This window comes from Accipiter gentilis, chromosome 14, assembly GCF_929443795.1.
Source record: "Accipiter gentilis chromosome 14, bAccGen1.1, whole genome shotgun sequence".
In the NCBI taxonomy this organism is placed as follows: Eukaryota; Metazoa; Chordata; class Aves; order Accipitriformes; family Accipitridae; genus Astur; species Astur gentilis.
The window spans coordinates 34,048,666-34,170,472 of NC_064893.1; the positions used below are offsets into that span (position 1 = coordinate 34,048,666).

At 47.1% G+C, this 121,807-nt stretch overlaps 7 protein-coding genes across 24 annotated transcripts; 3 read left to right on the forward strand and 4 right to left on the reverse strand.

Annotated features, from left to right (window-relative positions):
* Window positions 1–12,173: 12,173 nt before the first annotated feature.
* Window positions 12,174–38,262, reverse strand: SLC35C2 (solute carrier family 35 member C2). Of its 6 annotated transcripts, XR_007508126.1 has the most exons (11): window positions 38,127–38,262; window positions 37,895–38,045; window positions 36,527–36,590; window positions 36,231–36,303; window positions 35,877–36,045; window positions 35,507–35,590; window positions 34,988–35,163; window positions 34,159–34,288; window positions 33,779–34,012; window positions 19,439–19,542; window positions 12,174–12,268 (listed from the first exon to the last, which is right to left on the reverse strand). XR_007508126.1 is itself a non-coding variant. In XM_049817027.1 (9 exons), exons 1-9 carry the CDS (start codon window positions 38,241–38,243, stop codon window positions 33,891–33,893), a joined length of 1,086 nt encoding a protein of 361 aa, XP_049672984.1. In that variant the 5' UTR covers window positions 38,244–38,262; the 3' UTR covers window positions 30,225–33,890. The 6 variants fall into 6 exon arrangements, 4 of the variants coding, with proteins under 4 accessions (XP_049672984.1, XP_049672985.1, XP_049672986.1 ...); XR_007508125.1 differs by lacking the exon at window positions 19,439–19,542 and having other exon boundaries at window positions 12,179–12,268; XM_049817027.1 differs by lacking the exons at window positions 12,174–12,268; window positions 19,439–19,542 and having other exon boundaries at window positions 30,225–34,012.
* A 341-nt stretch (window positions 38,263–38,603) lies between these two features.
* Window positions 38,604–64,205, reverse strand: ELMO2 (engulfment and cell motility 2). 9 transcript variants are annotated; one of them, XM_049817020.1, is made up of 23 exons: window positions 63,910–64,205; window positions 57,548–57,649; window positions 56,835–56,960; window positions 56,661–56,701; window positions 56,065–56,137; window positions 55,680–55,730; window positions 54,527–54,708; window positions 50,970–51,069; window positions 50,608–50,759; window positions 47,851–47,929; window positions 47,205–47,240; window positions 44,176–44,226; window positions 43,728–43,850; window positions 42,947–43,081; window positions 42,403–42,507; window positions 42,216–42,324; window positions 41,441–41,577; window positions 40,950–41,113; window positions 40,756–40,868; window positions 40,339–40,446; window positions 39,914–39,996; window positions 39,506–39,583; window positions 38,604–38,939 (listed from the first exon to the last, which is right to left on the reverse strand). In XM_049817020.1, the coding sequence occupies exons 3-23, from the start codon at window positions 56,910–56,912 to the stop codon at window positions 38,739–38,741; spliced, it is 2,199 nt and encodes a 732-aa protein (XP_049672977.1). In that variant the 5' UTR covers window positions 56,913–56,960; window positions 57,548–57,649; window positions 63,910–64,205; the 3' UTR covers window positions 38,604–38,738. The 9 variants fall into 9 exon arrangements, with proteins under 9 accessions (XP_049672977.1, XP_049672978.1, XP_049672976.1 ...); XM_049817021.1 differs by lacking the exon at window positions 63,910–64,205 and adding an exon at window positions 63,607–63,624; XM_049817019.1 differs by lacking the exon at window positions 63,910–64,205 and adding an exon at window positions 62,860–63,168.
* Window positions 64,206–64,261: 56 nt separating this feature from the next.
* On the forward strand, window positions 64,262–73,389 carry SNRPB (small nuclear ribonucleoprotein polypeptides B and B1). Its single transcript, XM_049817031.1, has 7 exons — window positions 64,262–64,427; window positions 64,535–64,686; window positions 65,193–65,304; window positions 65,574–65,726; window positions 72,528–72,666; window positions 72,849–72,974; window positions 73,200–73,389. The coding sequence occupies exons 1-7, from the start codon at window positions 64,425–64,427 to the stop codon at window positions 73,235–73,237; spliced, it is 723 nt and encodes a 240-aa protein (XP_049672988.1). The 5' UTR covers window positions 64,262–64,424; the 3' UTR covers window positions 73,238–73,389.
* Window positions 73,390–73,671: 282 nt separating this feature from the next.
* On the reverse strand, window positions 73,672–80,823 carry DDX27 (DEAD-box helicase 27). 2 transcript variants are annotated; one of them, XM_049817016.1, is made up of 21 exons: window positions 80,692–80,823; window positions 80,425–80,559; window positions 80,262–80,321; window positions 79,792–79,945; window positions 79,373–79,419; window positions 79,125–79,211; window positions 78,237–78,342; window positions 77,985–78,158; window positions 77,519–77,669; window positions 77,264–77,363; window positions 77,003–77,144; window positions 76,775–76,928; window positions 76,582–76,663; window positions 76,329–76,506; window positions 76,084–76,190; window positions 75,843–75,948; window positions 75,645–75,739; window positions 75,418–75,544; window positions 75,087–75,171; window positions 74,821–74,895; window positions 73,672–74,535 (listed from the first exon to the last, which is right to left on the reverse strand). In XM_049817016.1, exons 1-21 carry the CDS (start codon window positions 80,779–80,781, stop codon window positions 74,520–74,522), a joined length of 2,271 nt encoding a protein of 756 aa, XP_049672973.1. In that variant the 5' UTR covers window positions 80,782–80,823; the 3' UTR covers window positions 73,672–74,519. The 2 variants fall into 2 exon arrangements, with proteins under 2 accessions (XP_049672973.1, XP_049672974.1); XM_049817017.1 differs by lacking the exons at window positions 73,672–74,535; window positions 74,821–74,895; window positions 75,087–75,171 and having other exon boundaries at window positions 75,473–75,566.
* A 329-nt stretch (window positions 80,824–81,152) lies between these two features.
* On the forward strand, window positions 81,153–94,218 carry ZNFX1 (zinc finger NFX1-type containing 1). Of its 2 annotated transcripts, none has more exons than XM_049817614.1 (13): window positions 81,153–81,357; window positions 82,117–84,204; window positions 84,993–85,124; window positions 85,378–85,526; window positions 85,745–85,888; window positions 86,335–86,452; window positions 86,763–87,010; window positions 87,130–87,269; window positions 87,584–87,738; window positions 88,366–88,511; window positions 88,880–88,990; window positions 89,708–89,803; window positions 91,599–94,218. In XM_049817614.1, exons 1-13 carry the CDS (start codon window positions 81,303–81,305, stop codon window positions 94,029–94,031), a joined length of 6,015 nt encoding a protein of 2,004 aa, XP_049673571.1. In that variant the 5' UTR covers window positions 81,153–81,302; the 3' UTR covers window positions 94,032–94,218. The 2 variants fall into 2 exon arrangements, with proteins under 2 accessions (XP_049673571.1, XP_049673572.1); XM_049817615.1 differs by lacking the exon at window positions 81,153–81,357 and adding an exon at window positions 81,378–81,422.
* Window positions 94,219–94,376: 158 nt separating this feature from the next.
* CCNDBP1 (cyclin D1 binding protein 1) lies at window positions 94,377–101,320 on the forward strand. Of its 2 annotated transcripts, none has more exons than XM_049817621.1 (11): window positions 94,377–94,513; window positions 94,596–94,655; window positions 95,282–95,361; window positions 96,013–96,094; window positions 96,529–96,628; window positions 97,841–97,914; window positions 98,215–98,291; window positions 98,759–99,012; window positions 99,413–99,473; window positions 100,482–100,528; window positions 100,913–101,320. In XM_049817621.1, the coding sequence occupies exons 1-11, from the start codon at window positions 94,447–94,449 to the stop codon at window positions 101,019–101,021; spliced, it is 1,011 nt and encodes a 336-aa protein (XP_049673578.1). In that variant the 5' UTR covers window positions 94,377–94,446; the 3' UTR covers window positions 101,022–101,320. The 2 variants fall into 2 exon arrangements, with proteins under 2 accessions (XP_049673578.1, XP_049673580.1); XM_049817623.1 differs by having other exon boundaries at window positions 96,529–96,625.
* Window positions 101,321–101,669: 349 nt separating this feature from the next.
* Window positions 101,670–112,945, reverse strand: LOC126045930 (protein 4.2-like). Of its 2 annotated transcripts, XM_049817617.1 has the most exons (13): window positions 111,913–112,294; window positions 109,804–109,989; window positions 108,880–109,110; window positions 108,166–108,284; window positions 107,314–107,436; window positions 106,734–106,911; window positions 106,213–106,351; window positions 105,736–105,839; window positions 105,180–105,422; window positions 104,034–104,351; window positions 103,562–103,722; window positions 102,998–103,131; window positions 101,670–102,060 (listed from the first exon to the last, which is right to left on the reverse strand). In XM_049817617.1, the coding sequence occupies exons 1-13, from the start codon at window positions 111,920–111,922 to the stop codon at window positions 101,910–101,912; spliced, it is 2,097 nt and encodes a 698-aa protein (XP_049673574.1). In that variant the 5' UTR covers window positions 111,923–112,294; the 3' UTR covers window positions 101,670–101,909. The 2 variants fall into 2 exon arrangements, with proteins under 2 accessions (XP_049673574.1, XP_049673573.1); XM_049817616.1 differs by having other exon boundaries at window positions 101,936–102,060; window positions 102,998–103,722; window positions 111,913–112,945.
* Between the last annotated feature and the right edge of the window lie 8,862 nt (window positions 112,946–121,807).

Genomic DNA, 121,807 nt, shown 5'->3' on the forward strand with positions numbered 1-121,807 from the left:
GAGAAGCCCAGGAATCCTGGTTATTCTCACAACTCTACGAGAGATTAATCTCGCTAAGTCCTCCTCCTTCTTCCCTGTTGGAGAAACAGATTCAGCACAGGACAAGCTCTGTGACTCACCTCTCTGTTGGCAGAGCCAGCTCCCATTAATCTAACTCCCTGTCTAATGTCCACATTTGGCTGGCAGGCAATCCATCTCCAGTCCAGCTCTCGGTCCAGGATCCAGCTCCCCTGTCAGTCAGCGCCTATCTAACGCTGGGTGCCCTGCAGGGCTTCTCCCTGGCGGGACAGGGGCAGTCTGCAGCCCACTGCCCAGGATGACAGCAGGGCACAGAATCTGGGATGGATGGGTACTTGCTAGGCAAAGCAATATCTGGCTGCAGTCGCAGCTGGGCTCAGCATCTGCCCAGCAAACCTGTTTTTATTCTCTGGCCTCACCCCGCCTCATCTCAGCAGAACAGAGATTCACATACCTCAGTCCCACCAGTCTCACTCTTCATGGGGTGCAGGATTCAGCCTGCTGCCCTCCAAGTTCACCCTGAAAGGAGCCGAACACTGGGTGTTAGGACTGGAAGAGAGGGCTTTGCTCCCAGAGCTGCAGCTCAGGATGCCATGAAGGCTGCATGGAAGCAAGTCCCCCTGCCAAACTCCCTGCAGAGGGTCCCTGGGTGGTCACATTTGCTCCTGCTGTGCCCAGCAGCCACCTCTCGCAAGCTGCATGTTCTTGCCTCACACTGCCTGTCTCCTGGGGGCTGCAATGTGGGATGCCACATTACGTGCCCCGATTGCCTCCTGCCTCTTCCTGGATGCTGCTCTGGCACAGTTCTAGAAAGATGGATCCCACAGGCTGGTTGCACCACAGGACTTTCTTCATACCCCGCTGCTAGGGAGAGGCCTCTGCACCCCCTAAAAGGCCCAGCACTGAAATTCCTGATGGAGATAGGGGCAAGAGCTGAAGGCAGCAATTCTGTGCTCATACAGGTCCTGCAGAATTGGAGACACTCCTTAACACACCACAGAGCGTGCCCATGTGAAGCTGGAGCTGACACAACGTGGCTGGGAGGGGCAGAGCCCAGTGCTGCCCTAAGTTTGCTGGGCACATATGGGCCAAACCCCCCAATCTATTGCCCAGAGCCATTTCTCACATGCCACCCTGCTTACTCCTGCCAGCCGAACAGCCCGGCCTTGCTGAGGCTCTTTGGTGCTGCTTCGAGTCTTTTCCTGGGAGCGTTCCCACTATCCCACACGTTTAGGCACTGCCTGTCACCAGAGCATGGCAGCTCCCCCCATCTTTATTCTCCCCAAGTACTGTGTCATTTGCAGACTCCACGGTGTCAGCCTTGTGATTAGATTCCAATGCCTTTATGAATAATTTGTTGCGCAATTATAAAGCAAATATTTAATTGAACTTTATGTAAAATTGCTTCTGCCTCTGAGCACTGAACCACTGGTTTGGGATAGGGCATCGTCTGACCACACCAGCCCCCAGAAGCCCCGCGAAGAGGCTAGCAGCAAACTGTCAGACTCCTTTCCCAGCAGCCTGTGGCCTGCGTGCAGAAAGCTGGCCCTGGCCGCCCCCAGCTGAGCCTGTGGAGGGGAGTGCTAGGGACGGCTCTGCATTGGCCCCAGAGACTGCTACAGATGCACCAGCCGCAATATCGCAGTGCAGCTCCCTTCCCTTGGGAGTGTGTCCTTGGGCACTAGCAGGAGAACGTGTCTTCCTCAGCTGAGCAGAACAAACCAGCTGGAGCATTCCCACAGTGTGACCAGTGCTACGTTGGAAGAGCCCAGCATGAAGTATGTCACTGTAGAAAACATCTTTGTGACAAGTTGTTGGCAGTCAGGTTTCAGCACAAGGATAAGGACAGATGCAAAGACACCGGCTTTCCTTCTTTCCAGTCCTTTTCCTTCCTGGACAAGACTGGAGTATGCAGATTGGAAAGTTGCACTGCAGCCAACTCTTTAAGGGAGGGAATGCCTTTGCTCACTAGCCATGTCTCAACAACATGGGGCACCAGTCTGAATTGATAACAAGAGCTTTGGCACCAGGGTGCCCATCCTGGGGGAGGCTGCTCAGCACACACTAGGGCCAGCGGTCTGTGCAGAAATACTCTATGTACCATGACATCACCTGCAGGCTCAGCTGGAAGAGTTTGAATGTAGGGGGTCTGGACACACCTCAGATTGGCCATGGTATCGCCTCTGTAGGGAAAAACATCTATATCAGCAAAACCAACAGAACTGGACGAAATCCTAATTTACCATGGTCTGTAAAAGAGGCTGAAGTGCCTATTTCCAGTGAGGCGAATTTGAAATTGAAAGAGGAAAACGAGTGCATTGAAGAGATCAGAAGCTCCTTTCCAAGCGCGTATCTGGTGCAGGTAATTGCTAACTGACCTGGAGGGGCTCTTGAAATCGACCTAATGCAGCAGATTCTGCTGCTCAGAGCGACTCTGGGGCTGGGGACAGGCATGCGCATACAGTACCCCCAGCTGAGAGGCTGGCATGACAGGACAGGCTGCTGTGCAGTCGGGGGGCTAGCAAGGGAAAACGCAAAGCCTGAGGCCAGGGAGGTGTTGCAGAAGAAGGCAACAGTGGTCTGTGTGGTGCTCACCCCCGTCAGTATCCTAAGCCTAGCCAGAGTATGTTCAGCTGGAAGAAAGGGCCTGGTTAGCTGCTGGAAGCTGGGCACTTGTCCATGCATGGGACAGGCTTATCTGCAGTGACGGGGGAAGGAAGGCTTGGAGCCTAGCCTGGAGCAGCTGTGCTGATGTGCTGGGAAGGGGTGGATGGGGAGTCAGCAGCTGAGGCACTGGATGTGGACCACGAGAAGGGAGCTGGAGTCCCTGCTCCAGTGCTGAAGGGTGCAGAAATGTAACGTACCCTGCTGACAGGAGTGCATGCTTATGAGTTTCTCCGCGCAGACCCTAGTAAAGAACAGCAGTTCCCTGTGGGAGCCTGGGGATATCCCCTTCCCCAGCAGCACTTTCTTGCCTCTCAGCTCAGCTTGGATAGCCCCTTCGCTCAGATCTTGCTTTTAAGGCTACAGATGAAGCAGCGCAACTTACCCTTTGGCTCCCAGCCACATGCTCCCTTCTGTCAGCTCACCCCAGGATCAGGTCCATTAGCTGTTGCCTCTGGCAGCTCCCCTTGCTTCCCAGTCCTTGTTGCTTTTCACTCACAGGTGTTAAAAGGTTCCTTTCAAGATGCACCTTTCTGCTTCCTCTGCAATCCAGGCATTTCTTTAATAAATAGCACTTGTACTGGCTCTGTGATGTCTATTTGGCTTCGTGCTTTCATCTCCACTGCTGGTTGTGCCCAGCGTGAAATGCTGCCACTCAGCCTATAAAAATTAATGGTTGGGGCAGTTATTTAGAATCATAGAATCGTTTAGGTTGGAAAAGACCTTCAAGATCATCAAGTCTAACTGTAAATCTAACACCGCCAAGTCCACCACTAAACCATGTCCCTAAGTGCCACATCTACACGTCTTTTAAATACCTGCAGGGACGGTGACTCAACCACTTCCCTGGGCAGCCTGTTCCAATGCTTGACAACCCTTTCAGTGAAGAAATTTTTCCTAATATCCAATCTAAACCTCCCCTGGCCCAACTTGAGGGCACTTCCTCTTGTCCTATCGCTTGATACTTGGGAGAAGAGACGGACCCCCACATTGCTACAACCTCCTTTCAGGTAGTTGTAGAGAGTGGTAAGGTCTCCCCTGAGCCTCCTCTTCTCCAGATTAAACAACCCCATTTGCCTCAGCCGCCTCTTGTAAGACTTGTGCTCTAGACCATTCACCATGCTTATTAGTTTCTCCACGCAGACCATGAAGCTATGCCCTAGATATGCACTATAACAAACCAGAGCAAAGGAAATGGAGGAAAGGCAGAGGTTCGGGCTATCAGGTCTGGGCTGCATCCAAGGGTCCCAGCTACATGGAAAGCTTAGGGCAGGGCTAACTGGCAGGAGGAGCATGATTCGGCCTCCTTTTCTCATTCTCTCCCTAGTAAACACACATGCATGCATGCATGCTCTCTCTCTCTCTCTCTCTCTCACACACATGCTTCTGTGGCCCTGACACCAGCCGAGAACAGAGAGAAACAGGGCTCAAAGCAATTGTAATCTTCCCAAAACAATGGTGGGAGAACTGTGGTACAGTGAAAGCTACAATCTGGCTGCAAAAAGCCATGGAGAGGATGTAAGCTGGAAAACAGTTTATTTCTGGTATTAGGATGGTCTTTGGACTCACATCGCAGAAAGGCAGGGTGATCTGGCCAGTTCTGGAGTACACTAGTGCCGAGTCCGGCACTCTGAAGGATACATGCTCTGGATTGGGAAGACCACCATAATGTGGTTGGGAGGGACCAGCACAGCCCTCCTGCACTGAAGGGAAAGGAAGCCCTGTCCAGTGCCTACATCTAGAAGGTGCAGCACCAGACCCAGCTCTGCTTATCTCTCATCATGCCCAGTCCTCTCTGACTCAAATCCTGCTCAGCCACCACCACTGTTAGATACACTGCTTCTAACAGACAATATATGTGCATATCCAGTCAATCCCCTGGTGTTCTTCATCCCCCTGGCAGCCCCTGTTGTACTCAGTTCTCTTTAGAGTTATGCTTTCCTTGTGCCATTTATTGTTCTGCTGTTGCCAGTAGCAGGCTTCTCTGTGTATATGATAAGCTTCTACAGCTTTTCCAAAGTGCAACTGCAGGAATCTGAACGTCCCAAAAGACATGCTGTAAGTGCATCATGTTGAGCCTCTCTGTTCACTCAATTACCAGGATCCAGAGAATGATCCTAACTTTCGAAAAATGTTAGTATTTTCAAACTGTGCAATTGTGTCTTCCCTAATACTTTTCAAATGGCCCAGTATAGGTATTTTTAGAATAGACTCATAGTCCAGCACACCCTTTGTGCACATAACTAAGTACTCACCTGTTTAGCTGTTGTACGCCTGCTTTTCCTTTTTCCAGGGATACTATCCTCCTAACCTACCTTGAAATTCTCTTTGTCTTGAAGTTAGCTGTGGCATAGGATCATAGAATGGCATCTCTTGACTGTTTTCACCACTTCACAGGGTAAAGTCTATGAGATGCTCCTACTGGCTGAAAGTCCTCCAGAGCCATGGCTATGGCTGCAGTTTTTATGAATACACATTCTGAATCTCATTTTGCACGCTTTTGCGAGGATATGGTTTAGGGCCACATTTGTTGTAACTTGGAGTTTTCTGGGAAATACACCTACTTTCTGTAGGTGCTCCATATCTGTTGCCAGAGATAGTTTCTCCCCTCCAATGGGTGCTCCTTTGGGTGGGCAGAGGAGTCCTCTTGCCCAGCAGACTTCTGCTGTTGCAGCTTCTGGCTCTTGTACCTACACTTGCCTTTCCTTTTACGCTGTATGCAGAATTCTGCAGATTAGTCTGTGTGTTCACAATTCTCACAGATCCTCAGCTCCGAGGTTTTACTGCAGGTCTTTAATTCTGTCACATATTGATCAACTGTTTCTGCTTGCGTGAAAAGGATTGGAAATGTTAAAATGATTCATTGTTTTGTGGAATACACAGCCACATTTTTTCATGTTTACATTTTCTCTTACACATTCTTTTCCTCCTCCCACCCGAAGCACAGAGACTAGGGCTTTCGCGTTAGTGCTTCTTTCATTTGCACTAATTGCTGTTAAGTGGATCTCAAACTGCCTGACAGTTTCCGTTTTCTACTGCATCCCGGCAGGGAAGGATTTAATGCTGGACCCTGTGACATGCTTGTTAGTTCTTCTAAAAGCTCCTGGAAATCACTAAAGTCCGTACTTAAATTTTGTCAGAGCCACTTGGCAAAAAGAAGCATATGTATGAGGAAAAGATTGTCTCCGTTGGGGTTGCTACTGAACCAACCCTAACAAAAGTGACTTAGCTTTCGGAACAGTGAATTGCAGGGGGTTAAAAATAATTTCCCAGAGTATCTTTCTGTGCCCGCTGTCCTGAGAACTAGCAACACTTGACATTGTGCAAGCACAGGCCACAGAGACCACTGAAGGCAGCACACGTCCCCTGGGACATGGGGAGGGAAGTCTCATCTGCTTCTGCACCCTGTGGTTCAATGCACCCTGAGAGAGTCAAGCAGTGATGTGCTCTGCACTCAGCAAAGATGAGCAGGTCAGCCAAAAGCTCTGCATTGCCATTGCTCAGCACACCGCAAAGTCCTTCCTTCCTCCGCCAGTATCTGGAGACAACAGGCTGGTGACCCTAGAGGCATCTCCTTTCGTCCAGCAGCAGCTAGCCCTTAAGTCAGCTCTCCAGCAGGTCATGTTTGCCCATTACCAGCTTCACTGTGCTTCAGAGCTGCCAAGACACACACACTGGTTTAGCATTTAACCCCTCCTGGCCCTGGGCTGGCAAGCAAGGCTCCAAGTCCCTCACCTAGGCATGATGCTGTGGTTCAGTCCATGGCACACACAGTGATCCTCCAGTGCTGGTGCTGCGGAGCCGCCTCATTGCAGAGCAGCAGCTGTTAAGGGCAGCTACGCGAAAATGAGCTGATTGCCCCTGCGGTGCCCTGGGAGCCTTGACCTCCAGGCCAGATCTGGAAGGATATGCCTTCGTAGGGCCATGCAATGTTCAGAGTGTGGCTCCTTAGGGAACCTTTGAAATTGCCTTTGGAGAAACAGCAGCAGCCCCTGCACCGTGGCCCTGGGGCAGGAATGAGGAGCAGGCTACACATGCCACTTCCTTCTCTTAAACTTCAAACACACCATCAGACCTAAATTATTCACTTGTAATCCCTGGAGCTGGCAGCAGCTCAGAGAGGATCCAGCTCAGGTGATAAGAAAGAAAAAAAAAAGAACCCATTAAATTTCAAAACCTCTGAGAGTCATAAAATGTAAAAATATATTCAGGACAGGAGCCAGGCCAGGATGGGGAAGCTGGGTGCAAGCAGGGTCTGACACTGGCGGCTCTCTGCGCATGAGGGGGGTACCATGGAAGATGAGGGAACCTGAGGCTGAGAAGGCTGGTGGGGCTTGGTGGACCTGGGTGCTCAGCTCTGTTACCTCTTCTAACTCCTCTTGGTCCTTTGTCCTCTCTCTGTGGTGTAAATGGAGTGAGAAAAGAGCAGGAAACGCGCAGAGGGAGTAGAGCTGTGCTAAGAGTGTCCAACCCAGGCTGAGAGCACTCCTGCTCTCCAAGGTGGCAGTCAGGGGACTGCCCTCTCCCTCTCCGCAGCCAGACCCCTGGCTCAGTCTCCCCAGAGAAGGTGTTGGGGATCCCCAAAGCCAAGGAATAGAGCAGCTGCATCACAGTGCCAGCAGAACACAGCAGCCCCATCCCCAGAGACACGGCTAAGATGCCCAGAGCTGCCTTGGCTCCAGCAACATACTTGGAAAGCTCTTGTTTACTGGGACCTAACGCAGTTACAAAGCTAACTGAAAACAGAGAGCAGCTCCTGGCAAGGCATGGACTGCAGAGAGCTGGGATGAAAGCATTTAAAATGTCTTGCTTCACCAGCTTGGCTGCCCCTGTGCCCACCAGCTTCAGTCTGCTCCTGCAGTGAGTGTGCTCCCTCACCTCTGAAACAAACTGCATCGATCAGAAACACTCCCACCTCAGGCCTGGAAACATGTCCTGGCACAGCTCCCCAGGAGCCAGCACCCCTCCCCGCCTGCCAGGGACAGAGCAAGGAGCAGGCGCCTGAGGGTACCGCTGCTTTGCCCTGCACCATGCAGAAGCATCTGCAGCCGGTGGCACAGCTGCAGCCCAGCTCAATCTCCACAGCACAGTAAGCCCAAGTCCCACACCTCTGCCTCAGGCCAGGCTATGCAAAAGCAAGAGGGTCTGACAACAGGGTGGTGGGCACCCGCTAGCTCACCCCTTCCCAGAAGCTCCAGGGATAGCTTCAGGAGACACAGGAGAGATGACAATGTCCTGGATCAGCCTCAGTGGCTCTGCAGTCACAGCGCTTGATAACACCACAGGGAAGGTCTTCAGTCTGAGCTCCATCCAGGCAGGTGGGCAGCTCTCCCTTCACCTTCAGCTGCCGCCAGTGGCACATTGCAAACAGCTGTGGGGAGGACAGACAGAGAGCAGCGATGCGGACACTGATCAAGTCCGCCAGCAGATCCCCGATCCCCGGTGTCCAGTGCCCTGGCAGACCTCAGCAGGGCAGAGGGCAGGATTCAGGAGAGGACTGCACCTCACAGCAGTTGGCAGAGGGCAGGATTCAGGAGAGGACTGCACCTCACAGCAGTTGGGAGAAGTGGTGGCTTTAGAGTCTCAAAGGCCTTGTGCTTACTGCAGCCCACCGGCTCTCCATCCCCAATGCTCTGGACCATGACCCAGGCAGAGCTTTGTGTTTCCAGCCTCTTGCAACATAGCTCCAGCTGCCTGAGCCAACTCAAATCCTGGGGCTCTGTATCAGCTCCCATCTGCATATCCGAGATGAGAAAAGCGGCTGCAGGCGCTGCTGGGGTTGCACCAACCTGGGTTGGAGGGGGCAGGCTGAGGCTGTTACTCACCAAGAGGCTGTAGACAGAGCAGCTGCACCTCCTGCCTTGGCTGTACCTCCCAGTAAAGGCTGGCCGGCACCTGCAGGGAGCATGGATCACTCCTCAGAAGAGCAGCCAGATGGGAAGGTCTGCGTGCGTGTGATAACAGCTGCTGCTTGGCTCCTCTCCCTGGCAGGCCTGCATGGGGCACACAAGTGCCAGTATCTGGGGCTCCAGGAAAAGGGGGGGCCACGTGCCCCAAGGCCAGGCTGGCATCTCTGTCCTTGAGAGCCCTCAACACGGCTCCTCCTGCTAGAACCTCCCCAGGGAGGGCAGAGTGAATGCTCACCCCCACAGCACAAAGGTAGGTGGGAAGTGCGTACCCTCCACGCAGTTAGACACTACAGATGCTGAGCCAGGCTTCTCACGCCTACGGCAAGCACAGAACTGGGTGCTGTGGGGCAGGGTGAGAAGCCAGCACCTCTTCCCTTACCACGGCGCAAGGAATTTGTCCCTGCCCTAAGGCGGACTGAAGGACACAGGGTGGCTGGCTTTGGACCACCAGCAAGTGTGGCTGGCTCTGGATCACCCACGGCAGGATGGGAGCCCAAGGCCAGGCAAGTGCTTCACTTGCACTGAGTGCCAGCAGAGAAGCTGTGGATGCAAGGGGAAGAGCGAGGTGAGAGAGAAGAGCAAGGCCTGGCTGCTAGTGGCAGGAGTGCTGAAATTCACTATTAAACTACACTCTAAACTGATTTTTAAAGTTCTCTTTCCTCTGGAGATGGTGAAAACACAGTGCGAAGTAAGCTGCCCCTACCTTTCTGCACAGCAATCAATAATCCATCATTGCATCAAACCAGATGGAAGTGGGGAACTTCACCCAGCACACACTGATTCCAATTCATTCACCCTCCGCCAAAGGCATCTCAACAAGCAAAGCAGCTTTACACTTCTTCACCTGCTGAACCAACACAGCACCAGAGCCAGGCCAGGGTGCTGAGCAGGCTGGGGCAAGTAAGCAAGGATGGAGGATGTTTCCTGGGTGTGGAAAGGAAAGGAAGGCCTTGGAAAGGTCTCCAGATGCCCAGGGACCATACAAGCCACAGGAACAGGACAAACAGGAGGGTCACTAGTTCAGCAAAAGTTTATGCATGCTTCTGCGTCAGAACTTGCTGCCTCAGTCCTGGCAGTATTGGAATTTAGATGGAGGATAGATGTGATTGATGGCAAAGACAAAACCTGGGGTTTTCAACCCATTTTCATACTCAGTGCCTGTGAGATGGGCTTGACTTGTTAGGTAGGTGAAGAGACCACAATGATTGTACGGGGAAGGAGGTAGAAGAGTGAAGATTGTGATCAGTCACAAAACAATCAAAACAAAAACTAAAGCCCAAGGTCCAGCACTTGGCTTTTTCTCATGCAAACCTCTCTGCACCCTTGTTATCCACAAATCTGGAATCAACCTCCATCCTTGGCAGGTGAGGAAGGAGGCGAGAGGGATCAGCAAGGCATTACAAAATTAGTTCTATTTTTAAATGCATGAGGCCTTTTGAAGGAACAAGGGACTGCCTATCACCTCTATTTCCACCTGACAAAGGTACTAGCACTTCCTGGACCAGCAGTGCCCAAACTCTTGGGGGGTACTGTCCTTGGCTGTAGAGGCAGTACAGGCCCTTCTTCGGGCATCTTGACACTTTAGGGCCATGAATGTCCCAGGCAGGCTCCCCCCTACCTGCTGGGACCTTCCCCACCTCTTCCTGGCTTTTCCAGGAGATCTGGGCAACAGGGCTGCAGCTCCTGGCCTGGCTCCATGGCAGAGGCTGTGCTCGACTCCTGCCCTGTAGCACCAGGGAAGGGCAGGAGCAGCAGCAAGGAGTGCATGATGCTGAGGCAGACAGCACCCTTACCCTGAAGATAGCTGCAAGTGCCACTTCTGCACCAGTCAGAGAGACTTCTCTTCCCACACAAGGCCAGTGACTCGGTTCTGCAGCAGCCCCATGCTGACATCCAGACCCCAGCAGGGCTGCAAAGAACAGCCTCCCCACTGGTGTTACACCCCACCCTTTGCCAGTTCTTTGTGGCCTGAGGGTGCACGGATCCCAGCACCCCATTCCACCCCAGCTGCTTGCTGCCGCAGAGCAGAGCCAGGCAAACAGCTCGTCAGGAACAAAGCCCTCTCCCGAGTGGGCTGGGCTGCCTTGCCTGCGACTAAATATTCAGAGGCACTGTGCACTAGCCCTTTGATCAGCAATTTATCTCTCCATGCCACAAGTTTCCTGGAGCCTGGTGTTTCCGCCCCATGCTCAGCCTAGGTCCCAGGAGCCTGGGAGACAGGTGTGAGGAATTAGCTATAGGGACTAACGCTCTGACAGGAACCAGCACCAAAAGCAAGGGACAGAGTGTAATGTTTATTACATTTGAAGCAAAGCAAACATGTGGCCTACTTATGTATCTAGAGAGAATTAATTGGGGAGCTCCACAAAGCAGCAGATTATAAATTAGAATCATTTTCACCAACTTCAGCCCATTCATCTTATTTCACACCGGGCCTGTCAGCTCAGCCTGACGCAGCCCTGTGCAGCCCCAGACCCACAGGCTGCTCTCTGGTGGCACAGGGGGACTGCCAGCAGCCAGCCCCATGGGCACTGCATGCCTAAACCCATGGGAAGCATGTGGGGTCAAGCTGAGGCACACGCCACGAATGGAAAGCAAACTCGGAGCCTTGAGGGTGGCCCTGGAGGTGGTGAGTCCCACCAGCTGTCATCTGCAGGGGTATCCAGAGTGCTCTGCTCCAGCAGCTGGCCCCAGAGACGGCAGAGATGCCGGGTGCCTGCCCTGTGCTCCTCCATCCCCCTTCACTCACTGGCAGCCAGCAGAGTGGCGAGGGGCCAGCAGGGCTGTGCGTGCACCTCCATACCCCCTCCACCCTGGTTAGGATCCCAGGTTAGGGACCAGGCTTTGCTGATGTGACAGAACAGGCAACCGCAGGCCAAAGTCAGGTACAGACTCCCTTTGCGGAGCTTAGGGGTCCCTCCTGGGGACGTGGCCCATGATGGGCAGGGGCCAGAGCTGCTGGGAGCATAATGGTCTGCATGCCCAAGGCACTGGACTCACCCCTAACGGAGAGGCAACCCATTGGCAAAACAGACTCCTGTGCAAGGAGCAGCAGTGCTCAGATACTGTCAAAGCAGCTTGTGCCTGAGGCACTCTAGCCCTCAAGAGCCCGGGGGCCAGTAGTTGCCCCTGAGGGGCACTTCGAGAAATGCCCCTGAGGCATTTCAGGGATTCTGGCCTGGTGCCAAAACACCCAGAGTGGCCACTGCCTCCCAGATGGTGGGATCTTGCCAGCACCTTTCAAAGCAGAGGATTAGAACAACTCTGATTTGGCCTTTACTTATAGATCCCAAGAAGCAAGCGTGCAAAATATCGTATTGATGCTGGGATCATTTCTCTCCAAAAGGCCATCTGCTGCCTTGCTGGAAGGAGTGTTAAAGATGGAGGTGGCTGGGCAACACCTGAAAAGGAGGACCTATTCCTGAAGATGGAGTTTGGGTCAGACCACAGCCACCATGATCTCAACTCTCCTGCCCTCCACAGTGATCAGAGGCGGACAGAACCAGAGGTGGGATCAGAGCCTCGCAGCACCCACCTGTGCAAATGAGAGCACTCCCACGAAGGTGTCTGCAGGGCTCCAGACACAGTCAAAATGGTTTCCACAGGGAGCAGCAGAAGTCTGGCCCAAGAGTCCTTCTAGTCCATGTTGTGTCTCCAGAGTGGCCAGGAGCAACTGCCTGGAGCAGAACAGGGACAGGGCAAGAAGATGTGATACTCTTCCCGACACTCTCCCAGATTCCAACAATTTTAAGCTCAAAGAGATGCATGCCAATTTGCACCCAGTCTTTTCCACAAAGCTATCCAAAAGCAGGATGCCCCAGGAGCTAGCGTGCTGCCAAGGGCTTCAGAGATGCCCATAACAGCCTTGCCTCAGCTGACAGGGCCAGAGAAGCTGCATCCCGTGGCAGGGACTCCTGTCAACCTGTTTTTAGCGGCTGTAGCAACCTGCATTCACACATGAGCTGTCTGGTTCAGCAAGCCCACCGGAGTCCATGCTGGTAAGTATGTGTGATCAGGGCAGAGCCCACCAGGCACCCTAGCCCAGACGCGGATGCCCCACATACCAGGTCCCATCTAGCTGCTGCCTTGTCCCTCATGGCTCTGACTGCATGGGGAAGCCCAGGGCTTCCAGATGGGCACCAGGTGAGGAGTACCTGCCGCAGCCTGGTCCCATGCCAGAATAGCTTTCTACCCCTTCATTGCCACGCTCTGTGTGTCAGCTGCAGCCCCCACCCTACACCCAACCGGCTCATAATTTGTGTCATAAAGACAGAGTTTGTTCAAATGGCATTACTAATTAGTATAGAAATACTATTAGCATCGTTAATGCATTCCAAACAATTCTGCACGTTGGCACCATGTGAAAGCAGCACTGGTGCAGAGATCAAGGTGGGAAAGCCAGGCCAGGGCCCAGACTGAGCCCAGCTCAGTTCTGCCCTGATGCTGCGCAGTGAAAACAGCATCGTCTCTACCCCAGCACTGCTCTCCCTGGTACGGCAATCAGTAAGAGCTGGACCGGGACAGATTTGTGTCAGTGTGTGTGGAAGCACACACATGTATGTGGTAGGGAATCACGATGACAGAAGCTACCCAGCACAGGAATTTCAGGACAAGAGAGGGAAACTGGTAGAAAAGAACTGAGGCAGGGGCATGGGGGTAGCAATAAAACAAAATGTAAAGTGGATTAATTATTTACTGCAGGAAACAATTGTGAAGTCATTTACTCTGGCTCTGTGCATCCTAAGTAGGGTCTGCAGCATTTCTCAAATCTCTGTAGTGTGCTGAGTGATTTTTTTACAACTGGATGCATGAGGCTGGGGTAATCTTATAAGAGACTCCAGAAGATCAGTTTAGTATTGATCATGTGCTGAATTTAAAGGCTTTCCACATCCATCTGCTCTTGCCACTCAGGTGACAGCTCAGCTGGGACCTGGGTGCTCACTGAGTGCCTGCACCCAAGAGCCACCTCATTTGGCTGCACCCTGCGGCTGGGCTGATGCACAGCAGTGTGGGGGGCCAAGGCTTCACACTGGAGCTCAGTTTATGAGCCAGCAGAGTCCCACGGCTGCTCCCCACTGAGCCTTTTGATGAAGTCCCCCCAATGGATCAGTCTGCTGTGCTTCTCTCATCACTGGGGCCAGCTACTTGTGGATTGTAGGGGGATCATACACTCATCTAACAGGGGCAGCAACTGCCAGAGACCAACAGAAGAAGGGTAACAGGGTATAGAGAGCAGTTTGCACAGACCAACACCTAACGCCAACACCCTGCACTAGGGTGACAGCACCTGGCACCATCCCCGAGGAGGTGCCAGCTGCCACTGCAGGGCAGCCACAGCACCTAGACCTGTTCAGCATAGTCCTTTGCCAGCTCTCACACAGCTGCTGCCAGGAGCTGTTGCCTCTTGCATGGAGCAGAGTTGGCCTTGGGCATGGAGGAGGGGACGCTGAGCACCTGATGCTTCTCTGGATGCTGCAGACAGGACTATGAACTGAACAACCCTTCCCAAGCAGGCAAAGACCCCTGCAGCCCCCTCATCTGGCAGGGTGTGACTGGAGCACAGCTGAAGCACTAAGGGCCCTATCATAGGCAGACCATGCCAGCAAGAGCCAGGAAGATCTCCAATCCTGGGGAGACAGGGTGACAAGAAAAGGCACACGGAGAGACAGAGCGCAGGTGGGAATACACATGGATCAGGACCCCTGCCCATGTCTTGAAAGAAGTGTCTCCTGGGGTTTGCCTTGGACCCTGGAGGTCTTCTAGGCACAGGACTGCAAAGGGTGAGCCCGGACTCCAGAGACAACGGCCTGGCAGCAGGATAGTTGCTGTGACATGCCCACAAATGTGACAGCAAGAGGGAATTCAGGCATTATGCTGAGGTTTTAGTTTTTTCTTTTAATAATATGCAAGTTGTTATGAAGTCATGAAAGCTGCGAGCCGTGCTGTCCAAAAGACAACCTGCTTTATGATGCTAAAATATAAACTTATGAAGTGTTTTTTGCAAAACAATACAACTTAAACGTATGAGAAATCTACTGATTTACTGAAACAGGAGATGTGCAGGGTAGAAAAAAAATTATTCTTCCAGGTCCACGTTTACTTGACAAAAGACCTATATTCAAATAACTCTTAGAGTAGGTCACTGGCATTCTCACAGAGGTTGAGTGGCTGAAAGTAAGGCTACAACATAAAGAGGCCCTCTTAATCAGCAGAGAGAGCAGAAATCGTATGGACATGCTTTAAAACATCAGACGCTTCTTCAAAATCCCCAGGCAAAAATTTGAGTCCAAAAATCCATTTTGCAAAGCCGCCAACTGGGGTGAAGTGGGGCTGAGCTCTTGCTGCCCACAGGCGAAAAACTGCTGAGAGGCAGCCCTGTTGACACACGGTGCTGTCCATTGAGGACCTCAGTGCAGTATACCTGGTAGGTGCTTAGACGCAGATCTTAAATCCAGACATTGATAAGACATCCAATTCTTTTGCTGTTGTTGCTGCTGCTGCTGCTGTTGCTTTGTTTTCAATAGCTGCAGCTAAACATTTAACCTTTACATTGATGGAATGACCTAAACATGTTCTTCCAGGCTCGTCGGCAGCAAGGCTGTCTCACAGCAAGCAGAGAAATGCCTTTCCTTTCAGCCTGGCAAATCAATACACTGTGTGGCTGGCAGACTTGCAGGTGTCCCCTGCTCAGAACACATGGAAGGGTCTCAGAGGTGGGATGCAAGCGTTTCTCCGGGTTGCCAGGTCTAACAGAGAGGTGGGCACGAACCTCCATCTTCTTGGCAAGCAGGAGAAGAGCAGCTCACAATTTGGAAGCCATGTAGTTATTCCAGCTGGGAGGCTGGCTCTAGCTGTTGCTGCCCAAGCCTGTGGCTCTGCCAGCAGCTGAGGCACTTATTCAGATGGCACAGAAAGAGTTACAGGAAGGAGCAGCAGAGTAATCGCGCGTTAATACGGTCCCATGTCTTTTATTACTCTCAGAGTATTAAATTGATAGCTTGGTACCAAAGGCCAGAAGTGTCACCTCTCAACAAGATGAAATCTATGTAGCCCGTGGACAGGGGAAAGCCGCAAGATTTATAAAGGCATCCATAAAATTAACATTTGGATGAGCATGTGGGAGAACAGAGACCATGAACTGCAGCACCAGGTTAGTAAGTACCTGCTGTCCCTGTATTTGGAGCCCAGCAGACACCATTGACTGGGTGCATCCTCCTGCACTGATGCCTGGCTGAGTGGGGCCCCACAGCCGCTCTATTGCCAGGAGGGGCCTGCCAGGGAGCTTTCAAGAGATGGTGGCATTTTGGTAGTGCCGTGGGGAGTGAGTGACAAGGGCAGAAACAGGCAACATCCCAGATCTCCTCAGGGGATGACTCCCTGGCCCTAGTGGTGGGAGCATCTCCCCTGGGTTTGGCTTAGACCAGATGATAGGAGGGCTCAGACCCTCTCTCCACAGCCCAGCCTGTGCTGTCTGAGCAAGCACCGAATACAGCAAGGCAATGGGACCTGGGGAACATGCTTATCCACAGATCAGGCAGTCCAAGTTATGTACTGTCGTGCCAGGAGCCACGAAATGGTGACCCCAGGCACACCCCATTGCCCCAGAGGGGCCAAGAGGCCCTGAGAAGACCTTGCCTCTGGCTTGCTGCTCCAGGACTCCATCCCACCATCCACGTGCCTGAGGGCTGTCCCTCGGCACAGCAGAGACACTGGGCACCCAGCAACCTGGGAGCTTTCAGGGTGCACAGCAAGGTGATTATGCCTGTGTGCGCATCACAGTGCGGTCACAGGGCAAAGGGACTGCTGGCACATGGGCCCATTCAATGTTCTGCTACCACTGCTGGTAGAATCAGGGTCTGGTCACCTCTGGGCCTCTACCCTTCCTATGCGCAGTGAGGGCAATACTCCGGCCCTGCCACAGAACTAGGGACACCACAGACCTGCTGGGATAGCATGGTGCTCAGGGCCAGACACTTACGCAGACCGGCTGGTCCTGCACTGCACAGCACACACTTCTACATGTAGACACCATGGCATGTCATAACTGTGTGCGTGCTCAGCCGCATGCCATGTGTACTGTGCTGCAGGCTCACACACCTGGCGCACTGTCCCAACGCCCAGTGCAAATGGAGCCACTGCCACTGCTGCCTGCAGTATGACTGCTTTGCAATTAAAGGAATGAAATGTTTATACAGGAATAAATCTGTGTTAATGAGATGAATCCTGCTCCCGCCGTGACAGGCTCTAAAACAAGGCTAGGAACTTGGGGGGAAGGGGGAAGGTTCAAATGTGCGCCGCTCCCAGCCAGCAGCTAGGCCTGGGAAGGGAAGTGGGGAGGGAAAGGGGAGCAAAATCTGTCGGCTGGCGGGTTGCACGCAAGAGCCACCAGTTCTGTGATTTCCCTGTCTGGTTCCCCTCACGTGGAGTTTGCAGGAGAGACCAGACCATTGTCAGGCTTGCTCAGGCTCAGGAGGTGCGTGAGCTGTTTCCTTCCCTGGGAAGACACTGTGCCTGGCTCAAAGATTTAGGAAGAGCACGAGCAATTTGGACACCGATGCTGCCACAAAGGGGGGACACACTGCTTTGGGCCCTTCCACCTCAACAGCCTGTCCAAAAAAGTCCTTTGCTGAAGCTAGCACCAGGGGCTATGCAGGAGGAAATCCCTACGCAGGTCATCCTTGCTTTCCTCTATTCCTCAGAAACACTGCACTAATCCCTGTCGCCTGCCTACACGGGAAACCACGGAGACACAGAATCCAATTAGCTTGAAATCCTGCTCTCGCTCCCGCGCAGCATCTCCCTCTGATAGAGCTGTGGAGCTGCAGAGATAAACGGTGCATTAGGATTCCACTGGGGTCTGGCAGGCAAGGATGGCTTTGGAACTGCAGCACCAGCCCAGGGAACGAGTGAGGCACCAGTGTCCCTTTCCCAAGCCTCCCTCTCCACCTCCGCCTCATACCAACTCTTTCTCCTTGCTCGTCCTGCAGCAGCATTCCCTCAGCTGAGCCTGGCGGTGCAAGGTGAAAGCTGAGGACTGGGGCTAGAGCCAGCAGATCTCCAGGCTGGCTCACCTACCACAGGACCCTCACTCCTCACAGGGGGAGGAAAACCTCTTAGGGGCTGAATGGCATCAAAGTCTCTTGGCTGCTGGGGGTGGCCAAGGTGGCATGAAGCGCAGTGCCAGGGCCCATCTCCTCACCGCTGCAACCCCCCAGGGCACCTGTGTGGCCGGAGGCCCCTTCAGCACCAGCATGATGCGCGTCACCCTCAGCTCCCTTGTCCCTCCTCCAGCACCGATTGGCCCTGTGCGGCTGGCTCTCTGGAACGATCTGCGGGACAAAGCAGGCTCAGCCCCACGGAGGCAGCAGGGAAAGAGTCTGAACCAGGTAATCCTCCCCTGGATAAGCTCAGCACAGCCTCTAGCCACCGCCGAGCAGAGTACAAGGGGTAACTGTCGCTGATTCTGTGCTACACCCTGGCTGTGCCTCTGGCAACAAGTCTCCTGTGCCTGATGGTACCACAGCCATGCCTGCTGTACTCACGCTCTTCCTTGCACCCACAGTAAATTACCTGCTTTGCATTTTGCAGCAGCAACTTAACAGTATTAATTCATTGTGTTCTGTCTTTAACAAACACCATTATCATATCACCAGCCAGGATTATGCAAATCCTGCAAAAGGAATTATTTCTCTCCCCAAAGTCACCTTGATTTATCAATTTTAGCCCAAAATGAAATACAAGTTGCTTTGGATAAACTGTTAAGCACATGACCACACCCAGGGGGCTGTAATGGCCCCATAGGGCAAATACACACCCAGGCACAGCCGTGCCCAGCTGGGTGACCCTTCATATCCACAGGTGACACAGGGGCAGCTCTGTGCGGGCCCCCACCAAGACCACTCCTGTGCCAGCGTGCAGGTGGACCTGGACACTAAGGAACTGGGCCCTGGACCAAGAGCTGGGGAAACAATCCCCTTGCAAAATACTCCTGGGATAACTCCATGGCTCCATTCCCCAGGCACACGGCCACAGGGCAGGTCTGAGGCTATACAGAAGCAAGCGGGGCTGGAAACAAGCAAACTTTCCAAAATTGCATTAAGGATTGCTCTGTGGCTGCCACTGGTCTGCCCCCATCCCTGCCCTTACTTTCCATGTTCAGGCTGAGCCTGCATCACGCATAACAAACTGGTGTGTCCTCCCATGCAACTGTGGATGCTGCTAGGAATCAATGAGCAAGTCTGCATCCCACTCCAGGAATTAGCTCTTTAGCAGGATCCCCAAATAACATAATGCCTTTGTCCACAATTTTCCTTTGCTGCAGAGATAAAGGCTCTCCACCCCTCTGATGCAGCTAGACCTGGCTGCAGTTGCCCCTCACCATGTAAGGAAACACTTGTATAATTAAGGGTAACCTTTTCCCCATTATTTATCAGCAATTTGAGTCAGTCCTTCAGCAGGGGCCAAGCACAGCACCCTAGTAAGAAGGGAGGACTTCTACTCTTCTGCAGGGCAGACAGCAAGCCTTTGCAACCTGAGCACAGTCTGGTCTTGCAAGAGGAACCAGGCCCTTGGCGAGGGCTTTGTCCTGATGGCCAGCAATTACTTTATGCATTCTGGCTCAGTGCAGAGGGGCTATTCTGAAAGACAGCTCTGCTTCAGATTGTATTAACCATGGATGGTAGCTCTGTAAGAGCAGCAAAAATCTCCCCAATTAGTCCTAAATATTTTTTATTTTCAAACTCAATGTGTTCTGGCAGATGAAGAATCAAGAGCAACAACCATGCATTGGAGCAGCACCATGACTGCAGGATGGTGCATTGAAAAGCCATTGACAGGTGTACACTCACCAGCTCTTGTGCTTATGGCTCACACGTAACTGTAACAGAGATGGGAAATTCCTCCAAAAAACCATATTGTGACAGAGACAAGGATGAAATCAGGCACCGGCAACCTGTGGTAAATTACAGATCAGTAAAATAGAATTATCCCCAAACCAAACCCTGGAAACAAAAAACTTAAAAGAAATCCCTGGCACTATGCCTGGACACCCACAGCCAGCACACCCACACTCCTGGCTGTGGTCTACAGTCTGCACAGTGCGAAAATGTTCAATCTGCGTTCAACCTAACCTGCTCTGGGCCTGGGTACTGGTGAACCGCTCAGGTTCTGTGGGGACACCTGGGGCCAACGCAGAGCTGGGTAGAGGCTGGCTGGTGCTTGTGGTGTGGGATGTTTCAAACCATGAACAGAGACTATGAGGAGGAACTGAAAGAGTCACCTTGGCCATCCCAGGACAGAGCCTGAGTGCTTATGGGAGAGAGATGCCTCCATCTGGCACAGCAAAGACCCAGGCTTCAGGCTGCTCCTAGTCTCACAGAGAGTCATTCTCTTTCCTGCTCTGATGTGTTCAACCTGGTCTCTCCTAGATCTGTTCCAGCTACTCCCATCTTCCCCTCTGCCTTCTGATCATTTCACACCTTCACTCATGCTGTCCTGGCTCTGCCAGGCCACCACTGTCCTCGCAAGGTCAGAAGGAAGCTTGGAAAGAGGGACTACATCCTCCTCCTGGTCTTGAGAATCCAAAGGATGAATCTTCCCAGTTGTAGCCAGTCCTGCCCACTTTCCAGATGGGACAGTCTCTCTCCACAGACACGCACCCTCTTGGAGGCAGCCCCTGCTCTGCTGAGGATGGGGACAAGGGAGGCCAGAGGCTGGGAAGGCTGGTCCAAAGGTAGAGCACAGGAAGAATGCAATGGCAGAGACAGAAACAGGGAAGGCAATTCAATTTTCAGAGGCTGTCCCACCAATTCAGCTCAGAGAGACGATAAGAAACCCATTTCCAGCGATAGGCACCCTAATCCCCAGCCATCCTGCATTTCCATTTGTGAGAGGCACTATTTCCAACAGGGAGGCATTTTCCCATCTAGGTTTGCTAGAAGGTACAGCAATGGATTAAATACCAATTTTTCCAGTGCTGTTTAACTCCTTCTGTGCCTACTCCTGCCACTTATGCAAGCGCTGGATGTACAGGGCAGCGGAATGGCTGCTGCACTGTGCCCTGGAGCAGAACAGTGCTGGGGGCCTCTCACAGGCTTTTCCCAGTGGCCTGCAGCCTGAAGAGACAGGGAAGAGAGGAAAAATTGAAATGCATCAGCAGTGCAGGCAGAGCAGCTTAGATTGGGAATTTATTATTGCTCAAGGTAGGACTGTGAGACTCAACTGTGGGACAAGAGTCATGCAGCGAAGCTTACATCCAGTGTTAAAACCATTAGACAGGTCCGAAGTGCTGCAAGACTGACTTAAAACTACATTTGCAGGAACACAGGCACATAGAGAAAGAAGGAAACAGGCCATGCAGTGATGGCCATGCTCTCCCACATGCCCACCATCTGCCCCACATCTCCACAGTTTAAGCATTGTGGTGCAGGCGCAGCCTTTGCCTCCAGGTTACTGGGGAGAAGAAAGGCAAAAGCAGCACAGATGCAGCAAAGAGTGCATTGTCTGAAGGAGGACTGACTGGCGCAGAAGCACATACAGATCAGTGGTAGCTAATCTCACTCTCTTCAGGAGGGCCATTCAGCACTGGGCAACAGCTGCCACCTTGAACCTGTTGTGGCTTCCCCCATCGTTATATGCTGGGGTTGCTCAGGGCCAGCCTCCCTAAGGATGGTTGGTGCCTGTTCCCAGAAGTCCTGGACCTCGCTATTAGCAATGGCTGTCTTACAAGAGTCACCTAACTTCCAGCACCAAGGAGGACTTCTGCCACTGGGAAGCCACTAAGCTACACCATTCCTTGGATGCCAGCACAGTCTTTCCCCAGATGCCTGGGGCCAGCCCTCTGCGCTTCCACACCCCATCCCAGCCCTCTTCCTCATTCCACTGCCCTCACTCTGTGCTGAGGATCTCCATTTTTTCCTGTTTCCTGATATTAGGACTCCTACCCACTATCTCAATCAGCCCTTCAGGCAGCTGAAGGGCCCAAAACTCCCAGCCCTGCTTCTGTAGCACAACCGATTGCCCTGGCATCCCACACAGCAGCTCCCTCCTCCCTCCCAGACATCAGACATAAAAATCTCCCCACAGTGCAGGAATAAAGCCCGAACGTTCTGACTTAGCCCCTCCAAACCCCTCCCTTGACCCATTATGAGCTGAACCAGGGAGTTTAGTTGGAAAGGGGACCTGCAGACAGCTCTTGCCTCACAAACAGGTAACGGCCCCGGTGCAAAGCTTTTGGGAGGGAGCACTGGTTGCTCTGCAGTCAGAGCTCTCCCACCCCTCCGCAAGGCTCCAGCACCAACCACAACTGTCCATTCATCACCCACTAAACAAATGGAAATTTAAGGGCTCACGGCTCTAAAACACAGAAAACAACTCCCTGTGCATTTTAACAGTGCTGTAATTTATTGGATCAGAAATGATGAACAGCAGCAGAAGGGGGCTGGGCCTGGCGCACAGGGGACTGCTGATTCAGTGGAAGCCAAAGAGAGATGCATAGCTGAGGGGAGTCTGGGAAGGCTCCCCCAATTGTTGTTGCATGGGGCTGGGGGAACACCACCATCTACAAAGACCAATTCCCTCCCACACCTTGCTACTCCACCATTCAGTGTAGGATCTGTAGTAGAGGCTTCTGGAAGAAGCATTCACGTGAGGAAGAATAGAATTGAGCACAATGCCAGCTATGCCTGTTCTCTGTGCTCCTGAAAGGCACACAGTTATGCTTCCCATGCAGCCCTTGCTGGTGGTTTTGCAAATTCAAGGCACAAGCAAGAAACGCAAAAAATGCTTCAACCCTGGGGAAAGTGGAGCACCTGGTGGAAAGACAGAGAGTAAACATGAGCCTTACTGCTCCTCCCCCATGTAATCTCCCAGCTCTGGAGTTTGAGCTGTATTCAGCAGTAATTGAAACCAGGCTCTTTAACACAGGTGCCAATTACTGCCTGTTAATGCAAGGAGCTCTGATAGATAAAGCAATTACCCAGCTCCGCTAGGCTAGAAAGCACGAGATGGGATGGTAGGGCTACTTATGCTAGTGTGGGTCTTGTAGGGCAGCTCTGTGCCCCAGCAAACCCTCTGGTGGTGCTCGACAGGACAAGTTCTTGCACTCATGCCCTCCAGCTGCATACCCCCTGCATCTTCACATGAGCTAGCAATGTGCCCTTGCTGCAAAGAAGGGTAATGATATCTGGGGGTGCCCAAGGTAAAGTATTGCCAGCAGGTCCAGGGATGTGATCCTTCCCCTTTATTCGGCACTGGGGAGCCCACACCTGGAGTACTGTGCCCAGTGCTGGGCTCCTGAGTAGGAGAGAGACATGCACATACTGGAGGGAGCCCAGCAAAAGGCCACAAGTATTATGAAGGGACTGGAGAACCTCACATATGAGGAAAGGCTGGCAGAGCTGGGACTGTTCAGCCTGGAGAAGAGAAGGCTTAGGGCGGGAACTTGTCAACGTATACAAATAGCTGAAGGGAGGGTGAAAAGAGGACAAAGCCAGGCTCTTTTCAGTGGTGCCCAGTGACAGGACCAGAGGCAATGGGTACAAAATGAAACACAGGAGGTTCCCTCTGAACACCAGGAAACACTTTTTCACGGTGAGGGTGACTGAGCACTGGCACAGCTTGCCCAGAGAGACTGTGGAGTCTCCATCCTTGGAAATATTGAAAAGCCATCTGGACATGGTCCTGGGCAACCAGCTCTAGGTAGCCCTGCTTGAGCAAGGGGGTTAGTCAAGACGACCTCCAGACATCCCTTCCAACCTCAACCATTCTGTGATTGGGATCTCTGACCATCCACATTCCTTGTTTTCTGTGCCCAGGTTCTCTGACCTTCTTGGCCAGCTGCCTTTCCCTGCTCTTCTCCGCTCAAAGTCCCCTTTTGTTTACATTTCTGGGGGTGATGTGGCAGCGAGGAAGGTGGATGATCCAGGAGTAGTGTCATGACGATGGGAAGAGGACAACGGTAGGTGCAATTCCCAGCAAAATCCTGCTGCTCCTTGGTCTTTTATCCTCCAGTAACTGCTGACCTGGAGGAACAGCGCCTTGGGAGAACCTCAGTGGGTGATGACAAGAGGATTGACCTACCTGGGCCAGCATCAAGCAGAGGGGAAATCAGTCTTCCATGGGACCATGTCAGAGTCCTTTTTGCTCTATACAGAGCACCCTTTGCCTCCCGACCACCCTCCGTAGGACGTGTGCTGACAGCAAGCTCAGAGACATGGATGGGGAGCAACGAGTGGGAGCAGGCTGGCAAGGTTCCCCCCTGCATGACACTGAGTCAGATATGGTGCCCACATCTCTAAAAGGATTTTGAAAAAATGGAGGATGTGCAGAATAATTACAAATGTGATTTGGAGGCTGGAGAAAACATTTGCCAGGGACAGAATGAAAGAGTTCAGTCTGTTATCTCACCAAAAAGGCAGCCTGATTTGATTATAAGCACTTCACAGAGAAAAAAATACTTGGTGTGAAAGAGCTCTAACTTTGTTAATAAAGGAGGCTGGAGCCTGTAGTCAGGCAAAGTGTAAATAGGAAACACAGCGCTGGGCCATGCTACCTGAGAAGTGCCATCTGCTCTGCCTCCTTGCATCCTCCACCCTGTCACGGAAGATACATCAGCTGAGAGACACTGGGTTCATTACAAGCAAAACAGAATAATGGTATTTCTTACTTGGAGTTACAGAGGGGCCCCATGTAAATGAATGGTCACTTCAGGTCATGAAGGGCATATGAAACTGCGGGCAAAAGCTACAGACAGTACTGCCTAAGGAGGCATCCTTGATGCCTGCAAGAAACGGGGAGCTTCTCTACATGATGTCCCCATGTGACTGGACTGCAGCAGGAACAACCCCAGGCATCCCAGGTCTGCAAGCAGCCGTTAGGGACAGACCCAGGAATGTCGATGCTTCCCAGTTTGGCCTGCCTCTGCCCAAACCCACAACAGGCAGCACTACTACATGGGATGGCTGCTGGCTTGGGCAGGGTCACCCCTGGCTGTAACAATGCCTCGCTTCCCTGTGAGGCTGGTGCAAGGAGAGATACCAAGAATATCCACCCAAGCCCTCTCCCTACATGTGCTCTTTTCTCATCGCACTGTCCCTGCTGCCCACACCAAAGTCCATTGGACTGCCAGTGCATAATTGCCTCCCCTGGCTGCACCGCTGGCTAGGGGTGTGCAGCTGCAGCCTCTGATCCAAGTATGACTGGAAGAGTGAGGCTGCTGAATGAATCGAAGAGAACAGATGTACAGGAGTATCAGACCTCCAAGGGGAATCCAATCCCACCCCGCAGATGTGGGGTCAGATGCTGTGACCACTGAGGGAGGCACTGGCAGGTTAAGGACAAGTGCCTGGGGAGAGACAGGGCATATGGAGAGAACTTGAGCAGCATCAGAAGGAAGCCTAAGACCTGTGTCCCAAGGCAGAAGCTATGCTGGGTTTGCAGGACTCATTCTCCACACAGAGTGCTGGGCAGGAGCAGTCTCTATCTCCACAGGATATGCAGAGGCCAAGAAGAGGTTCAGGACCTGCTGTACATAACCCAAAACCTGGGATAGTCCCTGCTTGCAGAGCCTACTAGCAAGACCAGCCTGCGCCTGTCTCACCGTCTGGACAACCATCAGCCCTGCTAGCACAGTGACAGAGCAGCGCACTGTGTGGTCTTGCAGCCAAGCCCTCCTGTTTCAGTCCTGGCTCCAGTGTCACCAGCCCTAACTTACCACAAATTGCAAGTAAAATCCTCCAAAACCACATGAAGTTTCTAAAACCATGCCTGTTTTCTTTCCTCCCAAGGGGACTTGGAGCCTTCAAGATCATTGGGATCTCCAGTCTCTGTTTCCCCCCCCCCCCCAATCTGGTTTCTAGATCCCAGGATCTTGCTCCTGACCTACCTCAAAGCTGAGACTCTCTGTGGATACCAAACTCCAGCACCTGGGGCTTGGATGGTATCACTGAAGATTCACAAGCAGGCTGCAGTTCCTCCCTCCGGGGGAAACACCCCCACAGTGTCCATGCCAAGGCAGTAGACTGAAACATGTATTGGGGCACCCCTAGGGCTCTGCTGAAGTGCCTCCAGGATCATCCTTGGCTCCCTCACTCTTCATCTGAAAAGAACTTGGGCACATTGGTAGACAGCACACTGAACACTGTGTGCACTGGCACTAAAGGCAACTAGCAGCACCCTACACTGTATTAGAGGAACACGGCCAGTAGATCAAGGGAAGTGACTATCTCTTTATACCAGTACTTGTCAGTCCCCATGAAGTAATAGTGCATGAAGTTTCTACCCCCAATACAGGAATCTGTCAGTACCTTCAAGGAAGCCATTTGAGGAGACAGAGCCAGGCTCTTTTATCAGTGCTCAGTGGGAGGATGAGAGACAATGGGCATAACTATAAAGACATGCTCAGACCAGATAAGGAGAAACATCTTCCTCATGAGAACAGTCAAGCATTGAAGCAGGGGTCCAGAGAGGCTACGCAGTCTCCCACCTTGGAGGTTTTCAAGACCTGCCTAGATGAAGCCCTGAGCAACCTGGTCTGATCTCACAGTTGACCCTGCCTGTGTAGAGAACTGCTGAAGTCCCTTCCCACCTGAATTATCCTGTGCTCTCTAACTCAGCATAGGAGGAGAGAGTCTCTTAGCTCCAAACTCACAGAGCAGGATGAAGCAAAATGTCAGCTGCCTGCATCAGCTACACGGTCCCCTCCCAACACATTTGCTGCCCCCCCAGACCCTGCCATTCAGGACAGCTGAACGCTTGCTTCCCCACTCCCATACTTTCAGAGTCCAGGAAGCTCCTGCTTGGCCAAGGCTGATCGATCTCGTCTTCTGACACAGAGGGAGAATTCAAGGCTGCAAGCAAAGTGCTGTGCAGCACACAGTCTCCGACACCTGGCACCAACTCCACCTCATTCTCCCTGGGGAGTTCCACTGGAGACCTTCAACATGCACAAACAAAGCAGCAGCTCCACAGGATAAAGGGACATAACACCTTCCAGCTCCCTCGATACACGTGAATTATGTCCACATAGCAGGAGGGTCTGCCTTGCACAGGATGGTGGAGGAGGTGCTAAAACATGAGGTTAGAAGAATTACTAGGCTGAGACCAGGAGAGTGGCTCTTAGCATGTTCATGACGATGGCTCCAATTAGTGCAATTACAGGGCTTGGCTGTATCTTTCTGCTTGTGATTTTCATTACAATTGCATGGTCAATTCTGCTACTTTTCACTGGGCAAGCAGCCAGAAGCTGGCAGCAGCCTCTGCTCCTGGCAAGGTCCAGAGGGAGGCCAGGCTGGCAACAAAGGCCCAGCCAGGCATTCAGATGTCCTGGCTCCTGACAACAAGACCACCATATGGGAGAAGGCAGGTGAGTGGGTGGCACAGCTACCTGTCCTTGTTGGAAGAGCACACTCCTCACAGGAGGCTTAACTGCACTCAGCACAGCTGGTCCCTCAGCAGAAAATACCATCACAAACACCACCACTCTCCTAAGCGCCAGACACAGCTCAGTTTTGGCTGCATCACCTTTCCTAATGCAAAGCAAGACAAACAGTTCACCCCCAAAAGATGACTCCCCAAGCAACTGCAGGACACAGAATCTCTCCGGTTAGCATGACCCCAGGAAAGTAAGCCATTTCCAAGTACAGGGTGCAGACTAGGAGCAAAGGTTCTTTCAACCTCCTTGGACTGCACAGACCCAAGGCTGCGAACATCAAAACCTGCATAGCCCAACGATGAAAAAAAAAAAGAGCCTCAGTGCAGAAGCAGGCGTATAGTTAGGGGCAATTATTTGCCACTGCAAAGATCGTAGATGAATTTGAGTCCTTAACAGCCCCAGGTTGGGTGGTAACCAGCCTTCCAGTCGTCTGCACCCCAAGCTCCCCTTTCCCCACCTCACTAGGCACCAACCACAAAACACATAATAAAAACTACAGAGATGTTCAGCTGAAACATAGGACAGCTTGAGCCAGCCCTATTGCTGGGCACCAGGCTCTGCCTTGCTACTCCTGCACGTTTTGGAGCCAGACTGCCTTTCCCACAGTAAGCTTGCTGATGATACCTCATTTGCTGGGCAGGACCGGAGGAGTGCAGAGGGGTTTGCAGGGACACTTTCTCCTTGCCCTCAGGATGTTTACTGTATTGAAATTTCAGCAGGAAGCCAAGCATCTGTTCTTAAAATAAAGAGGTCTCCCAGGGGAATGGGTAGGGGGCCAAAATCAGCACACATGTAAACACCTGGTCTACAAGCAAGAACAGTATGCAGAAGGAGTGCAGCACCTCCGAGACTCATTCAGCTTTGCTTCCGCCAGTTAATTAGTTCAAACGCCATCAATATTCAATCACGGCCCTCTATTTCCTGTGTATGGCTGTGTGTCAGTGTGTGCACATGGGCCGGCACAGATCAGGGAAGGCCTGCACGGTACGAACATACGTGTGTGTGTGCGTGCTCTCTCCAGCAAAGGGGCTCATGTGTCTGTGCTGCTGCATGCACACGCAGGTCTCCTCACAATATGACACTCTCCACTCTAAGTCCTCACCAGGCCAGCCTCGGAGGACGCCAACAGGATGGCTGCACCTCACTGCTTTCAAGTCAATCTTTGTCCATTTCCCCAAAGTACCAACACTGCTTCCCCATTTTGTCGTCTCTATGTCTCACCTCTGCGTCTCCTTTAATCACAGCCTTGAAATTTGTGATGGAGAACCGGTCTCAGGTCACTGAGGGTGGCGAGTTTCACTCACCACAAGTCGTAGGATTTGCCCATCTTTCATCACGATGCTCCTGCCAGTGCTAAAGGAGTGATGCAGAGCAGACAGACACTGGATGCGGGTGAACAAAAGTGGAGCAAGTAGATCTTGGACCAAGAACAGCAACACTGGCACAGGGAGTGTGGGGAGCAGGGAACATACACACTGTGCTCCCTCCCTTGCAAAGTTTAGGCCTCTCACCAGAAGCTGTTACAAAAGCGAGATAAACCCACAAACAATAGGATCCTTTCATTTTCCTTCTACGTTTCCCAGGCAACACCAAGCACTCAACAACAGTTTAAAGTGCAAAAGTCCCCTCTGTTTGGTCAGTTAACGACAGGAAGATGAAGACACTTAATTAAGCAGAGCTGCTCACTACTTATTGTTTGGTAACCCCAGTCAGCAATGACATTTATACCCAACACTACCCTATTTTTACATGCAAACTCCTATGATGGAGCTCTGAAACTCCAGTGGAGGTGCTTTTCCATTCTTAAATTACGGCTCTACAGCTACCCCTGCACACATGGCTGGGAGTGCATGACAGCACCATGAAGGTAGGTGCACATAGATCTCAGCAGGAATGCTCCAGGCTAGAGAAAGCAATTTAGATACAGAACTGTTGCTCAGACGAACACGCTGATGCACAGATGCTAAAAGAACCCCCAGCTGCGGCAGAGAGGCCTCAGTAGACCCTCGAAATTGGTCAAGTTGCATGGTTCCTGATGGGACTCCAGGAAGATCCTCTCTCCAACCAAAGGGCAGGACCATGTCTTTAATGCATAGCTGGGCACATATGTTTAGCATTCCTGCTTTGGTCACTTATGGAATGAGGTGCTGAAGGGTGAATAGTGTCTATTCTCACCTCTTTGTAGCATGCTGGGGCTGGCCCATGAGCCTTCACCTCACAGAGATCCGACTCAAGGCTAGTACGCAGATAGAACTCTGCTCATCATACAATTCTTGACCTAGCTGTTCAAGTACAAGCTAAAGGAACAAAGATTCAGTGGCTAAATTATATGCAAGGTGACTTGAAGACTCCTAGCGCTAGAAGACTCTCAAAGCTATCGGGGCTCAAGAAGAAATTGCATTTTCCAATGATGCCCACCCAGGGGCTTGTGCCTTCTCTCTCTGATGAGTTACCATGCAAATTTTTCCATGCCTCAAACGAGTCCTGAAGATGCTGTGAAACAGCTGCCCCTTACCACCTTATTCTAGCAAGCGTGACTGAAGCTAGACCTTGTGATTCTAACATTCTGGAGCTTTGGCTAGCCGGGAACATGCTACCCCAAATGATGTTATTAAATCAATGTGCCATTTCATATGAATGGTAGGAGTAGTTCTAGCATAAAACAGACAAAAAAGGACTTTCAAAACAGTCAAAAACCCATGTACACATTAAGTTAACCTCCCACAGGTATGCAGGAAAGCGTAACTTCTTTAGGTTCTCCATCAGGATATCTGACCCCAAATTTTCCAAACACAACAGTTATTTAGAGTCTAAACATCCTTTGGATATGCTGATTCTAAGTTCTGTATCTTGGCCAGTTTCTCAGGAACAGGTCTTCGCTGCTAGTTCCTCATACGCTATCCCTGACAGCCTGAGAAGTTTATCATGAGATGTTTCATGCAGACTACTGTCCATCCTTTCTACATTCTTCTTCCTGAACATCTGCCATTGAACTCACCATGTACATCTAGCAATTAACCTTGCACCCAACACCATTAACTGATGAACATACCCCACAAAAGCTAAAACATCCATAAATACAGAGATCAAGTTGCTATTCTTTTTCCTTAAATCATCTAGAATGGGGAGATCAGATTGTCAGTGTATTTTCTCTTTCCTTTCTTTTTACAAAAAGAAGGCAGAAACGAATCCTCAGGAATAAAAACCCCCAAACAAAATGTTTTTACATTTTAATTATTTTAAAGCATATCAGAATTTAAAATCCCAACACTAGGTGCAAAGGCAATGACCTAAAGTCCCTGATGCTGCAAGCTCTTAAGCTCCACCCACAGAGTAGAATGAAAAGGTAAAGTAAAAGGTGGAATTGAGAGGACGGGAAGCAACACTGCAGTTTTCAGAAACCCTTAGAGCATTCTTTCTCCTGGGATTCCCAAGTCCTGTCACCTCTGCCTGTGCAGAAGCATCTACCAAGCTGAGCACAAGTATTAAACATGACTATCAGTATCGCCTGGCTGGTGTAGCACCTTCATTTTACACATATTGCAGCAGGAGTAAGAGGGATATCGGGGACACAGACAGCTGTTCAGCCATTTCATTTCTTGGGTCCAGGACACAGTAGGTGCTTGGTCAGAAAGAACCACTTCTACACACAGTCCAATTAACATTTGATTTGTTTGACACTGGGTCTGCTCTAGTCCTGACCTTCTGATTGTATTTTTGGGATAAAGGCAGAGTCCCGGGTAAAGCCTTCAGATTGGTGACAGCACTGCTGCTGCCAGCAGTCCTGCCAGACAAGACATTTTAAAGAAGAGGTCCACACAGGAGCTACTGGGCGCTTACTGGGAGCTAAGAAGCAACTTCCTTCCTGCACTACTACTAAAAGAAGCTGGGACATAGAAAGTCAAGTGTTGGAAGGACGAAGGGAGAGAGGAGCAGCAAAAATATGGATCCTGCCTGTTCTGCACACAAGCAGTCATGGCATCGTCAACTCTACCCTAGTGAGGTTCCTGCAGAGAGAATCGCACAGGGAAAAGTCATATAAAGACTGCAAAACAGCAATGCTTTCCCAGAAGCAGAGGACCTTGGAGCTTAAGAGTCCCTGGCAGGAATCCTTGCAAGACCACCTTCAGCAAGTCCCAACCTGCCACTAAGTGAAAATCTCTTCCATCCTAGCACTGCAGACCCAGAAAGGCAGCAGAAGTACTTCGGCACGAGCTGGATTAGGGCCCTCCTTGCTCTGTGCTGATCACAGAACCACCTGCAGAATACACCCTACTATGAACCTTCTTGTACCACAAGATCCCTATCTGGATTTATGAGGCTGGGGCAAAACTTCCTGCATAAAGGCTTGTAAAATTCGTGAGCAGAAACAGGACAGAGATCCTCTGCTGTTCTTATCTGGATACTAGAAGGAATTAGAATAGGATACTTTCCAAGACAGATAAATGATGCCCAGTCAGTCTCACAAGCAAACTGGACTGACTATCTGTACCATATGCTGTGGCAAAATCATGAAGCAGTAGACACTTTTATGTTCTCATTTCCAGGTTTTTCTTATCTTTATCTCTGAAAAGAACAAAATTTTACTGAACAAGGAAACAGACATCTACCTAGCCTCACTGGCACCAAGCAGCTGGAAACTTTCTAGGGAAGGGTGCAGAACTAACTGCTTGTCCCAAAAGCTGTTCTGAGCACCCTTCACTGGAGTGAATGACAGTGTCATATTTGCCGCCAAAAATTTGTGTCTAGATCAGAAATGCTAACTGCGGACACTAGGTTCTAAGGCATGCCCCTCTATCTTAAAGAGGAAACCAGACTGGAAGCAACAGACTACAGGGCTCTACAGTTCACAGGCGCTTGCACTGGCGCAATCAAATTTCATCTTCAAGCACCGTATGTGGTGCAAATCCTGGCCTGTGAACAAAGCCACCTTTACCTTGGATTTACAGGGACCTGCAGTCCCAGTCCGAGAGTTACACAGTAGAAGGATGACCTGAGGTTTAGTTCTAGGAGAATGGAAAGTGAAATGCAGAGCAGCTGCCGTCTTACTAAACACAGATCACATCAGAAAGCATCATTGCCCCACATCAAGTACACAGTATTTAGTGCTTGAGGCTTACACCTATCAGTAGGGTAAACAGGGTGAATCCTGCTGGAAGCATTACAAGCCCAAGCTACTGGAAAATCCAGCTAGGGACAGACCAAGCCATTCTCAGCTCCAGGCATCCTACCTGATGCACAAGATCCCTTGGTGTGCCAGCCTGGCCTGGAACTGCTGGTTCAGTAGCTTTACATGAGGTAGTTGCACCACCTGCTGTCTGCTCCGAAGCAAGTTATCAGTGTCTATTAGAACATCATTAAAGATGATCATTATTAACAAAAGTTTTCTTCTACGGAACCAGTTTTTTGCAGGAAATGCTCTTGATTAAAGTCAACAAGAAAGACTTTATATCTGAAAACTATGAAGCAAGATCAACAGATGGACAGTCTAGTCAAAATGCTTCAGGTTCTCAAACAGAATGTCAGAAGTTCACTTTAAAACCCAGCTCCTCTCAGAAGAAAGATTGCCCTGTTATCCCTTTGGGAAGTGCTCTCAAGTGATTTCCACTCCAAAAGCTAGCATTGAACAAAACTTTCAAAGAGGCAAAAATTCTGCCATGCAAAAAACCAGCCACCCGCCCACCACTACTTGTGGCTTAGCAGAAAGAAAAAGACACATCTTAAATCCTGCACCGTTCCTCTTTCCTGGACAAGGCTGCAGCACTAACTAATCCAATCCAATGGGGCAAGGAGGTAAGATCCCTAGAAAAAAGCCACAATACTAAAAGTCTTCTTAGGATGTGGTGTCTTCAGTATGCTCTCTTGGCTGGCACAAATATATGACAGGCTGCAGGAAGATCCTCCTAGTCCTAGAGATCAAGGATCCTGTTCACAGGCAAGTATTTTGTGTTCCAAGCCTCAAAAATAATTGGGCACGCAATTGCAAGGTCAGTGTGGGTCTAAAAGGAAAGGAGTTCAGAAGACGAAATGACCTGTGCTTGATGAAACATAGGTGCATAATGTACAGACAAAAGGAAATCAGAAAAACAGTTTATTTAAAAAAAAAAAAAAAAACCAACCAAAAAAATCCCCCCTCCCCCTCAGATACCCACATACTTTCTGATAAGCTTATTGCTCAGGCTAGATCTCCTGTGATACTGCTCTCTCTCCCCTTGGCCTGTAGGGCCAGAAGTACTCATGCACCCCCGTTCTTCCTCCAACCAACATCATTTAGCTATATTCAATTGGTCCCAAATACCAGCATTTAATTCCCTCCTTACTATGCATACAGAACATGGAGGTCACCAAGCACAAAGGCTCCTTCTCACTGGGGGACAAGTCTATGGATTTATATACAGTCACCTGCTCCCACCAAGATGGAAGTCCCTACTTAGCAGAACCATAAAGTATGGGAAAGTGTATCTACCTTATCTTTTGAAGCCAAAGCCTAAACAACACTAAAATCATCCCTGAACCACACAGCCTGCAGTCCAGACACGTCCATGATCATTCTACTGCTTGCGCTCTACACTCTCAATGTACAGCCTTCAGGATTCCATAATAAGCTTTCTATAGCATTTCCCAGTCTCACCACACCGTTCTACTTCCACTGAACAGGGCTCGTCTTCCAAGTTTGCTCTCTGTGAAAGAGATATTGCCTGTCTCTTGTGCAGCATCTACAGATCCACACTGTAGTAGCACAGCAGGACTCTCTCACCAGGCCCTGGCTCTCCTTTAGGTGGTCACAGAGACTCTTGGACCTTCCTCCTAGGTAGCCGTCAGGCAGGTTTGGTAAGAACAGAGCAGGGGGCTTTGTGCTTGATATTCCGTCAATGTTGCTGTGGGGTTTCAACATCCTCTTCCTCCTCCTCACCACGTTCAGTGTGGCGCAGCAGCAGCTCCAGGTCAGGGTCGGAGCTGGCCTCTTTGTGCAGCTTCAGTGCTTTTTCACCTGCATGCAGACAGCTCATTTAGTGACGAACTCACTCAAGTACCCATCAAACCTGGCGTTGGCAAGGAGCTGGAACTAGGCACAGCTCCTAGTGAGGCTATGAGAATGCCTACAGAGAAACAGAAAGGGATTTAAACCAGAATCACCTTTGGAGTTCACAGCTTTGAGAATGACATGAAGGGAGATTCCTGACAGACAGACAGCAAAGCCCAGCCAGTTCAAGAGACTGAGGCGGTCTCCCAGCAAACGTGTGGCGAGGAACAAAATGCAGATTTCCTGTGGAAACAAAAAACATGACAAGTGGCAGGGCAGGACCTGAGGAGATATGCATGAGAGGTTTTACAGCTCAAGCCTAGATCAAGATGTCATGCTGCTAATTTCCATCAGTACATTCTTCCATGCGCAGAGAGTTCTAAAAACAGTTTCTAGAAACAGAACGAGCTGTTAAACTGGCATGTGGGATTTTAAGTCCTCTGACTGCATAGCTTGGCTACATGGGAATGCTGTGACTTCCAGATCAGACAAATTTCACGTGTCACCATTCAGCTCAAAAGTACATGTGCTGGATTCCTCAAAGGAGGGAAGAATGTGCCAAACTAGGTTAAAGAGGTAGCTCAAACCAGTGGTTTGTTCATATCCAGGTCTGATGCAAGAGCATGTCCTTCTTACCCCTACTCCCTCCCACACCATCCGTTGCTCATGAGGAACACATGTTTTAGTCTATGCCAGATCCCACCAAACTTTGGACTTTAATGGTACTTTTTATAGAATGGCCACTAGTCTCTGCCCCTTGCTGTCAGGGACCAAGGGATTTCACTGCAGAGACTGCAAGGCAAAGCATCGAGCTCTGGTGCAAGGAGAATGAAAATAACAGGAGATGATTTCTAAGGCTCTAAGGAAGTTCCCACAACACGAGGCCCATTAGGGATGACTTGGTACTTGCCTTCTAGTATTAGCACAGGAACCATGCCTTACCTTAAAAATGCCAGCAATGGAAAGGGTGAGGCTAGATGTTCTGGAAACCAAGAGGAACTCAGAAAAGCCTAGACCAAAGGCAAGAATTCCACCCAAGAACAGCTTCCCTACCAGAGAGAACAGCATTCCTGCTTCATGGAAACGGAAGAGCTTCTCTGATATGGACAAAGGCAGGCCTAGGAACAAGACAGTGAGTAGCAGAGTACCCTTCCCAACTCCCAGGACTCCTCACAACAAGATGGGGGTGGGCTGCTCACATTCCAATATCAGGAGGATGTGAAGCCAGTTCTTCATAGCCCTTAATTCCACAAGTGTGGCAGGCTACTATCCCTATGCACTCTTTAATGTTCTGCCACCATAAGGTATAGCTGGGTCCTTATAATTCCAGGTCTCTACCTACTTTGTAAAGTTCATAGCTGTTCAATTATCTCAAGGAAGGATCTCAAACAACAAACTGCTAAGCAATCTCCCCAACCACTCTATAAAGCTATCCCTGCTTTCTCTAATTAACTCACGCACCCTCAAACACCGCAAAGAGTGGGAAGAGCCCCAGGAACATGAGCGGCTGCAGGTGAAACATGATATCAATGGGGTTCTGGAGCCCTGAAAGAGGAGAATCAATAACAGACCAGATAGCAACAAGCCAGGGAATAACATAGCTCCTAGAGCCTTTATTAGTACCATTCCTAGACACACATCTTGTAATGCCCATGCCTGTGCTGCTGCAGATGCCAAGCCACCTTCATTACTGATCAACAGATAACCCCTGCCCCAGGTTTCAAACACTGTCCCTTACACAAGATGTTTTGTTTCTGCAGCAAAGGCTACCACCTCCTTATTCCCCTCCCCATTACCAGCACCACCGCCCACTTCCTAACACCCTACATACCCAGTTCAGCCTTCTGCAGAAGTATCTGCGTGAGAGTCCAGCGAATACCCCCAAGAAAAGAGGCACACAGCACCAGCACAAACCCCTGTGCGTTGAACTGTGTGGACTTGTAGGTGAACATGAAGAGCCCCCCAGCGATGAGCAGAACCACCAGCAGCAATGTCACCCGCTGGATGAGAACAAACACAAAGTCACTACAAACTGCTGGAGCTGAACAGAGACAGACACCTCCTTTCTTTCAGATTCATCCACATAATTGCATTCTTCCTCTACTTTTATGTTTCTTGTATGTGTACTGCCTGTTTCCCTGGGCCTGACCTTCCCCTTCCCTAAAGCATTGTGTGGGACCCTTACCACTTCCTCCAGCTTGAAGAGCAGTGAAAAAAGCAGGATGAAGAGAATAGCAGAGGATTTGGTCATCGTGTAGCTGTAAGGACCAAAATACACTGTCAGTCGCCTCCCATGTAGTCCTTCCCAGCAAAGTACTATTAGGAACCAGATCACCCACTTCTACGTTGCTACCAGCAAGCTATCATAGACCCTGCATGCCAACCCCACCGAGCCATCCACCCATTCAAGAAACTGAACCTGACAAAGCACTTTCTAAACCCCACAAGGCGGCTTCGGGGGAAGATCGTTTTTGTACTCACAGGGAGACAGTGACGTATAGGAAGCTCCAGTTACTCAGCCCAATATCCAAGGAAGTTGACAGAGCTAAAGAATCAAAGAAAAAAATCCTGAAGTTAACTGTCTTCAACTACGTAACAAAAAAAATCCCCAACCAAAACAAAACCCTGCTACTTGACCACGAACATAGGGAGCAGAGCAGACCCAGGGGAAAAAAACCCCCATGTTTTCCTCAGGTTAAGTCTTCATGACCAACATAGCTCAGATATCCTCAGCTCTTTATGTTTCTGTCCTGTTCCCTGTGATTTAAGTTGGACTTAGCACGGCGCTCACTGAACACACACACTATGCAAAAGCGCAGAAATAACCCTTGCCCTCCCCGTGACTGAAAGCCATCACAGATTCGCACAAGGTCTTTCTCAAATGTGTCAGAGCATGATAACGGGCAAGTATGAGGGCCAGTGCAAGAAGCCTGAAGAAGCATGTCTGGCAACAATCCTCCGCACACATCCTTACTCCTGGTGCAGCTCTTGTCACAGTCTATTGTCCCTTGTATATAAGCTTCCTGCCACAGGAAACAGTTTTACTGATCCAGTGGCATGCTATGCTGAAAGATAGCATTGCTACAGATGTGGAAAAGACATTTTTCAAGAAACCATGGGGCATGTTATGCAAGATATTGCAAACCTTGCCAGAGATCTTAAACCAGACACTGCTCTGTGGGAGACGGAATGGGTATGGCGATGACTGAACCAACCTAACATACAGCCAAAGAACTGCAGAAGTAGCTAGAGTTCTGCGCTCCGAGTAGGAGCTTCACTCCTTGGTCTCAGCTACAGCAGTTTGGTGTGCCACGTACAATGAACTTCTGTATCGCAAAGACCAAGTTCCAACCAGAGAAAGCTCCTGAAATAATGTAAACGTGTGGCTTGACACCAACACTAAAGAGAAAAAAATAACCTGTAGAGACAGCTTACGGAGGCACTGGACGAGATGCTCACGTGCCAGCGGCTCCTTCGGAAAAGCAGGTTCAGCGCGGCCTCTCCGTATTCTAACTAGTTTTTGTCACGGCCGACGAAGAGAGCACGTCTAAACCTTTAAGTAACCCCCACCCGTGGTAAGGAAACGCACGGGACGCCCGCGGGAGCGGTGCTTGCCGCTCTCCCCCCGCCTCACGCCCACCCCCAGGGAGGCGGCGGGCGTCCCGCTTGCTCCGGCCGCTGCGGCGCGCCCGGCCCCGACGGCCACCCCAGGCGGCGGGGGGGACACCCGGCCCGAGGGCCGCAGCCCGGCGCGCCTCCGGGAGAGGCCCGGCAGGGCGGCCGCCCAGCGCCCCGCTCTCGCTCCCCACTGCCGCGCCCGGCCCCGGCCTCCCTCCGCGCCGGCCGTACCTGCGGGGGCCGCCCGGCGGAGGCAGTCGGCCCAGGAGAGCGCGGCCCGCGGCCGCCCGGAGCGGCAGCGCGCCAGGCCGCGGGCGAGCGCCGAGAGGCCGAAGATGAGGAGGAGGTGCAGCAGGGTCACCAGCAGCGGGAAGGGGAAGCTCTGCGGGACCGACAGCCGCCGTCACCGCCGCCGTCCGTCCGCCCGCCCGCCCGCCGCCGCCGCCCCCGCGCCGCCCCGCACCTTCATGAGCCACTTGTTGTAGAAGGTGATGCCGATGGAGAAGCCGTAGTAGAGCAGCACCAGCGGCGCCGCCAGCGCCGCACGCCCCAACGCCGCGCTGCCCGCCCCCGCCGCCATGCGCCCCGGCTGCCCGCCGCCGGCGCCGCGCCGGGGGGGAGGGAGGTGGGGGGGCCGCGGCGGGGGAAGGGGGGGGCCGCGCCGCTGAGGGGGGGAGCGGCGGCGGAGGCCGCGGCGGGAGGGGAAGCGGGTGGCGGCGCCGTCGGCGGGGGGCGGGACACGACGGGGGGCGGGGCGGGGCCCGCGCCAGTGACGTGCCGCGCGGGGCGGGGCCTGACCGGAAAGAGGCAGAGGCGGCGGCAGGCAGAGGAGCGCTATTGGTTATTATTGGAACTCGTACAAAAGTCGGGCGGCGCGGGCCCGCCCCGCCCCCGGCAGCGGCAGGCCGGCGGCCCCGCCGCGGACGGCCGGGAGCGGGAGTGGGAGCGGGACCGGGAGCGGCGGAGCGCGGTCGAACGGCGCGGCCCGGCGCCGGCTCCGCCCCAGTTCCAGCAGTGCCGGCCTCCCGCCGCCGGCCCGCGGCTGCCCGGCAGCGGGCCCTGCAGCTCGGCCCCATCAGCCGTAGTGGTACACGAAGTCGTAGCTGCTCGGCTCCTTGGGGATGGGCGGCGGCGCTTCGGGGATCTGGATATTCTCCAAGTCCAGGAGCCTCAGCTTCATTTCCATGCTCAGCAGTGTGTCCAGGTCGCTTTTAGTCAGCTCACTGGACATGTCCTTCCCCAGGAGAGCATTAAGCCCATCAATCCAGATACAGTACTGTGGAAAAAAATAAAAGGATCATTCGCAACTCTGGCCAAAAATGATAGGTTATGTTGAATCTTTCCATCTGTGCAACAATTACGATACTCCTGTATGGCTCCAAAATAGGAAACCTGGGAGGGAGTTCACCCCAGCCCCAGAACAGTGCCCCCAGAGATTTCCAATGGAAGTTAGAAGCCTAGAGGCGATCATGACCCTGTGGCTCTAGGAGCGGGCCAAGAGCCTCTGCTGTGGCATAACAACAGAAAAAGCAAAGCTCTTTAAGGCATCGGTGTGTTACAGGATGGGGGAAAGGGAACAGCTGACTGCATAGGAAGAAAGAAAGTAGCAGTCCACGCTCAGGGGAATTAGTGGAAGAATTTTTTTCATTTTTAAAAAGCAAAAGATAACTGGGGGGGGCGGGGGGGGGGCGGAGGATTCACACCAAGTATCAGCAACTTTTTCTAAGAATGAACCTGGTGGGAGACATCCTGCTCAAGCCTTTAATGAGAAGCAACTGATCCTTCTTAAATCTCTGAAGTTAATTGCTTTATATGCTACCACTTACCAGCTGTGTTTCTTACCTCATATTTATTAGGTGCAATGAAGTTCAGGGTCTCATCAGGGTCATATAATATCGAGAAGGCCAATTCTAACACTTCCTGAAGGGAAAAGAATCTTTCACTCATCGACTGAACAAAACATCACAGCTCCTCCTGCCTGCTAACCCAACAACAGAAGCTGCCTTGCTGCAGCACAGTGCACTTCCCTGTTTCAGTATTCTGACCAACACTGAATAGCCTATAGCACAACCAGACTATGCTCACAGCACCTAGCAATCACAAATGAGTACTAGGAAAAGGCCCAGATACGAGATGGGTTTTGCAAACAATACACCTTCAGTGTGGAAGGCCGTTTGCTCCTGTTGCTTGCTTTCAGTCTTCAACTCTATAGCACTGGATATTAATTACAGGCAAAAAGAGAGCACTTACCTTGTTCTGCTTCAGTGCACTTTTCTCCTTCATGTGTGGACAATCCTTCCCTGTGACAATGGCTTTGATGTCTGCAACTGGAACTAGCAGTGAAAAAGTAAAACTCACAAACAAGAAATCCTAACCAGGAAAAAGTCAGAATTTTGTTTTATCTTTGCAACTGAGCATTGTTCCTTTGTAGCTCTATACTGCAGTTTTCCAGAACACATTACCAGTAACACACCCTACAGTTGGCTGTTATAAGAAATGCCAAGCAATTCCAACACTCAAAGGATTTGGGCGAAGACCAAAAGTTGATCTCATCTCAGTCAGGGCTTCAGCCACAGCTCTTTTTCTCTCATCTCTAGGATGGTACTCGTAACAGCCTCTAGATGGCAGAGCACAGAACACTGCACAGCGTGCTCAGAGCAGTAACTGGGCCTTACTTTTTTCCTGTAGAGATTCAAAGGTCACTTCTCCCTGGGCATTATCTTCCAGATCTCCATAGTGTAGCACCTTGTGATTCAGAGCCAGGCGACAATACCAAAATCTTTCTGGAACACATATCAAGTAGAGTAAGCTGAACAAGATCATTCATATAAGGTCTTAACAGCTGCTATGCTATAGTCTCCCCACCCAATCCCTCTACTCCCCCAGTTCCTCAGTACTGCTTCCTGTTCACGAGGGCATGGCTGCATTCTTAGAGACGTACATCTGTTCCATCCCAAACTACTGGGTGGTATAGACAGCCCAGGTAACCAGCTTTCCTTTCTGGCAACACGCCTGCTGACAGATTAATCCATTAGATCTTATTTGCTTACAGTTCTTCACATGAAAAAATGCAGTAGACGCTGTCGCCTTACCTTGTCTTCTGCGATTTCCAATTTTTCGAAAACTACTTCCCTCACAAAGCCTGTTCAGGCGCTGCTGCTTTATCAGCTCCAAGATCTCAGGTTGGATTTTCTCTCTCAGTTCCCTGGAGTTCAAATATGGAAGAGTAAGCAGAAAATGGAGATAACGGCAAGCACAGAAGGCAACTGTTTTGTTAGGCACTTACACAATAGGTGGTGACTGGAAGTCATCTTGGCTCATTCTCTCAGACTGGCGTAGTCGCAGAATTTCAGAATAGCTCAGGCTGCGCAGTTTGCTCTTGAACTGGTCCAGGGAGTTTGGTTTAGATGGGAGAGCCCGTGTGATCTGTTCCCTCACAACCTGCATAACCTAAAGAGGTTGAACAGGGAGAAAAGCAAGTCACATTCTTGCCTGCTTAATGGCAAAAGAGAACCAGGGCACAGCTCAGTGGCAGCAAAGAACTGATGTGAAATCACCTCAGCCAGGAGTGTCAACATACTAGTGACTTTGGAGATCCAGAAGAACAAAGAATGACCTCGGGTTATACCAAATAAAAGCTGGGCTATCCTCCCTTACAGCCCATGTCAATGCCCTGTCACACCTTCTGCACCCTACTCTTTAACCAAGTGTACAGGCCGAGTGAACACGTGCCATTCTGCAAAAGATTCTACAAAAATACCTCTTCTCCACTCTGACCTTATTAAAATCTTCTGCTGTCGCCCTCATTTCTTTCCAGGTCTTGTTCAACAGCTGGATGCAGATGGCAAATAGCTCCTCAAATGCACGGTCATGGGTGAAAAACATGGGGTGATAGTCATTCCGGCCTTCGTTGGCTTCAGGAAGAAACAGAAACCACAACCATGTGAGTGTATTGCACAAGGGCTACTAAGAGTAACTAAAATCCACTACAGTGACAGAAACCTGATGGTGTAAAACAGTACTAACTTAAGACAGTTCAATGCTTTTCTCCCCAGGGACAGTCTATATTGGGAGTGGCAACTATCCCCATGCTTCACCATGCAAGCCTCTGTGACTCGTGCTCTTTTCATACTAGTCCCCTCAAATGACTGCTTGCAGTTGTTTCACACTTGCCCTCTGGTAGAATTTCTTATAGTGGTTAGTTGTCTCAGAATGCTGTTCTGAGACTGTCAGAGTGACCAAACTTTTCTCAAGTTCATGATGGTGTCTAGAGTGTTTTTTTTTATACAGCACCCTGCTGAAGCTTCAGGAAGTTGAAGCCTTCCGCTTGTGTCAGTTTTTCAGGACAACCAGAGTGCACAGAACAAGGTTTCTTACTTTACTCCAATACTGGTATTATCACTGGCACACTAACACTGCAACTCTAAGCTCCCCTTACATGGCCGAAGTGAGATCGAGGTACAAATGCTTGTGAATATTGGTCAGCCTGTAAGCTACTTCCAGAAACATCAGCCCAGCAACTTGGAAAGCTGGGGCAATAAATGGTACTTACGGAGCTCCCCAACTTGCAGGATCTCACAAAGCATCCTGGTAAGCTCAATGGCACTGCGCCCAAAGGGACACTCATGCTTATCTTCTCGACTGCTGTTCTCCAGAACAATCTACAAGAAGAGGATCCAACACACACACTAAGAGCTGCTGAGGTGTTGGTATCTGCAAAAACCAGCAGCTCCACTTACCCGGATATAGGTATCCTGATGAAATTTAGCCAAGTAGAGCATATTGTCCAATGCCAGCATCCCTGGAGGAGTCTGAGTAAAATCCATGGCTGGATTGATGTGATTCTGTGAAAAGAGGGTGTAGAAAGAACCCAAACAAATTAGCTCAAAGAAACTTGTGTGAGAACCTTTTCTGAATGAATTTTACAACCACCTGTCCATCAAGCATTCCCTCACATTTATCCGAGAGGTAACCCTGGACACCTGCCGACGCTATCCGAACTTTCTAGAAGACAGGCTGATTCCAAGTTCTTCATAGAATAGGTGCATATGGTAAGTAAGTATCTCCAGAGAACGTACCTAATGAGCCCTGGCATTTAACCAATCAGCAAGTTCATAATGATCTTCCCTAGGAGTCTGAGTGTAGCTGCATTTCTAAAACTCTGATACAGAAGTATGGTAAAGCAAACAGCTATTTCTGTTTCTTATTTTCCCACAACTCTGATGGAGATCGCTTAGATTGCCTTTACATGCTTTACAGTCAGCACTCTCTCTAGATGCATACAGTGAATCCCAGCATCTTGTAGTCCTTGGTGTACATGGCTTTGCGTTTTTCTGTTCCACTGCCAGGGACGGTGTTGCTGTCAGACTCTGCATCAAATGCAATTCTTCGCAACTCAAATATGATGTCTCTCTGTGCCTGAAGGACAGAAGGCAGGGAAATGGTAATGTGTGATCAATCACTAGGGAGTATTCTCACTTAACGCACAGTCCCACCTCTCTCTCCAGAGCTCACACAGTGAATACAGAGAGATGCCAAAGGTCACTAACACTACGTAAGAAGAGGCAATCCATTTCAAAATGGCAAGTTTCAGTATATTGGGTAATGCAAAATATTTGTTCGCATTTTCCTTTAACTGCCCCAAGTTTAGTTAAAGGCAATTTCCAGGCATTCAGATAATGCTAAGGCATTTCTCACTGAAGACTACAATGCATCTAAGAACTGAGTAACAGACACCTTAAAAATGCCCAGCTTCTTTGTATACCGCAAGGAAATGGATAAAATTATGTGCCCTCCGTAGAGGTGGAGTAATCAGTTTGACAGCTGGCATCACACTGGTTGAGAAAGGAATACATGGCTTCCAGTGACCACTTACATCTGTAAAAGTCCCACAGCATACAGCAGGATAGTCACGAGCATACCCTAATCTCGAGGACTACAATGTGAGGGGTGGCTTTGAAACTTTATGCACCATCTACTGCAAATTCTATGGAGCTAAGGAGCTCAGGAATAAGGCCCCTTGTACGTGCTATTCTATCAGATCTTACTCAGCTCTAATAGTGACCTGATCATTGGGATCCATCTTGGTCATCATTCTCTCTTCCAGGAGATTAAAGGTCAGGACCTGTAGCACGTACAGCTGATGTGCCATTTCTGTTTTAATCGGGCGGTTTCCTCTGATCACATGCTGCAAAATAAGGGATAGGATAGAAATGAAGAGAACACAAAAACTGAGATATTAGCTGTGGCCATATGCCAGGCTGCATGTACATCTCTGTACATGAAGATTCACCTGTTTAACCTCCATATTCCATCAGAAGCATCATGATAATGCTCTGTAACAGCAGAAAGAAGCATCCCAAACTCCCTTTTGAACAAGTGGCTCCAATTTCACCTTTGGAAGAGTCACTTTTCTGAAAGTGCCCTGAGGGTAGCAGAATTTACACTCTGCACAAGTAAAACCCCTATTGAGCAAACATTAGGAAGCACTCTGTCATTCCAGACATACTTACATTCAGAATTATAGACCTCAGGTGCTTCTGGGCAAATGCATTAGCCATTTCCTGTTGTGGAATTTAAAGATGAAATAACATGAGTGAAATATAAACAAAAAGCCCACATTGTGCAGAAAGGAGAGAAAGAAGGAAGTCTATGAATTGGCGATAGCACTGGCACACAACAAAGTGCTTTTACTACAGACTGTCAATTTAGCATGGCATCTCACCCCAAAGCCAGCATCAAGTTGGGATGCAAGGGTCATCTTTACCATGGCACAACTCATGGATGGCTCTCCTACAAACCATCATTAACGTGGAGAAAGGCACTAGTGTAGTCAAAGAACAGAAGAAAATTTAGCTTAACGTTGGACATCTAATGATACTTCAATATCAGGAGATATAGCAGCAGAGAGCATACTGTGGGTTGCCCAGAAAAATCTGTCATTACAAGATGTTCCTTCAATTAGCATTTCACAACTTTCTATTCCTAGGTATACACCCAAGATAACAAGGGTAACAAGGGCTAGAGGATGTAGTTTTCAGGTCTCCTCCCTCTCAAAGACTCTCCCTCTGAAATTTACATTTCCTTTGTCTCAGTTCCTAAAGAGGTGTTTAGAAGTCAGTTTAATGACAATTTACAGAAGCACTTCAGTTTACAAAAATAAAGGGTAAATAATTTTCATGCTTAAAGGAAAGCTTCCAGTTTCCTTCTTTGCTGCATGGCTTCCTTCCCCAGATGAGGAAGGTTCCCAACCATCAAATGATGATGACAGTCACAGCAGATGCAAGTATCTGCTAAAAGCCTTCAGTTCCGGGACCAATTGCACATGCACCTGCAAAAATCTAACCTGTGCTTTCCTTGTAAATTGTGAAGACGTGCTTTTTAAAATACCAGCGATCTCATCACACCTGCTAGGAGAGTGGCCCACTAATGTGGGCTAATGTGAAGATGGCATATTATTAGAATTTTGCTGTTATAAGCAAAATCTTTGGGTAAGAAAAATCTGTTGGGCAATACAATACATTGTCTGGAAGAAGTCCAAAAGAACTGCCAGCCTGAGATCTCTTCACATTCCTGTGCAGTGCAGATTGAGAATTGGAAGCAGATGAGCAGTCTTAGACAATTGCACTCAATCAGCTGTACATTCTGAGCAATCCAAGACTGTTCCAACTGCTCTTATCAACCCTGCTCTTGCCAGGCTTTATAAGGAGTCTGGTAAAACGTGTATATTAACCTCATTCCAAGCCCCTATTATCACTTTTGCTCCAGAGAGAAACCTCCTAAAACAAGAAAGTGGTATGCTGGCTGATAGCCAAGCTGTAATGCTGCAAGTTCAGCAGCGCTCATGTTACAACCAAAATGAGTCAGTGCTTGAGTGGAAGATATCTAAGAAGCATGTAGATGAAGTAGGAAGTGGTTTCAGAGATAACACACTGCCCTCTGAGTCATTATTTTTTACTATGATTCGTGAGATGTACTACTGAGAATAGAACAAGGCCTGCTGTTAGGATTTGTTCATGCATGCAACACGAAGAATCCTTACTCTGAAGGAATTAGTTTGTACATGGGATGAAGTAACAGGTGACTGAAGCAGATAAACAGTGGGAAGGACAAAGACAATTAAACAATTCTAAATAGCATAGTAAGAAGCATGAGCATGCACATAGCCTAACCACTGCTAAGGGATCTACGTTCTGCTGAGTGTCCAATAATGCCCACTTTGCTGCTTGATGGGGTCATAGAATAACAGAATCATTTATGTTGGAAGATGTAATCTTGAGATCATCTAGTCCAACTCCCCTGGTTCAAGCAACCTCAGACAGAGCAGGTTGCCCAGAACCATGTCCAATCAGGTTTTTCGTATCCCCACTGATGGAGCCTCCACAATCTCTCTGGGTAACCTGTTCCAGTGTTTGACCACCCTCATATTAATTTGGGTTTGGTTTTTTATTGGTTTGTGTGTTCAAGTGGAATTCCCTGGGTTTTAAGCTTTGCCCATTGCCTCTTGTTCTGTCAGCGGGCACTGTTGAGAAGAGTTGGGCTCCCTCTTCTTTATTGTGTCCCATCAGGTATTTATACACATTGGTAAGACCCCCCTGAGCCTTCTCTTCTCCAGGTTGAGCAATCACAAATCTCTCAGCCTCTACTCATATGAAAGATATTCCCGTCTCTTAATCACCTTCATGGCCCTTTGTGGTCACGTGGATTGTGTTCAAGGGGTGGGGGGTGGGAAGTGAAAAGAAAAACTTGGAATTTTGTTTGCTGTGAAGTTTAGTATCTTGGCCAAATTACCAACAGAAGAGTATGTTCTTCCTTATTTTAATGTGTTAAGCATATCCATTAATTTTAGAAATGATGTAACATTTATTGAGACCATAATTTCCCCTCTGAAAACACTGCATCCTTGGCAAAAGTGGAATGTTCTCTGTGCCACCCAGAAAATCTAAAAAACATACCAGAATGTCAAGATACAGAAGGTTCCAAATCAACCTATTAACAAGAGTGGCAATTCCCGTGGAGATAGCACGGGGCAAAAAAAACATTCTTGGAGTACAATTCCCATAAGGGTGAAGTCACAGATTAGGAAGAATGTATGCTCTAGCCCCTGATCAGCACTAAGTTTTGTGGCTGCTCTTCACAAACAGCTCTACCTTTAGAAGGATACAGCTGGATATGAAACTCAAGCGAGATTTGCGGTATAAACTCAGGCTGCAGTAAGTTTAAAGAGACCCAGACTGCTAAAGAACTGGTTCCAGTTTTAAAATTGGTTCACTTGGTCCGTCTTGTAGTATCAGTTTCCTTTTACAATCATCTTTATTATCTTGTGTGCACAATAAGTCATTCAAGATTTCTCCTGCTATTGATTCTTCTCCCCTTCACAATCTGAGTACATCCCCATGAGTCCTCCCACCCTTCTCCCTAGGCTCATCCACTATCTGAAGCCTGTATGCATCATCTCTGAGATACAAGGAGGCATAACTGGAGAAAAGCTAACATGCCTACACAGTTCCGCATGACCAGCCCCCAGGCTTGAGTTACTTACAGTGATGGGCAGGTCTAGTGGGTTAAGCAGCTTGTCCTGCTGGCAGAAAGCAAAAAAAGGCACAAAGAGAAGCAGACAGGATTTAGCTCGGAGTCCAGAAATAAGGCACAAACAGGGCAATAGAGAAGAAAGGCTTAACACAGCAAAGCTACACAATACAGACATATGCACATCTTGCACGTAGCTGAGATCTTGGGGGTTTCCTCAGAGCAGGACAGGTGTTTCACTTCTCACATTTGCCACTGGGAATATCCCCTTATGACTTAAGAAAGTTCCCTTTTTGGGGGGAGGTGGAGGTGGGGTGTTTGTTTAGTAAGTACATACAACCCCAAGGACTCTACCCAGCCTACCTCTCCCATATGGAATCAAGTTTCTTCAAAAAAAATTTCCACGCTGTATAAAGGATTACTTTCTGTCTCTCAAGGCCTTTCAGATTCCTTTCTGTGCATCTCCTAAACATAGATGTGCTGCTCCAGAACACATTATAAATGGGATGGTACTTTTACTCCTATGTTGCCACACTGAAACAGCTATAGGTTCCTGGCAAGGTCCAAGGTCTGCCTTGCCCAGACAATATGATTTCTGAGGCATAAACAGCCAGCCAGTAACCATTATTCAGGTTTAAAGTCAAAAAGCAAGAACAAACCTGTCTCTTGTCCTCAGGTGCCTTCAGGAAAAGGGCATTGATCAGGGCAATAGCATATGTCTGAATCTCTTGGTTTGAGCTGCATAAACAAAAATGTGAGGATCATAAGAGAACAGACAGTATAGAACATTACAGCTTGCTGCTTTGCCTGCACCATAATAACATTTACCGCAGCTATCTTGGATTTCAACGGACAAGTAGGATTCAGGTAATCTACTTTCATGCCATCCAACTCTTCGTAAGGCCTGCAAAAAGCTAACAGAAATTGCTGACTGATAGCTCCATTATTCCAAATACAGTACAGATTGCAGCCTAGCAGAGCTCAGAATTCAGCACCACCACAGTTTGTTTCCAGCACTGAAACTATGACTATAAAGCCTGGTTATACTGCAGTCTGTTATATGGACACAGTTAGAAACTTATATGGAGCAAGTAATTTTTCTCCCCTATGTCAATGGAAGCCACCAAACGCAAATGGAACTAAGGGGAAAGCATGCCTCTCTTTATGGCATTGCCTTCCAACCTCAGTAGTTTGGCCCAACCCACACGTCTTTTTCTTATTTTCACTGAAGAGCTTCTTCAAGTAAAGGGTGTTTAGTCCCTTCCTAGATCACGCACAGCATGTGGTTTGACTTGTGATGTTTTGAATAAGCTTCCAAATGCTGATCACACTCTTTTCCACCCCCATCTTGATGCTCTATCAAATCCAGTTTTGTTTCTTGGTATACTACTACTCTGTGTAGTGGGCTGACCTTGGCTGGATGCCAGATGCCCACCAAGCCGCTCTATCACTCCCCTTCTCAGCAGGACAGGACGGGGGAGAAAGTAAGATGAAAAAAAATCTTGTGGGTCAAGATAAAGGCAGTTTAATAAAGCACAAGCAAAGGCTGCGCACAGAAGCAAAGGAAAAAAAAGATTCATTCTCTACTTCCCATCAGCAGGTGATGCCCAGCCACTTCCTGAGAAGTAGGGCTTCAGTATGCGTAGCAGTTGCTCCAGAAGACAAACGTTGTAATAACGAATGCCCCCCCCACCTCCTTTCTCTTAGGTTTTATTGCTGAGCAGACCCCATATGGTATGGAATATTCCTTTGGTCAGTTTGGGTCAGCTGTCCTGGCTATGTCCCCTCCCAAGATCTTGCCCACCCCCAGCTTACTGGCAAGGGGGGAATGTTGGAGAGGCAGCCTTGATGCTGTGGGAACACTGCTCAGCAGTAGCCAAAACACTGGTGTATTATCAACACCTTGCTAGCTACCAATACAAAGCACAGCACTATGAGGGCTGCTATGAGGAAAATAAACTCCATCTCAGCGAGACCCAATACACTCTTGGGAGACTTCTGCAGAACTTCAAACTCTTCTGATTAACAGAAGTCCATTGCATCACCTAAATGAATTTGTGTGTGTATACACTTTCTCAAAAAATATATATTTTTATATGTATATTAAAAAATGAAAACTTTTATAAAACATCTAAAGCTAAAACATCTTTTAGCTTAAATAGCTATTTTCCACACTTTGGCATTTATCCCTGGCATATACGTGGATTAGAATGATATTCCTTCTTTTATTGCTCCCTTCCAAATGTTCTTCATTTTGGTCAATCTGCCGTACTTCAAACATGCAAATGTTCATGCATCATCCTAGGTTGTCCTTGGGCCTCCAAGCTTCTTCCAGAACCTATCCTCTGCTAAAGACTGCTTCCTCCTGATAGTCTTGCCAAAGAAACACCAGCAAATTCTGACTCACTCTCCAGCCTCCCTGTCTACAATATTCCCTGCATAGGTACTTTCTTCAGCAACCTTCTGTGTTATGGAAGCACTTAAGCATACGAGTGTATGTCTTGAGCAAAGATACTGTGCTTAAACAACTGCTCAAAGTGTGTTTAGTGTTAGGACCAAACCTGTGTTTTACTAAAACAGAAATTATAAAGCTGAAAGAACATATGCTCTTTGCAGAACAAAGTTGCTGCAGTGTTCATGAGAACTTGTTTAGCTTTTCTGTTAACCAAGTTCAAATGTATAAGCACTCTAAGCACACAGTGACATTGATGCAATACATTGTTTGCACTATAATTTTGTTAAACTACTGTTCATTGATTAAGGAACATTAATCATATTCACAATGGTGCTTTTCCACATTTTCAGAATTAAAAGGCTTGAGAAAAAAACCCAAACAACTACTTAATGCTCTGACAAATGCACGCTTCTTTTTTAATGGAAGAGTAGAACTGATGTACACAAACAGCCTTAAAAGCCAGGTATTAATTCGTCAGTTAATTTGGAAAGAGAGGAAGGGGAGGTGGGGAAAAAAGCAAGAAAAGCCATTGTTTTCTTCCTTAATACAAAGGACAAAACCCAGAAGATTATGAGCTCTTAGATTCTAGGGGAGACAATTTAAAGAGGGGTGAAGGTGACGGATGACTGAATGCAGAAGCTTTGGGAAGTTATTTTAGTAAAAACGCAGGTTTGGTCCTAACACTGAACACACTTCTGTAGTTGTTAAAGCAAAATATCTTTGTTCAAGACACATACTCATGTGCTTAGGTGCTTCCAGAACACAGAACATACTTTTCCAGCATCTTACTTTTTTTTTTTTAAAAATCTGTTAGAAATCCTGAAGTTCAAGTAAGACGTCATATCAGTAATACTGTAAAAATAGCCTCTTTAAGTGTTTTAAATATGAAAGGATGTACTTTCAAATTAACAGATACTCATAAAATTGATTTAAATCACACCACTGTTGGGTGGACACTCACACTTGCAGATGAGAAATGAGCTGCCCCACGGTGATCTCTTCTGCTATCTTCTGATACAGAGTCTGACTGTTTAGCACCATGCTTTCTAGAATGGCTAGGGATCGTTGGAGGATGGAGACATCTACCATAGGCTGACTCACATACCCTGCAATCTAAAAACAGATGAACGAGCAGGTCAACAGGTGCCTATCCAGGAAACCTTGTAGTGAGTGAGACAAGCTAAGGGAGACAGGGCTCAGAAAGCTGGGTGCACTGTGCTCTCAATGAGTACTCAGCTTCTCAGAATTATCTCGCCCTTTCTGGAAGCTGCATTAAAGCATGAAAAGAAATAGCACCCACTCACCCACTTTACCCAAACTCACCTGTTTGATGAAGGTTATTGAGACCATGTCCCAAGAGACAATACCATGGTCCATGAGCTCCAAGAAGGCAGTCAGGGTGAAAGCCAACATCTCACTGTAACTGTGAAAATCAAGAATGCAGTTAAAAGATACCTGGTAGCAAGGAAGAAGCCTGTCCAGCTGAGTAAGCTGGATAAGAGAAAAAAGTCACCACCTTCTCCTAATAAAACAGGCTACAGTTTGACAGCTGGGGGAGCGATAAAGTATTTGCATTTATGAAGATAATTTTATTGTTTTGTAGAATGATATTTTATTTTTCCTGATTACAAGCACAAATTAAAGCTAGCAACAATAAGTCCCTAGTCCTGCCACCAGACACTCACAACCACCTGGATCAGTACCTGGCTAGTCAAAGGAATAACAGGAGAAGCAGCAATGCAGTATTTATTCTTGAGCAGTGCAAAGTGTTGCTACGCAAATTCAACAAATTCAAAAGGGAAAAAACCCAAACCCAACCAAAACCCAGCATATTCAGTACAATGACTGTCAGTTAGAAAAAGACCAACTTGAAAAGGGGAAAGCTTTTTAAACTGATCAACTGAAAATTAAAACCATCTGCAAACGCTAGGTTTTTCAACTGTTGTCAGATTTGAGCTCCAGAGTAAATTTATATCACAAAACATGCAAAAATCTTTGGAAATAATAACCCCTCCACACACACACACAAACCTAACAAACACGCTTTAACATCAGAGAAAAACAAAGAAAAATTGTCATTCTGTAAATATTGGGACCTGGCTTGAAACAAAACAAAAGCACAGCGTGAGCTGTGGAAAATTTAATACATAACCACAAGACAGAAAGGTAAAAAAGACAGAGGGAAAGATTGCAAAATATGCTGAAAACATATTAGTTGCTAATATGTAAGAAAATAGAAGACCTTTAAATGTTACAACAATAAGTTATCAAGACTTTAAAAGTGCTTTCAATGAAACAGAACAACTACAGCAGAAAAGCCAAGTGAATTATTTGCATCAGAGTTCACCGTGAATATGCTTGGGGAAACTTCCAGATCGGAGTTTGGTTTTTTTCAGGTTTTTTTGTTTGTTTTTTAAGAGAGAAGAAGTCTTCAAATCTGTCATTTGAACATCACTAGAAGACGTTCTGGAACAAGCCATTAGCATGAAAAGACAGCTCTCCAGGACCAGATGATATTCACTGAAGAATTCAAAAGGAACCATGGTAAAAACGAAACATTGCCAAACTACTTATTGTGCTCTGCAGAAAGTGGCAAACATAACAGCAATTTCTAGAGAGAACTCAGGCAGGAACCTGAAGGACATATTAGGCATTTAGGTATTTGTCACCAGAAAGATAGGGGGAATCTATAATAAAAGAATAATACCACTAGAAGAAAAATAAATATTTAACAGGGAAGAATTGCTACGGCTTTTGTAGGCGGAAGTTATGTTTCATATCTATACGTGTATTGGGTTTATGTGGCAAGGCTTTGGTGGCAGGGGCTGCAGGGCACCCACTGTGAGGAGAGGCTGGGGCTACCCCGTGCCAGACACAGCTGGTCCCAGATGGTTCTGTGATGAACCCACCACTGGCCAAAGCTGAGCCAGTCAGTCAAGCTGGTGGCACTTCTGTGGAAGTATATTTAAGAAAGGGTAAAAAATGCTGCACAGCAGTTGTGACAGAGGAGTGAAAGAACATGCGAGAGAAACAACCCTGCAGACATCAAGGTCAGTGAAGGAGGATGGGGAAGAGGTGCTCCAGGTGCTGCAGCAGAGATTCCCTTGCAGCTTGTGGAGAGACCACAGTGAAACAGGTTGTCCCCTGCTGCCCGCAGACCACCACAGTGGAGCAGATATTCACAACACAGCCCGTGGAGGACCACACGCTGCAGCAGGTGGAGATGGCCTGAAGGAAGCTGCAGCCTGCGGAGGGCCTGTGCTGGAGCAGACTCCTGGCAGGAGCTGCAGCCTGTCAGGGACCCACAGTGAAGCAGTTTGTGAAGGACTGTATCCCATGGGAGGGACCCCACGCTGGAGCAGGGGAAAAGCATGATGAGGAAGGAGCAGCAGAGACGAAGTATGATGGACTGACTGCAGCTCCCATTCCCCATCCCCCTGCGCAGCTCAGTGCTGGGAGGAGGCAGAGCGGGGAGTGAAGGTGAGTCCAGAAAGAAGGGGGTGCAGCAAAGGCGGTTTTACTTGTGTCTTTGTTAATTGGCAACAAATAAATTAATTTTCTCCAAGTCAAGTCTGTTTTACCCAACCCGTGAGCTTTTTCATCTTGTTATCTTCCCCTGTCCTGTTGAGGAAGGGCTTGGTGGGCAACTGGCAGCCAGCTGAGGTTAACCCACCACAATACTGAAGAGGTCTCTGAACAAATCAATAAGTCAAAACAAGAACAGCTGAGCACAACTCCTGAACTTTGAAGAAGATTTTTTATGAGGTGCTTCACTAATGTATCTTTAAAAACCCAAAACACTGAGCTGCTGAAGGGTAAAAACAAAACCCCTTTCTTGCATTAATAACTGACTGAAAGACAAGAAACAAAAGGGTAGAAATTAAATGGTCAGGTTTCAAACTGATGAAAAGTTACAAAAAAATTTCCCCACAACAGCACAGTTGTACTGGAAAGAGCCAAGACCTAGGGGAAGCACAGAAAGAATGATTAGCACTCTGGAATGGCTGCCATAGTCCATTAGCACTGTAACTAAGACTGCAGCTTAGAAAAGGCATGACTAAGGGTTGATATGAGAGAGAGATCTATATGGTTATGAATGGTATGGAGAGGACAGAGGAATTTACAATTTCTCATAACAAAATACATAGCAGGAACCAAATGAATATTAGGTGACATGTTTCAAATAAAGGAAGTATTTTTTTTCTTATAGGACAAGTAACTGTGGAGCTTCATTTCCGCACAGTTCTGTAGATGTCAAAAACATAAATTGATTAAAAAATTAAGAAGAAAAAATCTGTGGAAGAAACACCAAATGTTCTTAAAACAAAGAGATACGATGTCTGCTCAGGAAACCCAAAAGTTGAAAACTGTTGAAGACTGATACTTCCTCTGCTATACATTCCTTAGCCCTTTCTATCCCCCAAGATAAACAGATGTTTGGCCTTCATAGCAACTCTTCTTATCATGCAGGTCAAAAAGTACTGACCATGTATAGAAGAGCCCGCAACATGCTTGCTGCTGACTGGCACATACATGCCACCAGTTCTACAGAAATGTTCTTGTGTGCAACTGTATGTGGGTTTTTCATAGGATACCTCCTCCCTTAGACGGCAGATGAATAACTGCTCGAGGAGATAACGACTACAAGAAAGGTAATAAAAGTAATTTAAATTATCAAAGTGACCTTTCAATGCAAGTTTCACACATCATAAATGTCTACTCTTTTGCCTCATGAGGTTTAGCAAATGGCTAGAAAGACTTTGTCTCAATTAATAGATTGGCATTTGCTATGAGGTTGGGTGCTTAATGCCACTTCAGCAAGCAAAATTAGCCCCTTATTTGAGGCCCTGTTCCAGAGTCCTGGAATACAGGAAACTTACTGGGACAGAAGCTTGGTCCCGCTCTCCACAAGCCGTGTCAGCACTGTAATCCCTTCCATGTTAATGAACTCTGTGGCAAAGGTCACATCTGCTGAAAGTTTAGCCAGTTCCTTCATGGCATCCAGTCGGGCTTCCATACTGTGTGACTGGATCCTCTCCATCAGCTGGCGAGCTGCCCTAGACTGGGAGGAAAGAGGGATTATGCCAGTTGCAGACTAGTCACCTGCAGACTGAGTTCTGCCAGCATCAGCATTCTGTCAGAAGTCCATGGATGGGCAGAAAGAGCGCAGCAAGGGTAGAGAGATACCAGCAATGACAGGGTAAGTAGCAGCAGTCAGCAAGTCTAAGATAGACTAAAAAAAGGCTGCACTCAGCAACAGTTACAGCCAAGCAGGAGGCAAGTAGAATGCTATTTTACATGTTAGACTAAATGCTTGGTTTTCCTCTTGTTGAGGTGAGTGGAGGTGGATAGAGAAATATGGAGTGAGACCATTAAAGTAATATGATGTGAAAAAAAAAATCTCTCATCGATTCAAAGAGAAGCACAAGCTCATTTTGTGTATCCACACAACATTCTGTAAGATTTCTCAGACATAGATCAATGATATCCTCTCAACCACCTCTTGCCCAAATAACTTCTTCTTGTCCTACTCACTCTCTGCTATTTGCCATGACACTTGCATAAAAAGGGTTTAAGTATTTCAATAAAAAGGAAGCTGCAGCAAGTCTGCAAGACAACTGCTGAGGTCACAATAGCAAGAATTCACTAGGAAAAACCCTCTCTCCATCAAATTTGTCTCTCAATTTAATTTCTGCATTAAGTCAGCAGTACTGTTGCTTTCCAACTGGTAATACTAACTGCACTCATATTGAGAATGTATCTGTCAGGTGCTTTACAATATGCTAATCCAGGAGATGCAATAAAAACGTAGACTGGATTTATTTACAGAAAGTCCTATAAAAGGGCAGAGCATCCAAAGAAAGATACACACCACAACCAGGAAGGAAAACAAGAGTGTGCACCTCATTGTGGAGAATGGGCAGCAAGAAAGGCAAGCCCCCTACAATTTGGGGAGATCCAGAAAGAAAAGCTGAGAGGCAAGAAACATACGAGGATAGCTACTGAGAAAAAGGGATGTGAGGAAGCATTTACCGGGGAGACTGCCAGCTGTAGGATAGTTCCATTCTTGATGTCACAGCGAGTCTGAAAGAAAACATCAACTTTAAACTGCAGAAAAGTGGGGGAAAGAATGCAACTGTATCTACAGTGCACATTTGTATGCACAAGTAAAGGGGTTCCTATACCACACAACCCTACTGAGGGTATTGAATTGAGTCACTGGGTCCTCGCACCTATCAGCATGCAAAGGGAGAAGTGCAAGGCTCCTCAATTGAATGACACCATTCAAGTCTGAGTATTTTTGATAGCAGAGATGTGGCCCCCCAAGGATTATCGACTGTATTGTTCCATGACACTGGTCCGAGGCATTCTGCACTCTTGCACGGGACATCAGCAAACTGCTACCTCTCACACTGACCTGCTCTGTGATGTACAGCTGAGGACCATCAGCATACCGCAAGGTGTAGTATTCAGGGTTTGGCAACGACCACCTGGCAGAGGAAGAAGAAGGATACATAAGCTTCTTCCTCCTTTTTTCTTCTGGCTCTCAGTTAGGAACAGGAGCTTGATCCCAGGAGGGTGGAAAAGAACTTTCAAGCAAAGCTTTAGCATGGGAAATTAGGTCTCCTGAAGAGGAGAGAAAACACCTTCCTCTTGGGGGTGTGTGTGTGGGGGGGGGGGACTTCAGCCTACTCTAAGTCAAACTCTGTGCAATGTCTGAAGAGACCTGCACTTCAGGAACAGCAAGATAGGCCAATCCTCAGAGACACTGACCCTAGGGGCATACGCATGCACAGACTCAGAACTGGAATAAAGATGCAAAGCCTCTGTTTTCCAGGAGATCCTTTTCTTCCCAATTTAAACCCTGGCCCATTTCATGGCCAAAACCAGCAGCAGGCAGCATGGATCGGGCTAGCAGCACATTGACAAGCAGCAGAGACATTCCACAGTACCCCAGCAAGATTTATCAGGGGGTCGGACTTTCTCTACAAGAGTTCCCAGAGAACTACTTACCCATCACAGACCTCCTTGATGATGGATGCAAGAGGCCTTTTCTAGAACAGAAAGAGAAAGTCCTCAGTAGCCATATTCTCAACCAGAAAGGAATACTGCCTATTTCTATGCTTCCCACATTCCACTATCAAGGTTGTGGTGCCTTTCCTCCCACATCTGATTACCAGGTCTCACCTGATCTATCTCCAGCAGCTGGGCATTAGCACCTGGCCACTCAACAGCTACTTTCACAATGTCCGAAGGTGGTGGCATTGCTCCAGACTCCTCCAGATGCCTTTACAACAGCATACACCCACACACCTGTTAAGAGAAAGGACAGTGAGCAGCTCTGAAAAGTATTTCAGTTGTTACACTGCATCTAACATCAAGCTTCAAACCACTATCAAAGACCAGTCTTATGGTTTGCTGGGCCTGCTAGGGACAAAACATCCAGTGTACCAGAGATCAAGGCCTCATACTAAACCAGCACATTGTGAAATTGTATGCCCAACTTTATCACCCAAGGAATACTTCTGAGACCTTGTTGGGATACTCACACAAGAAGAAGAGTCACTCTGACCAGCAAAGCCCCATTTGCCACCCACTGTCTGTACTGCCAGGTCAGTTTACAAGACTAGTAAAGCAATAGCTCTCTAGGGTCAGCTACTGTCCATACATGAGAGGGGGAACATACTGTCCAAGGTAGCCTCCCTCCTGTGGCCTGGTGTTTACTGACGCCCCATTCATATTTCTCAGATACCTTGATCCTCTCAGGATACCCAAACAGGCTCCTAGGCAGAGTAGCAGCAGCTAGCTTTATCCCATTCCCTTCCTATAACATCATAAATCTAAACATGAATATCCGTCACAGAAGTAAAGTTAACTCAGCATTCGCTCTGGAGGTCTACCTTTCACTCCTTTATTTGCCTTAGAGCATAAGCTTGTGTTCAGGGTTTGGTCCCACACAGCTGTCAGACATGCTGGTTTGTGCTTCATCTGGTAGTAAGAGGCTGTAAAGAAATGTACTTGTTCAGTTCCTTTTTAATCCTCTCCTGGGTCGAAGGAGTAGCCCTGCTCTCTCCCACAGTGCCGTAGGGAGAAAATCACAAGGGAGAGAGAAAACCCTCCCCATCAGCAGTTCTCAGGAACAAAAGCTTCAAGTTGCCAAAAATGAGATCTGGCCAGACACAGAAGTAGTCCTGTCCTTAAGGACTCCTCCCGAGACTCAATTTCCATAACCCGAATGAGAAGGTAAGCATCCAAACAACTTCCCAGCTCCTATGGAAGCTCCTATTTCTCCTGTTGAGGCAACGCAAGCCCCCTTTCCTAGAGTAGAGATGAGACAGTGCTGAGCAGGGACATTTTTTGTTCCATAATTAACATACTTCCCCAACTTCCTTGATCAATTGGGTAAGTGATGCTAAGACAGGCTAAGACTTGAAGGAAAACCAGCCTTTGGAATTTTCCTGATGCAAGGCAAGTAAAGAAGAGAGAACTTTCCTCAGATCAGCAAAGACTGAACAGATGCAGAGATACCTGGCCCAGAAAATTGGACTACATGACTGTCCTGGAAAAGGGAACTTCTATGAAATTAGCTGTCTACCACAAAAGGCGTGTATGCCTAGCCTGTATAAGATGTTGACCTAGAGATCTGCTGATGATCTCAATCAATGAAGCTCAAATGCCTCTTCCTTGCCTCACAGAGACTGGTATCACTGCATGGAGAGATATGAAAACTCAGGTGCGCTAATGTTTCTCTGCATTTGTACACACACAGATCCCTTTATCAGCCCCCACTGACTATCTTCTCACTCCAACTGAGGCAGCTTCCCCACCTAGGAAAACAGAATGCTATGATCTCCTGGTGCAGGCTTCTGAGATAGTCACAACATTATCATCACTCCTGCCTGCTGGAATTGAGGATGAGCTGTGCAAGTTTAGCATTTCTTTCGTAGCATTTCCTGGAAATGCTCAGTGTTATCATCGCAGCTAGCCTTGCCCTCAAGTCTCCACCAGATCAGAGACACTTGCTTTACAATGAAGGCACTTGCTGGAGAGAGAAATTAGACATTCCCCTATTAAAACAGGCATCGTTTACCATGAAAAGCCCTTGTGAAGCTGCCTTGCTCAATTTGCTCTATGCTCAGCATGTGTATGGTCTTTGCAGTTCCTGCAGGAATCCAGGAAGCCTGAACTCCAAAGCTATCTGGGGCTTCAGCCAACCCAAAAGGGAGATTGGTACTGCATGTGCACAGGAACACCATCCTTCTCCACTCCCACGACCGCCAGACTTTGTCCACCCTACCATTCCACCCCTTGGAAAGTATCTGGCAAGCAAGATTTGGAATTTCATGATATTCTGAAAATGCACAGCTTACCCCAACTCAAAGAGATGGTTACAGCCAGTACTCCTTCCGGCCTTCTCTTTCCTTTTTAGTATCAATCCCAAGAGCAGCTTACGTTTTCTTAAAACCCATAAAATGACTGTAAGACTAAACACATCTCATGCAGGAAAGTGCCAGTCAAGTATGGTTCAGCTTTGCCAGTTTCTTAAAATAAGATCTCCAACCTTTCAGAGAAGCAGCACAGCATTAGCTCAGACTAACATATCAAGAAAGAGTTGGCCTCAGAAAAGCGGCAGACTCAGTGCACCAATCAGGCTGAGCAGGTCTCCAGGGTGATGATAGAGAAGCATTTATATGATTCCTGTCACACAAAATTGCAAGTTAGACTCAAGCAGTTACACAAACAACACCTGATATTTTACTTCCTAATCCTGGAGGGAAGACAACCAAGCCATCTCCCACTCCAAGATTCACCCTGGATAAAAGTTTTACCACTTTCACCTTCACAACAAAGAGGAAAGCCTGCCCTTCAGAGAAGGTGTATCAGGTAAAAAACTCCAGCTTGGACAAGGTGAGGTCACACAATGGAAGACTGCTCATGTGAGAGCTCAATTAAATTAGTGTCTCAAAGAAGCCTTTGCAGCCCACAGAGCAAGGCTAATTCACAAACAGAAAGCACTGAGCGTATGCTGTCCCATGGAAACACTGTCTCCAAATCCCATAAGCATGTGTTAACATACTCCCCTTTCTTCACAGGTTTTGATTATCAGTGTTCTATTCTCTCACTCCAAGACGGAAACATACAATTTACTCTTTGCTAAGAGACACATGTTAACTTGCAGCAAATATGTTCTCAAGAGGCCTCTAACCCTAAATACATACACAGCTGCTGCTGCTATTTTAATACCCATTACAATCAGTAAATTGGACTCTACTCCTTTCTTCTACACTCATCCTGAAGCAGCTAGTCTTCTTTTGTCCAAAGTAAACTAGGAATTTAGGCAATAAAGCATAAGGAACCCAGGACCAGAATAGCACCTTGCCTCATTGCATAAGCAGAGCAAAGCACTTAGGAATCTGCATAAAGACAGGAATGCTCTGAGCCCAGATGTACGTAGAAGACTGCAGCCCCCTGTACAGCACTTATTATTGGGGTTAGCATCAATAGCAAGCCTACCTATACCAGTTATCCTCAGCCCGTTCACAAGTCAATGCCCAATATCTGCTATTTCTAAGGATAGGAAAAATCTGCCAAGCAAGCCACACTGCAAGTCAGAAGAGTCCCTCCTGATCCTAAAAATCTGACTTTCTCTAACATCTGAGTACAGTGTAATAAAGAGACAAGGCAGAACCAAGAAAGCCGGCTGAACCAATGTACTCTGTAGCATCAGCCATAAGAATTGGGAGCCTACCTAATCCTTTTGTCTCGCAGAGACAGATGAACCTAATAAAACTGTGAATGTCTTCCTTACTTCCTTTTCCTGAATTACACACACATACACACACTCTCTAAAATCAATCAATCAATAAATAAATAATTTAGACTTTCAAATGTCTTTTGCAGCAATAGCTCAAAACAGACATAACTCATCAACGAAATCAAGTAAGTACACTATGGCAATTACTAGTATACAAGAAGAAGCACAGCTCTGTACATAGTCCCCAGACAAAGTGCTCTGTTTGCACGACACCCCCAGATCTGCAGGATATACAGGTTTCTATCCATTAAGTCTAGAAACAGACAGGCAGTTCCCAAATGGTATGTGATTTCCACTCACTGTTCTCCAGTCAGCAACTAAAGCCTACGATGGACTAAACCTGAGAGCCTGAGGAATCTTAGTTATGTGGCATAAGCCCACATCACCTCCAATAATCAGACTGGCTTGCAAGAACCGAACAGCTAATTATTACTCCCACAAGTGAACCAACTCACGACTAGAAACCTTCTAATTCCATTCAATATTCAAGGCACAGCAAATACACAGTGAAGAGGCAAGGCTCAAAGATTACTTCCTTGACTATTAAGAACTGAATCTGCAACTCTTTTAACTAATATACCCATGGGTAATTAGCATCTCATTACCACCTCTCCCTTCAGCGTCTTGCAATACAGTCATAGTCTTCTATTTGTACTGCAATTTACATTGCAAGTTGCTACTGCAGATTACAAGGAAATACAGTACCTTATATGCCAAAACAAAGATGCTCAGATTACTGTAGGTAGAAGCCTTTCTCTAACTTGTCTTCTCCCTTGCAAAGAACATACATCATTCAGGGAGAAGTGTACGTTAAAACAAAAACATTGATATTATGGGAAATTCTGCAGAAATCATAGAATCATTTAGTCTGGAAAAGAACCTTAAGATCATCAAGTCCAACCATAAACCTAACATTGCCAAGTCCACCACTAAACCATGTCCCTAAGTGCCATATAAATAAAGTCTCCTGTTTCATCAAAAAAAAAAAAAAAAAAAAGTACTGCAGAGGTTGGCCCACAGCTTGTAGAGGCAATGCACTCTACCTTGATATCCTCACCACTGAAAACAGTAACAAACCATGTTGTATTACACTACCTTTGTACCTCAAAAAAAGCTTTCAACTGCATACAAACTCAGAAAGTAACTCACCATGATACATACATTAGACTATTTCTGCCCCAAACATCTTCCATAAATAAGCACCCACTCATGACTGGAAACCATGTTCCCTATTCCGATCAGTATTCGAGGCACAGCAAACATGCAGTGAAAGGAACAGAGCTTAAGGACTGTTTCTCTGCACAGCAGCACCATGGAACAGATACCACATAAGCCTACCAAGGAAGAGATTCGAACATCAAAATTAATTGGCTGAGCAGAACCCAGAGAAGTAGGAATTAAAAAAGGTAGGAAACACTTCAGGCAGTCTGGGTCAAACAACCCTTTGAAGGACCCACACAGATCAGTGGCTTAGCAGAAGCAGCTTTCCAGAAGAGGACAATGAAGGCTGGACTACAAATAAAAAGGGTACTTCAGGTCAGCCTCTTAACACGAGGTTGTCTGTCAAAAGCATCCTTTGACAGATTTCACTGTATGTCTGCAGACAATAGACGTAACAGACGTTAAATTTTACAATGGATATTTTGCAGTGCACCAGTGATATATCTGATAAAATCACTGTTCGGAAGCTCTTGGAAAGAAGCACAGACTGCAATTTTGCATAGTCGTGATTATTAGTCACTTAGCGGTCTCTCACAGCACATTCTTCTCAACAACAGCATGTAAGCAATTCTCACAGTTTTATACAGGGAGACAGCAGCCAAGCTGAAATCCATCAAAGAGGAATTCACTCTGCTTCTACAGAGCCAGTTCCTTCATACAAAGCAGTGGTGTAGGGGTAGCTGCAAGGCAAGAAGAAACCAGCAGAGCCACTAATAACACACTATTCAAGAGACTTCTGAGAAGCTGCAAACTAAAACAACTAGAGTATTTTAAACAGAATTTCCCTATTCACAAACTCAATCTTCTTTTCATTACAGATAGAGAACAAAGTGTGCTGCAGGCAGAATGAAAATGAGGACCATGAAAGAACATTCCATGAAAAAGAAAAGCTGCCTGGTAGAATCCCCCAGTCAACAAGCGAATAGCTGCAACTTCTGAAACCTGTGGATGCGACAAAACACCCCAGTCAATTCTCAGCAAGTCCCAAAATTGTGGTACCAACAGGCCAAACAAAAGGTGGAAGTGATGTTAGCAGAGCAACTAACTGGACAAGTGTGCAGAAAAGACAGCTTCCTTGACCAAGCAGCATAAAAGGGTAGCAGACAGCAGAGTCCAACCTGAGAGCTACGTAGCGTTTTCCACATTGCCTAATGTAACAAGCAGAGAGAAACGTACTTCACTGGAGAAACCAAAGAACCAGGTGGCTCAGATTCTCCGTCTCTACGTTCCTCCAAAGGCCTTCCATGGCTGCACTTCATCTGTAAAACACTAAGCCTATGACACCGGCCTCTTATCTTGCACATTCCAACGCAGCTGGGCAGAGACCATCTCTTAGCAAAGACAGAAACTGATAGCAACAGGCAAAAAGAGAGAACTGCTTTTTTATTATTGTAAATCAGTCAAGTGAGCTGAAAGCAGCCAGCCAGCCAGTCCCGAAGCCTGGGCCGACACTCAGTTTAAGGCGCTAAACAATTTTTTTTCCAGCGAAGCGCTGTCCGTTGGACGCCTCAGGTCCGCTCGGCTCCCCCGGGAGCGGCGGCCGGCGCCCTTCTCGGAAGGCTCCTCGGCCCGACCGCGGCCCTCACGCCCGGGAGCCGGGCAGGCGCGGCGGGCCCCGCGCGCACCGAGAGCCGCAGCTCCAGCGGCCGCGGCACAACAGGCGCTCCGGAGGCGGGGACGGGCGCGGAGCGGGCCCGGCGACCCCGCGGCGGGCGACCCTAGGCCAGAGCCTCACGGCGGGGCGGGCCCCCGGAGGGAAGGGCCGCGGGCGCGGCGCCGCAGCGGGCCCGGGAAAGCAGCAGCGGCGACTGGGCCCGCCAGGCCCGCGGCCAGCGGCGTGGCGCGGCGTGCCGCCCGGCTCCCCGCGGACCTGGCGCGGCGCGGCGCAGCTCCCCCCGCCCCCGCCCGCCGCCCTGCGCTCACCCAGCCCCCGCCGCGGCCGCTCCGCGCTCCGGCCGCCCGGCAGCTCCGGCGGCCCCGCCGAGGCGCTGCCGGCCACTGGCGCCGCCGGCTGCCACTCAGCCGCCTCGACGCCGATTGGCCGCGGCACGCGCGTCACGCGCTCGCAGCGCGCTGCCATGGAGACCGCGGGCGGCCGGCCCCGCCCCGCCCCGGCGCGGCGCGAACCCGCCGAGGCGGCGGCGCGCGCTCCGTCCGCCGGTCCCGCCGCCCCCTCGCCCGTGACAGCCCGCCGCCGGGCCGCCCTCGGCAGCCACGATGAATTACGTTAGCCGAGTCTCCCTTGTCCCTGACGCCCGCTCCGCTCCTTCGGGGCCGCCGCGGGAGGGCTCAGGTCCGCTCCCCGTGCCAACGGTGCCCCGGCTCCGGGACCGGCCGCGGCCGCGCGGGACCGGGTCTCCACCGGCTCATGCAGAGCAGCCCTTCCCCGCAGCTCTGCCGGCCGCCGGGCGCGGGGCTGGTAGGGGACGCTGGAGCGGCGCCGCGGCCGCGCGCGACACCCGCCCTCTCCCAGAGCTAGAGCGACGGCGGGGCGGCGGCCCGCTGCGCAGCCCCCGCCCCGCCGGGCCTGGCCCCGCCCCCGGAAGCGCATCCATCGCGCGCCGGAAGCGGCGGTGCGCGGCGGTGGTGGGGCAGCCGCGTGCGGGCGAGCGGAAGCCGCGGCTGCCGCGCGTAGGGGCTTCCGGTGGGGCGGGCGGCGTTTCCGGAGCGAGCGGCGGCGGCAGAGGTAGAGGCGGCGGCGGCGGCGGCGGCGGTGGGAGGGAGCGCGGAGAACTGCAGCCATGGTGAGACGAGCGCTCCGGCGGGCCCGTGCGGCGAGGGGTGCTGCGCCGCCTCGGTGCGGCCGGCCCCGCTCCACCCCGGCGCCCGGTGTAACGGTGGTCTCTTGCAGACGGTGGGAAAGAGCAGCAAGATGCTGCAGCACATCGACTACCGGATGCGGTGCATCCTGCAGGATGGCCGCGTCTTCATCGGCACCTTCAAGGCCTTCGACAAGCACATGAACCTCATCCTCTGCGACTGCGACGAGTTCCGCAAGATCAAGTGAGCGGCGCGGCCCGCCGCGGTGCCCCCCCGCCCCCGGTCCCTCGGTGCCCTTCCCCCGCCCAGCCCCTCTGCGGCGGAAGGCCCGGGGGCCGTCTGCCCACTCAGCGAGAGCTGGCCCAGCAGCTGGGTAATGTCTGCTGCCAGCTTCGGCAGAAATGGTCACGGTTTTAGTCTCGCCTGTCGAACCCCACAACTACCAAGATTCAAGATGCACTTTGTTTCAGTTCTTTCCTAGTAACCAAAATAGACCTTTGTGTCATGCCAGCATAGTCACTGTAATGGTAAAGCATCATGGGCAAAAAAAATCACGGAGGTGACATGCACCTTGTGTTTAGACTTCTCTATGCGCTTAGTTTGAGGCATATAAAAATGTGGGTTTTACAGTAGGTCTTCCTCTGTAGAGTAGCCTAGTCTCATATTCTATTAGAAATTCAAAGAGCAGCATTGATTTTTTTTTTTTCTCCTCTCTCTGTCTTGCAATTTTTTCTAACTTTTCTCACTAGACCTAAAAATTCAAAACAGCCAGAGCGGGAGGAGAAGCGAGTCCTTGGTCTTGTGTTGCTGCGAGGAGAAAACCTGGTGTCCATGACAGTTGAAGGACCACCTCCAAAAGACGTAAGGAGAATGAGAGCAGAACTAAGGAGAAGGGGAAGGGGCATGGGCATCTGATAAACTTGCTTTCTTGCAGGAGAATGGTATTGTCCTAGACTTCCAGATGCCATTGCGATTAAGTCCAATGAACTTCACTGCAGGAAGTTCTAATCCCTTTGTGGGCTTGGACATTAACTGGACAAAGGAAGGCTGTGGGCATCCCTAGGATCTGAGGACTCTTTTTTTTTTTTTTTTTTTTGACAAATCTTTCTTTTGGGCGGGTCTGTTTTCAGACTGGAATTGCCCGGGTACCTCTTGCTGGAGCTGCTGGAGGACCTGGAGTCGGGAGAGCAGCCGGGAGGGGAGTACCAGCTGGTGCACCCATGCCACAAGCTCCAGCAGGATTAGCTGGCCCTGTCAGAGGAGTGGGAGGACCATCCCAACAGGTGAGATGCTGTGACCGATTAAAAAAGAGTTGTCTGATATATTCTGGGGTGGCTTTTAATTCTTGGTAGCAATGTGATGCAAGAAATTGGTGGAGTGTGTTACAGAGTTTTCAAACGTGGGTTTCTCTAGGTTTGCTTTATTAACGACTCAGAGTTGGGCCACCACCACAGTGAATGGCAACCTTCCAAAAATTTCCCAATCTTGTATACCTTTTTACCACCCATTGTCCCAGTCTAAAGTCTTTGTAATTTTCCAGTTGATCTCGGTTCCCATGTCGTTATCATTCATCAATTTATCTCGTCAATTCTCGTGTCCCGGTTCTTCTGAAGTTAGTGGTCGTAGGCAGAAGGTCTTGGGTCACCACAATCCCTTATCTTCTTACGCATCAAAGATTACCTTTGAATTTCTGAAAATCACTCAGGCTGTTCTATTAATTTATCTTGTTCTAAAGTTAATCACTTAACTCCCATGTCTTAGATCTAAGACGTATGATCCCTCTTCTGTCGATTCAGCTTGACTGGATTTCAAGCCATCCATGGAGGGGGAGACACATAGGCTTAATAAGCAGCTTGTGCATATTGTTTTATAAGTACCTGCATTCTATTAATCATATCTAAACCAATTTCTAATCGTTATATGTCTAATATGAATAGTCTTAGAAAAAACAATAAGGCTTGAGGCCTAGTTCCTTTTACAATTCCCTCCTTGCTTTTCATTGCACTCCTGCGATTCTATTGATAACTCCACATTTGTCTTCCTACCTTCTGTACCATCCTAGAGCTACAACTTACACAGCATTAAAACAAAACAGTCATACATACTACTATGATTATAACAACAAAGACTATTAACAATTATTTTTTTCACCCAAGTAGTCAAATTTGGAAACCAAGACGTTAACCAAGACAATGTGTCAGAAAATCCCCAAGATGTGTCATCTCTCTGAATTTGTTGCATTGTGGCACTAAACTCTCAAATGTTCTGGACATCTGTCATTAATTCTCCCAACTGATCAGTATACATACAGCAACTGATGTTTAGGACGGTACAAACTCCACCTTATGAAGCCAGAATCACGTCTAAGGCCATTCGGTTTTGCATAGTCATTTTTGAAAGTTCAGTTACCTCTTTCTGGAGAGTGGAAAGTCTGTGAGCAGTTGAATTTGCTAATTTTTCAATTTCTCCAGAAACATTTAAGACTGCTTTCCCCAATTCACTCACTCCTAGAGCTGGAATCAACCATCTAACACATGAATGGAATCCTGTTGGTCTCTCAGTCAAGGGATTTAAAGTTCTTTGAATTTGAGTTAAAAGGTTCTATGCCATGTTGCACTTCAGACAGTTTTTGGGTGAATTTCTAAATCTGTAAACATTACTCCTAGGGTACACATACCTCCCCAAAGAATTATAAGTCTGGATCAGGATAGCAGCTGTGAAATGACTCCCTTGATATGAGTTACTTCAGTTACTTCAGGAACCCCATACCTAGTCGGAAAAGCTTCCACCCATCCTGATAGCTGATCAACAATCACCAACATGTAAGAGTACCCCATTGTTTTTGGCATGTCTGCGTAATCAATTTGGAGTTTTTGAAAAGGAAAGGTGGCGGGAGGTCTTTTCCCACTGGGAGGTTTAATTCGCACTGAGGCATATTGTCTGCAAAGCTTACATCCTTCACAAATTCTTTTTGCTGCTGCACAAATTCCCAGGCCTGCCCAGAGTCTCTAGATTTGGAGCGCTAGGCTCTCCAGTCCCCCATGGGTGCTCTTGTGGTGCCACCGCATTATCAGCAATAAATACCTTTTTGGAAGGAGAGGTTTGTTATTCCGAATCCACTGCCCTTCTCACTGCTGGGCTCCCAACCAAGTCTATTGTTTTTCTTCTTCAGGGAGGTCTTCATACAGCTTATTCACATCTGGGAGCTCAAATGTTATTTCATGTTGTGACAGAGACATAACGGACATGACCCGTCGCGCTGCTGCTCTAGCAGCTTGGTTGGCTAGAGAATTTCCCTTTGCGATCATGTCTTGTCTCTGTGTGTGTGCTTTTATATAGATCAGAGATATTCCAGTGGGCAAAGAGGTGTTTGATCTGTTGTCTGTGGGCAACAGTTTTTCCTGCCGAAGTCAGAAAACCCCTTTCCTTCCACAAAGTCCCCATAGCATGACATACAGCAAAGGCATATTTAGAGTCTGTATAAATGTTAACTCTGGCTCCAGTTGCATATTTAGCAGCTTCAGTAAGAGCAACTATTTCTGCTCCTTGTGCACCTAAAGGTGCAGGCAAAGGTCCAGCCACCAGTACCTGTGTTTCTGTGGTGACTGGGAAACCGGTACATCTTTGACCTTTTTCGTAGTAAGATGAGCCACCCGTGAAGAGGTTCAAATCAGGATTATCTAAAGGTTGATCTCTCAGGTCATCTCATGGCTTGCTGGTTTCACTTACAAGATAAACACAATTGTGGTTATCTTTTTCTCCATCAGAGGGTAAAGGCATTAAAGTTGCAGGGTTTAAAGTATTGCACCTTTACCATTTCAAATTATCAGCCAATAAAAGAACTACTTCATATCTATGTGCCCGTTGTGGAGACAAAGCTTTCTCCACATATTGCTTTAAGAAAATTTCTACCTCGTGGTACACAAACAGTCGGTGGATGACCTAAAACAATTGTTCTGGTTTTCTCAACCACTTCAGCTGCAGCTGCTGTTGCTCTGATACAAAAAGGAGTTCCTTTAGTCACTGGATCCAGTGTAGAAGAAAAATAAGCAACAGGTCTCTCATGTGGTCCTAAAGTTTGTACTAACACTCCCTTTGCAACCCCTTTAGCTTCATCACAATATAATTTAAAAGGTTTTGAATAATCAGGAAGCCGTAACGCTGGGGCATATAAGAGTGCAGCCTTTAAAGTACGAAAGGCTTTCTCCCTCTCAGTGCCCCAAGCGATTGGTTCGATTTCCTCATTTCGGGTTGCTTCATGGAGAGGTTTAGCTATTTCACTGAATCCCGAGGTCCAAGGATGGCAAAATCCTACCTGTCCTGAAAATCCTCTCAACTGTTTTTTTCATCACTGGTCTTGGTATTTCTTGAATTGCTTGGACTCTTTCAGGGTCTACTTCCCATACTCCGGGCTTTAATATAAGTCCCAAGTATTTTGCTTGCTGTTTGCAAAACTGCAATTTAGATGGAGATGCACAGCGTCCCTTTTTAACAAGTTGGATACACAGATATTCAGTATCTCGAATACAATAATTTTCAGTTTTACTTGTCAGTAATAAATCATCAACATATTGCACCAGGACAGATTTGCTTGGAAAAACTAAATCTTGTAAATCATTCTTCAGAATCTGAGAAAAAATTGTTGGTGAGCTGGTAAAACCTTGTGGTAGCCTGGTCCAAGTAAGTTGTTTCCCTTGCCAAGTAAAGGCAAAAATTGATTGGCTTTCTTCAGCAATGGGAATACTAAAGAAAGCTCTGATAAGGTTAAGCACTGTGAAATACTGCGCCCAGACTGGAATCCAGGTTAAAATCAGACTAGGATCCGGCACCACAGGTTGTGGAGCAATTACATGCTCATTCACTGCTCATAAATCTTGAACAAATCTATATTCAGGATCTCCATCCTTATCTGTCCTATGTTTACTCACTGGCAAAATTGGGGTATTATAGGGACTATGCCATTCTCTCAAAATCCCCTTTTCTAAAAAATGCACAATTTGTTTTTCAATGCTAGGAGTAGCTTCATTTATAATTGGATATTGCCAAATTGAAGGAGGAGTCCCTCCTTTTGTTTTTATCACAACTGGTTCAGCAGATTTTAATAATCCTACTTCATCTCCTGATATACTCCAAAGTTCTCTGGGAACTCCAGCTAATTCGGGTGTTATTTTTGAATGACTATGTTTTTGTTCTTTAAGTTGGATTACTTCAGAACCCATTAGAATTAATAGGATCCCTGTAGGCACCAAAGAGAAATGTGGCAAATTCCTGCAAGAGGTCTCATCCCAGAAGGGAAATGGGAGAGTGGAGAAATTACAAATCTTCCCCAGACTAATTTTCCATTGAAAACTACTGGCAGAGGAGTAGACAAATATTTTATCTCTTCCCCTACCACCCCCCCGTATTATCACAGTTTCATTTGACACCTGGGGGACTTCAAAATTTAACAAGGACAATGTCACTCCCGTATCTACTAGGAAAGTAACAAGAATACCGTTTACCTTTGCAGTAATCTGACTGCGCTTATCTACCTTGATTCCGACAGGTTCTGTTGCTCTCTTATTTTCCAGAGAAGAGGAGTACCATTCTTTACTGTGAATGAGGTCGTGGGGGTCGGGCAGGTGGAAGTCCTTCTCTGGCTGTGACAGGTCTCAGTGGGCACTCTCTTTGCATACGTCCTAAATTTCCACAATAAAAACACTCTAAAGAATTAGCGTGTTGGGAAACAGAGGGAACTCTATTTTGCCCCCCTCTTCCCCTAAATCTCCCCCAAGAAAATCCCTGACCTCTCATTTGTGGGTTAAAATTCTGAGTAGTTGCTGCAGCTAACAGTCCAGTTTCTCTCTCCTTCTCTTTCTGCTTTCTTTCGATATTTAATTTATCTTCTTCCTGTTTTTGTCTTTCTTCAGCTCTTCTGTCAAAAACAAAGGCAGCAATACTTAGAATTTTAGCTAATGTCTCACCCTGCCAGCCTGGCATATGTTTCTTAAAATATTTACTTATGTCTGGAGCTGACTGATCTACAAAAACACCGATAGTTAAAGGCTCCTGGAAATTGTCATGGGTCATGCCCCCATATTTCAATAAAGTTGCCTTCAGTCATCCCCAGTAATCACTCAGATGTTCATCAGGTCTCTGCCTACCTTCTAAAACCTTTGTCCATTTAGTTACTCTCTCACCAGCTTGGCAAACTGCTTCTATTAGTTGTTGAATGGCAGCTTGGTGAGCCCTTGTTCCTTCTCTGGTTGTGAGATTCCATTCTGGATCTTGTTCAGGCCATGGGTTTAACCCCTGGCCTCTCTGAGCAATTTCTCTATCCTTTTGAGAAATCTTTTTTCTTTCCTCTGCCTGAAATAACTCTCGCATAAGAGTTCTCATATCATTCCAATTAGAGGTGTAATCAGCGACAATTCCCGATAACAATTGAGCACACTTTTCAGCATCATCACGCAGCAGAGGCATTTTTGACTGCCAGGCTACTAAATCACCTTGCTTCCAAGGTTCATGCCTCATTATTGCAGTAACTGCAGGAACTTCAGCAGGCGTACCTGGTCCTGCTCTTGGGTTTGGGATGTAGTCGAAATGCATTCGGTACATGCCAACACCCTTAGAGAAAAGTTCAGTTTCCTCAGCCTCAGGAGCTGAGGGATGTAAACTTGTCCTCGTTTTCAACAAGGGAGTTTTCCTCCTTTGTTGTGCCCAATTATACCAAATATATCTATAATCAATATCTTGACTTCTGGAGTCTTCCAAAATCATTCTCAAAAATTTTTGCTTATGGGGTTTAAATGTTCCCTTAGGAGGCCACTCATCCATTGGCCCTCCTCCTCTATTTCTCATCAGGAATGGCCATTCCTCTTGGCACAATATTATCAATTTTCTTTTTTGCAATGCCTGTGCCAAGGGTATCTTTTTCCAGTTTTCTAAAACCTCAGCAAGGGGCGTCACTCTTTCAACACTGGGTACTGACCCCATCTTTCTTAATATTTTTTGCAAGTTTAAATACAAGGGTTTCCCAGGAAAATTTTATCTGGAATTACCTGTGCCCAAGTCTCTTAGGTGAACTCACCTGATTATTTCTGCTGGTAATTGAGGGTTGGTAATGGGTTTGTCCAGAGAAATATCCCGTTGTTCTCTTTCTCTGTTGTGTCCTAGAGTCCCATCTGGGTCGCCAATTCTGTTAAAGAATTTTCAAACGTGGGTTTCTCTAGGTTTGCTTTATTAATGACTCAGAGTTGGGCTACCACTGCAGTGAATGGCAACCTTCCAAAAATTTCCCAATCTTGCATACCTTTTTACCAGCCATTGTCCCAGTCCAAAGTCTTTGTAATTTTCCAGTTGATCTCGGTTCCCATGTCGTTATCATTCATCAATTTATCTCATCAATTCTCGTGTCCCGGTTCTTCTGAAGTTAGTGGTCATAGGTAGAAGGTCTTGGGTCACCACAATCACTTATCTTCTTACGCATCAAAGATTACCTTTGAATTTCTGAAAATCACTCAGGCTATTCTATTAATTTATCTTGTTCTAAAGTTAATCACTTAACTCCCATGTCTTAGATCTAAGACATATGATCCCTCTTCTGTCGATTCAGCTTGACTGGATTTCAAGCCAGCCATGGAAGGGGAGACACATAGGCTAATAAGCAGCTTGTGCATATTGTTTTATAAGTACCTGCATTCTATTAATCATATCTAAACCAATTTCTAATCATTAGTTAGATGTCTAATATGAATAGTCTTAGAAAAAACAGTAAGACTTGAGGCCTAGCTCCTTTTACAGAGTGTAATCTTAGTTTCCGTTACCGCTGAGTTTGAGCCTAGCAAGGCTTTTTTGGTACTAGATCCCCCTAGGAACTCTGTGTAGTATGATGGAAGAAGAGGCTTGAAAAGTGCAGCTTCTTGCACAGAATTCAAGTGGTATCCACTGAATTGTATTACAGGTTTGTAGCATTACTTAATACGTTAAGAGGAGATTGGTGTAATTTTCTGAAGGGATAACAACTCTTGCTTTTTTTTTTTTTAGTTTACTGTGAAGCAGATGTTCTGCTGTTTCTCTGTGAACCTGTTTTATTTTGTTTACAGGTGATGACACCTCAAGGTCGTGGAACAGTTGCAGCTGCTGCTGCAGCAGCCACTGCTAGCATTGCAGGAGCCCCAACTCAATACACACCAGGTCGTGGGGGTCCTCCCCCACCCATGAGCAGAGGAGCACCTCCTCCAGGTAGGAATTACTTGATGGAGTGGAGCAGCAAGGAGCTCATGTTATGTGGCAAAACTGGTGATAAAGAGGCATTTATCAGAGTCTGACGAAGATCTGGTATGGAATGGAGAATTATTCCGATACCCAACTAGTGCCTTGAATATTCAACTGGATTTATATGCTTGTTTTTTCTCTGGCTTAAGGAATGATGGGACCTCCTCCAGGCATGAGACCACCTATGGGCCCACCAATGGGAATGCCACCTGGCCGAGGTGCTCCTATGGGAATGCCCCCACCAGGCATGAGACCACCACCCCCAGGAATGAGAGGTGAGCAGAGGTTATCTTAAATGCCTAGAAGCGATAAGAAGCCATAACATAAATAAAATGTTTGAAGGGTGATATGTTTCAATGGCTCCCTAGCTATGCTATTTGTTAATAAATGCCTCAGTGCCAAAAAAGGGGTCCTACGGCCACTTAGAGTGTAAACATCTTTCTGGTTTAGCTATGCTTCTTCTTTCCTCTTCAGTATTCAACTCTTTCCTTTTTTCCTAGGACCCCCTCCACCTGGCATGCGTCCACCAAGACCGTAAGATATTCTATAATGTATCTTTGAACTGTAAGAAGACCGATTAAGAGAATATACCAAGCAGTACAACCTGTTAAAACTTTGCTATGTATATTTTATATTTACTGCTTGTAAAGTTTGCCCTTTTTAATAAAGTTGGAAAACCCAATAACTTGAGGCACTTTTGTACTAGTCTATTTCAGGAGTGCAGCCGTTACCTTTCACTACTGCACTTTGATGACTCCAGAAGAAGAGCAGGTGTGAAGCAAAAAGCTCAATTTGTATTGACAGTTCAGAAGTTAATGGTTGGTCTGGACCACTTAGGCCCATCTTGGTCTGCAGTCCTTACAGGAATTAAAGCATATCAGTGAAATTTAGCAAGGCTGATGAAAAAAAAAAATTGTTGGGATGGTGGAGATGGTAAAAATTCAAAGAGAGAGTTTAAACATTTTGGCAAAATTAAGTGTGGGTCACTGATCAGAATTCTCCCTGCTCTACTCATAGTGGGACAAGTACAACGGTGCCTGTATTAGGAATAGTGATCTCTGATGCTCTGCATTAAGCTGCTGCTTATTAGCCTGCAGTAAACCTGCTTGATCTTTACAGGTGGAGCTGCATTGCTTCCATTAAAAAAAAAAGTCAGGATGAACAAACCTATCATTAATTACATACAATAATGTCAACCAGCCTGCACTCTGGTTGTAGTCTTCCTGCCTCAGCTTACAGCTGCTTTCTTTTCAGTTAGGAGGAAGCTGTCTGCCCCCCCAACCTTTGGAGACAATCTTTCCTCAGGCAGTAGCCTCGTGGGAGGTTTGTTTTAATTCCTGTGACTGTTACCTCTGAAATCATCTTTGTGTCAGGTAGCCTGAAAAACTTTTTTTCCCTATCTTAGAAATAGCATCTCAACTATAGAAATCCTTTTCAGCCAGATTAGTTAATCAAGATCACAGAAGTATATAAACAAAGTAGTAAGTGTTCTCCAGTTTTTGCCTTAAAGGCCACTTGACCTACATGAACTAAGTCTCATAGAAAGATGTAACATATCCCAGCTCTTAGTTGCTCTAGTTATCCTATTAAACAGATGAAACTTTTTAGAAAAAAAAGGAATCAATCCTTTATTGCATGGGCTGCTGAAGACATTTTCATACAGGGTCTTCAACCAGGTATTAACAAACACCCCAAAGCTATTCCAGAACTTGAAGAAAAAATATTCAATATTATGGAAGTTGTCTCCTTGCAGTACAAAACAATCCAGGCCGTGGAGAGAGTGTGTCTGAAATCACCCATTTGGTAATGACCGACAGTTCTTACTTTCTCTTGTACCTGAAAGAGAAGATATTTGAAATTACATTCTACCAGCCCAGCGCTCAATGACAGACAAGGAACAGAACTGAGCATTTTCTAGGCAATGTTCTCCCAAGTAGAAGCCTAGGAATGTGCTATTAAAGGCAGTATTCTTGATTGCCCTCACCGTCAGACCTGCAGTAGAGGAGCATAAGCTACTGCAGAACCAACAAACCTTTTAGCAAGGGCCTTTAAACAATCACAAGAAGAGGGAAGAGAGCAGGAAAAAAATAATCTTGAGTAAGAAAGTAAAGGGAGCTATACCTGGACTTGGACTTGAAGTTTCCTCCTTTCCTATGTTGGGCCATACCCAAGCGTTTTCGATCTTCAAATGATGGGCTTTTAAGAGAGAGGGGAGGAGGCATAGAGGTAAGACAAAAGTACGTCAATAGAACAGTACTTCTTGCAAGAATCCCTTCTCTACTCTGCCCACCTTTTCCCCCAGTATCAGTCAAAGTATCCCTGAGAAAGTCCAGAGATGCAAAAAAAAAAAAAAATCCCACCTACTAAAGTCTGTGCTAAGACATTACCCGGCACGGTACTGCTTCAGAGCCTTCCTGCTTGTGTTGGTAAGCTCTTCATCAAACACAGACAATTTTTTCTTCCGCTTGGGGCCTAACATAGAGACAATAGTCAGAACATTGGCTGTAAAGAGAAGGCCACAGCATCATCTTGTTTACTAGAGCCCAGTAGCCTTGACCACAACGAGCCTAACCATCAGGAAAAGCAATGATTCCTCTCTGCAAACACACACCCTGGCCAGCACCAGTGGCCATTCCTTCAAAGACCAGTACCTCCCTCTATACAAATTTAGTTTTTAAGTGACATAAGGTAAGTCATCTGTAAAACGAAAGTCTCCACCTGCTGCTGCTGCTGCTGGTTCCTCTTCTGGCAAGACTCTGGCTCGCTTTGCTCGGCGATTCCGTTTTGCCAGCCGCTCAGCATACATTTGAGATTTCAAGATTTCAAACTGTGACCTCTCCTCTGGCTGAAAGGTGTTAAAAGGCAAGCTTACAGTGATGTGAGGTTTTGCCAAGGGAAAACTACGATAGTGCACCAGGGTCCCACTTGTAAGGACAAGCACTCACTGTCATTTGGACTTTTTTCTGTCTGTCCTGCATAAATTTCTTCCTTTTCTTTTTCCCTCGTAATGCTAGGTCAAACTCCTGCAGGGCTTTAGCCACTGGAGAGAGAAAGAAAAACACAGAATAAAGAACCTCTTAAAGTACAGAGCAGAGTCCAGTTGCAGCTATGGAATTTAACATGGCAGCAGTGTCATGACTTACGTTTCTCTTTCTTCCTCTCCTCACGGGTCTGGAACCAGCTCCGCTCCGAACCCGCACCCACAGTCTCTTGTTTTCCTGTCTCCAGCTGCTTCTTTGCCCTATTGATCTGAGATAATTCAGGCAGAAGAAGTGAGCTCATAGTGGCTAAAAAAATATCTGTCTCCTCCCTTTCTAAAGTAGGCAGGTTAAGTACGTAAAAAACAACTAAGGTAAAAAAAAAATTTCTAAAAAACCCGCTTACCTGGGCCTCTGACTGCTGCATCTCACGTTCCTCACGCTCCAAACACAGAACTGCATACACATCTTTCTCTAGATTCTCAATCTTCTCTCGAAATTTTAGTATGACATCTGAAAATGATACAGCTGAACATCAGAAGCAGCTCACAAAGACCATCTTGTTTTTCAGCCTCTCTTTTAGTGTCCCTCTGTACCATGATCTTCCCTGTATATTGCTCTTCTGCTTTTTTATCTCAGTGAAGTGCATACCTTGGGGGAGAATTCTGGCTTTCACTGCTGTTTTGGCAGTCTTCACAATATCCTTCAGCATCTTGCGCTCTTCCTCACCCACAAGTGAAACTGAACGACCAGCCCTGCCTGCTCTTGCCGTCCGACCCACTCGATGAACATAGTGTTTGGTGGTGTTCGGCATGGTAAAATTGATTACCTGTAACAGAAACGGTGTTAGTAGGGAAAAAACATTAAAGGACTCCTTAAAAAGCTCAGCACTGTAAATACTCACTGTTTTAACACCTTCAATATCAAGTCCACGTGCAGCCACGTCTGTAGCTACCAGAATATCAATCTGCTCATCCTTAAAGCGCCTGAGCAGAGATAGCAAATGTATTAGTGATGAATACAGCAATCCACTTCTGCCCTAAAACTTCCAACTCCTTTTTTGTGTGTCTATGATTACCAACTAAGCCTGCTAATACCTGAGTGCTTCCAGCCGCTGTGCCTGAGAGAGGTTCCCATGAAGCTCCCCAACCCGTAGACCCATCAGTCCAAGTAGGATGTGCATACGGTGAGCTTGCTTCTTGGTCTGGGTGAAAAGCATCACATGATCTGGGAAGGTTCGTGTCAGTAGAGCTGAAAGAAAGTCCTCTCAGCAGCCTGCTTCATAGTCATCTACTGATTCCAGCTTTTCTTTCTTCATCACTAACCTGATACAATGGCCTCACGGTCCCCTTCTCGGTTGGGTCTAATCCGGATGAATTCCTGCCGCAGGAAAGGGGCAACATCTGTGTTGCTGTTCACAAAAATTCGGACGGGATTTTTCAGGGAAACAGAAGCCAAATCTTTCACCTACCAAAACAGGTTAAGAAAAACAAATAAAAAAAAAGTCCACATAATCTCTAGTAAAATGCTAGACAAACTTCTATTCAATTTTCTGCCTCAGTATGCTTCTCAGCAGCCTGTCTTACCTCCTCTGTCATTGTGGCAGAGAAAAGCATTGTCTGACGGTGGTTGGAGCACAACCTGATTATTTCCTTCATCTGTTCCTCAAAGTATTCATCCAGCATCCTACACAGGAGAAAAACAGCAAGGTAAGGCAGCTTCATCTGGTTCTAGCTAAGAAATGTTATTTAAGGTAGGGCAACAAAGACTGCCCTATAGCCTGGGAAAAGGAAAGCAGAAAACTACCATCTCCTTTTTCAGTGCTGTCCTACTTAGCCTACCTGTCCGCTTCATCCAAAATCAGCACCTCAACACTGCTCAGGTGAAAAGAAGGGCAGTTGTGGAGATGATCAATCAGTCGCCCAGGAGTGGCGATAAGAATGTCTGGCCCAGAGCGAAGAGCTGCTTCCTGAGTCTTCACATCTAGGCCACCTGAAACAGAGCAAACATGCACTGCCAACTCCCTGAGCAGGCTGCAGCAGACTACACAGATGCAAATTGCCTGAGGAATGGGAAACAACTCAGATTAATACCACATTCACAATTGGAAGTGATCCCAGCTTTTCCTTCTCAGAAACCAACAAACAAGAAGTACGGCACAGTATTGGAAAGTGAGATTTTAAACCACAGGACACGTATTAGAAGCATGCCTGCAATAACTGTGCAGCCTCCAGTTCTATAACACGGAATTCCCAGTTCTGTATAACAGTTTACAGCGAGCTGTACAATAAGCAACTTAATACTAACCTACAGCAAGGCAAGTTGTGACACTGCTGAACTGTGCCAGCTGTTTTGTGACAGAGTGCACCTGAATACCCAGTTCTCGTGTTGGCACTAGAACCAATACCCGTGTTATTGGAGCCTGACGAGGTTTGTAAATCAGGCGCTCAAGGACAGGCAAGATGAAGGCAGCTGTTTTACCTAAAGAAGAAAATTAAGAATTACCAATCTGTGAATAGCTAATTCTCCATGTTTCCTGTGCCCTGCTCAACCCCTTACCTGTCCCAGTGGCAGCACAGGCACAAATATCCTTCCCCAGAAGACCCACTGGGATACAAGCCTTCTGAATTGGGGTTGGTTGCTTGAAGCCAAGAGCTGTGATTGCCTACAAAGGAGATGATAGAGCAATTAAACTTTCTCGCTGGTACGGCCACAACTGGAGTACTGTGCCCAATGCTGGGCTCATCAGTACAAGAGAGACATGGACATACTGGAGGGAGCCCAGCAAAGGGCCACAAGTATTATGAAGGGACTGGAGAACCTCACATGAGGAAAGGCTGGCAGAGCTGGGACTGTTCAACCTGGAGAAGAGAAGGCTTAGGGTGGGAACTTGTCCACGTATACAAATACCTGAAGGGAGGGTGAAAAGAGGGAAAGCTAGGCTCTTTTCAGTGATGCCCAGTGACAGGACCAGAGGCAATGGGCACAAACTGAAACACAGAGGTTCCCTCTGAACACCAGGAAACACTTTTTCATGGTGAGCGTGACTGAGCACTGGCACAGCTTGCCCAGAGAGACTGTGGAGTCTCCATCCTTGGAGATATTGAAAAGCCATCTGGACATGGTCCTGGGCAACCAGCTCTAGGTGGCCCTGCTCGAGCAGTGGGGGTTGGACAAGATGACCTCCGGAGGTCCCTTCCAACCTCAACCATTTTATGATTCTATGACAAGTCCCACTCAAGATAGCGTTGGCACACTGCAAATCAAAGAATGGTTTCCATTATTTAGGAATAACAGCTCCTAAAGGACTACCACACTAGCTCCCACATAATTTCCTTTTCAGAGAGGCTGCAAAGAGAAGAGGAATTTGACAATTCTGATTGGTGGAGGGGAGGCTGTACAACATTCTTCAGAGTAACATATGTCATAACTAAACTAGGTAAATACCTTTAGCAAAGGTCGTGAAAGATTCATGTCCTGGAATGACAAGTTATCATCATATTGAGAGGCATCTTCAAAAAAGCTCTCTGCTTCCTAGAAACAGCAACAACAAAAGTGGAACAATGCAGGCAGCAACACAACAAGTTATCAAAGGGCTCTGGGCTGTTTTTTGAGCTACAGTTTGTTAACCAAAGTCAAATTCCTCCAGAAGAAATGCTGGAAAATGACCTAGTGCCATTCTGTTGAACACTTACCGTTTCTCCCTTTTTTGATCTCCTCCGTTCCTTCACTTTGACTGTATCTACAGAGAAAGGAGAAGTGTGACAGGAATTAACAAGCACAACTAAACACATAACAAGATATGGTGACTACCTTCATCTCATACTTTTTGCTCTGAATGAGCTATTGAGGGAGAAGCCTCAGAAACAACTACAGGCATGCAGTGGAGTAAAATACCAAGTAAATATGCTTCCTCAGGGACGAGTTAAATTAAAGTACTATGGCATTCAAAACAAGCTTGACCAAAATAAGAAGGAATGTCGCAGAAGAAAGACAACAAAAAATAACAAGTTCTTGCCCACTCGCAGCAAGGCTTCACTACAGACTTTCCTCCAGTGAGCCAACAGTCTGTCAGATTCTTGCTCCTGACCATCTCTCCACATACTGCTAATACCTGCTTTTGTGAAGATATTTTCATCATCCAGTGAATACTGAGACTCCAGATCTTCTTCGTCCCTACTGAAATCCTCATACTCCTTCTTTTTGGTTTGATTATCCTCAGTCTCCGCATCTTCATCTCTCTCTTTTGCCTGTTTAGCTTCTTTTTCCTAGAAAAAGATTTTTTAAAGAAGTTTTAAAAGGAAAGGATAAAAAAGAAACTTCAATCCTTTGTGAGCTTTTCTTTGTTGTTATTATGAGCCCATTCACAGATCCATGGTTTTGCATAACCTTAAGCATTAAAAATTCTGCATTCTCATCCGTTCAGCAATGCATCAGGTGTGGCTGCAAAGCCGGTCGAGGTGATGAGCTGCAGCTTGACCGCTGCACCTCAGAATGCTTTCAGAGTCTGTGCCTCCGGAGAGAGCACAGTAGAAGGCCAAACCTGCACCAGTCTTTCCAGTAATGAGAGAGGAAGGCCCTGACCTGGAACTTCCTTTTCTGTCTCACTTTCTCGATCTTCTCGTCCAGCGTCGTAGCTGCTCTCTAGGCAGAAAACCACAAAAGAGGAGCTGTAAGAGGCGCCCGGGAGAGCGTGGGGCACTGTGGCCTCAGGCACTGCAGCCCCAGTCTCGGCCCCGGGCCTCACCTTGCCGCGGAGCTGGCGCAGTGCCGCCGCCCAGGCGCCTTCTCCGCCGGCCTCCGCCTCGCCGAAGACAAAGGCGGCACTGAAGTCCCCGCCGGTGGGGCCCCGCCGTCTGGGGCCCGGCGCTCGGCGCAGCTCCTGTGGTAACACCGATGAGCAACGACCGCGGGATGGTCGACCCGGACCGCACCGACCTCGGCCCCGGCCCAGCGAGATCCAACCCGGCCCGGCCCGCCCACGACCCAGGCAACAGATCCTGCCCGGCCCCACCTCCTCATCCTCGGAGCCCCCAGACTCCGGGTCCTCGGGCCCCGCGTCCCCCTCTGCGATAGTGCCCACCAGGCCCAGGCTCTGCAGCATGGCCGCAACCTCCCTCCCTTCGCGTCCCCGCCCCCCCAGCTCCGCCCCGGAACCGCGCGCCACCACGTGAGCCGGCGGCCGCGCACGCGCGGAGCCGGCCCAGGCCCGAGCTTGTAGGTGGGGCGACGGCTGCCCCCGCCCCGCCCCGCTCCGCCCCGCCCCGCCGGGCGGCAAGGCAAGGAAAGGAAACCGAAAGCGGCGGCGCTTCCTGCGGGCGGCCGCTGGGACCGGAGAAAGGAGGAGAGGCTCCGTGTCAGGGGCACCGCCCGCCGGTGACGAGCGGTACCGGGGGAGGGGGGAGGGGGGCCGGGGCGGGCCTTGCGGGGAACTGGAAAGACGAAACTTTGGTCGGTGGCGGGGCGGGCCCGGCGGCTCCCGGGCCGTGCGCGGAGCGCAGCAGCACGACGGCGGCGGCGGCGGCGGCCGCGTTGGGGTGCGGGAGCGGTGCAGCCCCCAGCGCTGAACGGTGCCCTCGCCCCGGAGAGCTGCGGCGCCCCGCAGAGGAGCCGCCGGGCCGAGCGATGGCGGGTGCCGGGTGGGAGCCTTGCTCCTGGCAGCCCCGAGCTGGAGGGAGAGGTGAGGGTCGCCCGGCGAATGGGGGATGGAAGGCTGTGGGAGGCCTGGGGACGGTGCCGGTACAGGTACAGGGGGGACCCGCTCCTTCTGTGCCTGCCTATGGTGAAATTTCCTCTCGAGCCTAAATTCCAGCACTTCCTTATTTGCCGCTGAAGCCTGGCTGGGGCCATGAGGTGACAATGCACTGCAGCAATCTCTTTGCTAACTGTTTCTGCTAGCATTCGGTCCTTCCCGAAGTGTTCTGGTGAGTGCGTGACAAAGGCCATGTGGTCTTTGCTTCCTGGTACTCTGAGAGGCTAGGCTTCGGACGAAGGTCTGTCTGTGTTTTAACTGTGCTCTATGCAGTCAGTCGAAGTCAGCTGCTGCTGCCTTTGTCATTAGTTCAATGACAGCAAACTCCTGAGGAAATCCTGTCCTGTGCAGGAAGCTTCATCTTTGGCCTTTCTTAGTTCTGCTTTCTGTTCTGTGGGAAAGGGTTTAGTTTCTTAGTGTCTTCACGGCTTAACAGCTTAAGTAAACTCTAGGTATGCCATTCTTTTTAGCAATTAGAAAAAAGGCTTGCAAAGGAAACACCAGTTTGAAAGTCAGTGTACAAATATAATGGTAGTTTTCTAACTTGATGCCATATGTCCAAAATATGCTGACTGTTAGGCCAAAATGCTCATGCGTTTGTGTTGGGAGGCAAGTTAATGTGGTTGATTTATAATTAAGGTGGATTTTTTTGTGTGTGTTTTTTTTTTTTTTTTTAATTTTTTTAAGGGCGTGCAGATCATTGGGATACTGGCTTTATACGAAGAGGCGGAAACAGAACAAATAATGTGTCGGGCCAGGCAGCTCGCTTAAGGGAAAGCCCCCAAGCCAGTAATTATACTCTTCTACCTGGGCAAAGAGAGGAGAGACTTGGTGGTTGGATTTGGAGGGTTCCTCAATCAAGCAAGAGTAAACCAAGAAACCAAGGTGGACAGGCCAACAGCGGAGCCACAGGACACTGGAACAAACAGGAGAATGAGGGAAGGAGAGTGAGGCATCAAGGTGGACAAGCACATGAGAGGGCCAGTGGACCCTGGAATGAGCAAGAAAATGAGGGTAGAGGAAGGGGGTATCATGGTGGACAAGCACATGAGAGGGATAGAGGACCCTATAATGAGGAAGAAAATGAAGGTAGGGGGAGGAGGTATCAAGGTGGACAAACACATGAGAGGGCCAGAGGACCCTGGAATGAGCAAGAAAATGAGGGTAGGGGAAGGAGGTATCAAGGTGGACAAGCCCAGCAAGGCGCTAGAGGGCTGAAGAATGGACAGGGTAATGAAGGTAGGGGAAGGAGGATGCAATCTCAGGAGAATCCTCATTTCTACCAGAACCCTACCCCAACTGGTGCCCAGCTCAGTGAGCAGCCTCAGCAAGTCAAAAGGATTGGCTATAAATTCCTAGAAAGTCTTCTCCAGAGAGACCCTTCAGAAGTTGTCATCACACTTGCTTCCAGTTCGGGTTTGAAGGAACTTCTTTCCCAAACGGCTATGAAACCCAATTTTCTTCAGCTCGTTTGCCAGGTGCTTCGAAAAGCATGCAGTTCCCGAATGGATAGACAGAGTGTCCAACAGCTTCTTGGAGTGGTGAAGGAGTCCAACTTTCTCAAGATCTGTCTGCCACAGTATGTGTCTGACATGATGACAGAAGCAGTCCCTGCTGTACGTCATCAGTACCCTGTGCATATTAGCAACATCATTTCACTTCTTCAGGACCTGGTCAGTATTTTCCCAGTCAGCTCTGTGCAGAAAATCTCCATTCTCTTGACAGTCTTGCCAGCATCCATAAATGCCCTGAGAGCTTCTGGTGTGGACATCACAGAAGAAACAGAGAAGAATCTAAATAAAGTCCAGATGCTTGTGCAGCATCTGCAGGAGAAGAGACGTGAAGGCACACTGAGGGCTGATAACTATACTCTTATGCAGCCTCAGACTGATGGTCAAGAAGAAACCTATCGTACAATGACCATTTATCCAACCTATAATGAGGTACACCTTGATGAGAAACCCTTTCTACGTCCCAATAATGTTTCTGGAAGATATGAGAGCACCAGCATTTATCTTGACACCCATTTCCGGCTTTTGAGAGAAGATTTTGTAAGGCCTTTAAGGGAAGGTATTTTGGAGCTTTTGCAGAGCTTTGAGGACAAAGGTTTGAGAAAGAAAAAATTTGATGATATCAGGATCTACTTTGACACAAAGATTATTACCCCTCTCTGTTCCCCAACTGGTATTGTTTACAAGGTCCAGTTTGACATAAAACCATTGAAGTTTGTACGATGGCAGAATTCGAAACGGTTGCTGTATGGATCCTTGATCTGCATGTCCAAAGATCACTTTGAAACATGCCTTTTTGCCACTGTTTCTAATCGTGATAATGCAGATCTTGCCCACGGGATTGTGCAGCTTTGTTTTAATGCACAGAGCCAGGCACTGCTGGCAGAGGTTCAGCCGTCGGACTCCTTCCTCATGGTAGAGACAACTGCCTATTTTGAGGCCTATCTGCATGTGTTAGAAGGGTTACAGGAAATCCAGGAAGAAGATATCCCATTCCAGAAGTACATCGTGGAATGTGATGCACAGGTGAAGAAGCCAGCATACCTGACAATGGATACTGCCTACAACTTTGCACCCTTGATGGAAGATCCCCTGTCGGATGAAGAGATACACCCTGATGGTTTGAGAAGGCAAAATGTCCATGTTCTAGATCCCAAGCAGTGGCTTTCAGCGGAAACCTTGAGATTAGATGAGTCTCAGATGCAGGCACTGAGTCTTGCACTCACTAAGGAGCTGGCTATTATCCAAGGACCTCCTGGGACTGGTGAGGAACCTTTGCTTTAAGTCTCTTCAGTTAAGAAGTTCTCCTTGATTCCCCCATTTAGGGAGATAAACTTCAGAGAAAGCCTGCTGTACTGTCTCCAAAGCTTTAGTCCTATGCTTAATTGATGCTTGACTAGCCCAGTTAGCATGAGCTGTGGAGAAAGTTAAAATATCTTCAGATACCCTTATCTGGTCTTACGCATCGCCAACCTAGTTGCAAGTAGACACCAACTGCACTGTTGGGTCTGCTTGTGTATTGGGGTGAAAAAATTTTCAACCATCTTTGATAACATGGTACCACTTGCTGTGCAACAATCCTATTTGTCTTCATGGCATGTTAGAACATTGGGAGCGTTCAACCGTGATCCTCTGTGTGAGTAAAGCATTACAATATTAACTGTGATTGTTTTAAATGGTACCTGAACTCAACAAGCACCACTGCTTGTATTCCACTAGTATGTGGATGTTTCATGTGCAGCCAAATGCCATGTATGAAGCCAGTATCAGAGTGGGCTGGGGGACACGGTGGCAGAGGAAACTCTGGGTCCAAGTCCAGTGTATTAACGAAAAGACAACATTCTTGCAGAGCATGGCCTTGCTCAACTACAGGCCAAAAAGACAGTGTCATGTTACTCTGTTTACATCTTGTAAACTAGTTACCTCTGGGGTCAGCTTGCTTGGCACAGATCAGATTTGCTGCCTAGAAGGAAGTCTAGGAAACATTCCTGTGTTTCACGGCACTCTGTAGAGGGTGAATTACCCATTTCTGATTCTGAGCTCGTTTTGCAGGAAAGACTTACGTGGGTTTGAAGATTGTGCAGGCTCTCTTGACTAATAAGCATGTGTGGCAAACCACTGTCCAGAAGTCTCCTATCCTTGTAGTCTGCTACACTAACCATGCACTGGATCAGTTCTTGGAAGGTAAGAGTGCCTGACAAGTATGATGGGAGGGTCAGGGAGAAATTATACTATAACTCTGCCTGTCTTCTGGCATGATGACTTGCCCTCTTGGCTTTTTCTAGTGACTGTAGCCCCATTGATATACAGTAAGAAAACTTCACTCAGACCAATCCAGTGCAGCATTTGCAGACAAAGGGTGTTCTCCCTACCCCTTGTCCTACTGCGGAAAACAGAGCTTGCCTCTTTAGTGCTAATATTTCTCTTTCATTCCCAGGAATATACACATTCCAAAAACATGGGATGGTACGTGTTGGGGGCAGAAGCAGTAGTGAAGTCCTGAAGCAGTTCACCTTGAGGGAGCTGAGGAAGAAGTGTGAATTCCGACACAGCTTGCCAATGCATCTCCGCAGAGCCTATGTGAATGTACGTGCAGACTTCACTGGAGATGATGGGACTGGGTTGGCTATGCATTGGAGGAGCTAACTAAACTTCCTCCACCCCTGTTCTTTCACCTTGACTTACGCTGAAGTCAGCCTCTTAATTCTTCTGTCCTTGTTCACTTTATCAGTTTCTTGGTCTGCTGTTTCTGAACTTTTTTTCTCCGAGTACGATGATGCCTCCCTTCTCTTTGTTCTGAGCAGATAACCAGTGAGATGAAACAGGCTGAGCAGGAGCTCCATGAAGGAGCAAAGCACTTGGAGTGCACAACATATGGAGTTCTGCATGAGCGCCAGTTGGAAGCATGCATTGCGCCCCATCACTGGGACAGTCTGATGAATGGTCTGGTAAGAGAGGTCCCTTTCTTCTGAGTCAAGCAGTCCCAATGTATGCTTACTAACCTTTCTGCTAATGAGTCTGAGGTTCCCCAAGCACGCTTTTTTAGCATCACTCGGCTACTAGGAAAGTTAGGGAGTGAATAGCAAGCTGTGCCAAGTGACAGTAGTCTAGACCAGGTGAGGCAGGCAGGGGCTTTAAATTTTACTCCTTTAAACTGCAAAGATTCTAAGTGATCTTTATCAGCATAAAAATACAAGTGCCCAATGAAAGCCTCTTAAACTGAAGGGGGGGAGGGATGCTCTTTCTGAAGATCTGAGGCTGCTCAGACTTTCTAGCTCTGGAGGTCTCTCAGGGGACTTGTCCTAGTTGCCTGCTGCTGCAAGGTGCTGCTTTGGCATCATCCTAAGACTCTGAAGTTTAATAGGCCTGGCTGATTTGACTTTCCTTGTATTAGGATGGTGAGGAGTTTTACTACAGTGCTTCACAACACTCAATGATTCTGGAGTGGCTGGGCCTTGGTGTAACTGTCTTCACCCAGGATGCTGCAGAGAATATAGAGGCTGAGAATCCAGGTAAAAAAAACAAACCCAAACCAACCAACCAACAACAACAAAACCAAAACAAACCCAAAACAAAAAACAACCCAAACAAAAAACCCCCACACAGACAAAAAAACCTCCCTCATCCTCTACAGATGTGTTTGCCTAAGCAGTGCATGTGTAGCAGCAAAGAGACACTGCTACTTAACAGACACTGAAAGATGCATGATACTTTAAGGTAGTGGAAAGATTAACCTTAATTTCCACATAGTGATCTGACTGCTGCACTGTGATTTTGCTAGCGTGGCTGTGGCTTACTGCATGTGACTGATGACTCTCACAGGTGGTCAACAGGAGAGGGAGCAGGAGTGGGAAGGTGAAGAAGAGGAGGAGCTTTTGGAGATCCCAGAGGAGGCTGACCTGATTCAAGCTGACAGAGTGATTGAGGATGAGGAGGTAGCAAAGCCTCAGGGAAGGAAGGAGGAAGAGCACAGAGCTGCTCATGGACTAGCCAGAGTGCTGTTGGCTATGAAGCTGGAGGACCAGGAAGAAGAAACAGCCCAACCACAACGGAAGACTGCAGAGTGGGAGGTAACTGCATGCACTAGCATGCTCTGGCTCTGCTTGACTGTGTAAAGAATAACATGGGGATGCCAATACAGGAGAATCTTTGTGCTATAACTGCTTATTGGGGAGCTTTTTCTCTACAGGTAACTGCTGCCCAGAGGAAGAAAATGAAACAGAAGATGAAGGCTGAGCTCTGTAAACTGAGTGCAATGTCAGAGTTAGAGGCCAAGGCTATTCAGGATCTGTGGCAACTTGACCTGAACTCCCGCTGGAGGCTTTACAGGTGACAAAACTATTTTGCAGGGTCTGTCAGGCAAATGTTTCCTAGGATTGTTCCAGTTTGCAAACTCTTTCTGTCAAGCCATGGTGTTTCTGTCCATATCTGTTCAGCTCTTTATTTGAACATGCTTGTTTTTACCTTCCCTGTATTGCACAGGCAGTGCTGTCGTCTCCACTGTGTGGTTTGGGACTAAGTGCAGATGCTAATAATCTCTTGCCCAGAAGACACAGAGGAAGTTTTGAACTGAATCCACTCAGAACTGCTGGATCACTATCCTGTTCCCCTTGCTGTGTGTGATAATGGCACTTTTTTCTCAGGCTTTGGCTGCAGACCTATCAGGGGTTTATTCGACGGCAGATTCTGCGGCATGAACAGCAGTATCAGGCAGCAGCAGAAAGGCTGACAGAACTGAGGCTGCAGGAAGATTTCTGCATTCTTAAGGAGGCCCAAGTTGTGGGGATGACAACTACAGGTGCATAGCAGTTGGGAAGCAAACCAATATTACACTGCATCTAGTAATGGTTAAACGACCTTGTTGCCAAAAGATTAATATCATGTGCTGCTTGACAGCCTGGGTCAGGCTCTGCATTAGTCTGCAGCCTTCTTAATCTCTGACTCCCTCTGTGCACTCTTGCACTCCCTCCATCTCAAGCAGCATTCTTCTAATGGAAATGCACCACTTCTTGTGCCTGAGTAAAGCACAGCCAATACCTGCACTGCTATCCCTGCATTGCTTTCTGGTGATGGTAGTGTAAAGGTCATTGCAATATGACACTTTGAAGAGACAATTTTAGGTTTATTTATATGTGTTGATCAATGTATTGAGTAGGTATCTTATGTCTGAAGAGAGCGTTGGGAAAGGGCCAAGGCAGGCATAGGACTCCAATCCCCATCTGCCTTCCTTAATAACTCTTCATATAGAAGTAATCCTCGGTATGGTGCTGTTTGAAAGTTCAGAAAGCTGAGTCTTGAAATGGGGAATCTTGGGAAGAACCCCAGTCTTTTCTGAGACACAGCCTGCTCCCCTCCCTGAAAACTCTTGTCATACTGTCTGCATGTAACTATATTCTGCTAAGATTTATCTTCTGTCCTTGCTCAGGTGCTGCCAAATACCGTCAGATCTTGCAAAAAGTAAAGCCACGAATTGTCATTATAGAAGAGGCAGCAGAGGTGCTTGAGGCTCACACCATTACTACTCTGAGTAAAGCTTGCCAGCATCTCATCCTCATTGGAGATCACCAGCAGGTAACATCCATGACCAATGCCTCTAACTGTTGTGCAAATGAACTGGAACCTTTTAACCAAACACCATATGTGAAAGGTTGCCAAGACTTCCTGTTCCCCAGCTTCCACAGATATCACAGGTCCTGTCTCCTGTAGTTTTGGAGTAGAGCTCCTCTGGGTCTTATCTTTTAGTTTAACAGGTACGATTCTACATGTGCTTGCATCCACTTCAATTGTGACTGTATCTAACTTTGATATTTAGTACCTCTGCAGGAATCCAGTCTCTGGCCTTTCTTTGGGGGACCAGTGACAGAAAGAGATGAGTGAAAAATCTCACTAATACGTAGGAAAAGTGCTAAAATGTGGACCTCCTATTCCTTCTCTTTCAGCTGCGGCCTAGTGCAAATGTATATGACCTGGCCAAGAATTTCAATCTGGAAGTCTCTCTCTTTGAACGGCTGGTGAAAGTCAATTTCCCCTTTGTCCGCCTGAAATACCAAGTGAGGAAGACCTGTAAAAAAACTCCATTGCATTTGCATTTAAGTTGTTTTAAGTTTGTAGTACACTTAAGTTTATATTTCTACTCTGAGAGCAGCCTAAAAGAAAATAGTAGGCTATTTAATTCCTGAGAAGAATGGTAAGAGTTGTCAAACTGCCACAAACAGTGTTCCGATATATTTCAAATTATTCAGTGATGTCATCTGCAGCACTGTGGTTCCCACATGTTTTAGTGCAATGAACATGGCTTATTGTGGCATCTGAAACTTCCAGAACTCTGGAGACTGACAGCACAAGTCTTCTCAGGCTGCTTCCTGCTAAATTGCTATAATCATCAATCTTGGTGCCCGGAGAAATTAATTCTACCTCCAGCAGTCCTGTACCTAGCAGAACTCATGTAGTGGTCAGGGTGAGGTGCTGGCTATTGTTATCTAGAACAGTGTTCTTAGATTTGCACTGAAACCAGCATTCTTATTACAACAACCTTGCCAAATGATTTTCTTGAAGATCCTGTGCTACTACTCCTCCTGTAATTGCCGGTGGTGGCAGTGATGGGGTGGGGGAGGGTGGGGAATTAGGAGGTGCTCCCTTCTTGACTCTTACTGGAAAGTCATCCTTGTCTTGTATTCAGCCACGGTCTGTACAGTGGAACAACAGAATATTGACAGGGAAATATGGTGGTCCTTCCTCGAGACTGATAAAGCCGCTTTGTGTTTCAGCACCGCATGCGTCCTGAAATGGCCCAGCTTCTCAGTCCTCATATATATCAGGAGTTGGAGAACCATCCCTCTGTCCTGAAGTATGAGAACATAAAAGTGAGTTTTCAGCTATCCAATCAATTGGTTTTTGTCCCGTTTCTGAATAAAACGAGTTTCTGTAAAATATAGTGTTCAAGGATTTCAAATTCTTAGATCAAGTTTGGTTATGGAGATTTATACCTGAATCAAGGAAATGTGTGATATAGAATTAGGCAAGCAATTTGTAGTTCTTCTGGCATTAGTGATGGTGGACACCGGAAATGGATCCTGTATTGATGACTTTAAAAGAACAGTGAAAAATGGAAGAGGGACCAAAAGAACTGTAGGAGATTGAAAGCTAGAAAGAAATCTTAAATGAGAGACTCTAAAACATAATAATGTGAAACTGCAACATAAGATAGGTGACTTCGTTACTGGAGCCCTCTTTCCTTGGGTTCTCTGTTTGGGCGTTTTACCAATACAGAACATCTGCAAACAAGATTTATTCAACTTAAAAGTATAAAGCGATCATTTATTGGCTAACATGCACAACAAGCAACTGAACACCTGGGGAGAAAGAACTGGAGGTAGTTACAAAAAGGATTACAATAGTTTAGCCTGTGTAAATCTCTCTTCATGGAAAGACAGTATTAATTAGTTAAAGCTCTTTAACTGGGTGAGGAAAGCATACTGAAAACTATAGCAGAATACTGAAGCTAGAAAAGAGAAAATTAATCCTGAAGATAACTTATTCTAGTAAATAAATCATCTGGGAAAGTGGCAGGTCCTCTTTTGCTATCTTGAAATCCAGATCAAGTATTTTGTAGAAGATGCTTTAGTTAAACATATTAAAAAAAACCAAAAAAACCCCCAACAAAACCACCCCAAACCAAACAAAAAAAACCCAAAACCCAACCAAACAAATCCCACTGAAAACATGCAACTTAGGAGACCACAAAATTTTACCCCATTTCTCCTATGAGAAGCTATTCTGGGGAATCTTACAGTTCCATCTGGCCTTAAAACAAACTTGAGATACTAAAAGGCATCAAAATTGAATCTCCCATCTACTACAATAATCAACATAGGTGATCACTGAATTAAATTGTACAGCAGTGGACTCTATGCCACTGTGGACACCTTGGAAAACCAGAGATCTGTGTTTGATCTACAAAAACTGTTCTTTCCTGATAAAAACAGTCTCTGGGTTTTGGCACACAGCCCAAGAATTTCTTATGCGTAGAAGAATTCCAGTTAATGGGCAAGAAATAAAGGTCTGTACTAACTCAAGGCAAATGGAATTTTTGAACAGGTGAGCAGACAATGCTACACCCCTGGAGATGGTGACTACTGGAGTCCCTAGTGTTCCTAGTTTTCCTGGTGGAAGAGCAATCCTCCTTGCTGCTTTGTTTTTACTGCAGTAACCGAGAAGGCATGTTTTTTGCTAGGCAGTTTTAGGCAAGTGCTAAGCCTTGTGCACTGTTTACCTACTATCTTTTTCCCACATGGCCAAAACAAGACATTGTTTGTGCCGTGAATGTGAAATGGAACTATGATGCTTTGAGAAATGTTACTAGCACTTAATCTCTTTTCTACAACCTGAAAAGTACAGTAGAAACAACTCTGAAAAGATAGGGAACAAAATCATCCACAGGAACTGATTTTGTATTAGGATACTGAAATGTCACTAATAAGCTGAAATGTGATTAATAAGCTTAAATTCCTATCGGATGAATATGTTATGGAAATCTGAGAGGATACTGTAGGCGTCTCCTTAAGAATACTCCTGTCAGTGGATAATCAGGGACATGGAAACAGGCTGCGGTGACAGAAGCTGGAATTCTGTTTCTGACATTCCTTTCTCTTGTTTTAGGGGGTCTTATCTAACCTCTTCTTTGTGGAACATGACTTTCCTGAGCAAGAGATCCAGGAAGGGAAAAGCCACCAGAACGCACATGAGGCCCAGTTTGTAGTGGAACTGTGCAAATACTTCTTGTGTCAGGATTATCTACCTTCTCAGATCACCATTCTCACTACTTACACTGGACAGCTTTTCTGTCTGCGTAAGCTCATGCCAGCCAAGACCTTTGCAGGTGTGAAAGTTCATGTGGTAGATAAGTACCAGGGGGAGGAGAATGATATTATTCTGCTGTCTCTTGTGCGGAGCAACAAAGAGGAGAGAACTGGGTTCTTACAGATCCCTAATCGGATATGCGTAGCATTATCCAGAGCTAAGAAAGGGCTGTATTGTATTGGAAATATGAGAATGCTTGGCAAGATTCCTCTCTGGAGCAAGATCATTCACACCCTTCGGGAGAAAGGTCACATTGGCCGCTCATTGGTGCTTTGCTGTCAAAACCACCCTGAAACCAAGACACTGGTATCTACAGCAGCAGACTTCAGCAAAGTCCCAGAAGGAGGCTGTAGTCGTCCCTGTGAATTTAGGCTGAGTTGTGGACATGTTTGCACAAGGGCATGTCACCCATATGACATAGAGCACAAAGAGTACCAGTGTCTGAAGCCTTGTCAAAAGGTGCTTTGTGCAGATGGGCACCGCTGTCCACGGTCATGTTATGAGCCCTGTGGACCATGCATGGTGATAGTAGAGAAAACTATTTCTAAGTGTGGCCACCTGCAGATGGTGCCATGCTTTACTCCAGACAGTGAGTTTCTTTGCCAAGAACCTTGCCAGAAAAAGTTGAACTGCGGGCATGCATGCAACAAATTCTGTGGGCAGGAATGCACTAAGCAGTGTCCTGAACTGGTTACAGTCATGCTGAAATGTGGCCACAACCAGCAACTTAAGTGCTGGATTGCTGAGGAGATGAAGGACGAGAAGCCTGTGGAATGTAAGACTAAGTGTTCTGTCACACTGGAGTGTGGACATGTGTGCGCGGGTTCCTGTCATACCTGCTTTGAAGGAAGATTTCATAAGCCATGTAACAGCCCGTGCAAGCGCTTCTTGGTCTGCTCCCACAAGTGTCAGCAGCCTTGTACTACAGAATGCCCTCCCTGTCAGCTGGAATGTCAGAACCACTGTGTCCACAGCAGGTGTAAAAAGAAATGTGGAATGAGCTGTTTTCCATGTGCCGAGCCATGTGAGTGGCAGTGCCAGCACTACCGGTGTACCAATCTTTGCTCTGAACCATGCAATAGGCCTCGCTGCAATGTACCATGTGCTAAGCTGCTGTGCTGTGGCCATCCTTGTATTGGATTGTGCGGAGAGCCTTGCCCAAAGAAGTGCCTTGTTTGTGACCATGAGGAACTCACCCAGATCTTTTTTGGCTTTGAGGAAGACCCAGACGCTCGATTCGTACAGCTCGAAGACTGTGGCCACGTCTTTGAGTCCCAAGGCCTTGACCATTATATGGATGAAGATGACAATGCCATCAAGCTGAAGGTATGCCCTATCTGTCAGACACCTATCAGAAAGAATTTGAGATATGGCACCATTGTGAAAAGACGGCTAGATGAGATAGAAAAGGTGAAAGAGAAAATCCAAGGCCCAGCACAGGAAATTGAGTCTAGTAGACAAAGACTGCGGGCTGTGCTGTTGGGGAATGCTGTTCTGCAGAGGAATCTACCCCTTAAGTATCTCATGCTAGAAGATAAACTCGGAGCTTCTGATCTCTCAACAAAGAATATCGGACTAATTGAGAACCAGCTTAACTTCTACGAACGTGTAGCTGACCTAACCAATTCTCTGAGTAAAATTGATGCAAGTGAGAGGAAGGTGCTGAGAAAGCGGCTGGATGAAGTCCAGGAGTGGCTGGATAAGCCGCGCCTCAGTTTTACAGGACAGGAGCTCTCTGACCTGCAGTCTGAGATTCAGAGACTGACCTATTTGCTGAGCCTCTTGGTAAGGTGCAAAGGTGCAAGCGGGATGATCGCCCCAGCACTGGCAGCAGAGATTGCCAGCGCACGTGAGATCCTGGAAGGGACAAAGAAATTCACAGAGGACGATGAGGCTGCGATGAAGGCTGCCCTGGAGAGGCTCTACACAGCCTTGCCCCGGTCGGGGCTGGGGATCTCCGAAGTGGAGCGGGTGCAGATTGTCCGTGCTATTGGCTGTCCCCGCGGCCACTGGTTCAAGTGCAGAAATGGGCATATCTATGTGATTGGGGACTGCGGGGGGGCAATGGAGAGGAGCAAGTGCCCTGAATGCCATGCAGTCATCGGGGGCACGAACCACACGCTGGACAGCACCAACAGCCTCGCCTCCGAGATGGACGGTGCGACCCATGCCGCCTGGTCCGAGACGGCCAACAACCTGCTCAACTTCGAGGAGCTCCACCGCCTGCTGTAGTGGGGTGTCTGCCCCGTTTCGCAGTCCCTGCCCTGGGGAGGCCACGCTTGCTGCTGCCCCTGTCGCTAATTAATTAATAAACGGCATTGGTGCGTGCCCCCGGGAGGCTGTGCTCGCTGCTGCCCCTGTCGCTAACTAATTAATAAAGAGCATCGGTGTGCGCCCCGGGGAGGGTGCCCTTGCTGCCGCCCCTGTCGCTAATTAATTAATAAAGAGCATCGGTGCGCGCCCCCGAAGAGGGCGCGCTCACCGCCGCCCTCGTCGCTACTTAATACAGAGGATCAGTGCGCGCCCCAGGGCGCGCTCGCCGGGCGGGGCGGCGTCGCGTCGCGTCGCGCCTGCCGCTACCCGGAAGCGGATGTGAGGCGCGGCCGGGCCTCAGGGGGCAGCAGGCGCCGGGGCAGCGCCCGCAGCCATGGAGGCGCGGGAGCCGCTGCGGGAGCTGCGCGGCGCGCTGCGTGCGGTGCTGGCACGGGTCCGAGGTGGGGGCCGGGGCCGGGCGGGGGGGCCGCGGGCGGGCCGAGCCGACTGTCCGCTGGCTGGGGTCTCTCTCTGCCTTTACAGAGGGCGAACCGGGCGAGGGCCGCGAGCCGTTCGAGCTGCCGCGCTTCTGGGACGCGCTAGGTACGGGCGGCGGAGCGGGGCCGGCCGCGGGCGGGGGCGCCCGCCGCCGGGCCGCGCTGTGGGCGCCGGGCCGGGTCTGTGACGGGCCGCGGGGCGGGCCGGGGTGGAGGCTTCGGGCTGTGGCGTCGGCGGGCGGCTGCGGTGCCGGTACGCGGCGGGGCTCTGGCTTGCGAGCGAGGTCTCCGGCCTGGGCTTTCGCGCTTGCCCTCCGCTCCGGGGCGTTGGCGTCAGCGGAGCAGCGGCCGGCGTCGAACGGTTGTCGCGGCTAGGTTCCTAAAGGCTTCGGTCTCTGTTAAAGGCTCACAGCGTTTCCTGGTGAAGGTGTTGTGGACCAGGACACAAAATGTGGTTGTGGATATCACTACCAGCTGAGTAAAAAAAAAAACTAGAAAAAAAGCAGACGTAGGACACGTGCGGCATGTGTGGCACTAATACTGCCTGTACTTTTTCTTCTTCTGTAGCGGGTTTTAGTTTATGCCTTTGTACTGCTGGGAAGGAAGAAATGTTAATCAAGCAGTAGGGCAAAGTAGCATCAGATCAGAGATGTTGCTTAGCTGCCTACTCTGTTCTTTTACCTTTTACCCAAGTTCCTTTTTATTCTTTTGCTCCTGTTGAATCCTTTCTAGGTCAGACATTCAAAGTAACATCACAGGAAGCTACAAAGCTGAGTCTGGCATTCTCAGGGCCTCCACTGACTTCTGCAGAGGTGAGCGAAAGCCCCCACAGACTGTGAAATTGCAGTGTGTGTGATAAGTTTCAGGTGTCTCTTGGTTCACGTGGCTAAAACAAAGTAATTTGGTACAGTGCAGACAAGGGATGTTGGTATGGGCTATGCATTGTGGAGTGTATTAATGTGATTCAAGAACTGCCCAGAGAACTAGTAACTGTAAGTTAGGGAGACATACCAAATAGACATATTCTTACATTCTTTCCTTCAACCTCTATCAGCTGGTTGCTGATAGAGACAGGGTATTGGATAATACAGACCTTAGATCTAACAGAGAATATGCAAGATTTTTACTGTTAATTAAGACTAGTTTCACATCTCTGTTTAGAGGAGAAGAAAAAAAAAAAGACCTCAGTTCAGAATAACGATCTCAGCTACTTCTTCCTCTCTGATGCATGACCACCACACCAGGGTGTGTTTTGTTACCAAATCATAAGGTGGTTTATGATGTGTACACCTTGCTTACTGTGTCTTCTTCTTATGCTGTATTTTTTTCTCAAACAAGATGGCCATTACTATGCTTCCCTTTTCTCAAAGCAATCTGAATGTAACTGATTGCTTGTGAGACTTTCTAAATGCAGTGCAGCCATGCACTACTCACGGTTGATCTTCTTGCCTGTCCATTTTCAGGAGTGCCGGAAGCTGAGCGAAGATGTCCAAAATGCCATTCTTGCAATTGCCACAGTGTACTACTGGCTCCCCAAGGGCCAAGGTGAGATAGTGACAGCAGGGCAGTGAGCACTATATAAAGAAACCCAGTATTTCAGAGCCTAACATGAGATCTGGCATCTGTAGGAAAGCAAGTTACCATGAGCAGGCAGTCCCATTATCAGCTATTCTGTAGACTTGCGACATGCTTATGGGTGAACCACTTGTCTGCCTGCTCCTGCAGAATTCCGTCTGTGAAAGAGTGATAATTTAGGAAGTTGTATCCTTGATTGAGCATTCATGTTTATAAAGTGTTGAGATCCTTGTCCAAAGTCCTTTTGGAACTAGGAAAGATGTTTTTTCCTTCATAATACCTGTAACTCCATTTATACAGTGTATCTACTCAAACCGAGCAGTCTGTGTGTTCATCCTTGGCCGTTGCTTTCTGTTGGCACTGACCTTGTGGCAACTTTCTTGCTCTTTCTCCATCTCAACCAGGTACTACTCTTCGGAAGATGGTGCGAGATGCTACCACAGAAGTAGTGGAAGGAATGATCCAACTCACAGAAACAATTCTCAGTGCTCCATTGGAGAGGTAGTAATTTTCCAGAAAAAAAAAAGGAAGAAAAGGTTACGGGTATACTTGTTAGGAAGCAGCAAGTGCAGACTGCTTCCTAAAGGAAGGGGGGAGGCAGAAGCAGGGCATTGTTACGAGGCAGGAAGAGGCAGTGGCTTCATCAGCAAAGGCCCTGTCCCCCAGCATCTGAGTGAGCAGAGCAGTGCTGGTGAGGGTAGGGAGGTTCAGTTGAGAGTTCAGATCATCAGACAAGCCCACAGCAATAAGGTCAAGCTGGAAACTCAGGCCACCAAGTTGGGATCAAGGTCAGGTCCAGAGAGAATAACCAGCATCAGACACTATCCAGTGATTGCCTAGCATGTCCATTACAATGAGTTGGGTCTGAGGTCAAGGCAGGAAGGTCAAATCAGTGGGTCAGCATCCAGGTCAGAATCCAGGGGGTGTGAGACTGGGTGCAGACATAACTGCTACACAGCTGTGACATAGCACAAGCAGGGCCCAGTGAAAGAACCTCAGGGTAAAATCTGCTCCTAGGGTAAGGAAGGGCTGGCCCTTGCTTCTAGCTTTCTTCACAGTACCTCCTATCAGCAAAGGAGCTGACCTTATACTTAGCCAACTAAACTCTTCAACTGAGCCAGCTAAACTCCTAGGAGGGTGGAATACACTCAAGGCCCTGGCAGTACCCTCTTGTCCCAGTGGCTTGAGGCAGGTACATTGCCTACATGGAGAATAGATTTTCGTCCTGTCTGTGGCAAGGAAAGATGCTGGGAGCGGGATTCCCGTGAAGGCGCTGGATAGCGTTTGCAGTGTTTGGCAGTTATTGCTTTGGACTGAACTGTCATACACAATGATGGCGCAACTTTATAAAGCTAGTTATTGGACCACTATGGACAGCTGCTTCTCTTGATGGATTACACACTACTGCCCTTTGGCAGAGGTCATTAATCGCTAATACAGACTTCTGATTTGCATAGATTCTGAAAGATAAATAATATGCCTAAGCACCTTGAGAGGCCTTTACAAGAGGCTCCTGTTTCTTGTTCCAGTGGATAATTAAACTCGGTAGGAGCCAGCACTTCTTGCTTTACACAGATACTGGTGATAAGCTGGTTGGTGACATCTTCCCAGCAGAGCTTCTATTAGTGTGCATTGTCCTTGGTGCAGAAAATAAAAACACAGTGTAGCAGAGTGGTGTTATTGAGTCTAACTTTGGGGGACTTTGTTTTGTTTCAGCTTGTCTCAAGATCAGCTTATATCAACTGGTGGTGTGTGGGAGGCATGTGAGCAAGTGTCCAACCTGCCACGAGGTGAGTATTGTGTATGTAGAACAACAGAACTAAGACATGTTGTCTTGGAATATCAGTAGCCCTTGCAAGGGGCATTCCAGCTAGTACAATGAAGGCTCACATGTTCTGCAAAACCCAGCTGTTTTCGAAATGCGTAAGCTTGGAAGCCAGGCCAGATTCTTTGCACGGCAGTAGTGCAGCTCTGAGCTCTGCAAAAAGTTTGATCCTATAATCTCAAGATCTAATGATCTCAAACCTAGATGACTGTTGTTGCAAGCTGATTTGAATCAGTGCAGTGCCATGGTTTTCATCCTTTTGCAGATAACCAGGCAGCAGTTGCATCAGCTCTGGCTGCATGTCTAGGTGTGGTCAAGGATGCTCTGGAGGAGATGGAACACGTAAGGAAGCCCCTAAGCCTTTGAGGAACCTGCAGTGATGTATTGCAGTGATGGTTCAGCGATGGAACACGGGGATTGTTTTATATACAGGCTTTGATTTAGATTTGTTCTGATATGAGCTAGATTATTGTATTATGCCTGGATCTTGATGACTTTTTAAACTCAAGCCTGGTTTACTTTATACAAGGTTTCCATAAAGCCATGTCCTGAATTGCAAGGGTGGGGGCGGTGTTTAGGTTGATGTAGGAACAGCAGGTTCTTGCCGTTTGCTCTGTTGAACTGGAGTGGGGGATTAGTTTTTCTTAATCCAGTCCTGCTAGGATTAACAGAATTTGGCAACTGAGATGCTGGTTGGAGCGAGATTCCTCTGTAAATTGTATGATTTCTGGATTATGTTTTCCCTTTCCTCCTGGTTATTGCTGGAATTGATGCTAGGCTCTGGCTTTTAAGTACATCTATGTTCTCAGGCTCTGGTGGAAGGGCAAGACCCCTACAGTGACATCATGGAAGATGAAGAGCTGGGCTTTCGGGGCAACAGAGATACGTATTGGTCAGAAGCTGACCGGAAGCTGCTTAGCTCCTGCATGGGATTAATGAAGGCTTCTAAAGCTTGCCTGAAGAAGGTCTTGGGTGTAGTGAAGGCTTATGGCAAAGTTGATTCTCCAGAGCAGATCGCTCAGCTGGATGATCTTGCAGACATTGCTAATGAGATCAGTCCAAGGTAAGCATGTTTCTCCCCATGCCGCTTTTTGCTCCAGAGCAGCCCCTGTCTTTCTTGAGGTCTGGAGAATGGATTAGGAAAAACTCTATGATATTGAAGCTGTGAGCAGGTGGTAGAAGCAGGTGTGATGGGAAGACTATTATGGCATAGGCTGTTGAGAGTTGTGCAAGTTAGGAGAGGATTATATGTTGCAGCTTGGCGTGGAGCTATGGCCATGTCTCATGGCATGCAGATGTCTGAGAAGGCAGTGAGAAGCATCCGATGGGTATGACTGATATTGTCTCCTTGTCACGCATTGCTGTTCCTGACTTATGTTCAGTGTGGGTGTAGGCTTTGATCAGGATCCATAAGTTGTGCTATCAGGACCTTTCTTCCATTGCTCCCCTCTCTTCTATTCTAGTGTTGATGAGCTGGCACTGAGCATGTATCCACCTATGAACCAGTTGGCTGTGCGACTCAATGTAAGTATCTGTAGCCTGCATGGAGGTCTACTCATGTGGCTGTAGAGAAGGGGAAGAAGTCGAATTGGAGGGATTAGGTGACTGTTGGGGAGAGGTGCATGTTAGTGCACCTTGCTCAGAAACAAGTTCTTAGGGATGAAGAGTCCCCTTTGGTTCTTGCACACTTAGCTTCCTTCAGGTGGAAATGCATTTCTCATCTTCTTCAGGGGAGAGAATGGCCACTTGAGCTTTGGCCCTGAACCATAATCCATAGACATGCCTAATGACAGTACCTCAGGAAAGTGAGGTCTAAGGCTGCCAATGTACTGCATATCTATTTCCTTCCTTGGGTAATGTAGACTTGCTCAAATAAAATTACCTACATTAAAAATACAAATTAAAAATTCTGACAGTGAGGGTGATTAAGCACCGAAACAAGCTGTTCAACGAAGCAGTAGAATTTCCACCTTTGGCAGTACTCAAAACTTGACCAGGCAAGTCTCTGAGCAACCTGACTCAACTTTGAGGTGGGCCTTGCTTTGAGCAGGAGGTTGTACTAGATAACTTCCAGGGGTCCTTTGCATCATAAATTAAGTATGTATCTTCTCATATCTGAGATTTTTTTTATTCTTAATTCTGGTTTCATGCCTTTGGCCACCGACTTGATTTTTGGGGATAAAAAAGAAAGTATTGCTTAATATCAAATTGCATTATAGTCAGTTGTAACTTCATGCTTTAATATCAGTTACCAATTTCTAATAGGCTTATCTTTTTAAAGGAAAAAGCATTTTAACTTATGCTTTAAAAACCAGCCTGTCTTTATTTTCACCTGTCCCAGCTGGCAGTAGGTTGGGAGACACTCCCAGCATGGCAGTGATGGGTAGCTTCCTTCTGCATCAGTATCTGTGGCAGTTTTGCTCATTCTTGGCTCTGTTGGACATTCCTGCACCCCCCCTTTCTTTTCCAGTACTGCCGAGCCCCTTTTTCTCCATGTTTGGCTCACCTTATTTCCCTTTTGTTTCTTTCTAGGCTGCTAAGTTGGCCTCGGTATTAAAGAAAGTCTTAGAGATTACAAAGTGAGTATGAGTTACAGTTTTATAGGTGGGTGTTCCCCACTATGAAGGTTGATATCTTTCTGCCTCCTGTCAAAGATGACTCATTTCTAGACAGTAAATGCTGGCATTTTGGAGTAATTGTGATGTTACCCAGTCACAAAGGGTTGGAAGTAAGAAAAGGATGGTAGGGATGAAAGTGGTTTGCGCTGAAAGCACACACGTATATGTTAAGGTTTGGGACTAGTGACATGGATGTGCGTTCTTCCTTGCTCAAAGTACTCTGGGGCTATAGCAGTCCTGTTCTAATGCTGTGGAAATTCAGCACTTCACAATACCCATGTGTTTGGATGCATAGGTATAAGACACCCAGGAGGCTTTCCTAATGAATTTCCTCCACTTTTACAGGACAAGCCATGTATGTCCACCATCAGAGGAAGGCTGGGTGCAGTTTCTAACTGGTGCAGTAGATCACAACATGAACAAAATCAAGAACTTCACACATGGTCAACTTTAGCTCTTCCATGTCTACATCAGTTGCTGCCACTGGCTCTGGCATATGCTTTACCAGTGAATCTCGCTGTGCTCCAGCCACTGGGAGAATGATGAGAACAATATTTTTAGGAGAGAACTTTACTGCCACTTGGTAAAACTTTCCCAGGGAGTTGCTCTTTGCCATTGCAGAAGGTGTCATTTTGCTTGAATTCCTGGGATGGTGTGGTGCTGCATCTTCATGCTGTGAATGTGCCCCATTCTGCAGGCATTACAACTACTATGGGGTTCAAAGAACAATAAAATATTGCTAGATTTGCATGAGTGGTTTTATCTGTTTTCAGGTGGCAGAGAATATATCCAGAAGGAAAGGGTCTTGCTTCTTTTGCAGGCAGCCCAATGAACCATTAAAAAATATGCAGCACTGCTGCTATTTCCCTTCTAGCTTTAGAAAAGAGTGAACTATCTTTCTCCTTTCTATTTCATCAGAAAGCAGTAGAAAATATTATTTACTACTTTACCATGTCAAGGATCTGTAGAGGGAGATAAGAGTATCTCTAGAGAAATGCTACATCTATCATAACTTTAAAGTTCTAGGATATCCTTTTTTTTGCCATGGGTAGGGAAAAATGACTAAGCAGGGGTGGGTTCAGCACATATGCATGGTGAGAAATGCTGCATCTGCTTGAGCACTTAGCACATCTTTGTCACAGTAAGGTTCAACTTATAAAACTGGAGGGTGGGCATAGTGGCAGATGGGAGAGAGTTGAGTTTGTACAAATAATCAAAGTCAGACATGGTTTTAAATGCAACTTTAATTAAACTGTTAACATCTATGCTTGCCTAAGATCAGGGCACAGATCATGACCACTCTTTTGTAAACAGGACTGCAGGACCTGTTCTAAGCTGGGCATCAGGCAGCTGCAACATCGATAGTTTTGTAGCTCTTCAGGTTCTGGAGTTGAAGGCAGGTAAGATGTGCAGTGAGTCTTCTGGGCCCTGCTTGGGTGGGGGTGAATGGGATTTGCAGCTGTCGAATGCTTTTAGGTTGTACAGAGTCCAGCCTGAAAGGCAAGAAGGGATTATACAGGAAGCACATCTCTTTGTATTTCTGGTTCCTAGGGCCCTGGAGATGCATTTGCTAGACAGGAGTATGGTGCCAAAAAAAGGAAAGAAAAAAAAATAATCTTATCTAAACTACCATGATGGAATTGTGATCTGACAGTAGTTTGGGAGGGGTAGACGACAGGAGGGTTGTATTTCCCATGGAGGTATCTATGGTTACTTTGTCCTAATGCAGCTTCTTGAGAGAGATGTGCGAGTTCTTTCATGTGAAGGAGAGCATGCCTTTTTGGATGACTCTTGGCTAAGTTGGGTTAGCCGCCTTCTTCAGTAGAGAAGGGGAAGATGCTGTTAAAATTGTACCCAGGGACTGTCTTTATTGCTGACAGTAATGGGTAACGGGTGGAAAGATGTCACAAATGGTATCGTTTTACCCTACTTACAGATCTTCAAGTGGCTAGCAAAAAAGCAATTGATTTCTCAACAACAGCAAATAATTTCTAAGTGTTGTAGCTCATTTCAGTAATCTATAACTGTTGTCATCTTTAATGTGTATTTCTGCCTAAGTCTTGTGGTACTTCTTGTTACCCTTTTTGTTGGCAGGGGGCTTTCCTTCTGCTGTCTAGGCCTTTGGGGTTGAAGCTTTCACAAATGTCATACTGGCTTCAACTTACATATTGCACATCTGTTGAAAGTTCTGTTATCTGGCTTTTCTCCTTTTCAGTGTGAAAATCTTACATATTATCTGTAAATTAAGGACAGGATGCCTGGGGGCTTTCATGCTATAGCAGTCTCTTCCTGTCATGTTGTTGCCTGCTTATTTTTGGGGACAGCCTTTCCTGTGCAAGGTTTTCTTTAGCTTGTATTGTGTCTCTTTTTGCATTTACCATTTCCATTTACCATTATAATTTCCATTTAGATCAATCAGTTTGCACTTACCTGTACTGTCTTTGTTTGTAAATGAGCCCTCGCCCTGCCACCACTATCACACACTTCTCCAAGGGTTCGGTGAGAGGGTTCAGGAGGCTGATCTTTGCTATGCTTGGCTGATACTGTACCATGTTTTCTGGAAACTGTTGAAAGAAAGAAATGAGCTGAAACTGAGAGAAGGAAAGAGCGGCTTCTGTGATTAAAGGGAGATAAATGACTTTTTGGTGCCAGAGGTCTCAGCCTGAGCTTTGCCAGAAGAGGCAAAGTCCAGGTTACTTTCTTCTCAACTACAGTCTTCTGCTGCAGTTTCCTTCTGCAGTCTCTGATTTCTAGACTGGTGAGTGAGTTAAGAGTCATTGGGATTTCCTTAAGCTCACACATAGACAAGGTAGGCATGGGAGTACTGTATACAACGGTGTGGCACAACTCACCTTTCCCAAACTGATGTCTCAGTACTTTGAAAGAAGACAGCATGAGGAGAGCCACCCAACCCAGCAGAATTTTTTTGCTGCTTATGACTATGAAAGCTGTTTTCTCAACTACTGCAGTAACAGAGTGATAAACCGATCTAACCTCAATAGTGAGAGCGGGATCACAAATGCTGATCTCTTCCTGTGCAAAGTATATGTAGAAAGAGTCCTCGACTCTCAGCATGGCAGTCAGCCTAAGCAGATGGTTCTCTCCCAACTCTTTTCTGTACTGTGAGTAAGGCACAGAGACTTGCAGGTTGTTAGCTGGAATAGAGAGTGGTGAAATACAGATGTCAACGCAGATGATGAGTACAGTCTGGTCGTACCCTGTGTGGCACCTAGGAGTATTTAGTGCCCAACATTGTACTAAAAGCTGCAGCATTTAAAAGCTTAAGTGATCTCAACTGGATTTGCAGATTCAAAATCTCTATGGTGATGTTGCCAGAGTGTTTTATTTCAATCACCTACAATGAACTATTCCGCCAACCTTTTGTAATCTTATGGCTAAGTGCATTTTTTCTGAAGTGAGATGACTAGATGTACGTTTCTAGCCATGCACCCAGTACAGTCCTTACCTTCGTTGCTTTTGAGGATAAAATGAAACTCTTCCTTCCAAAGTTGGGTAATGGGCACACCATTATAATGTAGAGACTGGGCCCCAACTATCAGGTCAGTAGCTTTTTCTCCACCACTGTGGTTAAACATTTCAATGGAAAGCGGAACATCTTGTCCCAGTAGCGGAGAACTCTGTGACTGGAGGTGGACGAAAAGGTTAGGCTCTTCGAGGGCAGTAGGAATGGAGCTAAAATGTGTTTTGCTGATGCTGCTGGTTGTCTCAAGTTTCTTTATATTTCTGTAGGCTTTGTCAAATACTTCTTTTCCCTGAAGAGAACCTGTCACAAAAGAAGGGAGCACATATTTTAGTATTCTTTCCTGTTTACTAGTGTGAAGCAGTAAATGCAGAAGGATGGCGTTGAATTATCCTGGCAGTACTGTAGATAACGGTTTCTAAAAGCATAGAGAGATATCCTGTCGTGCTTATGGTTGGAGCGGTTCAAGAATTTCAGCTGACAGGACATTAATTGGATGTACCTGAAAGATTTTACTTGGAAAGATATGTCATAGTTTTTAAAGCACCTTGGTGCTAACATCTGTCAGAGTAAAAAAGGCTGTAGGTAGGGCATGGTACTGTGTTCTCTTGTGGTGGACTGCTGCCAAGGAGACAACATGCCATAGGCTAAGATGAGATGGTAGGCTTGCGTCAGGGAAACAACGCTCGGTAATAGGGTCTAAAGGGGGAGCTGCTTTTTGAGGGGGGGATTGAGACAATGTCTAGGAGCACAACAGTCCTTTTCAGAAAGCTGGAATCTGAAATATATATATATATATTACAAGGGTAATGGGAGGTGAATGTACAGAGTGTACAGGTAACAGAAATCAGGAAAGAAGGTTTTCCAGACAGGAACAGGAAAGTGTGTGGTGAAGAAAGGCATGGCCTTCTAGAGAGATGGTTAATGTAATTAAGCAGGATGAAATTTGGGGTATGACCTATGCTTTGTTTCTGTAGACAGCAAGATTAAGGTGTTCCTGTGCCATTCAGGAAGGGGAAGTAGTGAGAAGTGGATGACCCTAATGCTCTGGTATGGCTCTGTTCTCTAGTCCTTTAATCTTCACTTGTAACACTGGCAGGGAATGGGCTCAGCCACTTGCCTACCCTGTACCTTCAGGATACTTGTAGCTGTGTGTGATATCCTCGCAGCGTTCACTGCCCACGCTCTTGGTGCTGATGTTGTTGCCAATGTACTTTGTGCCACCGAGAGCTGGCTTGAGGGTGTCATCTGCTTTTTGTATCCAGACCTGGCACTTGGCATTGAGGGCAGCAAAGAAGTAGCAGACATCATAATCAACTTCTGTGTCTCCTTTCTTGATGGCTTGAACAGGGGCTGGCCCACAGAAGGATGGACCTGAAGAGAAAATGAGGCCCAGCTAAGATTCAGATGTTTTACCAATCAGACCCATGCCTAGTTTAGACCTATATTGGGAGTGGTGAAGTGTCTAGGAGGACATTAGGGAGCAGTGCTGTGATAGAGCTCTTAGAGCTACACAAGCTGCACAAACCAAACATGAATGATGATTTAGTGCTTAAAGTCAACGGGGTGAGTCCCTGTCCTTTTGCATCCTTCCACTGGAAGTTGGGGAAGGGAGGAGTATTGAACTGCTTTATTTGCTCCCTGCTCCGCTCCCCCCGCCCCCCTAAGCCCGGCTTTGATACCTTACCTGTGCTTTTTTCCTGGCAGGTGGCATCCAGTGCCTGCCACCCACTGTACTCTTGTAGCAAGCCTGCTCGTGCCATCCAGCATTCGTTCCAAACGTGGAAGGTCCTGCAAGAGACAACATCACGTGCTTATACCAAGGGACTGAGCCCTGAGGTACAGTAAAGTTTTAGCCAATTAATGCTCCTTTGAAAGAGCTCAGCACATGCTGACGAGAGCAGAGACCATGGGTTTTGACACAAGTGGAGTTTCTCCAGGTGGACCAGACTATCATTCTTCCTTTTTGGGTGCTAGTAATAGGGCACTCTTCAGTTTGGGTTGCAGCAGTTTCTCAAGAACAGGTCATGTAGACAGGATCTCAGCTGAGCTGTCTTCTATCCATCCCCCTGCAGCTGTTTACGTCTTTCTTTTCCCCCTCTATCATTTCCTAGATCCAGGTATTGTCTCAAATTCTTGCTTGGGCCCTGCCATGTTTTCTTACCAGACACGGGCACTCTTGTCTTGTGTAAGCAGTGTCCCATCTTCGTCATAATACTCGTCCACACTCAGGCTGCTGTTAGTGTTGTGAGCCCATGTAAAGCCTGTGACCACCCTGGTAGGAATTCCCAGACACCTCAGAACTGTGTGGAAGAAAGAGCTGTGAATCAGTTGTGCATCCTCCCCTAAGAGTGCCTCTGCTGATGGATGTAGAGCCTTTTTTGGTGCTAGGCCTATTAGGAATGGCACCAGGCCTGCTGTTTGGACTTTGCAAGAGGCATTGCCCCCTCAGGAAATAAGCTATCATAGATGCATTCTGTGAATGGTGTGCACTGATACTCTGTTATCTCAAAGCTAGCGATGCTGAATGTTGATGAGGAAACTCCGAGGATCTGCCTCTCACCTAAAGATTAGAGGTTATGTTACTGGGATCTGTGTTAATCCAGGAATTTAGTCATATGCTAGAGGTTCTGCAGAACAAATAAGGCTTTGCTCAACACAAAAGACTTTGAACCACCACTGTACCTGAACACATGACTGCAGCAAACACCCAGCACTGCCCATAGCGGACAGGCTTGTATTGCGATGCAACCCACTGCTGGAGGATGGGTCTGCTTCCCAGCCACTTGGAAGGTGGTGTCCCATTATAGTATTTCCCAGTGCCACATTCTGTCAGGATTCCTCTAAACTCATCACAGTTCAGCTGCAGGGAAGGAAGAGAGAAGGACAGATTAAGGAATTGGCTCTCTTTGGTAGGTAAACCTCATCCTGTTTGATGAAGCTACTCCCAAGGCAGATGAAACCAAAACGATTTTTTGTGCAAAGCGTGAAGGTCATGACTGAGCAGAACAGGTGCAACAGTATCCCCTGAGATTTATTCAGTAAGTGTATTGTCATTGCTAAGAAACTTCTTCAGCACTACTTGTCTGCGGCAGGAATATCAGAAAGGGCTGGAGATGGGCAGGAGGTGTTGTTTTGAACAGCCCTGGGCAGGCTTCCTCTTTGGTCAGTGGGTTGCCATAAACTGGGATTGAGAAGATGCTAGTCTTTGCTCTGCATTCAGGTCTCCTCTGCTAGGGTCAGGGCTGCTGTCTGCTTTCCTTACCATGGCAGCAACTGTGCGGCAGATGTAAATAGGGTTCTTGCGCTGGGTGTGATCCTTGTCTTGTTGATGGCGTTCACCTACATCTAGCAGCATGAAGCAGATGTCAACAATATCCTCCTCAAACTGAAATAAGAACACATCATTTCAGGAAATTCGGCCTGAACATTTTGTTTTCTGGAGTCCCTGCAAGGGTTTGTAACTGTGCAGATTATTTCTCCCTTTCTGCTGATAGTCTTGTATAAGTGGGCTGTGGAGGATAACTCCAGGCAGAAATATGGAGGGGGAGCACAACGTACTAAAGGCAGACCTACAGCTTTATTGAAGCAAGGTGGGAAATGCATTAGTGTAATACTGCATCCCTTGATTGAGGGGAAACTGTTGCTTTTCTGGAGCACCCTCTAGGTTGGCACAGAGGTACTTCTGTGATCTGGTGGCACTAAAGTGGAGTAAAATTCCGTTCTAATCAGTGGCTGTGTCAGATGGCCTTGGGCAAATTGGAAGATCTACTTGTCCTCACTTTACCTGTAAAATAGAGACACTGTTACTAAGCTCTGTTAAATGCTTTTATATCTGCTGATGAAAGGAAGGCACACAAGACCCAGATATAGGTCAATGCATTTCATCATAGAGGGCAGCCTGAGAAGGTAGCTAAAATTACATATACTGGGTTATGGGACTTCATACACAGGTCCCTGTTCTCCTGCAGAGGCTTAGACAAAGACAGTGAGTGCAGGGATCAGGTTCTTTCATCAAAGCCACAGCATGGAAATGGGTAGCATCCTGTACACACAGGAGATACGCACCCTTCCTCTGCTGGTGGCTGTAAGAGAGCAGACATATTGGACCTCTTACCTGACTGAAGTCCCAGGGTTGTGCTAGGACTGCATTTTCAGTCCCCAAGTAGATGACACCCTCTTGGTTTAAAATGTACTCCTGCCGCTGTGCCTCATTAGCCAAGAACACCTCATCATCTGGATTAGAGGAAAAAAGCATCAGGAAGAAAGCATTCCTGGTCTCAGATGCACTTGCATGTCTCTTAACATCAGCAGACTTCACTGCACTCCAGGGACTTCAGCAGTCCCTGGCATTCTGCCCTGGAAAAATACCAATTATTCTGAATCAGACAGGAAAGAAGAATTTAATTGTCATCTCTGTTTCCTTGTTCAAAAAGTTCCTCCAGACCTAGGCTATTGTACTAGCTAGCTCTTTTACTCTGCTGGCTGTTGACTTCTCTATTCCTTAGACAGATAGAGTGGCCTTAATCAGACCAATTAGAATCTTGACTCACCCTAAAATCTTAATTATAGGAAACACTTTATCAAACATTTTTTCCCTTGGGAGGAGGACAGGAGTACTCCAGGAATGGGGCAGAAGTGCTGAGGCAGGCAGCTTTGAGCTTTTATTAGCCCTACCTCCTTCCTAAGGTGCTGTGAGGAGCAGGGCAGGAGTGGCAGGGAGCACTAGGTGAGTCAGCCTCCAATTCCATGAAGGCAGAGTGCCAGAGCTCAAAAGCTGTTTTCATGAAGTGACTGATCCCAGCCTGCCTTTCTGTTTCTGACCACATACCTCGGCACCAGGGATTAAAGAGAAGCGTGAAGTTGCCCAGGAGACAGTTGGACTTGGAGGCATGTAAAAGCAGAGCGTACTGGCCAATGGGAGCATTGGCAGGTGCGTTCACAGAGATCGTCCAGAAGCATGGGTCCTGTTCTTCCAGTGCTGCGCTCCACTGCTTCTGGTCTCCCAGGCTGGAGATGGGAAACTCAGTCTGGGTTCCATCTGCTTTGGAAGGATGTGATCCTGCAGCCAAAGAGATCTGGTTGTGTCTGTTCTAGACATGCAGCCTCACCCTATGCAGATTGCAGGGACTTTGTCTATATTTGGAGCCATAGCTCTCCTTTCTTGGGAGAGAGTCTTTAACCCTTTACCAGCTTAATGCATACAGAATCTTCCTAAGGTTAGTACTGCACTCAGGCCTCCATGTTTGAAAGTGGGATGTGTATTTCATAGATTTGTAGAAACCAGGAACAGCCAGAATGGTGCAGACCTCCTGCTCCTGGCATTCAGTATCTTATAACAAAAGTCACAGGCAAATGCTCAGATTATGGTAAAACAAGCTGGGGCTGAATGCTGCTGCCGTTCTCAGAGGTCTCACTAGAAAACACTCTAACAGAAAACATCTGTAACAGGCTAGCTAAGTTTGAACATTACTAAACCAAAAGCCAGGAGAGAGGAGAGATCCCATGAGTACTTTCAAACCATAGAGTAGTGAACGTGCATTGGTTATTGTCCTGCAGTGTCTCTTCTGGAAAGAGATCTAGTTTTGACCATGCAGTCCCAGCAGCAGGAGACTCTGCCTTAGAAAAACAGTTCACTGGCCTCCCTTCTAAATGTGGGCACCTCTGTCCAGCTCTGGACGTGGCTTTTGCCACCAGTTCTGTTCTTCAGGTGGCTGGAGGACCAGAGCTGTGATAGGTATGGTAATGATGTTACCTGTCTGTACTATGAGGAGGGTCCTCTTCAGCTGCCGCAGGTAGTTGTGTATTGGAGCTGAGAAGCTCACAGTGATAGTGAATGGCTGCCCCCGCCTCACCATAAGCCTTTCAGTGCTGATTTCTTCTGTGTGGTGGTTATTGTTGTTCATTGTGATCTTGAAATCACATTTTTCGATGCTCAGACCTATAGTGTAAGAAGATACAGAATGAATTTGGGGCTGTGAGCGGCCGGCAGTCTGGCCCTGGGCCTCATCCTGAGATGCACAAACAGCTGTTCATGTGCTTTTCCACTCAGTCAGTACCCCCCTGCCTTTGAGACTTTCTGCCCAGTAAGGACCCCTGTAAGGGCCTTCACACTGAGCTTGGTTGTTCTTGTGTCAAGTGGCTAATGAGCTGCCTTTGCTTATACCTTAGCATCATTAAGTGAACCAAGTGATTATGTAAAAGCTCCTTCCTGCCCAGGAAAGGACATGGAACAGACCTGAGCCTTCAAATGATAGGTTATGTGGTTAGTACTGAGCATGCACTGTGACTACATTTGGAGTCTTAATCTGTGTACTCAAGGGCCCCCATGGCACTCAGAGCAGCAATCTCTCCACGTGGATACATGGCTGAAATTGTGCACAGAAGACAAGCTGTTTTACCCCACTTGTGATGTGGGTGCAAGCTCTTCCAGCAGTTATTGCACTATGTCTGATATGCACCAAAGACTGGTGCAGACTTCACTGCTGGTTCAAATGCAATGTGGCTGTGTAGTCCTGGAACTGTGCTGGATCACAGCAAATCAAACACCAGTTGTTCCTTCTTTGCAGCACATTAGTTGGCACTCTCACACCCAGAGCTGCAGGAGACAGAAGAGCTCTTCCTCCTCCCTCCTATACATGCATCATACATGCTTCTGTCCAGCACCAGAAGAGAGAAAAAAATTGTCACAATGTCAAGCACCCAATTTGGTGCTCAATGGCTGTAGTGTGATTATATACTTGTACTTTTCTTCTGGTTTTGGTGGTGTTCTTAATCTTTCCAGACTTCTTGCTGAGAAGCAGATAACACCCTGGTTTTTCTCAGCCTTGGGATCATCCTGACCTCACTTATCTCTTCAGCTCCCAACTCATCGCTAAGATCCTTGGACCCATAGGTTGTAACTGCTGCCCCTTCTATGACACATCCTGTCACATACCTCCCCTTGCTGACCCAAGCTCCTCCCTTTGTTCCAGCTAAAAAAAAATAAAAAAAATCCACAGAGCATTCACCTGCTATCTAAAGCCATTGTTCCTGTGCTAAAGCCACATCTACTACTCTTTGCAGTTTTCATTGGTCTGCTCTCTCCTTATGTCTAACTTGCCTTGTCCTCTGCATTGATACCTTCTCTCATTGCTGTTGTCCCTTCTGTGTTTGTTGTGGGAGTCCCACTGGTTTGTGTTCTTTGTTTCTTTTTTGCTATATGAATTCTGTCATGCATTGTTTTCAGTGAATGATTCTGGTCTGGCTTTCAAATCCCTTTATAGCTGTTCCCAGTTCATAGCCCTGTACCAGTTTAAGCTTTACAGAGCCAGCTCTGACCTCATATGTTGTTTTCTCTGCGATGAAGATGTCTGTTCTGGCTGTCTTGTAGACTGGTGACTCATGCAGTCTGGCTCCCTCTCCTTCATATGACTTTTCTTGGATCATATTGTCACTTCCTTCAAGGTTACTTTGAACCTGGACCCTCTCCTTGCTGAAGTGGCTAAAACACTTAAGCATCTCTCTGCTTCAGTTTTGTAGTCTGGCTTACCTTCCCCCACCCCCTGGCCCCCATCCCCTATGATAAGGATAATTCTCTTGCCTTTGCTTCCAAACTCTCACATGTCTGCCTTGGCTGCCTCTTACTGCTTCTCTCAAATTCGTATTAGGCATTGATACCATCTTTTGTTTGCTGTCCCTTTTCTTGCAGTCTTCCGTGCAAATTGAACTCCCTCAGCCTTAAGAGCACTTTCTTGGCTCCTGCCTTGTAAGAAGCTCACCTTTTCTACAACCCTCACAAGCACTGTCTTGGAGCAGGGACAGTTGTTTTTCCTGACAGACAACTGCCAAATGCTTGGGACTAATCAAAGTGATTTTTGCTTACCTTGGCCCATGTCTAGTTCCCTGTAGCGTGAAGGTCTTCACCTCCTGCTTGCTCTGGTGGATGATGGCTCCTTCCTTCAACTTTCTTTAAAAATTATCCACTTGCAAAGTTGTTTGCTCAATTTCTTTATACAGGGTGGGACATGATGTTGCCACCTCTCCTTCAGCTTATCTTGCTGGCCTGCTGTGCAGAAGTTGAAGACTCTTATCTCTCAGACCACGCAAAGGAGACCCACAGAAAGGGGCGACTTTTCCTACCTACAAATGAGGTTAAATTCCACAGTGGTATGTGAAGGCTTTAAAGACAGCTGGTGACAATTTCTTCAAAGAGCTGTGCACTGGGGACCCCAGAGTAGGAAATGCAAATCATGGCTCTAAACAATAATGCGCAGGATGCGCTTCAAATATGTGTTGAAGAGCTGCTCTCCAGCATTGACCCTAAGCTACTTAAACCCTAAACCCTTCAAGGAGTTTAAAAAAAAAAAAAGTTAATACATCCATTGCCCTTGTGCCTAATTCAAAAAAGTGAAACCACTTCAAAATGAGGAAACTTGTTAAAAGCAACAACTAAAAAAAAGTAAAATTTCTGTAGCATATTGCAGACTATTTAAAAATATCACACTGGAGACTTGTACTAAACATATTCTTAAAGTTGCCGTAATATACAAGGAAGGTCACTGCATTGATAAATAATTGGTCAAAAGATGGGAAATAAGACAGCAGAAATAAAGAGTTTTCACTGTGGAGTGAGTCACCAGTAGTTTTGCAGAAATCTATGATCTTCCACAAATTAATGAAAAATTTGAGAAGCTGATAAAAAGACATGAGGTGGCAAAGCTTGCTTAGTTATTCTGAGTAGTAAAGATGAGGGAGACAGCTTTGGAAAAGTTGTAGAGGAATCTGAAGGTATTGAGTGACTAGGCCGTAAAATAGCATGTAGAGATCAGTGTAGGCACATGTACAATAGGAAAAAGGGACCCATATCTTACATAAGCACTGATGTATTCAGAGGTAGTTGCAGCTGTTCTAGAATGAGATTTAGACTTATATTAGATAGCTGCTGCACAACATGGTCCAGTGAGCTCAGTGTTTTTCTTAGTATTTGCATATTAAACTTTACAATTGCTTGCTTATATGCATCATTTAAGCTAAACACAAACTCTCTTAGTTTTAGTCATTTAAAGCATAGCCTTAATTGTATAGATTCACCAGAATTGCAGAATGGTTGAGGTTGGAAGGGACCTCTGGAGGTCATCTTGTCCAACCCCCACAGCTTGAGCAGGGCCACCTAGAGCTGGTTGCCCAGGACCATGTCCAGACGGCTTTTCAATATCTCCAACGATGGAGATTCCGCAGTCTCTCTGGGCAAGCTGTGCCAGTCCTCATAGTGAAAAAGTGTTTCCTGGTGTTCAGAGGGAACCTCTGTGTTTCAGTTTGTGCCCATTGCCTCTGGTCCTGTCACTGGGCACCACTGAAAAGAGCCTGGCTTTGTCCTCTTTTCACCCTCCCTTCAGCTATTTGTATACGTTGACAAGTTCCCGCCCTAAGCCTTCTCTTCTCCAGGCTGAACAGTCCCAGCTCTGCCAGCCTTTCCTCATATGTGAAGTTCTCCAGTCCCTTCATAATACTTGTGGCCCTTTGCTGGGCTCCCTCCAGTATGTCCATGTCTCTCGTACTCGGAAGCCCAGCGCTTGGCACAGCACTGCAGGTGTGGGCTCCCCAGTGCCGAATAAAGGGGAAGGATCACATCCCTGGACCTGCTGGCAATACTTTACCTTATGCATCCCAGGAAATCATTACCCTTCTTTGTGGCAAGGGCCCATTGCTACCTTATGTAAGCTTTGACTGCTTTCACTTTTATTAGGAAGCATGGACGTCATCAGATTTGCAGAAATTGGGAAACACTAAATATAAGCACACTGGGGAGATCTTCCAGAAAATTCCGTGAGTTTATTGTCAACATACATTTTTCAATATCAATTATGTGTGATTTTAGTATGTGTCTTGAACTTGGTTTTTATATAAAGAGCTAAATACAGTATGTAATGAGTGATTCATGCTCTTTAAGTGTATGCAAATTATAAGCCAATTGATAGTGCTCAAACCTCTGACTTTGTTTGCATGATCAGTGTTTTTAAAAGCACCTTTGCAGTATACGTGTTTATGCATATCTAAATTGGAGAGTGGTTTAGATACAAGCAGGTATTTATCCCATCACCACTGCCTTGTAATGGCTGTGTATACACATAGTACCATCTCTTGGTCAAATTGGCAATTGCAAGTAGTATTTGCTATGGAGGATGCACTTTGTAGTGAACAGAGAACTACTTATTGTCCCTTTGTCTCTTTTCTTACAACGAAATGGGCTAAAAAGGCCCACTGAAAAGGTTAGCACACAGAAGAGACTTCTGCATGCTGCACTCTAGTGCTTGTTCAGGCATTCCACCTGCTGAAAATTTGTAGTCCTAAATTAGATAGCTGAGGTTTTCTATCCAAGATCTGAGACAAAGACACAGGAATTGGCCACTACAGAGGTCAAAACATTCAGCAGAAGTGCTGAGATTTTCCTACTTGTGAATCACCTTTCTGTCTGGAATATGGGTTTCTCATATGTTGGTTTTCTGTTAGTTGTTTCATCTTCTAGTTCAAATGCCATTCATGTCTGATTCAGCACTTGTGTTTGGCAAAGGGAAACCCAAAATAGTCTGCATTACTGATGGTACTAAAATGGTGCAGCCATTTCTATATGTTGCAATTGTAACTGCACTGTCAAAAAATTGGGTTTGGATTGGTGCACTATTTTGCTGTACACAACCAGCAATTTGTATGCCTATGCAGGCACTCTGAACTTAGAGACATGTTGATAGGTACTTCTAAAGTGTACATACAAGTATTTGTGTTCCTTATATTTTCGTGGTTAAAACGCGGTTACACTAACACTTTGGAGTAGTTTTTCTTCTGTGCACTCGGCATAACTGTATTTGGAGTTGTGCACAAAGGTTCTCCTCTGTTACTGATTGCCTAGCTTCAGTACAACATTGTCTGTTGATAGTGGTATGTTCTGTGTCAGGAAGCGGGCAAATGGACAGTCCTTCAGGTACAATGACAGGTCGCTCTACCATATGGGTCCTCCAAAGGTATTGCCCTAAGATCCTCCAGCAAAGAAGATCAGACACTTCAGAAAAATAGTATGTTTTTTTTTAATCTGAACTGTAAAGGGCAAATTCAGTAACCTTTTGACTTACATTGTCTTTCAGATTTGTTTTAAGGCTGTGTCGTGGTCTCAGCCCAGCTGGTAACAAAGCACTGCGCAGCCGCTTGCTCACTCTGCTCCCTGCTCCACCCCGACCCTGGTGGGATAAGGAGAAATATAAAGGCAGGCTCGTGGGTCAAGATAAGGACTGGGAGGGATTGCTCACCATTTACAGTCATGGGCAAAAGACAGGCTCAACTTGGGGAAGAAACAAAATCAATTCAATTGACTACCAATTCAATCAAAATAAGGATGTTAGGAAGTACAACCAAACCTGAGAACACCTTCCCCCCAGCCCTCCTGCCTTCCCGCCTCAACTCCACTCCCCGTTCTCTCCCCCTCCTCCCCCCAGCGGCGCAGGGGAACAGGGGACAGGGACAGGGGTCGGTTCCTCACCCCTTGTCTCTGCCGCTCCTTCCTCCTCAGGGGGAGGAGGACTCCGCGCTTGGCCCCTGCTCCACCATGGGGTCACTCCCACAGGAGACAGCCCTTCACGAACGTCTCCAGCGTGAGTCCTTTCCGCGGGCTGCAGTTTCTCACAAAATTCCCTGGCGTGGGTCCTCTCCGCAGGCTGATCTACAGTCGCACGCTGCTCCAGCGCGGGCTTCCCCATGGAGTCACGGCCATCTTGGGGGGCCTCCGCCCCCCCTGCTGCCCTCCATGGGCTCGGGGGGACAGCCTGCCGCCTCACCGCGAGCTGTGGGGGCATCAACCTCCTCAGGTGCACCTCCTCCCCTCCTTCTTCACTGACCTCGGTATCTGCAGAGCTGTTCCTCTCACATTGCAATCCCCCCACTCACTACCGGTTCCCCTTCTGAAATCTGTTCTCCCAGAGACGCTACCGCTGTCACCAATTGGGTTGGCCTGGGCCAGAGGCGGGTCCGGCCCCGAGCCGGGGGAGCTTCCAGCAGCTTCTGACAGGAGCCGGTCCTGCGGCCCCTGCCCCGCTACCAAAAAAACCCCCGCGCCACACAAACCCGTAACAGGGTGGTTCTTTCATATGCTTTCCACATAGCTATTACTTACATGTTTCTGGCTCCAAAAAGAGAAAGTCTTTTCAATAGGACCAGCTTATCTTTGCTGGAGCTCCAGGAGCATCCACCTCTTCCTGTAAGTCCTTCTCATTGATCTCTCCAGTGACAAAGTCAGCTTGATACCAGGTTTATTTTTCAGGCTTCCTTTTATTCAAGAAGTCGAAGTGTGTGAGCTCAAGCTGTCCTTTATTATAATATGTATTCCAATCCATTGTCCTGTACAGTTGCTAGCTGTCAACGTAATTTGCTCATGCATTTAACACACATTAATCATGCTTCTGATAATGTACTGTTGTTTGTAAAACTACAGTTGTAATAGACCAGCATTCTGCTTATGCTGATTTCAGCCTCTGAACTTGAGGCTTTAATATCGCTAACATCAGTGTTAGCATGTGTAACCTCGTGTGCACAAGATCCATGAAATCAACCAAGTGAATTCCCTTCTTCATTGTAAGGATTTGGTAAGAACATTCACTCACTCATGATTAACCACATCCAAACCTATACTTGTCTCTAAAATGCATAAGCATGTACAGCTTGCTAGACTGGATCAGAATGGAGGTTTATCCAGTTTAATGTGCTCTCTGACAGTACACAATGCCAGATGCCTCAGAAGAATGCGCATGAGCTTCGCCCTAGCAAGTGAGGCATCATCTCGTAGTTGATGATTTCCAAGACTGAGTCTGTCGTGATATGCAAAATTTAATATCACTCTGAGAGTTCTTGTTAATGATGAATGTTCTTTGTAGTAGTCCTCTCCTGTCTCTCTCCTTTGCAGTCTAACATCATTTGTGGGAATTGTAGAAACACAAGGTACTGGTATCTCAATTGAGCTGTCTGTTTATGCTGAGGTCTCCTTCTGCACTTGATATGGCTGATGTAACACTCTGCATGATGGCTGACTAAAAATTGCTTTCCTATTGTGCATTTACCAAGCTGAATTTCACTGATTCTTACCATCTATTTTGCCTTGTTTGGGACCCTCTGAACCTCCTGATAGTTTTTTAGTCCTCAGTAATTTAAATGGCTTTATGTCATGAGCAGATTTTGTACCCTTTTTGCACTCACTTCTTGCACTGCTGCTTCTGAAAATCTTCATCTAGGTCTAGGCAAGTGTTGTCACTGTTCTGTATCCACTACGTCCCTGACGTGCTCATAGAAATCTAAAGGAAAAGTGATCCATAGGATCCTTGAAAGTATCCATCCTGTCTGGATATTACAGATTCTTCTTGTTTTACAGGTCCAAACATAAATCCATAAAAATTGTATCATCTTTATTACCTATAAAAATAGAAGCTTAAAATGTTACGTGAGCATCTTTAATAACTGGGTATGTTTCTGAATATAGTGATCAAAAATTACATGCATCTAAGTTTCCCCGTTATTGTGTCTATGTTATATGGCATGTCCATGAATTAGCTGTGAATTTTCCTTTTTGGTGAGATTTCTTGTTTCTTTAGAGCAGCAAGAAATGCTTACACTGTGCCTTTTGTCTTTTATAGTGAGCAGTACTGTCCAGATTCAGTACAGAAGAGTGATAGATACCAAGTGGTAAAGCAATGCAGCTTTGGTGACAGAACCAAGTGATTTGAAACTTGGCTATTTGGTTGTGGTTTGTTTTGTGTGGTGGTTTTTTTTAATCTGTAAAAATGTAGAAATTTAATTGACTGCCTGAATCAAGGCTCTAGAAACTTAGATCAGGAGAACAGAATGGTGGGGAGAAACATTCACCATGCTGGAGATTGATTTTTCAAGAGCAATTCATAGTATGAATGTGTCATACCAGCTAGTGCTTGCTTGATTTTTTTGAGTGATCAGAATGGAATCAGGGCTGGGTCAGCCTCTTGGGCATGCTCAGATTTAAATTGCATATTTATAAAGAAAAATACTGATAATTAGCCATATTTTACTCCACCAACTCCCACTGACTTCTGACTAAGGGCTGTGTAAAGATTGTAGGTTTGGCAAAAGCTATTTAAATCCTTCCTTGGGCACTTACACATTTTTCTCTGTAATAATCATTAGTTTAATTGAAGAGTTGTCAGATGTCTAATGCAGGAAGAATGTGTGTTTCTTGTACATGGCACTGTACATGGCCAGATCTGCATTTTAACACTGAAACTGAACCAGGTGTGGTTGCTGAGTGCAGTTAATAAGGCTGACACACTGAAAACCGAGCAGCCCCAAATGTTGCAAAGCTTGGAACTTGGCACAAGCTTTAGGGCTGATTTTCCTTTGAACAGCAGGCTTCCTTTACAAATAGTTAATTAGGATGAGGTCATTCCAAGCTCGTGTGACAAACACTGTCTGAAATAATTTCCTGAATTGTATTTAAGAAGAAATACTGAAGGAATTTGAATGGATCGGCTGTACTGTGTGTTAAATGCAGTGACAGTCTGCATTCTTGCAAGATTTAATGAGATTTTGTGAAATACCATCAAGACCTTTTCTGGGGCTGGTGGAGGATTGGACACCCTGACTTTTCAAGATCCTGCAAGACTTAATGGATAGGTGCAAAGCTACCTATTCCCCTCTCCTTTGCCTGGAGAAATCTGAATTTGTCTGTGTGTGTGTCTGTGTCTTTGTGTGTTGTGTCCCTGTCCATCTGTCCCCTTTTCACTCTTCATTCCAGTCTCTCTGGGCTGACTAGTTTTGACAAGCTTCCCCATCCCTTTTAAGTATATGTGTGGGTGGCAAAATATTGTAATTGATGTAATAAAATGTTTTGAAGATTTTCTGGCTTTAAATCAAAGACATTTAAATGAGACCTCTTTAATCTGGGTCACAGAGTCAGTTTGTGTTTGTGAAACACTTTCTGGGGTAAGTTGGGACTGCATTGCTGGACAGTACTAGGTGCTGTCAGGAGGAAAAGGTCAAATTGTCTCTTAGGAACATTCAGATCTTTGCTATTTTGGCTTATTAATTCTGCAAGGAATAAATGGATACAGTGATGGCTTTTAGCTGTGGGTGACATAATGCCTTCCTCATGCGGGATGATGATGTACTTTCAGCAGCTTTGTGGAGTGAGGATGAGTGACTGTTATTGTGAATTTTCATACGTCCTTCTGCTTATATTGTCCTGAGCCTTTTCTTCCCATCCTGTGCTTTCTCAGCACTTCTGGAAGTATTGCAAAGTATCTGCCTTCGCAAACAGTAAAATCAGTCTTTTTTCCCCTGTCTGCTTTATGATACCTGCATGAAAGGAAACAGATGGAATTTCCTCTCACATGAGTTAAGAGAGTAGATACAATGGTTTTGTAAGATACAGATGAAGGGCTGCGTGAAGTGTGACAGCAGGCATGAGCAGCTTGAAGGTAGTGCCAGTACAAAACAAAAATACATGTCATAAGCTGCTTTTTCTCGAGTGGTCTCATAGACAAGTTTGGCCAATTCTCCCAGTAGTACAGTGAGAAGTTTCTGACTTGGAGCAAAGTAAAAATACCCAACCTTTCCCCCAGCCCCTACTGCAATTTTATCAAAATGCATAATGCCAAAATAATTAGGACCAATGCATTGACTGATTGCCTGTGTTGGTTAGGGTTTCTGATCACTACTACTGCCTATTAGTCCTAGAATAGATTCAGACTAGTAGGGGATGAGATTACAAAGCCAGAGAGTATTGTAAAGTGGGTCTCCACACACATTAATTTTCTCTTTGGGAAATTGTTCATGTTTATGCTTAGCAAAGCCTTTATAAATACTCTAAGGCAATTGCTGCAGTTCCTTATGAAGAGGGTACAGTTTGGGGTCCTTTGCTGCGGGCCAGTATGGTAGCTCATTCAGTTTTTCCTGCAATAAATCTTCTGAATTGACACCTTTATCTTGTCCATCATTTGTATTTAAAATGCAGCCTCAGAGTTACATATAAGTCCCGAAAGCTTTTAGCTGTGCTTAAGTTAGAAAAGTTGTAATAGAAAGTATTTAGGTAATTTCTATAAACAAAACAGTACAGGTATCAGTTTTGGCTTTGTTTGAAACTGTTTCTGGAGCTACTTTGCAAAACTGAGAATCTAAGGTGGCAGGGTACTGAGAAATTTACTTATTCATTAAATCAGCTGCATTTTTTTTCTGTCTTTCTGCCTAATGGGAACAGGAACCAGTTTTTGCTCTCCTGTAAACTCCTTTAAAATTAACTTTTTTCTTCTTCTTCTTTCTTTTTTTTCCTTCTTTTTTCTGAGGTGTTGGTAGCTATTCTGGCATTTGTGGCTCCACCATTACATGGGGCCAGTTGCAGTCATGTTCTGTGAGACTTGCTGAAATCAAATGCATTTTGTTCAGATGAAAACAGAATGATTTCTTGAGTTCAGTGTTTTCGTTTCCTGTGAGTTCTTAACATTTCTCGTGTCCTAAAGATCTAACCACCTGTAAAAATAAAAGTTCTTTATATTTTCCTTTTAGTGCTCATTAAAAAGAGTAAACTGGGGCAAAGACTTTTTCTTACCACATCTTTTAAAAGAATGCTGTGTATATCTGTGCAACTACATAAATAATAAATCTCTAAAGATTATATTGTCTTAGATAAAACTAGGAATGATACTTTTGCCTATGTGATTGATAGGAGGAGACTTTAGCAAATGGAGGTTTAAGACTTGGCTAAAACAATATGCTCCTGGAAGAAAGGAGATGTTATTTGTGCACCTGCACTCCTGAGTACACTTGCTGTGACATCTCTATTTCCTCAAAATATTTTGTGACTTGCATGAGAATTTCTGTGTATTCCTGCCTCTGTGGGTTTGTCATACCTGAATGCAGTGTTACCCAACAAGAAATTTCATGGAAGCTGCTGTTAAAAGGTCAATTGATTCAAATAAAATTTACATTGAAATGCCAAATATATTATCCAGAAGCTTCTCTGGGAGAGGGTGATGGTAGAGATGTAGCCAGTTGAACAAGATTTGGCGTTGAACCCAATTAAAGTAAGTGATAATAGAGGATGTATGAGGAGGTGAATTTGAGAGATGTGTATGCATGAAAATTTGCATAGTGCTTAACTATAGTGTTTCAGTGGTAGAAATGTAGTGTGTTTTGGTCTCAGTCAGGTTGGCTGTGGTAATGATTTACTCTTTTATCTTTGGAGAAGTTTCCTTCATTCATTTAGTTCATCCAGAAAAATCTCTGGACATTTTGAGACGGTGCATCTGTGAGGAGCTACATGTGTAAATAAATGTGTCTTAGTCCAGATGACAAATCCCTTATTTACTAATGATATTCTGGTTCATTCCTGTTTTCAGGAACAGCTATTCCAGCCTGTTGTTATTTCAGATGCTCTAATGTTTGCCACTCCTTAGTCAAGGACATGTTTCTTTTGCCTGCTTTTGTACTTTTACTCCCAGCCCTTTCTTTGCCAAATGTTTCATTATTTATAATTTATGACATGATTAAATCATGATCTGAATAGGGAAACTGTGAATTAGAGTATTGTTTATTGAATAGCTTCTCTTTCTCCAGTCATAAAAATAGACTTCTATTGTAACACTGCCATATCTTATTGCTGCATTTTCCTTCTAGTAATTAGATGAAATGATAAATTTAATTCTAGAATTATGTCAGCTACTTGGATAGTACTTTGGCTATTACTGAATAAAACTTATATTTAGTGAATATAACAA

Excerpts from the sequence above, each read along its gene's own strand:
- SNRPB (XM_049817031.1), top strand. Across the intron at positions 65,727-72,527 it reads TGGGAGGACCATCCCAACAG|GTGATGACACCTCAAGGTCG; the intron begins GTGAGATGCTGT and ends TTTTGTTTACAG. Across the intron at positions 72,667-72,848 it reads CAGAGGAGCACCTCCTCCAG|GAATGATGGGACCTCCTCCA; the intron begins GTAGGAATTACT and ends CTCTGGCTTAAG.
- ZNFX1 (XM_049817614.1), top strand. The coding sequence starts at position 81,303 with ATGGCGGGTGCCGGGTGGGAGCCTTGCTCCTGGCAGCCCCGAGCTGGA. Across the intron at positions 85,889-86,334 it reads ACAGTCTGATGAATGGTCTG|GATGGTGAGGAGTTTTACTA; the intron begins GTAAGAGAGGTC and ends TCCTTGTATTAG. Across the intron at positions 87,739-88,365 it reads TGTGGGGATGACAACTACAG|GTGCTGCCAAATACCGTCAG; the intron begins GTGCATAGCAGT and ends GTCCTTGCTCAG.
- CCNDBP1 (XM_049817621.1), top strand. The coding sequence starts at position 94,447 with ATGGAGGCGCGGGAGCCGCTGCGGGAGCTGCGCGGCGCGCTGCGTGCG. Across the intron at positions 94,656-95,281 it reads GCGCTTCTGGGACGCGCTAG|GTCAGACATTCAAAGTAACA; the intron begins GTACGGGCGGCG and ends AATCCTTTCTAG. Across the intron at positions 95,362-96,012 it reads CTCCACTGACTTCTGCAGAG|GAGTGCCGGAAGCTGAGCGA; the intron begins GTGAGCGAAAGC and ends GTCCATTTTCAG.
- DDX27 (XM_049817016.1), bottom strand. The coding sequence starts at position 80,781 with ATGCTGCAGAGCCTGGGCCTGGTGGGCACTATCGCAGAGGGGGACGCG. Across the intron at positions 78,159-78,236 it reads CTGTGCTGCCACTGGGACAG|GTAAAACAGCTGCCTTCATC; the intron begins GTAAGGGGTTGA and ends TTTCTTCTTTAG. Across the intron at positions 75,740-75,842 it reads GGAGAGGAAGAAAGAGAAAC|TGGCTAAAGCCCTGCAGGAG; the intron begins GTAAGTCATGAC and ends TTCTCTCTCCAG.
- SLC35C2 (XM_049817027.1), bottom strand. The coding sequence starts at position 38,243 with ATGGCGGCGGGGGCGGGCAGCGCGGCGTTGGGGCGTGCGGCGCTGGCG. Across the intron at positions 35,591-35,876 it reads TCTGCAGAAGGCTGAACTGG|GGCTCCAGAACCCCATTGAT; the intron begins GTATGTAGGGTG and ends CTCCTCTTTCAG. Across the intron at positions 35,164-35,506 it reads ACTCTTTGCGGTGTTTGAGG|GCCTGCCTTTGTCCATATCA; the intron begins GTGCGTGAGTTA and ends TCTTGTTCCTAG.
- ELMO2 (XM_049817024.1), bottom strand. The coding sequence starts at position 56,912 with ATGCCACCACCTTCGGACATTGTGAAAGTAGCTGTTGAGTGGCCAGGT. Across the intron at positions 43,851-44,175 it reads TGAGGTCTATAATTCTGAAT|CATGTGATCAGAGGAAACCG; the intron begins GTAAGTATGTCT and ends CTTATTTTGCAG. Across the intron at positions 38,940-39,505 it reads TTGCACCTAATAAATATGAG|TACTGTATCTGGATTGATGG; the intron begins GTAAGAAACACA and ends TTTTTTCCACAG.
- LOC126045930 (XM_049817616.1), bottom strand. Across the intron at positions 106,352-106,733 it reads TGCTGCAGTCATGTGTTCAG|TTCTGAGGTGTCTGGGAATT; the intron begins GTACAGTGGTGG and ends TCTTCCACACAG. Across the intron at positions 105,840-106,212 it reads GACAAGAGTGCCCGTGTCTG|GACCTTCCACGTTTGGAACG; the intron begins GTAAGAAAACAT and ends TGTCTCTTGCAG.